Here is a 136694-nt window from a genome sequence, read left to right as displayed (position 1 = left end):
ATAAAAGAGAGCCAAGAGCGAGAGAACAAGACAGCCCGACTGGAGCGGCCACCCAGCAACACGTGGTCAGATCTTTTCTTCTCGCTCGACGGTATCTTTTAAAGCGAAGAAGCTCGAATGCAACTAGCTACTGCCAGACTAGAGAGTAGGGAGGAGACCGTGATGTTAATTTTAACTTAATTAAGGCTTAATTGAGAGAAAACATTAAACTCGTGCGATTGGACAACGACGACGACGACGACGACGACGACGACGACGACGACGACGACGACGTTAGCGACGTTGCTCTCATTTTCTTCACCCCCTTCCATACGCTCGCTTGTGCCCACATCTGCAACGCAAATGCGGATTTTAAATTTTACAAGTCAACTTGCTGGCTCTACCGTAAGGCTTCCTTCCTATTCTCTACGTCTCTTTCTTTCGCCTCCTTACGTGATGTGTATATGCGCGGGCTTATCTCTCTCTCTCTCTCTCTCTCTCTCTCTCTCTCTCTCTCTCTCTCTCTCTCTTTCTCTCTCTCTTTCTACTCTTGCTCTGTTTTTCATTTCTATAAATGCAATCTCAAATTTTTCAGCTGCATAGCATCCGTTGCGATATTCACTCGGTTGACAGGTCTAGACGAACGAACGGTTCATTATAACTTTTATAATTGGAATTCTATGTGCATATCATTTTACATTCTTTACGTAGAGCTAAGTAACAAATAAAGTATGAAATAAAAGGTTAAGAAAATTTGATTAGTTCAGTTGATCGGCCGTTCTATGCCCTGAGTGTCTAATCTACTCTATTCTTATATGTGCAGAAATGCCGCTAGTGTAAGTAATATCGGAATTTCTCTGTTAATATGCGAAACATCATCCGAATAAGAATTTTTTCTCTTCAAACAAATGCTCAAGAAGCGCTTAACGTCACTTCCGTTTCCTGATGCGTACAGTATGCGCTGCTGTTCATTTTAATCACAGAACCTTAAAGCATTGCATGGTAAAGAGTAAATCATCGTGTATGCGCGAATTTGAACGCGGACGCACAGTCAATGAACCGGGACGCTATTGCGTAATCCAAATTTTATACTTTGCAAATAGTCTAGAAAGTCTGTTGAAAATGTCGTTAATGTTTGTTTGCAGTTTTTATTGATTCATTTTAATTTCCAGCTTCAAGTAAAAAAGACATGAAACCAATACAACCAGCTAGAGATAGGTGTATTGATGATAATATATCTCATACGTCGCTAAAATATTAACATTGCGCAAAATATTCAACTTTGTTAAACAGCAAAAAAATGTACTCCATTTTTGCATACCGCTGCGTAAAAGTACTGTAGAAATATTTAGACATTGAATTATCGAGACGATTCATCAATTTGATCTAAATGATAATGGAAGCCGTTAATTAGAATTTGAAAATGTTGGTATGGAAAGGGTATGTGAAAATAATTGGACAGAATTATTTTTGGTAAGATGGTGAACGACTGTGTATAAATGAGAGGACAAATTGCAGAACGAAAATTCTATGAATCTAAGCTAATGGGTATTTATTTGCCAAGAATTATTAAGTTTATCAAAAATAGCGAGTCATTAGTGAGTAAACAGATCGATATTGCAATATGTAAGGAAAGAATGGAAAAAAAGAAGACTGAAATGTTTGGGAAAGGGGCGTCTCTGGCTGGAGTAAAATGGATACAGATTCTTTTGTTTCGAATTGCTCGTTCAAGAACCTCAAGATGCACGTTTAGCCCTCTCTGACTTTCTGTTTCTGCTGTTCACGAATAAAGGCGGAAAGGAAGAAAGAAGGCATAAGCTTTGCGAAGCAGTGCAACATACCACTCAAAACAGGCGCACTCGTACATGTGTGAGTGTGTAAATGCAAGCGTGTGCCCGAGAATATAAGGTTTTATTTTCAAAATTTATGATTGTCAATAAATTTTAAAAGCGCTCCGTCTGGGGCCCTAAGGGCAGAGGCACAACACCAAATCTTTCTCTCTTTTTCTCTCCTGTCCCTCTACCTCCCTCCTCCGCCTCTTCCCCGCTCTCTGTCTCTGCTTCTCTCGCTCGCTCTAGTGCGTTTTCTTCGCAAACCGCAACGTTTGTCTCTCCTTCTCCGTTCTGCTCATATAGGGGTCTCTATGTGGAGGATATTCAGTCCCGCACTCGCGCAGCTTAACGCTTAATTGCGTTCGGTGCTCAAAGCGCGTGTTTTACAGCCGTGCGCATGATTCTCATCCTTTTTCAGGCTCGCTTTTTTCCTTTCGATCTCTTATTGTTGTTATTCTTTTAGTTTTTTTTTTCTCCTTCTCTCTCTTTCTTTCGTCCGTTCTTTTTGCATTTTTGGTGCTACTTGACATTTTCAACCCCCTAACCGAAGACAAGTTTTCAATATCTTTTAGGACAGCATTTAGATCAGACTGCTCGTCGTATTTCTTTAACTGTAAACGGATAATTGCCCATAGTGCTGATTGATTTGTTACTTGAATTCCTTTAGCTCCCCATTCCAGCATACAATTATTGCTTAATTGCTTAATTAATTTCTGGAAATTATTGTCCGAATGAGACTGAATTTAGACAACATTGAACTTGCGATGTTTCAATTCTTTCTCATCGAAATGTAAAATCTGCATGTACCCGTGAATGGCCACTTGACCGATACTTATCGATAAAGAATCTTAGAGAACAGCAGTGCTCGGTATATCTTTTAACTGATTACTAACCAATTAATTGTGCAAAGCTTGCCAAATAAGCGTGTTGACTGATCGAGAAAAACGATGATGGAATCTGGCAAAGTCACCAGTATGACTAATATAAGAGGACAGTATATATTTGAAATATCACAATGGTATCTAGTTACTGGTTTCTTTCTCCGTTCCTTATCTCGCGCTCTTGTTCATTGCCGAAGGAGGCTCGTGAAAATCGATATTTTATACGCTAATTACCAATATTTCAGAGGCGTGGAAAAGGCGACTGGTTATTTATCGCTTATAGCCTAGAGGGTTGTTCAGCTTATTGCTGTCGCTGCTGCTGCCCGTTATAGCATTCAATCCACAAAATTAGCCAAACATTTGTATGTTATCGCTACCTTCCCCGCTAACAACGTTCAAGGCACGTTTCTTTTGCCTAAACGCTTTAATGTACCCCATTTTTCTAACTAATTCCTTTCTACATGAATATTAAACAATTTTTAATACGTGCTATCTGCAGGCAATTATCGATCTGTATTAATGCAATCTGTATAGACGAATGCATAGATATACGCAATACGCGGATGCATTTATTCGAAGCCTTTAGTTAGGGAAAGGGAGTTAAGAAAAGAAAATAATGAGAGAAGAGTCTGAATCTCTTGTTCGCAGCCAATGACTTACCGATTTACGTTCCCACAATATTAAAAGAGGTTGAGTCATCATTTCAAGCTCAAAAGATGAAAGAACATTATTATTCCAATTTTGAAGGATACAAGAGAGAACGAGAACCATCAACCCTTTCAGATTTCAATGGAATATCTCTTCATTTTTATCTCTATCTGTTCCCCTCTCCATTCATTCTCTCTCTCTCTCTCCCCACCCCTCTTCGCGCCTCAACATCTAGATTTATCTTTGTGTTACTTTTTCACATCTGATATTGCATTAATTTATAAATAGAATCTGCAAGTCTTCAACGTACCAAGTATTCCGAGTACTCTTTATTGGCAGAATTTTCCTAGCTCAAGTATTTTCTACATTTCTACTTTGTTTACATCCAATGCTTGACTAATATAGCGAGGCGCTTGTCGTGTAATTTGAGTGCGTGAGACTGTGTAGCGAGATACGGCGTAAGCCGTCAGTTGGAACGAAGACGGCGTTCATATTACGTTAATATCGGGATATAACTGCACTTCCATATTAACGCTAATAATTTGTCACCTGAGATGTTACTCGTACGAAGAAAATATGACGGAATAGCGTCGCTATAGTCGACACCAAAGAGGGTAGCACAGGTCAACGATTATTAGACAAAACTATTCCTAATATTTTCGAAATCAAAGGTAGCCATGAATAGTGTAAAGCTACTAATGCAATATGCCTCGTCACTCATGTAGAGGCCAATGGCCTCGATGCTTTGAGAAGGCAACCAGCAGATCCTTCTCCGAAAGGGAATCTCAAAAGTAATTTGTCCGTCGATAATCCATCTCCGCTCATAAATAAATCATTGCGTGAGCACGACCAGGATATAATCACCTGGAATGATCTGCCTCTCTTTGGTTTTCTTCTGACAGGAACTGACAGAACTTACAATATATAGAAATATGAATATAATTATTCAAGAACAATGAGCACGGGTGTGACCATCTCAGGCCAATATTTATTTAAATAGTCCTGTTATTTTATGTCTGTTAATTGACAGCTGTAACCAAACCTTTCCCGAATTGTGAAGATTTGAGCAAGCCAACCGCGGCACAATCATACTTATTTACCGCAATCGCCTTTTCAACCGACACCTTCGCGTCCTTCGGAAAAATCAGAATAGATTGAATAAATCTTGGATACTTTCAATGAAATTCTCGTAATATCCCGTCATGTAAAAATAATTTATATTTGTCAATTCACACATACTAAGAACCTTGTAATACTTTCCACCTCTAGGTTCGAATAATTTGTTTGCACAACTGCTCTTGAAAAACGTATTTACATTGTCAAGAATTATTACATCAAAAATCTAGACAGAAAGGGTGAAATGATTTAAAAAAATATTCTGTTTCGTATAAATTATTGCAAAGCACCATAATTTACAGTGAATGTCTTGAAGCGTTTACACGTTAATACATTGATCATTAGTTTGAAAAATTCTATAGCTTGAGCTGGAGAAAAATGAGCATCGTCATGATTTTTGAGAGTTAAAAAAAAGTACAAAGAGAGTCGTCTATATATCCAAGGCTCAAAACAAGTTACCCTTTCTCTCTGCAGGCAGCAAAGTGATGTTGTCAGTACAATTTTCAAAGAATATAAGTTCTGAATGACTAGATGAAAAATTTCAATTGAAACCTGTTCTTATTGGACTGGCAGTTGCAATTCGAGTATATCATTAAACATATTTCTTGTATCTCACTGGATGTATTTAAAAAAATGTCAAGTTCAATGCAAACGATGAAGTTACTACTAGTGATATTGATCTTTCGGAAAAAATTGTTTTATTGAATTTAAAATATGAGTCGTTAAAATTAAGTTTGACAGAATGGGTGAATGTATGTTTGTTATAATTTATAATAAAGAAAAAAATTGGTTATAATAAAGTTGATCGAGATAGAACTGACCTCTCGAGGCAAACTTTAAAAAATAAAACAAGAGAAAGGTACATGAGGAATTTCGTTTTCTCAAATACTGCTCTCATCAGACTCAGCATTACCAGGCATAAAATCTTCCTGCCCGAGTCGTTTTTGGACAAGAGAACGAATGAGAAAAAGAGAGAGAAAGGCGCGAGCAATTAATCATATTTCGAAAATCATTTTGTACCAAGATCTCAACGGACAGATACGCAGCACCAAAAGTCCCGAGTCATATTGGAACCGCTCTTTCTCTCTCTCTCCCTCCCTAGCCTCCCCCCATCACTCTCTCTCTCTCTCTCTCTCTCTCTCTCTCTCTCTCTTTCTCTTGTTTTGTCTAAATACATTGGATGAAATGGAAAAAAAATATTGTACATTACGTAATCAATGAGCAATGATAAAAATTATTCCCTGGAAGAATTTGGTTACTCATTGAATTCATATCTTTAATCAAAACTATAACTCAGTTTAATTGTACCAAGCAACAGAACAATATGATAGTTGGTATGTTTAGAGTAGTAGATTTAAGGTCTCAACTATACTACAATCTCTGCATATTTTACTGTACGTAAAAATCGCGAATACACATCGATTGCTTGTTTCAATATAGTGTAATAATTGTAGCATTGCTCTGTCACGTGTGGGTAAGCTAACAGGTAGGAGAAAAAATGTTGGTGTGAGTTAGCTCGCGCTCGGACCGTGCAAGCAAGTAATATTCATAACTGGAATAGACGTGTAAACGTAAAGCTACAAATATTATAATAATGTACAAGCTCGCTCTAGCTTCAATACCTGGTGGGGCTGAGAACCATCAGTCCAAGCGCTCTTCTCCATTCTAATTTCTCTTTCTCCCTTAATAAGACGACGACGAAGAAGTAGAAGAAGAGGAGGAGGAGGAGGAGGCGGAGGAGGAGGAAGAGGAGGAAGGTAGATGAAGAGAGGGCAGGCAGCAAAACGACGAGACAAAAGGGAATTAATGGGGCGAGCCCATATAGATGAGATGTGGCAAAAGAAGAAAGCAAGTTAAAAGAAAGAAAGAGAGAAGCAGAGAAGAGAAAAACGAGAGGCAGAAAGAGAGAAAGAGCAGTAGAGAGGGGTAGGGAAGAGCAAATCGCGATAGCTTGGACTATAATATTGTAGGTATGAAAGAGTAAGCTAAACCAGGGTCTGTCTCTTTTCAAATAATTCAAAAACCGGCCGATCGAACGCACAATATATTTCTGGCAGACATCCCTTACTCTTTCTTATTCTCTTCCTTTCTCTTGTACAGCGTGTAATTATCGTGGATTCTCTCGCACGTTCATTTCTGTACGCTCGTGTTTTTGCTTTTGCACTCTTAGACTCAGCCGAGATCTTCGTAGTCAATCTTCTCTTATTGCCAGTATACATATTATGGATAGGTACGTGCTTGCCTACCTCGCTCTCGCTCTCTCCCTCATTCGTGCACGTTGGAGTTCCCCTACTTCTCTCTCTCTCTCTCTCTCTCTCTCTCTCTCTCTCTCTCTCTCTCTCTCTCTCGCTAAGCTTATTTATGCAATTTGTCCTGTACTCCTGCACTGTCATTATTCGACGTTCAGCTGCTTTCGATTCTCTGAGATTTTCGGATTATTTTGATACAAAATTGCTTCCTTCTACCACTCTACGTCATCATTACCATTGTTTTTTTTAAAAATATTTTCCCATTATCGTGCACTCTGAATTCATTCGTGCAATCGACCTATAGCATACAGCTTTACAACTACACTTTTACATTACATAAGTTTGCTCCATTTCGGCATCTTGACTTTCCACATCATTTTTCAAATAATCTACTCCGAACAAGCAGTCAAGCTAACTGTCATGAAAAATCTCTGCTATTCAACGTAGTTTTCGTTGGTGACAATTCCAATTGAATCGTCCAAATATTATCAATATCATGACCGCGTAATGATGCAAGAATTCAAGTTTCACTACTCACGCGTTAAATTTATCTTCGGTAGCCATCACAAGCCTCTACTGATTTTACAAACACTTGTGCACTTACGCGGTTACACTCTTTCAATCTCGAGTTTATACTAAAATTTATTTTCAAACTAACAGTGTACGAGAGCAAAAGCATTTCCTAAACCACGCGAACCTCCTACTAAGAATATTTCATTTTTAATATCCAATCTTTCCGTATTTTTTTCTTTTTCTCGTTTTATCTTATCGGTAAAAAAGTTATCCGGCTTTCTGTAATCATGAAATCGCCAGAATACAATACCCGCGTTGGCCCGCGCTTATCTATATCAAATTTATTGAAGTTCCCTACCGATTGAAAATCGCTACATTTTTTATTTGAAAATACTTACGCATGAACGCTTTGCTCTTTCATATTTATATTTTTACCAAACAAAACCTTTTTCTTTGTCCACTTTTAAAATAAGAGTGGAAAGAACAAGTTTTACGCTCGAAAGCGACTTTTCAAAAAGCGTTAAATTTCGATCGTCAAGACTTTTTTTGCTCAACTCTTTTTCGCTTCACACTGGTGATGATTGATGGAATACTTGGAGTTCCTTAAATCATGCAGACTCACAAACAAAAGCAATAATGAAAAAAAAAAGAAAAAAACAGTTCGAATATTCCAAAAAAATTTGTAATGACGTGGATACGAAGATGAAAACATGGCACGTGCTGGCAATCTAAGTTTATTCGTTAATTGAGACGCAGGCGTTACAAACAATCAAACGAAAATAATATAAATAATAATTATAATATGCAGCATAGCCGTCAAATTATGAATTTCTAAAAGCTCACGGAAAAGTATGTTAACGTTTATGAAACAACATTATAAGATTATAAAATCTGTTGGATTGCCCAGCGACCTTCGGTTACACGAACTGACGAAATGATTAATCGACTATTTCTTTTTATCCCCTTACCTCGAGCATCCTGAGATGTTTTATTTCAACCCCCATCTTGCGCGCCGAATACTTTTTTTCTTTCAGATTCGTTTTAACTGCATTGATATGTTTTCAGTGAAATAAAAATCAGTGTTTTTTCTTCACTTTACATCTAATATTAAAAATATAGTTTTTTTGTCGAATAATTTTGATAATAAATTTGATTTTGTTGAATGATTTATATATATTTATGAGATCCAGAAATAAAACATTACTGCAAGTTAACTTTTAATGAAAATCAACTTTATGATTTGTTCTGCTTAAAATATGCTTAGCATAGCAAAAGCCAGAAAAACGAAAGTTAAAATGTGTCTGTGAAAATTTTTTGTCTGCAACGCGTATTGACGCAGGGAGTTATAAGTAAAAAGTTAGGGTTAGGAAGAGAACGTAATCGAACAAAAAACGACGCAGAGTGTTTTCTAATATTAGACTTATTCGTGATAGAGAAATGTTTTCCCATGAGGAAACCCGTTAAAAAAACTTTTGTCTGTCGAAACGATGAAAAAAAGGTAGAAAGCTAAGGCTGGCTTGAACTTGGAAAAGTGTCGACTAATCTTTTATAAAAAGCAGGAAATAATTTTGCGAGATAAAATAGCATATTTTGAAAGCTCGCTGGTATCGTTCCCTGACTACGTTTAAAATACGGAATATCGTACGATTGCCGACTGTACAAAGTGAAATAACGAAAGTTGAGAGGAGAAGGACATAGAATCAACCGAAATAAGCAACGTTGAAGAAAGGAGTTTGGCATGATTTGACGGATGGCGCGCGAAATGTGCTCGGTATACGGCTACGAAGCAATAAAAATGACAGGAGACCGAAAGCGCGTACGAGTATGGCCAAAGATGCCTTTCGAAGTTATTATATCCGAGGAAGATTATTGGCATTGACGTTGAGCAGCGTCTCTGAAACGCAGGCTAATCCAGCGATGCAGCACGATACTAATGTCATCGGATAGGCATGCGTGCGCGCGCATCGATGAAGTATTAGCAGCCAGCACCGGGACGGCATTGGCTCGTTCATTTGCGTACCTCGGCTTGATTCCATTGAGCGCGAGCGAACAAAGCAGCAAACAGAGCCGCTTACAAAGATCATTCGTACAATTTTGAGGGCCTTTAACTCTTTATCGCTTGGATGTAGGCAGCCTTAGTCGCCCGGTCTGACAGACACAAACGTGCTTCTCATCCAGTTCCCAAGATCTTCGTGATGTACAGAAGAATTTCTTTCATCCTCGAATCTCCAATGAGAAAGAGCTAAATATAACTTGTAAGAAGGTAAGTGCGCGTACATTTTCGAAGGCGTCTGGATGCTGCGCGAAGAGATAGGAGGGATTCAAGAGTACGGTAATTAATAGCGTCACATGGCCCGTTATTCCCACGCCCACATATAGGACTGGTAGTCGGAAACGAATCATCCTCTTGGCTCCGTTCGCTTCGATTTTCGGATGTGTTTCTCGCCGAGAGTTCGTTGCACCCGCCTACAGCCGGCAGCTCTCAAAGGCCGCTCTGCTGGGAGAGCGGCGCTGGATCAGCAACGCCAGTGCCGATAGCGAGATCGGCGAGCGAGTAGGTGGCAGCTAGAAAGAGCCGGAGAGAGAAAGCGCGCGCGCGCGCATTCGGCAATGGCGCATGTGCGAGCCGTAAAATAAGAACGAGGTAACGAGGAGCGAGTCGGAGTAGGCGCCGTATGCAGCTGTCACGTAGGCTGTGCTACAGGACTGAGAAGAAATGCGATGAAAAAGAAAAAAAAGGGTTAAGGACCCTACGGCGCGCAATAAACAGAAGGGATATGACGGTCAAGTGTCAACTGCTGCATTGCCGAGCAAAGGGAGAGAGTTGCGTACCACCCTTCGTCAATTTTTGGATTTCCGGGAGTCTTTAGTAACTGGAGAAGTGAAAACACAACTCAGTCACAGGGGGTACAGGTAGCCTCGAGCTAACCCCTTGCGCCGCGCTGTCTATTTTCTTCGTTTGCTTGCTTTCCTCGGTCTCGAGTCTAGCGAGAAGGCATTTCATGCAATTGCGCGAGAGATGACAACGGATCGCGCCGCCCGAGGGTCACGTAATTCTTTGGAAATTTCTATGGGGATCCGAGCGAGCACGCACGCTTTACGCTTTTTTACGCTTAACCCCCTTCTCTTTCCTTCCCTTTGCTCCGCTCCCCTCGCCCTCGCCGCGGGCTTCCCTTCTCTTCCCTTCCCTGCCCTTCCCTTCCCTTCCCTTCCTTTCTTTGCACTTCCATAATGCATTCGAACCGTAGCTTGCGACGCTGCTCTCCCCTCCGTAAAATTGTAAAATCTTACCTGGCCTCATTTTCGTTTTAAAGCACCTCCGCAACGCGCGCGCACAGCTGTGTTTTCTCTAAAGATTTTTCATTTCAGATACTTTTCAATCCCATCCTACGGCTTCGGCCATTCTCTCTCTCTCTCATTTACTCTCTTTCCTACGGATCAAATTCACAATCGGCCACCAGCATCTCCAGCTATCACCATTCCACTCTGATAGTCGTCGCGCCACAAACGAGTTCTATTGGGGCTGTGCTCGTTTGAGCTAGAGCCAGCCAGTAATAGCGTTGTTAACAGCTGAGGCGGACTCGACTGGACGCCCGAGTTTCCGGAAATCCGTGGGATAACAGTAGATCGATTTTCGGATGATCTTTCGAACGGTTGAATTTCTAATTATTTATTAAGAGAGCGAAATTGATGGGATCGAGGAAAGGGTGACCAAATAGGAAGAGCGAACGCGAGAGTAAAAAATAGGGGCGAGGGGCGGAAACGGTGTGGCTCTTGAAGGAAAAAAAAACCGATCGGCTTGTTTTCCCAGGAGTCGAGCGCAGGTATAACCCGTTAACGTAAAACGATTGTCATAGAGTTGAGGGTAAAGCCCTAAAAAAAAGAGGAAGAAAAAATTGGAAGCATATGCCACAAAGTTCCTGTCCTTATTCAAATCAGAGGATCCCCAGAGTCTGTTCAAACTGCTTATCATTTTCAGTGATTCTCTGCGGTGTAGCTGCGAGTAGGCAAGCAGGCAAGTCGGCAGACCGGCAGACCGGCAGGCAGGCAGGCAGGCAGGCAGGCAGGCGGGCGCGTGTCTGTTGCTCGTTAAATCCCTTTCCTCGTATTTCACCCTTCCAGAGCGAATCGGGCCCGCGAGTCTGTCACACAGCGAAAAACTTGAAATCCTCCGGCATTATAGGACGGCATGCTATCCTCGCATATTAGAATTTCGGCTAGTCCCTGAAAATGCTGATTTTCATCAGGGGTCCAGAGATTCATAGCCGCTTTTTTAGTTCCTTTGTGCATTGAACCCAGCGCGAGCGCATATTATCCGTATGCAAATATGAAGCAAGCTGAGAAAAATGCGAGCGTAAACCGACGTGCCATGGGGAGACTCAACTTTTTCGAGCAGCAGATGATCTCAGCCCATTTGCATTCCCATTTACTTTTGTGCGCTCTCTCTCTCTCTCTCTCTCTCTCTCTCTCTCTCTCGCTCTCGCTTGCTCTCTCTCTCGTTCTCTCCCTCGTGCTGCGCCGCCGATTCTATCCGCGCAACCCGCTGATTACCAATCGAACTCCAAGACTTCTCATAGGCCGATTCCATTAACTCTCCCTCCGTACCGCCGCCACGATTGACAAATGGTTTTCCAAATGTCGCGAGCTCTTTGATCGATGTTAGCCTGCTAGTATCGATGGTCCCGTACGAACGCTCACTCTGCAGCTACAAACGCGCGCACGCATGTAAGACTAGTCGCTGATCTACCGATCTGCTGCGCGCAACGCATCTTTCTCCTCCCGACTTTCCAAGTACCGGCTAACGCAAGCTGTTACGATCGCTGCGCTTCTTGTCGCACACATCTCCGAGATTGAGACATGGAGAGAAATTAATTGAGTATCGCGACACCTATTGCACGGCTCTGTCCTTATGACCGACGATTAGCGTCGTTGGTTTGCACGCGATACGTATAAATTATTCCTGCGCACGTACGTCCAATCGACGTTGTAATATTTTCTTCTTGCTCCATAACGAGTCTTAGATTCGTCGGGAGAGTCTCGTATTTAAGGACGACGATAAACAACTGGTCGAAAAAACAAGCGGCAATTAACACGCTTGTCGAATGAAGACGCTGAGCTGCTTGGGAATGCAGTGCGCAGCGTGGAGCATTAAATGTCATCTGGTAAAAAGTAAAATGCCTGTAATATCGAAGAAGAAACTGGCTGGGTAGACAAAGGTTATTAAGGATGATCAACGAGGAGATTCGCTGCCTCTACAGGTGTTGCTGTTCTTTTCCGAAAACCTACTCGCTGTATAAGCGCGTAGCTACAATCAATATGATAAGAATATCTCGCTGGATTCCTCAACATTCGTTCGCAGAACCAAACGCATCTCCGTCTATGCAAAAGCGCTGCTGAATGTAAGCAGATATATAACACTCGAACCGCGAGACGCTCTTACAGTTTTCCCCCTCCTTCGCAGACTCTCTCTCTCTCTCTTTTTATATTCATTCTCTTTCTTGTCTTATTCTTTACGCCAGAGACTCACTCTCTCACAGATGGGGCTCACTGAACGCAGCCCAAATTCCGCGGCATAGACGATCGTCATTCATAAATCAATTAATTTTAAGCTTTGAGAGTTCGATATGCCATGGTCGCTAATTTAAATTCTTTCGGCAAGCCAATGTCGTTGGAATTGTCGTGAGGAGATGACGTTTTTAAAGTTCGGAGGCGGCCACACGGAGAAAAACAATGAAAGGGCATGGGGCTGACGCCACCTAAGTATTTCTCCGATCGGATTCCAAGCCGTCTTGAGAATTCAAACGTGTGCCGAGTCACTGCATCTACTATATTAAACTGACAAACCAGCGACAAAAGGACAACTGTATAACTTCAACGTTTCTTACGTTTCTTTTGACCGGATTCTTGGCTCAATTACATTTTCGTTCGTCTCACTGTTCAAGCTCTGCTAACCTAACTCTGCTCATTTAGCCTTTTTCACCACCACCATTTTCCTATTTAATAATGCTACGCATTTACCTATATCGCAATGTTTCAAGCGTTATTCACAATCATCAATCAGGCTAAACGTGTGTTCCATTTTCCACACTGTTACTTTTTTCATACAGCTAGTAGATTTGCAAACAAAACGCCTTCGAAATAACAAGGCTCAAGGGAGAGCCTAAGTTCGTATTGTGCTACAAAAATTCAATTGTTCCTTTGCATTCAACGAATGATATTACACGAGAAGACGTGATAGCCCGCATACTGTATTTCAGTACATTATCGTATAAGCATAAATACGTACCATTTGAATCGTCGGGAATGATAATGTAGTCACCACTTTTTATTTTCCCACAATAACTTCATTTATTTTACTAATCCTCGTACATTTGTTTGATCTCCAAGTGTCTGAGTGTTATTTCAACGTTGGCAAGAGAGCATTATTACCGAAACATTGAATTTTAAATGTAATGAGCAAGTCATTCGAATGATTACATTGAAGAATATTCAATTTATTCAAACTGTCAATACGAAGAAAATAATACATTTTGTAGATTGTTGAAATCGTGCTCTATAAAAGAAATTGGACGATTGAATGAGATTCTCAGCAAAACTGTTTTACCATCTTCGATAGCATATACCGCTCGTTGCTATTGCAGCATTCATATCTATTTCACAGATGATCAAGAGGCGGCAAGGAAGACCACTTTGCAGTCGACAACTCTGTTATTATCTTCTAAAATTTGACCTTAGAGGGACAATTCTTTAAATTTCATATTGATTAAAATCTTATGAGTTGCTACAGCAAATTCTTATGTTTTGGTACTTGCTTTTTTCAAATATAATTTAAAAATTTAAGTTAATTTTGGCTCGTTCAATTAATCGTCCATTTCGAGTAACCGAAGCATCAATTATCCATAAAAATTGCCGCATTCATGGGCACTCGTGAATATTATTCTGAAGAGGTATTACTTATTCTTCCGCTTAATGCGATCATCCATGATATAGGGCATCGACAATGAAATAACGCTCAAATATTATTGCTGGTCACATTTATTCCAGCCGAATTGACTCTTATAAATAATCAAATACATTATTTATAAATAAGGTCGTTTCTTATGTAAGTATCAAACTTATCCGACTATGTTTCTAAATTCTTTGTCAACGTAGATACAGTATTCTGAAGAACTGTATATCAGTGACATGAAACTTTTTAATACCATTTCGTTTAATTATTAATTTGACATAAATTTTGACCATTTTACAAAACGCATACACCAACTAATGTTAGCTCTTCAACTTTACGTATGTACACCATTCATAAGCGGGAAATAATATAAAAATAAAAGAAGAAATAGATTTTCAAATTCCTTCCATGAATAACGTAAATTAAAAATGACAATGGTAATAATGATAAACAGTCTTATATTAGGCTCCATCTAAGTGACAATTTCCATTCGATGAATTAAAAAAATGTTTTCCAATGTACACTATTCCAACCATAATTTGATAAAAAGTTCATATTTGCTAAGCCAATTTCTGATAAGACCATTGCATACATATATTGTCTTGCCTACACATAGACTTTGAAATAGTATCGGCCTGCCTGTCAGACATATATTTCATTGAGCAACGTAAACAAAACATAATTGAAATGAATGTGTAAAATTGTATATAACCAACAATTTGTTTTCGATTAATAATAATAATAATAATAATAGGAAAAAAGTTATTTGACGTTGATGAAAGCTAAAGCTAGACTATCTCAAAGTCTATGTGTAGACGAGGCATTTGCTTTTAACAACTCATTAATAACGTAAAAAATAAATAAAAATGTATTTCGGTCATTTTTCGCTCTCAACATAATATACGCTCTGTACAACCTTGAAGCTTATACAATCCTACATAATAAATAGTACATAAATTTTATGAAACTGTTTTCTTTTCGCTCGTAATTGTGATTACAATCTTACATTGAAGCATTAAATCTTCATTTGCTATCCATATCACATAAGTGCAGTAACATATACACGCACGCACGCGCGCGCCCACACACACACACACATACGCAGACACACACGTACACGCACACACAGACATATGTATAAACCTATAATTAGATACTTAGATATTTACAATACTAATTGAAACTTGCATCTTTCATTGCAGAAATTGAATTGAAATTTATTATTTCTCATTTGTCAACTCTGACCATTTCGAAATTTCATGCGTCCCGCCTTTCTTGAAAGCGTCATCAGTGCTCGCATTCAATTAAATAATCAATATTACATCTTACCAAACTATTGCTCTTACAATTATTTTTTCATTAGACTTATTACGTACACTATTTATCGATAGTAAACTCATAAAGAGACATTCAACCATTGCCTTAAAAAATTAATTTCCCCGTTGCTTTCGACGCAATGTAAACCTTCATACTTGGCTGTTCAAGTCATTTACACACACCTGTACATGTTACATAACAGTGCAATTTAATACGCAAATTGACCAAAGTCTTATAACATATATAAATAAATCCTGACATGCAAATATTACAGGCACTCTGGATTTGTATTATAAACAGTTGTTACAAAAGATTCAAGAAAATGAAAGTTATAGGCAGGAAAGTCGCATATCAACACAAAAATCGTTCAATATATAAATAAGACACCAATACAATTCTGCGTAATACTCAAAAATTATTTAAAGGTAAGTTACTTATCCAAGTACGTGGTTTCTAGAAAGGTTTATAACATTAATAATAATTTACGTAGAATATCCAATTGTTTCGTTGCGTGCATCGTGGTAATAAACATAAAGCTAAATTATTCGTGTGGTTTCTACGTGTAAAGTTTATATGCAAGGAAAATGAGGAAAAAAAGTAAATAGTACGTTGTGAGATGGTGGACACAGAGAAGTCGATTGACATGTATGAATTGATTATTACTAAAATAAAATTGATTTTTGATCCGTATTGCGAATTATTCTCAAATGTTGTATGATGGTGGATAGATAGATAGAGACAGTTGTGCGTCAAACCAATATCACAAGGTATATGATAAAGAAGCCGTTTTAAGTAGCTGCTACACAGGAGACTAGTACTATCTGATTGCATAGGACGGTGTACATGTGTATGTATAATCATAATATATTAATAACAATAAGTATATAATAATGATCGTAATATAGTAATAATAATAATAATAATAATAATAATAATAATAATAATAATAATAATAATAACAATAGTAATAATAATAATGATGATTTTGATGATGATAACGATGACGACGACGATGGTAATCATAGTAATAATGACGACCTAATCTGACAGTATCAACGGTGACAATGACGACAGCGTAATAATCATAACAGTAGAATAATAACGGAAGTATATCGAATATAACGGAATAATGTAGACGATGCCGAGTAGATGAAGAAGTCGAGGGCGAGAGCCGTCTCGTTGCGTAGGCGTGTAGAGAAAGCATACGTACACAGAAAACGTAGAAAAGTTCGGGGTCCAAGCGAGGCGCTATAAACCGTATCACAGTAGTTGAGCTCGCGAGCACCGCGCGAGCAGAGCGGCACGGCCCTCGGGCCGAGCGAGGCGCGCCGAACTAGACGTGCGAGGGCGCCGCGGCGACGAGGGCCTCGCCGACCCCGACGGCCACGCCCACGCCCACCTTGCTGAGCCTGAGGATCGACTGCAGCGAGGCAACCTCGGAGGCCAGCCGGTCCAGCCGCGACTTGACCTCGCGCTCGCTCTCGGGCAGCGGCAGCGCGGCGTGCTGGTGGTGCTGCAGCTGCGGCGGGTGCGCCAGCAGCTGCGCCGGCTGGGCGGCCGGGCTGGGCCCGCCGGGCGGCCACTCGGCGCCCAGCGAGATGCCCGAGTCGCGCTCGTCGCTCGAGCCCTCGTTGTCCCAGGGCGGGGAGGCGCGCGCCGAGGCACCGGGCTCCTGCTTGATGCCCTGCAGCGCGAGCAGCGCCGAGGCCGCGTCCTTGTCGCCGAGGCGCGACTTGTGCCGCAGCTTGTGCGGCAGGCCGCTGTTGGGGCCGCCGCCGGGCGCCGGCCCGTGCACGCCGAGCTGCAGCGCGAGCGCGGCCGCGGCCACGGCCGCCGCCGAGCCGGCCAGCGGCGAGCCGCGCTGCCCGTGGCCGGCGTGGCCCTCGTCGCCGCTGCCCGCCGAGCTGGACAGCTCGTGCTCGTGCTGCGAGAAGGCGGGCGAGTGGCTGGCGCGCTCGCGCGAGCGCGCCGACAGGTTGAGCGCCGCGGCGCCGCCCTCGAAGCCGTGCACGGCCGCGGGGTGCGGGTGCGAGAAGTGCGGGTACTGGAAGCCGGCCTCGGCCTCGGCGCCGGCCGCGGCCCCGTAGCCCGGCGGCTGCGGCTGCGCCGGCGGCGGCTGCGGCTGCAGCAGCAGCGGCGGCTGGGGCTGCAGCAGCGCGTCCTGCTGCTGCTGCTGCGCCGCGGCCAGCGGGCCGGCCTGCGCGGCCGCGGCGGCGTACAGCTGGCCGGGCGAGCGCGCGGAGCGCGCCCCGCTCACGCTCACCGGCTGGTGGATGACCGAGGTGTGCACGGGGCTGGGCGTGCGCGCGTAGAGCAGGGCCGCCGCCGCGGCGGCCGCGGCCGCCGAGCTCTGCAGCTTCGCCCGCTTGACGAGGCCGGGCTCGGCGGGCAGCGCCGCCAGCACGTGCTCGGGGCTGATGACGCTCTCCACGCAGATGTTGTACTTCTCGCGGATGGCGTCGAGCTGGGCCTTGAGGATGTGGTTCTCCTTGCTGAGCTCCATGACCCGCTGCTCGAGCACCATGTCGTTGAAGCGGCGCTTCTCGCGGGAGCGCTTGGCCGCCTCGTTGTTGCGTCGCCGCCGGTCCCAGTAGCTGTCGTCCTTCTTGTTGTCGGGGATGAACTCGCGCTGCTTGCGCTGCGAGAACAACTCCTTGCGCAGCTCGTAGCTGCTCTGGCTGCCGTTGCTGCAGCTGCTCCCGTTGCTGGCGCCGCCCTGCCCGTACATCTCGTTACTGGCGGTCTGGCCTGAGTCCATCTGCTGCGGTGGCTGCTGCAGACTCTGCGCGTGGAGCTGCTGCTGCTGCTGTTGCTGCTGCTGCTGCTGCTGTTGCTGCTGCTGAGCCTGGGAGTGCGCGTGGTGGCTGGCGTGGGCCATAGAAGGCAGTGAGGCGAGGGCCTCGTGCGAGCCTCCGGCGTGGGCCATGCTGTGCGAGACCTGCATCCCGGTGCCGCTGGTGTTCAAACACGCGGTCTCACCGTTGATGGGCGATCCACTCTGCCGAGTGATGAACTCTGCGACCATAATTCGCTTTCTAAAAGCATCTGCAAAAGAAAAGGAGGATTAGCGATCACACGAGCGACATCGACGGCGTGCGGATGCGAAGCGGCATACTAGCGCAAGTGATCGAGGTGCGCGGGCCACGTTCCGCCTGGTCACAGCGACGACCGACTGGTTTATCACGAGGATACACGTGGCTCGGCTACCGCGAGTGCAAACGGTTCGTGTGGCACGTGACTCTCGAGTGCCAGCAATAATAGCAAGTCCGCGCATCGATCGTGGTTTGATGCGAGCAGCCGCGCTGGAGAAAGGGCCGATGAACAACGATAGCGAGAGCAACGAGGAGCGGCGAGAGAGGCAGAGTATCTGCCTCTGTACGGGAGGTACGAGGTGAGCTGATTGCGCCGGACACATGTGCCACCGCCCACGTGCAGTATTTGACACTGAGCCACGGATATAAAAGCGCGGCGAGTCGATCTGTCCGTCTGTCTGTCTGTCTCTCTCTCTCGCTCACTCGACACACATGCTAAATACGTATTACACATCGAGGGACTGACTCTTCTTGCACGTGACCGCAAATCGAACGTTCGACCTCTTTTTGTAACACGTAAGTGACGTGGCAATGTACGTCTATCTTGAGTGTCCTCGTACAGTGCTACTTTGTGCTCTGCTCTTGACAACTTTACAATATTCATGGAGGCCGACGCCGTATTTTTCTTCCGCGAGACCAAGACACGTCTTTCGAGTGCCACCTTCAATTAGCAATAAACCTCGACGACAGCAGATCCTATACTGCTGGTCTGGACGTAAACATGCGTCAACTATCCAACGTTGCATATCCGTATGATTGTTGACACTCTCTGCCTACCGTATGCACGCACCCACACGTAGAGAGAGCGAGAGAGGCGGGGGGAGCTACGGATGCAAGGTGGGAGAGCGCCAGTGGAGTCGAGTTTGAGTTTTGGAGAGGAAAGAGTGGCTCGGCACTAGTGCGCGATAAAGCCGTCACGTGTACGCGCTGGCTGGCACGGTGCAGCAGTCGCATGTTTTTTCCGACACGTAGTGCAGCAGCGACGCGTCGGAGCGGAGCGGGGCCGGGGAGGCGGACGCGGGCGCCTTGAGGATGACGCATGTGCCCGCGACGAAGGCGCAAGCTGACGCGCGGAGGCAGCAACACAAAGGCATGCATCACGGTCGGCTGGCGAGTCGCGGCACGAGGAGGGGCGCGCGTGCCGAGCGGCCGCGTGACACGAGCGCGCGCGAGCGCTGCACTTGCATGCGCGCGAAGCCGACGCAACAGCCAAGAGCGAGCGGCCGGGAGCTCGCGCGAGGGGCCACGTGCGAGCGCCGCCGAAGAGGAGAGCGCCTCGAGAGGCCGCTCCGCCGGCGGCAGGAGGTGGACGCGCAGCGAGGCACACGTGCCGCTGCCGTCGCTGGCCGCGCCGCGACGCCGCTCGCTCGAGCGCCGGTTGCGCAATGTCGTTAGCGGCAGCACGTGGCCGAAGCGCGCGAGCCGCCGCTCTGCCGGGCCTCCGCCGAGGAGCGCCTCGGGGAACCCCGATTCGGCAGCGCGATGCGCCCGGCAGATAGCGCGAGCCGAGGCTAGGCACGTGCACGGGACGACCGATAGCGCGGTTCAGGTGCGCGCGCGGCCGCCGCCGTGATTCGTCTCAGCGGCGAGCGCTTGCGAAACGTCAGCTGGCGGGCAGCTCGTCGCGCGGCCCTTCGGACGGACGAGGCCGAGCGCCGATGCGCCGATGCGCCGAGCGACTCGACGGAAGCGCCGATGCTCGGGACAGGTGCTGCCGTGGCTCGCGATTGCACGCGCGCGTGCCTCGGCGTGGCCTCCTTCGAGCGAGCATCCGCAGCCAGCCTCGCGCGCTCGCGGCACAGCGGCCGGAGGAGCGGGCCGCCGAGGCAAGCGCACGCCGACCGAATAGTTGTACGACTTCGAAGCGAAATAACGGTTATCGGCCGCGATATATCTAGCCGCCTTGCGAGGCGTCCGACTTTTCGTAAGGTTACGTAAGATTGCGTCAACTCGGCAATTAAAGAGAAAAAGCGCGCCGCGGCGGCCGCGTCATCGACTCGTCGTGGGGTTCGCGCGAACGCTCGGCGACAAACAAGCCAGGCCCGATAGCATTGCGGGAAAAGAGTCGGTCAATCGAAAAGTGTTACACGCGCGCAAGAACGGGACATAGACTGTAAGACTCGTGGCAGTCAAGTAGGCAAATAGGTGGAAAGGTAGGCCTTCTCCTACTCCGCGCGCGCGCGCCTCGCCCCCCGCCGACCGCCTTCCCCGCCGCGGAGCGTGTTGCGCTTGCTGCTTGCAGCGTGTGGCGGCAATGGCCGAGTTACGCGAGCAATTTCGCGGCCGACGCTTACATGGCGCGTGACCTCGTCGGAGCGCCGAAGCACAAGCCATTGCAGAACCGTCGCGGCCTGCACGTGAACCGGTATGCATTGGTCTGCAGCAGTTCGCGCTAACCGCGCGGTGGTTCACGTGGACGCGCGGTTAGCCGTTTTTTCCTTCTTTTCACGTGCGACCGGCAAACGCTATTGATCGCGTAACTCTTTTCTGCTGCTCTCGAGTGCCAATGACTATACCCGCGTATAGGTGCTGCGCAACGCCAGTTGCCGCACCCCCCCCCCCCCCCCCCACCCGCCCGACTGACGTAATCTCAGGCACGCGGCCTAGTGGCGTTCTATCTATCCTGCTCTGCCTGCACTAGGCACACGCCATTGACATCTCCGCGCCGTCGACTCATGGCGGAGCAACAACTCGCTTCAGCCTCGAGCTCGCTGCTCGCGTGTCGAATCCGTTTGGGTTATTCTTGGCGACAAGAGAGAACCAACGGTAAATCTAACGATGCCCCGTAACATTACCCGAGACCGAACGGCAAACAGCTATACCTGTTCAATGTCCTTGACACCTGGTAGATCTTCGACTAATGCCCCCTCCCCTTGCCCCTAATCCGCGTACACCTATATACACGTGCGCCAGCGCGTGTGTCGGCATGTTACCGCAAATTAGGCCATGGCCCACTTTTCTCACTTGCGCACGTACGGATGGCGTAAAATCGGTCACCAATGGAGAGAAAGAGAGGGATACAGCGACCGGGAGAGAGAGAGAGAGAGAGAGAGAGAGAACTGCACCGAGAGGAAAGAAAGGAGGGTTAAAGAAAGACCGGAGTGAAGGGTCGATGGCGGGGAGGAGAGGGGGAGTAGCGGCATAGTCCCGTTTCATTTCAAGGATCTTCGGTCGATCGCAACAGTAGCAGCAACGACAACAGCCACGTGCTAATCGCAACAGCGGGAAAAAATATCTGCAATCACATAGTTGCGTGGATCGTCTTACAAAGGAAATAATCGTGATCGTTCGCAGACTCGAGTATACACGACCAAATGGCCCATTGGAACCAAGTGCCCCGATGTTGCATACGCAAATGCAATTGCGCTTCAGAGGCTGCACTTTACTGTTTGGAGGGCGGCACGATAAATATATAGATGTGGGAAATCGAGGCTGCCCGAAGCAGAACATGCTCGTTGCGTCAGCCAGACAGCGTCTGGAGGCTGAAAACTGGAAAACTGAGTGGCTCGCGCGCGCGCGCGCGCGACCAGTGGCGCCAAACCCAGCTCGTTTGACAGAGCGCAATCGGTCGAGCCAATTGACAGCCGACGACTTAGTGCCCGATTGCGTAGCCAAAGACAATCGCAGTTGGGACAAGTGCTGGCGCAAGCACGTGCGCGCGCGAAAGGCGAGAGCTCGAGGCAGGTGGTGCAGGATGGTGCAGAATGTGCAGACACGTGCGTGGCGAGGACTTACTAATGTCATAAGGTTCCCTGCAGGCGAAGGAAGCCGGCAAAATCTCAGGATCCACGTTTGCTGATCGGCCGGGTCATCCAATCGAGAGAAGGTGGCAGCGCGGGAGCGTCGGCGACGGAGGGAGCGATGTCGCCAATAGCGGTGCACACGTTGGTCGGCAACACAACAACAACAACCACCGTCGCGCGGGCGAAATTGTCCGCGGCGAGTGGCGCGCGAACGTGGCACGGGGAGAGCACCAAGCGGAGAACTGGCGCGGAGCACTGGCGAGCGAGTGTCGATCAATCGCGGAGCCGCGCTTTCGCTGGCTCGCGGTGCGCGATACAAGGTTATGCGTAGTGCGGCTGCCGAAGGCGGAGCTGAGCGTGTGCGCTCTCGGAGACGGCACGATGCAAACTGAGCTGCTGCCGTTTGCTTGCGGCGCTCGGTTCGACTGTTGCTCCTACACGGACTCGCTTACGCGCGCGCGCGCGCGCCAGCTTGCGCTCACGCCGCCACCGCCGTCGGCCCCGATCCGACTTCTCGCCTCTCCGCTCCGCTCCGCGCCTCTCCTCTGCTCTCCTCTCCTCTCCGCTCCTCTCCTCCCCGCGCCGCTCGGCGCTGCTCTTCGCCTCTCCTCGGTGCGCGCCGCTCGCGCGTACGTCTGGCGCGCGCCCACGATTCTCTCGCCTCGGTGTGCGCGTCTCGTAGGTGGCCGCGAGCACTGGACGCGGCGCACTCGCGCTCGCAGCTTTCGGCTTTTCGGACGAGCTTACTATTCCCCGTTCGCGCCACTTGCGCTTTGCCTTCGCATCCTTCGAATCGAGCTTCGATCAGCGACATCTCCATGTCCTTTGTTTGCAGATTGCTTTATTAGCCAGCCGCCTGTCCCACGTTCTCCCACTCGCGCGGCTCCGAAAGCGACTCGCAAGCGTACCCCACTTCCAATGCAACGCTCTTCTCTCTCGGCATCCCTCCCACCGCGTCCGCTGCCGTCGCCGCCGTCTCCCGATCGCTATAGCAATACCAGTGAAAGCTATGCTACTACGCTCCGGAGCTTTGTCTTCAAGCGCCATCAGCATTGACCTTTCGCGTCTAGCCGAGCCCATTTCTTCTTCTTCGTCTGTCTATTCGTCGCTTTCCTGCATTATGCCTCGCACGCTCACTTCTATTGACCCCGTTTCGCTCTGATTTCTGCGTAGAAAGCTCGCGCTCGCTTCATCGTCGTTCGCCTTTCCTCGCGGATCTTTACTTCGATCAAACTAATCGTTCTGTCGATGGACAATGGGCTGCTGCTTTGAGCCACGACATTTGGAGCTTTGGCGCAAATAAAGAGCCGAGGCTCGTTCTCCTCGCAGAAGAGCAGAGGAGGCGAATTGAACGACTTTTCTCCGCGGTTACTAGTCATTTCGTCGCTCCCTCCCTTTCTCACTCTCTCTCTCTCTCTCTCTCTCTCTCTCTCTCTGGCGCGCACGCTCACGTCCGCTCCCACCTCCCATTTGCCACTTCTTCTTCGTCGGCCAAACTGCCAGACAACGAGGGCATCAGCCCCTATGAATCACCAGGCACGCAGGTCACCTTCGCTTTTTATGTAATTTTGTTAACTTTGTCTCCTGCTTGCTTGCTCATTCGTTGGAATATTCGCCTTTTTCCTACTGCATCAATTTAATACCAAGTAAGAATTCAACTCAACTGCGATTACAAAATTCCTTGCTTCTTTCCGTCCGGCTTCTTATTTTTTTCATTTTTTTTTGTTTTGCTTTGCTTTGCTTGTTTTTTATTTTTCCATTTTTTATTTTTCTTTTTACTTTTTTTCTCAAATTGAAATACAAATAAAATCCGCCAAGTATATTCTTATAAACTGACTATTTCTATTTCCAATTCACAACATTCTAGAAATAACGATATCATATAATCGTTTCTTTGTGATCATCACGGTAGAGTAAAATAACTGGTTTTAAAGATATTGTTTTCTTTGTTTTAATAACTAACTTGGACACGATTTATCTATAGTCCTCAGATATGCATTTTATGCAAACGCAAATCTGCTAATCGCACTGGAAATGTGAAGAATGGCAAAAATTCAATTAAGCTAAAAGTATACTTGATGAGAAATTAAAACGTGAAAGTGAGTATATAACTTTTTAAACAAATGATATTACAAATGCACTGACATATAATCATGGATATATTCACTTGAACAGTATACTCGAGCATAAAATGTAATATTGTGATAAAATAGTTAGATACGCGACTAGTTGAATGTAGAATAACAACAATAACATTGGTCGGATCTTTGTTGAAACAGAGCTTGTAACAACAAGGGATTTTCTCTTGCTACGAGAGAATTGAACAAGAGGACTTGCACAATGAAGGCCTTATTCTCAGTATATTGAAAGTTTGTTCGAGAAGTATAAGCTTAAAATTAAAGATATTTCTGTAGGTAGGAAAGAGAGACCGATAACGTATTGATTTTCGCGAGATTCGGAAGGGTCGGGCGAAGGGGAGGGGGTGTCCCTGCCAACTCGATGACCAGAAGCTTGGACGAAAGATAACGGAAGCTAATTGTGCAAGTCGCGGCTATGGAGCGAAGAGCGAGGAAGTGAGCAAAGTGGCAGCGGTTGGCGTGAGCGCTTGGCTGGCCTCTACTCGGCTACTTTCATCGGCCAAGTGAAAGCTATATGAAAGTGCTTGATTGCAAAGTAGAAAGGTGAAATGCAGGATAAAAACCGATGGCAGCGACGAGGCAGGCCGGCCGGCCGCGAACCGAGCAAAACGGAACGTTCAACTTTCCGGCGTTCCGGCGGACAAAGCGACCGACCGCAATCCTCGCTGGATCCCCATGGTTGCTCGCCAGCGCCGGGACTCGCATTCGTAGCTGAAAGCGCGACATTGCACGCGTGACACGAGAGAGGGGCAGAGCCGATGGGTTTGATGTAGCGAGTCCGTAGGCGACCTGTGGCGCGCGGCTCGCCGATTCAGCGCCAGTGTCAGCAGTGGACGCGGACGGACGAGTGGAGGGAGTGTGGGGCAGGTGTCACTGAACTGGTAAACTTTCTTCTTTCCAACTACGTAATGAATAACGCGAAGGCGAGGTCGATGATTCTTAGCTCCGAGGAGCGAGCGCCCGGCTGGCTGGCGGCCGACGAGACGAGAGATCGTTCGCCGAAGGGCCGTTCGTCGACGGGTGATTCGGCGGAGAAGCACCCAGCAGCAGCAGCAGCAGCAGCAGCAGCAGCAGCGCGTCGGCGTCGTCGGAGAAAGTACGAGCGAGCCTTCCTTTCCCGGCTTTCACGCGCGGCTGTCTCACTTTTGCCCATGAGCCGTGCAGCTAGCACGTAAGCGAGAGCGCTTACGTGCGTCGTGCAACCCACCTACCTGCGGCCGCGAGCGCGCGCGACGCCGGATTTTTCCGCGAGTTACGCCAGGAGCTTTTCCGGACGCTTGTGATTTGTCGACGCGCGGCATGACGTAACCGGGAACTGGCCGACTAGCAGCGCTGCTCCGATGGCTCCGATGCGCCGGCCGATGCCGATGCTCGCGACTGGTATCGGCTGGCGGCCTGGCTTTGTCGAAACGCCAAGCCGGGCTCTCGGCTCTCATTTTGGCCATTGATTCCAGCTCGGCCGCGTCTCGCTGACTCACGCCGGTTGCGTGTCTTTTTTTAGAGCAACGCATAACTCGCATACGTAAGCGTCAACATGATGTATCCTGCATCGAACAAAAAAGACCTTGAGCGGCTACCGGCGATGATCAGGGTCGAGACGATAGGGCAAGGCCCTCAAGGCCAAGTTGCATCGTTGCAGTAGACCCGGTGACATGCTAATAGCGACTTGCTCCCCACCCGCCCACCCTCCTACCCTCCTCCTCCTCCTCCTCCTCCTCCTCCTTCTCTTACACACTGCACAAACAAAGTGTACGTGTGCGCGCCTGCATGAAAACAGAACAAGAGCTCTGCTGCATTCCTCTCAAGGCGGGCAGGACATTGAGTGCAGCAGCACATATTGGTCTACCTCCCTCCCTCTGTGTTCACGCGATAACTTTGACTTTGTTAACTATCAAAATAACCGTCTGGGAGCACACTCAACCGGTTAAGAGTTATTATTGCGCAGTAGGATGTACTCTTCGACAGGCAACTTCTATCTCGATTATTATGTTTGCCCCATCACACAAGCTAATTATATTGCAGCTCGAGGTTTTACACTGCCAAACTTCCACTGTCAAGTCGGCAAACAATCTGTCAAATGTTTATACGTAAGCTCAACTTTTAAAGGGCCCACTGACCTGTAATTCATTGCTTATGATAAAAATGAACGGTATCTCAGTGAAATATATCGGCTAAAGTTGAAAGTAGTGGCAACTTGCCATTGGCAAGCAAAGACGAAAGAGAAAGTGAGAAAGCGACTTGATTTGAGTGCATGCAACTATGTATACGTGTGCGTATGCGCACGAGTACGTACGTGTACATCTATGTGTACGTATCATATTATAATTTTTATCCGAATGTAATTCAATATCTGAAATTATCGTAGAATGCGTATTTTAATACGAATCGAGCGCAAAATATATACGGTAGTTGAAACTTTAGACCATGTATTTTCTCGAATAAACGAGCTTGCTACATGTGTTATTATTACTCAAGTACGAAGGAAATCTTAGTTGTCCAGATCCTAATTGCTAACCCTAACCGCTCGTAGTGCAACAAGTTTGCCTCGACCTAAATATATATCAAGTCTACTAAAAGTTTTGCACAAGTTGCTCGTTATTCCTGTTCGAACAGACAGTTTCTTTGGATGCTTTATGAGTAAATTATCTTCATGACGTAATCTTCAAAAATTCTTATATTTGTTTATTTGTTTACTAGTGGATAATGATTAATTACTTAACGAATCGTATTGGAATAACACGGAGGTGAGGCCCAAATAAAAAAATCAAGGTTCGCTCGGAGAGACTTTTCTGAAGTTGACCTTGATCTAGGCTATTTGTAGAAACTTAAACCTCGTGCGTAAGCTGGATCGTAAAGGGAGATATTGCGTGCATTTGAGGGACATGACGTTTTACTCGATACGTTCCTATATCCCCGCCCCAACGTCATCCAATTATACGATTCACATTTGACGAAAAATAAGCAGAATGGTCAAACTGTATCTGAGAGCTCATCGACACTACGGCTGTGTACTGCATCATGTGTGTGACAAGGAAGGATGGCGGGGATGGTGGGTGGGCGGGTGAGAGAGGGGGCACTGGGGCCACGGAGCATTGCTCGCGTATACGAGTGCACGGTCTTTGTGTGGGTATTACTCCGCGTGCGTAATCAGAGAAAGTCGTTGACCCTCTTCCTCTTTCTCCGATATGAATTAACACATACTTATATGTCCGTGTTTTATAAATTTTCCAACGAGAGCTTCAGAATTTTTGTCGATGCAGCCTGAATTGTACATAATTACACCGTATTGTACAACAATTCCTATCACCTTTATATTATCGTGTTTTCCTTGTCCCAAAATATTTAATTCCTACGCGTACGTGCAGTATTTTCATCCGCGAACGTCCCGATTTTGCAAACAAGTTTTTACGTTTCAAATGTGGCACTTTTCCAAGTTTGAGCAAAAGTAAATTCTTATTTCTCTCAGTGAGCACCTCACTACAGCTACTTTTCAATATCGGAAAGAGAGACGTAACAATTTGGGTTAACTTACGATATTTCATCTATACACTTTAAAATCCAGTCATTGATTCGGCTAAAGCTGAGCCAATTAGCCCGGTTATATTCTTATAATATTTTATTCACACCGGATGAGCTGTTTCCTCTCCAAGACGTTCTTCATTTGACGGAAATTAATTAATTCGTTTTTCATATTGATGTATTCTTTTATTAGACTAAATGGAAAGCTACGCAAATTCCTTTTATTCGTGCATCATGGGTCACTTATTTAATAAACTTATTAACTGTAAGCACAGAAATCTAATGAGACATTTCACCTTTCTTGGCTCTTCAATCAGCTGCGTCGATTCATCTGCTTCTTCTTGTCTATTTTCGTCAGTTGTGTCACGAAAGATAATTTGATTGTTATTCAGTGTAAAAAAAGGATATATCGCGATGTTTCAATAGAAAATTTATCATGAAGCTTATTGAAAGAGAGCAAAGTTTATAGATAAGAAGCTATATTGCCTTTTGGAGCTTTTCATGACACTTGCAGTTATAAAAGTACATAAAAACCAAATACTAATTATAATCGGTACTTTTTTGCTTTAGTATTCCGATTAATCCCGACGTCGTTGGCATGATCTATGTTTTTTAGGTCTTGGGCCTTGTAACGTTGAATTTCAATAGGATTGCATGCAGTTTGCAACTTTCGAATGCACTTGCTCGGGAAAGTTCTTCGACCAAGATACATTGTCGAGAAAAAATACAGAGAGAAAGTTGTAGTAGGTCCTTATTCAAGAACATTTCATAACGGTACCGCCATCAAATCGTTCTTACGTCAATTATTAGTTTAAAATCATCGAGCACATTTCCATTGAAAGATTTTGGTCTTAAAACATAATGTAATAAATGTAATTTTATCGATTCTATTTATTTTCTATCCTTGGTTAGAATAATTGAAGAATGAAAGTTTGAGATATCAGGGATCGATAAATATATGTAGATTGAGCCAGAAAATATGAATTATCGGTCTTCGTATATACTTGTAGGAGTCCCCTTGGTCACCATAAAAATACCGTATCTATTTATCAGCATTGAAGAGTACATTCACTGTAGAAAATTCAATGTTGCCACTCGAGCTCTAGTTTAAATTCGTTGAATATATACTCCTTAAAGATTACTGCAAATCTGACCACTACTACTACATGCTGTGTTTGATCTATAAATTTTCCGATTTGCACATTTTGGCGTTTCATTAGCAAACGTTTCTTAATTTTATCCGTGAAATACATTGTTCAAACAAACAACAATCGCAAAAGTATATAAAATTACAAAAAAAGAATTAGGAATGAAGAGCGTTACAAGGGAAAGTGGGTCCCAGAAAGTGGCAAGGCCAATGACACGACCATTAGCTACGTTGGATGGTATATTACGGAATATCATTCATTCATTATGGAATATTCCATATGGGTATTGTGTTCATATTTTTGCTTGCAACTTGTTACTATAAATTACTTTCGATAATAGCGTTACTTATCAAGTAATAATAAAAAAATCTAATGTCTAACTGATGAGAATCATAATTACATGATTTACAACCTCAAATCAAGCAATTCAAAAAATTTCTAGCGCTCTAAAATATTTTGACTACTCATCCATTCTATGAAAATTTTACGATCCATCTGACTTCGTAGGCATAATCTTACGTTTTCAATTACGAATCTGTAATTTTTATTACAATTTCCCAATAGCAAATATTCCATGCGTATACTAAAATGATTAAAATAGCCGTTCGAGCTCATAATTCGATTAAGTAAACCTCACAAAAGTAACTTTGAATTTTGAACAGAACTGATCTCAAAATAAAGTACGTTATAAAACGCTGAAAAAGGGAGTGATTTTCCACTGTTTTTATTAGAATCACATTTCATAGATTATTTGGGTTTGAAGTTTTGGTGAAAAAATTTAAATAACTTTTGTGAGGCTTACTTCATCAAAATACGAAGTAAACCTTATGATGCAATGTTCGCTTCATCGTAAATAATATCTCTACGTGTAAAGTTTCAAAGTTGTAAGTGAAAAAATGGCAACAATATAATTTTCTATATAAACCCAGGTAGGTGAGGTAAGTCACGGAACCTCAAACCCATCATAGAAGACTACAGTTATAAATGTGATAATTTTAAGTTTTAATCAATAATTAAAATTTGTAACTGGAAATTTCGCAGACTTGTTCAATAGTAAATAAACTTATATCTAAAGAGTTTAAAATAGTTCTTATTTTGAATGTTATAGCTGAATTCTCCAATTTATATTTTAAATATGACAATAGTAGCGATATAAATTTATATAATACATAATAACAATTTTTGCGTTAGAAGACCAATGGAAAATTTTGATTAGTTGGTTTTTAAAATGTTGTATTCTTTTATTCTGAATTCGACTATTTTATTGTTAATCACGTCGTGAATATCTTGTGTTACTGCATTGTGACTGTGAGGAGATCATAAAATCAAACTCTTCTACCTTCTTTTAGGAATCACGCATGATTATGTGTACCTACACATTCTTTAAAATAAGTACGATATTACTGTATTAAACTGAAGTTTCGAAAGGTAAGTAAAAGAAATGTCAATTGATTTTTAAATTATTAACGATGGATTATACTTTTAAAATTGTAATATTTACAATACAAAGATCTCGCATAATCAGACAATGATAATAAATTTTTATTATTATATCATTACATGTGGTTGTAAATTTCTTGATTCTCAATTTGTGATGAGTTTTGACGAGCACGTGCAAGCTACTTTGGTGTATTTTCCGAGTTTCGCAAGAGCACACCGATTATAATGACTCAACTGCGCGTAAGTCTCGTGCAAAGTCCACGTGAGTCTTAGAATATGTAGTATTACACGTGAATGAAGACGCAACAACTAAACAGCCAAAATCGATTTACGTGCCTTTGGATATACGGCCTGTACTTTTGTGTCTCTTAATTTTGCTTTTCTATATGTATTATCATAATTTTTCTTATCCTCTATCTATCTATTATTTTATTTATCAACTTCAAATTACCAACTGCTTCCTCAATGTACTCCCTTCTTGAATCATATTGTATCTTCAATATCCTGTCATTATGGTTTACTCTACCTTAATTTATAACAGATATTTATTTCACTATGCTTATGTCTTACAAACGATTTAACCAAATCCATTTCTCATTACTCTTTCCCTTCAAATCGTACTCTTGCTACTCGTTTCCGGCTTTTGCGATGAAGAATACAGCTCATCTCCCGTACGGACATATTTTTAGAAAACCTTGTTTCATTGCTTTAACAAATAAAAGAATATGAATATATGTTTCTATTTATTCATACTGCTTTATTTTTATTCGTACTAGCAGACCCGTCTTTGTAGCAATAATACGTGCTCATCTAACGCACAATAGATTCAGCATTTTGACTAATGCTTTAATTTTATAATTTCCACGAAGGATTTAAAAAAATTAACTCCTTTGACTAAATCAGTATGCACATGGAACATTTTGAAAAGCTGGAAGAACAGATTAATATCTAAGTAAAATGAATATAAAAATTGAAATTAACTCAGCAAGGGCTCAAAAATGTATTTTATACAGAATACATATAAAGTTTCAAATTATTTTCCGAAATTGCCCTATAATATTTAGATTAATAATGCTATAATAAATGCGAAATTAACAATGTTAGCACAAATTAAATTAGCTTCAAATGTGATATGACGTTATTATTTGATTATTAAACGGATACCTAGAAAAATTAATTCCCAAGCTAACGTCAAAAGAATATAATAAAAAAAAATCATTATTTCACGTAAGCTTCAATGACGTCGACCTGGCCACCTGAAAAAAGCACCTAAAAGTTGTTATCTATGAAACGGTCATTTTTTATTAAAACTAAACAAAGCTAGATTTAATTCTGAAAGAAAGAAGTCAGCATCGAATAAATCGAGCGCGTATCTAAAAAAAATCGTACTTATTTACTTATTTATTTATAATACGTTTACACACTCTCACTTTCCAGAATCATTCGAGGACAGGTCAGTGACAATACAAGGTCATCGCCTTGAACCTGCACGTATGCCGAGGCCAAAAGCCAGATTATAATTATTCTCAACTGCGTTCTTCTTTTCTCTCCTCTTCTCCCACCATACAGTCTTCTCGATCTTACGTCTGGTCTTGTTTTATTTTATCAATGTTCTTTCTTCCCTACTGATTAATTATAAAAATTACAAATCGTAATCTATTGTATAATTGGCGAATCTAAGTAAATCGAATTACATAGCATTTCTCGATAAATTATCGATGTTCGTACATATTATATGTATGTATATTGCTAGAAAGCTTGATCGGACAATATTTAAACGGATTCTACCAATAGGTGGATATGCATTTGCGGTTTGGAAAAATCTGGACCTATATAATAAACTTATCTTATCTAGATACTAAACGTAACTGAGCATTTAGCAACGACCCGATATAAAAAAAATGCACGTGCACTCTTTTCATCGGATTCATGGGTACAGCTGTACATATATACCTGAGAGTTTTACTATTATCGCTAGCTATTACTTACAATTATTTCGAGGTTTCGTTCGAAGAACGAATATAGATTAGGCAAGCGAATAAATAAAAATACACCCAAGTATATTTGAATTTATGCATTGAATAATAAAGCAGCAGTACAAGAATACAACATGAACCACTCATAATGCGTGTATATATAGGCATTTACAAATTAATTTACGCGAATGAGAATAAGTATGAGAACAATTATTAGAGTTGTTCGGGGTGCAGACTCTCTCGATACAGTAATTTATCGACGAAGACGGTGTCCTACTTTGGTATACGTGCGCGCGTATTCGCGTGAAAACAGAAAGAAATGGAATAAGACGACGAGGGAAGTGGAAGAAAAAATGTGGTATATGCCTTAGCAATCCGCGAGCAAGCTCTGCCGTCGGCCCAGAGGAGAAGCGAAACTTGCAAGTGGGAGTGGTGAGGATTTGGTTACTCGGTTCGTCGCGTATATATAGGGGGCATCGGGACATTACCCGGCTAACCTTGGCTACGTACTGCGTGAACGAACGGACTGTTTGTGCAACAGCAGCGAACGTTGCACCTTGCACTATCGCATAAAGCTTACACTCCCACCAACTGCCACCGGCGACATTTAGCGAGAATTTATGATAAACGCCGCCCTATATTTATTCGGTCCGTTTGAGCGTCTCGCTCGGATTTTGCTTGAATCCCGATCCTACGGTCTGTAGCACTGCCGGACCGACTTGGTCATGATCCGTGCAAAAGAGCGAAAGGGCAAAAGGTAGTCGGCAAACGGGCCAAGCTCTGCGATTGGTCGCATGCCAGGATGGCCTTAGCCGTTGACGTTTCAATTGGCGAGAGCAGCGATAGGCGCAAAAACAAAGAAATCGCGGGCGAATGTCGCAATCGACGAGAGATCGGAGCCGCGCAAACAATGCTTACAATAACGCGTTGGTAAGTAGGGTACAGTTGAAAGTCATCATGCGCCGATAATAATTACGATTACAAATGGCAATGACATCGAGCAGCTTGAGTCAGAGAGAAGCAATTGATAGGAGTACATGCACTCGGCGCAAACAAGCGAATTAACGCTTGAACCGAGAAGCATTCAATAAGAGGAGAAAAAAGAATGTTTGCTCGCCCCGCACCTCGCGCGTTGGGCCTCGGCTATACATGCGCCCATTATCTGCTCTGCGAGTTGATTTCAAGGTCGTTCGTGCAACGACTCCGCTTTTTCGCAGCTGCGCAATTCAATCGGACGCTTTCTCCTTACTACGCCTTCCTCCCCTTCCTTCTTCCTCTCCCTCTCTCCCACTGCTCTTTCGAATTCGAGTTCCGTCGACGACCGTTCGTACTAAAGGTCACGGAGTGCCCGCGCGACAGATTTCTCGGAACCACACTTTTCTCTCTCTCTCTCTCTCTCTCTCTCTCGTACATGCACGCTCGCGCACTCTCCTCCTCTCTCTCCGTCTATTCATAATTCCCATTGGCCTTGATCGGCAGCTACCTTCGATCCGATCCTCGCTCTAAGTTCTTTGGGAACCTGCTTTGTCAACTGTTTCTATGATTGTTTCTCGCAGTAACGGTCAAAATAAAAGTCGTGGAAAACACAAGCAACTTTTCGAGCGCTATTTCTGATTCGCGTACATTTTTCAATCGTACTTTCATTTATCCACGATGAGTAACACTTATTATTACCGTGAAATCACGTCCTACTTCTACTACTCTTCCTGCCTCCCCCTCTTTCCTCTCACTTGCTCTTCCGTAAATATATTACGGGAATACCCGTTGACGTCCGATTTTCAAAGAATTCCTTTATTAAGCATTATCGAAACGGAACTTTGGAAAATATCCTGCGTGATTTTTTGCAGTTAGAATCTTTTAGTTCATTTCATTTGACTCAATGGCCAATATGTTGAATAAACGAAAGCGAAAGATTACAATGACAATAAAAATGTTCGGATGCACAAGACAATTCGATTCGATTGTTGAGAATATTGAGGAAAACATCGATGGAAAAACATTATCGAAAAAACAAGTAAAATAAGTCCACGAAGCTGCTGCTCTATTTGATGAAGTTTTCTTTATTTACGATCGAGGTGTACAGTCGTGCGACGATGAATCAAATTCGGCTTTGAGTCATGTGCGAGTCATCCTTTCCAAGATAGACCGTCAAAAAGACCTCGCATCTGAGCTGTTCAAGGTGCACTGGTGCAATGTAACAAATGACTTTGAATCTTATTCTCCTACGGGTACTGATGCTCCAAGATAAAATCAAGGATTCTCGTGCTCGAAGGGTAATCTCACAAGCAAAACTGATGATTCGAGTTTCGTGTGAGTAACCAAGATAACCAGTGATTTGCAAAGTAGTCCGTGTGCATGTGTGTGTTTCTGTTCTTTGGGTTGTTTTACAATGTTTCCTCGTAATATGTATGCAAAAAAATTGTATTTCAATGCGTGCACTAGCGGATCGACTGGAATTCTCGATAAACCAGGCAAGAAGCACCGGAGAAAGAGCAGAAGAGAGAGAGAGAGAGAGAGAGAGAGAGAGAGAGAGAGAGCAAGATCTTTTTTTGTCTGGACTTGTGGCTGCTTTGATTCGTGCTAAATAACTGAGAGGAACAACAAGTATTGGGAGAGAAAGAAGAAGCAAGAGAGAGAGAGAGAGAGAGAGAGAGAGAGAGAGGAGAGAGATGCATTATGCGCAGCAACATCGTCCGCATTTACACTCGAACTCGCACAAGGTCACCCGGCCAGTGCTCTACTGGTACTAAACCTTCTTTCTCATTCTTTCCTTTTCGCCGCCAACTGTGCATTGCTCTTTTTGTCAATTTGCGCTCTTGATCGCCATTCTCAAGCTCATTCTTCTGCTACTTCACCATATGCTTGTTCTAATTTACTTGCATTCTCTTCTCTTTTATTGCCCTATAGCCATTATCTCCTGTGTTTTCGGATATTTTTTCTCCCAACACCATTTCATCAGTTCTGCCGACGAATGCTTGGATGATACAACTCATCGATCCAATGATCGCTCGCGTCCACGTAACTCATTGCGATGCAAGAACTCTTGCTGCTTTCACAATAATCAACTCTTTACAATTCTTAAATCGATATATTCGACATATTTCCAGTTGGTAATTAGTCCAATGAATTGACTTATCTATTATATTCAGCTTGAAAACAATCGAATAGCCAATTGTAAGGCACAACATCTCAATAAAATAAATTTGATTTAATGTGTAACTAAAGCTATTCAATCTTTTGTTTATATAAGCAACAGATCTGTAATTGTTCTCGAATGCTTATTCTTAATCTTGCGACAGCTTACGTAACGATGTCTGAAAAGTAAAAAATGTCAACTGATAATCAATTTTGAAAACGAAATACGATAAACGCTTCGACCTTCAAAGCGCGTGACATTGAATTTTTATCAAGGTGCACAAGCATATATCACTACGCAGCTTGGTCGGGATATGCGCTCAGCGCCAACTCCATCGTGATCGGACCATGTCAAAAATTACAGTGAAAAATCGTGCGCGCCTTTGCTCTTTACCTTTCCTACACACACGTGCACACACGTGCACACACACACACACACACACACACACACACACACACACACAGAGGGCGAGAGGGAGAGAAGGATGGGAGAGGGGGCAGGCAGACAGGGAGAAAGAGGGAAAGGTTCAAAATAAGCAAAGTGTTTAAGAAATCTAAAATAGGAATCCATGCAAGCGAAGCGAGGGTGATGGTACTAATACTGACGCCGACAGGAGTCGGGTGGGGAACGAAGAGCACGCGCCTAGCGTTGGCCAGTGGAGGGGGCTGTAAGCAGCGACGGTCACAGTGGCGGCTGCACTGCGACGGACGCCCTTGAACAACGGGCATTGCACCGTGACTGAGGTTCAAGGCAGAGCACGGTGGTTGTCGTCGCGCCCATTTCTCTCCCTCCGTTTCCCTCTCTTTCTATTCCCCTCCATTTCGCTCTCGGAGTTCAAATAAATGAGCTACACATCTCACCCTCTTTTTTTTCTCTTACCAATCGTTCCTTACTATACGATTCTAAGTCAGCATCGTTCACGAACTAGCTGCTATGGATATCGACTGTTAACTGCCTCTGATGACAATCGAAAATCCCTTTTATTATTTTCATTTTTTCATTACTTCCTGTTACGTAGTCTTTTTTGTTTTCGACCGCGAACCGGCCGAATTCACGTGTCCTTCAAAAATATTAAGCTAAGAAAAAGATTTATTTGTCTTCGTTCGTTTTCCTTCGCAGTTTTGGAAACTTAAGCGTATCAATTTCGCAGTTTCATTGGCAATGTATTTTTTACGCGTGCTACACACAGTTTTCAGAGCAAACTGTAAGATTCGACGTTTTGAGGAAAAAAAAATCAAACAGCTTATTTCTTTTGGAAATTGTCGAATAAGAAATTGCAATAACAAATGGAAAAATTAAAAAGGTGCACCTTTAAATTTGCTAAGCTATTTGAATGATTGAACTTTTTCTATGCTAATGTTCGTGTGTGACCATTCTTCAAAAGTAATTAATATGTGTGTCAGCGTAGGTGTAAGCATCAGCGCGTTTTTCTGTTCCAACAATTTTCACTTTGGTCACATTATGCGTATAGCTTACTTATTTTATGTAAAAAGATACTCATCCAATCTAGAACAGGATATTATCTTCGCTGTGCTCCACAATAAAATATCAAATGAAATATTAAACGGATATTATTTTTTAACACTGACAATGTTACAAGTGTCTCCAAGTCAAAAGACGACTTGACACGTAGTAACGGACATCAGCTCGTAGTTTTTACAAGCGCATAATAAATATTTATTCTAGAAAAGTCAGATGAAATTCGTTTTTTCCTAGATCTTTTGGATTTTATTTTGGAAAATCAACAGGCGTAAGTAAGCCCTTTATACTCATATTCTACAATATTTATAAAACTTGAACATAGGCGTTAAGAAAACGAGCGATTTGCCGAGTATAATTCCGCAAGATCAAATAAATTCAACATCAGATATATTGCCTATGTATAATGGATGCTTAGATATAGGGATTCGCATAAGATTTAGGTCAGTCAGGCCACATGCTTGTACACGTGAAATATGAGCATGATAAGACTGAAAACTATCGTTTGAATCCTATCTCCATTATGCGCTTATCACGGCAGCCACCATATAAGACTTATTCGGCTAAGGCATTCCAAAGAGATCTAATTGGTTTTGCATGCTGAGAAAATCCGTACAGATCCAAATGCCGGATCAATGGCCGTTTCCATGGGCATATCACAAACTCTTCTGTCCAATTGTAATTTTCGATGTGAAACGTTTGGTAGTATACTAATAAAGTAATTGTCATGCATACGCATCAGCCGCAGGTCAAACCCACGGGGATTCCAAGTGCGAGTCCGTGTAGAAAATTGAAACTGTAGCGATTGTCTTGTCGTCGAGCAGACTTCTGATCTGTATCTGCTACGAGCCTTGTCCAGCGAGAATTCCGAAGCAAAAAGTACAATGCCGTAGTCGCACGTCCGACCTGGAACAATGACGAGCTTACGTAATACATGCGTAATGGACGAAATCAAGTGGAAAAAGCACGAAACAAACGTCGTTTGCACGTCGTCGGACACTGTTAGAGCTAACGTATTCGCATATATTCATTCATTGTCGCCTTCTGGCATCATTACACTTGAATATTTGCCTTACATGCATACAAATAAGCTGAATGACCTACAAATGACCGATGCGCTATCCTCACCGTTCTTTTCTATCTACTCGCGTTGGCTTGCACGAAAATTAGAACGAAATCGGGTGTACAGACGATTGTCATGGAAATGTGTCTTGCGACTGTAGACGCACGCGAAGATGGCGAGAATCCGAGTGGCAACGAATTGCCAAAATATTACTCGAACTTTAAAGGAAATGGCTCTGAAAAGGATACTCGATGGGCTGTCAACTTGGAAGAATCTGCCAAAATACAATTGCACTGGTAGCTGTGTTGGAGCTTGTCGGCTTGATAACGGCTGAAAATGGCAGAGTGTACGCGCGACTGTAGGATACGGTGGCCCAACGAATCGGACGACGCAGAAGAAAAAGGAGCGGCGACGCTGCTAAGCGATTTGAAGAGCTCTGCGCGGATTGACGTCACGGGGAACGAAACTAGCAGTGCAGTGCAGGGGCCAGTGGAAGACGAGAGAGAACGATGAGGCAACAAAAACAAATGTCGGGGTAAGTGTGCCGAGTCAAGGACGACTGGCAGCCAAGGTTCTTTGCGAGACGGCGAACCGCGCGAGCGCCCTGTTCGCTCAGTTTTCCGCGCCATAGCGAGCACACTGACGCGTGCGTTATTGTTTGGCCGCTTCGGAAAAGGAGAATCCCCGGCCGTGAATGAAAAAGAAAATGAGCGTAGGAAACGAGGTGGCAGTGCGGCGCGGCGCTTACATTTGTGCAAGACCAAGTCCACGAGTGCGCCGCGTAGCAGCGGAAGAAAGCAGGCGAGCGCGCGATCCCGTAAGATCCATCGCAACTGCAAACTTTCTTTTGGTCGCGAGCGGCGCGGCGTCAGGCATGAATTCTCGCGGCGGCAAAAAACCAGCAAACTTTCGCTGTTGAGTTGGCCTCGAACAATTTATTGGCTGCATTTTTACATTACGTCGAATCAGGGCATCGCACGAGAATTTCCTAATTATTACCGAGTTTCTCTCGCATAACGATTGCAATCGCCGCTGTAGCGCAGTTAGCGATGCGCTAGACGCGGTTTTCTCTTGGTAATTTAGATCTCCCTCTGCCTCTCACTTCACGTCCCTGGCCTTGTGTTGCCTCCGCGCCTTACTGCTATACCTAACTTTCACATAAATGCACCTTAGAAACTTTCACACTGCGCTCGCTCCAATCACGTCTCTATTTTCTGCTGCTCAACCTGCCTTGCTTCCCATTACATCTCTCAATTTTTTACGTATCGCGCTTACCGCTCTTATGTCGATATCGCGCGACTGATTAACCTGCCAAATTCCTCGGCTAGCCGCACGCGAATGCCATTGCGTCGCTGCGCACGCTGTGCTCAAAATGCTCGCAGTGATTAGGCCCACTGTCCTCTTGTAAGAAGCATTACAATGCTTATACCTGCACGGTAGCTGCTCAAAGTGAACTCACTGACGCTTTTGTCGGCGCAATTTTCTTAGTATAATACGGCATGCCCTGCGATCGACTAAACCCACGCTAACCGGGCTCGTCGACCCCGGATGGCCCGAAGAAGCACAGTGTTGACTTTGGCACATGGATTTGCCGAAAAAAAAAATCGATAGCAGCCTGGGCCTCCGCAGCGAGTCCTTTAGCAGCTTTATTTGCCGTGACGCCGAAGCTCTCGTACGAACGTACAAGGCTACATTTGTCGTTGACCGCGCTTGGGAGATCGCTAATGACGAGCAAGAAAGAGAAAGAGAAGGAGAACAAGCAAAGCCAGCGTTGTGCGGCAGAAAAGTAGAGAAGAGGAGGATGCCTGCTTCGGCTAGCTCCGTGTGAAATTTGTTTTCCTTGCGTCACGGCGACGCGGCGATGCACTTTCTTCCTGCGGCTCGGCTCGTTGGAGATGCCGAGAGTGGGTAAGCGGCGAAAAATGGCACGAAAAATGGCACGAAAAATGGCACGCAGTAGGCGCGTGGAGCTCGGCTTTCTCCTTTTGCCGCGGCAACTGCTGCGCCAGCGCCGCGCGCATTCTCGGGCCGCCGCTTGGCGGGACAAAGCTCGGTTGGCGCGCGCGCGCGCTGACACTGAACTTTGGCAGCGGCGGCACTCGCGGGCGCACGCGGGCTTTCGCGCCGAGAGCGCGCTCGTTATGCGGACGGGAGGCGCGTAACAGCGGACCCGTAATACGCTGCGTCAGCCGCGCGCACCATCAGCGGCAGGCCAATTTCGAGAGAGACGCAAGAAAGTTGGCTGCCAGCGCGAGCCGTTGAACCTTCGCGGCGGTCCGCGGCGGCACTCAAGTTCACGGGCAAGCTCCGAGGCGAGCTCAAGCTCCGGCCGAGCAGCTCTCTCGAGCGAAGCTCGCCGCCTCGCCTGCTTCCCGCTTTCTAATCGGCGCCTGCACCCACGTGCACATTGCCTGGTCTCGCGTGAAAGCAGCCTCCCCTTTGCGTTTCGATCCTTTTCAAAGTGACTCGTCGTCCGGCCGTCCGCCAAGCCGTTCGCAGCGCCTTTTCCACCCGCGCAACCCTGTGCTTCTCCGCAACTCCCCATACGGGACGACGAATGGTCCAGTGCCGCTGTTGTTGTCGCCGTGTTGCTCGTTCACCGCAAGACGTAATCCTGTATATACATGTAGATCGACCGCGGTCGATCGCCGAGTAATGCCATTGTTTATAAACACTGACCCGATTGCAGCGTGCATTGTACTGTAGATAGATGCAGAGAAAGTTGACTGTCCCGATCAGTGCCGCATCTTGGTTGTTTGTTTCGTTTTCGCGCCACAATCAATTTTTATCGAGCTGCGACGAATGCGCGACAGCGTGGAGCTGCCGCGCGTGGAAGTTGAGACGAGAAATGCAATGACAAAATAAAACCAGTCGGAGAGCGCGCGCGCGCGCGCGCGAACGCGAGAGAGAGGGAGAAAGCACGACGGCGATGGAAACGAGGCCAAGTGGTGCAGAGTGTGCATTGTAGTGGAGAAAGTGCGGTGATCGTAACCGAGAACTTCAAAGCATCGACCTCTATAGCAAACAGGACTCGATATTTACGAGTTCAATATCCTCGGTCGAAAACTCGCAACCGCTTCGAAAGTGTACGGTTGGCTCAGCGAAAGTTTTTTGCGATCACGCATACATTTCTGGTTTTCCGTCGTTCCTATTTGATCGTTATGCACCCTACTACGTAACGTATTACACAGCGAATACCAGCCACAGGCAAGCAGTAAAGTATCGGTCTAGCGAGGGAGTAGAATCTCGCGGGAAAGCCGAACGAACGAGGGCGCCTCGTGGCGGGGGCACGGGACGCGACGAGGGGTGCGGAAAGGCAAGAGGAGGAAAGCAGGAAGAGCGGCCGCGCGCGGCTATCGGGGCGAAAGAGCGGAGAGAGTGGCGCGAGCCGCACACGCGTCAAGAAGGCGAGCAGGCTGCATGCGTAATGTAGGTCAGTAAAGGCGCCGCTTCAACCGCGCTCGAGAGCACTTTCTCCGCGGGCGCTCGACTGTTCTCTCTCTCTCTCTCTCTCTCTCGTACCGTTTGAAAAACAGGATCCAGGCCCCGGCGTATCCCTCCAGCGCAGCGAGAGAGAGAGAGAGAATTGGCCTTCCTCGGAACGGCTAACGGGACACGAGCTAAGACGGCCCGGGGCCAACGGTACATCTCTCTGGGCTCGCCTCGCCTCGCCTCTCGCTCATTCACAGCCACGGCCAACTCTTACGTGTGCTCGTTACTCAATTTCGGCAACGAACGCGGGAGGAATCGAGGGCTCGGGCGGTCGGGCGCCGCCGCGCGCTGCCGTTGCCGGCGACCCGGCGACCGACAGCGCGGCACCAAGTGAAAATCTAACGGGACAGCGACACGGACGACGAGCAACGGTTGGTTCGAGCGCGCTCGCCTACATCTTGTCTCGGTGTATTATGTTGCGAACCGCTAGGCAAAGTCCCGCTAGCGGAGCCCGTTTCGTAATCGAGCTCGTGTCGTAATCAGCGCGCCGGCGAGCGCCTCGCGGCTGGCTCGCTCCGCGGCGACGAGTCCACGCCGAGTCCCCGGAGGTAACGTCCTGACGTAACGTCGCCCTGAAATTCCCATTTCGGGCGCGCCAGTCCGCCGATGAGAAAGCGATGCGCTCTCGACTGCGCCGGTGTCGATCGGGCGCCGTGACTCACGACTCCGTGACCGCGCTCGGGCCGAACGGCGATCGGCTCGCGGAGCGCCGAGCGTGTCTCGCTCGTCCAAACAGCCGATAACCTTGTTGCGAGGCAACGCCGTGTTTTTCAAACGTTCGGCACGCCGGCAGCACTGCACCCGGGGTCAATACGAGGCAATCCTTATCAAGCACCGACTCTGTTGCTCGCTTATCGGCTTCAGCAACGCGGAAGTTTCGGGCCGAGCGTGACGAACGTTCGAGCTGGAGCTGGCGCTGGAGCTGCGCGTGCGTTGCTTCCTTGGCACAAGGCTCCGTCGCTCGCGGGCTTACGTTGTTAGCGACGAAGCGCCATCCAGAAGCTATCGTCGTTTGGCATCGAGAACCGCGTTCGCGTCTCAATCGCATATAACGTTGCGTATTATTAGAATCCGGCAAGAAGGCCTGCGCGCGGTTGAAAAAGTTGAACAGCTGGCTAGAAAAAAGTTGTTGTCTTGCTTTAGCCGCATCGAAGGTCGCGAGCCAAGGTTTTTCTCCTTTCCACCTGTGTTTGTCAGCGCTACGAACACGGAAATAATCCGAAAGCCGAGCGGAACACAAGCTGCTACAACGTTCAGCTGCACAGCCTAAATCATTGCATAAGCCTTCCACTGGCGATGCAGGCCACTCGCGAACAATGCCGCTAGCAATGAATCATTGGCGTTGGACATAATGTGAGAGCGCGGGCCAGCGTTGGACTCGGCCAACGGAGCGAAATAATGCGCGAGTGCGAATGCAGATGTTGTCGGGAAAAATTTTTCCTTAACGACGTCAGTGGCAGGGGGCGCGCAACTGGGCTACTGGGTCAGCGTCTGTTCGACTATTCTCAATGCGGCTCGCTATACTTACTCCATCGTGGCCAGTTTAACCATAGCCATCGACTTTCCTATGCACTAACAATCTGCTCGGTGAGCGGCCATTGGCTTCAATTAACGTCGGGTCCAATTGGCAGGCGAGCAAAGCGGCTGTCAAATACTTGACAAAAACACTCGTCTCAAGCTTGGCTCGATGCGGTCTGCTCGACAATTCGATAATTAGCTCAAGGCTCAGCTTTTCCAATAAAAGCTATACGCACGATCGATGCGTTAGCGGAAGCGCTAGACTCCCGTATCCTCCGGCTAATTGTTTTCCAAGCAAGCCCGACGACTCATCGCGAGGCCAACGGATTATTTCATCGAGTCGCTTCGAGTCGGAGCCGGGCGCCGCCAACCTGGTGCAAGTGGTGCAGTTGCGGAATCGGGCTGGGTTGTCGCGGCGAGCTCGAGGCCCGACTCGCGAACGACGCCGCGAAAGCGAAGGCCGAGCGCCGGCGTCGCTTCCGGCAGGCGCCGAGGACGCCCCGAGCGGCGCGCTCGGCTGTGGAGCGAGAGGTGGCCGCTCGACGCGAGCCAGCGAGCGCTGCACGCGCGCGGAAACGGAGTGCGCGTATTTTTAGGCAGCAACGCGACTTGGCGACTCGGCGACTCGGCGACTCGGCGACTCGGCGACTTGGCGGAGGCTGCGGCGTTGGAGCGCGCGTCGGGCGACCTTGCGCAGCGCCCGCGAGGCTCGGCCGAAGGCTGCGCGCTCGGACCCGACAATGGCTAACGGCTCGGGGCAGCGGGCCAGCGGCGCGCGGACCGTTAGCGCGGAGCTCGCTTTCGACGGGTCGCGCGCTGCCGATTCGCGCCGATCCGCCGCCGCCGCCGCCGCAGCCCGTTAGCCGCGGCTCCGCCCACGCCGAGCGCCGCTAGTGCGCTGCACCGTTAGATCGCTGCGCCGGTTACGTCAGCGCGCCGCGCGAAGCGCTGGCCGAGATCTCGGCCGCTCGGCGTTACGACATCTCGGAGCCGCCGGCGGCACGGCAATTTGCATGACACGCTCGGCTCGACAAGTGTGTCTAGGCCTCCCCCCGTGCCGCCGCGCTCGGCGGCTGCCGGCCTCTCGCGCTCTCGCGCGGTGCCGTTAGGCCGCGCCGCGGCGGCCCGTCGACGGACGGCCGCGAGGATGCAGCGCGGCCGAGCAGCGCCGGGCCGGCCACGTGAGAGCGGCGATCGGCGCACGCACGTTACGCAAAGCCGCGGCCAGACGAGCGCTCGGCGCGGAACGATCCTGCGCGCGGCTATATATACCCCGGCGGCTCTCGTCGGACGAGGAGCTGGGAAACGTGACTCGGTGCTTTCCTCCGCGGACGGCGCTCGCCAACGTGCTCGGCTCGGCCTCGTGCGGCCGGCCGGTGCTCCTCGGGCGACGCCGCGCTCGGCGATCGCGTACGCGCGGGCGGCGGGGGCGTCGAGCCTGCGATCGTCGGGCCCGGCTGTTTTGTAAACATTGCCGTAACTGGCGCGCTGCTCGATCGCGAGCGGAGATGCGAGCGACGTCGTTGCGCTGCACTTTCAGCAGATAAGATAAGACCAGTATTGCCAGCGAAAGTACACACAAGTGCATACGCGTCGGCGAAAAACACGTTCGCAGTCGAAACGTATATACAGATAATGCGTATCGCGCATCGCCTTTTGTTGCAAAAGAATGTGGAGGCGAAAATAGCGAGAACGGAACGGAGCCGGGGAAGGGAACAAGGGGAGCTTTGGAATTCGCGAGCGGAGAGAGGCGGCGGCGGCGGCGGCGGCGACGGCGGCTGGCAGAGCGCATGCAACGCACACACAGCGAGGCGAACGCTCGTGGGTCTGACGCAACAAGTAGAAATAAGGCTGAAGGTGGTGCAGCGGGGCAGCAGTGGCGCGGAGGTGGGGCTGGCGGCAGGCGCGGCGCGCGAGGGGAGGCCGCCGCCTAGGACGAGACGGGCGCGCGGGGCGGGCCGCCGACCGCGCGGACCGGCCGGCTGGATGCGAGCGCGAGTACAGAAGCGGCGCGCAGCGCGACTGGAGAATTCGAGGGGAGAGCTCGAGCGACCTTGTCAGGCGGCGCACGGCCGTCGAACTCGCGGCGCATTCAGGGTCAAAAAATAAGCCTTCGCCCGATCATCCATCCTTTCTCCGCCGCGCTCGCGCGCCGCGCCGCGCCGACCCGCGCGGGCCGCGAGGACGAGGCACCGCCCGACGCTCGCCGCGGGGACCGTGGCGCGGGCGATTCGGCGCGCCGCGAGGCGCGATTGCCGGACGGAGGCGCAATTGCAGCGCGACTGCGGCCTTTCGAAAGCGCGGCTCCGCGCAACGCCGCTGCACGCGCGTCCGTGTAATTTTTCGCGCGCTCGCCGGCTCGCAATTGGCGTTGCGCTATCGGTGCGAACGTGTCCGGCTAATTAGCCGCCGCTCGCTTGCGACAGCCGCGCGCGCGCGCGCGCACTCGACGAGGAGGCGATCGCCTCGGCGGCGGAGTGCAAGCGCAGCGCCTGCCGACTGCCATGTGCCGTTCACCTACGGTTACATCACTAGCGCGCGGCTCTATTGCGGATAGGAACGAGCGGTGAGCGAGAGAGGGGCGGAGGAGAGGCGACTGCCTTGAACCCGAGGCTGCTCTGCCGCCCGCCCGCCCGCCTGCATCCGCGCGCACGTGCTCGCAGCGTAACCGCCGCGATTACGCCTGCCTCGCTGCCATCGTTACTCGCATCTAGCACAACGCTTCAGCGCTTACGTAAGCTCGAACTCATCCTCGCAACGACTAAAAATAACAGCCACTCGCCAGCCGGGCTTTGCTCGAGACAAACTTTTATTATTATTATTATTGGTGGATCAATCGATGTACATGAGAACTTGGATAAAAACAAACAAATCGCCCGACCGACACATGCGCGCAGTCGGCGAAAGACACCAGGCAGAGTCGACGATGAGTAAAAGCACGAGGCATCGGGGCGGACAGCCGGGGCGCGCCGGGGCGGCTCAGCAGGTGGAGCACTTGCGGCCGGCGCGGACCGGGCGGCAGTTGTAGGAGTCGTCGCTGCTGTCGGAGTCCGCGCAGTCGCTGCAGCTGCAGCTGGTCGAGCTGTCGCCTGGGGAAGAGCAGAGCAGCGCTGAAACCGAGCGCCCGACTGGCTCCGCGCGGCCGGGCCTACTTACGGGCAGCCTTCTTCCTGGCCTTCTTCTTGGGCTTGCGCGCCTTGCCGGCGCCGGCCTTGGGCTTGGATTTGGGCTTGGAGCCGGCTCGGGGACGGCGAGCCGCGACGCGCCGCGAGCGCGCCGTGCGCCCGCAGCACTCGCTGCAGTCGGAATCCGAGCAGGCGGAGTCGCAGTCGCTGTCGCTGCTCGGGCAGCAGACCCCGTCCGGGCAGCGGGGGGCCCTCCTGCCGGGCTTGGCGCCCGAGGCTCCGCGCCCGCGGCCCATCTCGGCTCCGGATCCGCTGAGTGCCCTGGGTGTCGATCGGTTGCGCTGCTCGTCCGACGATTGGACCGGGACCACTTGGACGAGGCCCGTCAGCAGCCCCGCTGCTCGCAGTACTGGCCGGCGAATCCGCCGCTCGGTTCTTATAGGCCCGGCCGGTGCCTCTCGCCGGTTTCCATTGGTCGGTCGACCGACGCTTGTTGTCGCGACGTTCGCGGAACGACGTCGTCCGAGCCCGTCGATCGCCCCGACTGCTCGGCGGACCACGAGACGGCAGGCGGTTGTCGCTGCGACGGGGCGCACGTGGTGGCTGCAACCGGGGCTCTCGAGAGAGGCGTGCCAGCTTGCGCAATCGGTAGTGCGGCAACGCACGCATTCGCCGCTACCGTAGGCTGCGAATAGCATGAGAGAGAGAGAGAGAGAGAGAGAGAGAGAGAGAGAGAGAGAGAGAGAGAGAGAGAGAGAGTGGCAAGGCCAATCGGTAGTTACGCTGTTCGCCTATTTTCCCTGCATCGGTCGCTCGAGCGCCGAAGCAATCGCCGATCTAATCGCTCTCGCCTCGCCGAGCTGCGACCCGTCTAATGCACTCGCGAATCTAATCGCTCATCCCGTTGCCCATTATGTGACAACGGAACGAGGCTGCTTGCGATTGCAATTACTTCATTCCGACTGCTATTATTGGCATTATCATTATTATCGGGCGAGAGAGCGGATCGGCTCGGATCCACTTCGCAGTGCGCCGTCCGCTAAGCGAATGCTTACGGGTGCGCGCGCGCGCGCGCGCGTAACGTACAATGTGCCGTGGCGCAACGACTGTTATGAAATCCTTATCGGCGAGCCGTCGTCGGCGAGTGCGTCTGGGAGGCAAACGATTGCGCGCCAAGTGTGTACGATACGAGCGTGCGCTCGGCGTACTCCTATTTATATAGGCAGCCGATCGCGAATTCCCCTAATGCTCGGTCCTCGCCTCGCTCGTTCGGGCGCGTTGTAACGAATGCTCGCTCGTGCGGAACTCTGCCGGAAACACCAAATCCACCTATGTTCTTTGGCAAGTTGCTCTTTGCCGCCTGCTCATGACCACGCTATTTTCCGACCTTTTCGACGAGTGCTTTCACCTCCTGCTTATCGCACCCGATCGCTCGTTTCTTATTAAAATCACGCCAAATGGGCTTTTCGCTCCGGACAAACGTTTCTCGGAGCTACGATCAGGTTCGACAGCTGTTTACCTGTGGAATACTTTTGCTGGATCAGGCATTGGCTCGTTCGTCGGCTCGTTCGTTGGCTCGTTCGTTGACCGACACTCTTCGATAATATCAACAGCAGTAATGCTCAGCATTCGGAGAATTACATTTGGCAGTATATAGAAAGGCTATGCTCATTGAAAATGACCGACTGCTGGGCATTATTGTTGTCAGTATTATAAGAGCTGATAGTACATTGCTTATTCAAGTCAAAATATTCCATAGGTAAACAGATCTCAGGATTCGGAATTAGTTACCGAAGATTTTCTTGCCTTTAACTTGGCCAGACTCCTGGAGGAAAATTGAGTTCTTAGGTTGAGAAACCCATTGATTTCCTGATTTCGATAACAAGTCGTTGGTAAGAAAAGAGCGAGCACCGAGGAAATTCGGGATCGGAAGCGAAGTACGCGGAAAAGGTCCAAAATGCCGCATCAAGACGAAGCGGCCAAGAAGGCCGAGCGGGCTCCCAGAGCAGCTTGTTCTTCGTTCGAGTGCTATCTACGAGACGCGCGTTATCGCGACCAAGTCGCTAACTGCGTGCATGCCGATGACGGAGCACATCGTTGAGTGGATGATCATCGTCGGTTGAGTCCACCGTCGACCGTCCACCGATTCACGCGGAAGACGAAAAACAATGGGCAGGTCGGAAAAGGCACGCGAGCTCCCGCCAACGACAGCGCAGCCGACGGCGAACGGCTCGATGCCTCGACGGGCATGGCAGAGCGCGCCTCGAGATTGCTCGTTGCCGCTAACGAAGAACCCTCCAGAAGCGACCGTCGTTCTCCTGCCGACGCCGATGTGCGACGGTCCGCGCACTGCCGGACTCGCCCCTTGCCACCTGCCCCCTACCCCCTGCCGCCGGCCAATCGCGCCAATAATCGCCGGAACGATTGGGTTATTCTGTTTTTCGGACTGTTCGCGGGCGAGCTGGCAATCCGGTGGCGCGATCGAGTCTGCCACGTGACAGGCCGGCGGGTCGCGGCTCAGCGTAGATAAGCCAACTCTCCTCAGTCTCGGTTGGCCGCGGCGAGCCGAATAACATGGCCACAGCACTGCTCAAGTCGCTCTCGCAGCTTCGCTTCAAGCCGCACTCGCTCGCAGCCAGACGTATCCTTTTGCCGCGGCGCCGAGCCGCGCACTCGCTGGCCGTGGCTCGGCCTCGCGTTACGCAAAGCAGGTCTCGGTTTTCCTTGACCAGGCCGAGGAGGCGGCAGTATCGTCGAGCGCCAGCCACACCGCACACAAGCGTAAGTAGCGCTCGAGCTCCGGTCGGCGAACGTGCGTGCGCCTTGCCGGCCGGCCGCTCGGGCGCTCGGGCGCTCTGACGCGATCGGCTGCAGCGACTTTCAGGTGGGACGACGCGCTGAGCTTGGAGAGCCAGCTGACGCCCGAGGAGACGCTGCTGCGGGACCAGTTCCGCGGCTACTGCAGGGAGAAGCTGCTGCCGCGCGTGCTGGAGGCCAACCGGAGCGAGAGCTTCGACAGGGCCATCTTGAGGGAGCTGGGCGAGCTGGGGGCGCTCGGCTGCACCGTGCGGGGCTACGGGGCCGCGGGCGTCTCCTCGGTGGCCTACGGCCTGCTCGCCAGGGAAATCGAGGCCGTCGACAGCGGCTACCGCTCGGCCTTCTCGGTGCAGTCGTCGCTAGCCATCGGGGCCGTCGAGGCCTACGGCAGCGACGAGCAGAAGCAGCGCTTCCTGCCGGGACTGAGTAAGCGCCCCGGGCGCGTCGCGAGCGCGCTACTGACCGCGCGACCTTGCCTGCGCAGTTGCCGGCGAGCTGGTGGGCTGCTTCGGGCTGACGGAGCCGAACCACGGCAGCGACCCGGGCTCGATGGAGACGCGCGCCCGCCACGACCCCGAGCGCAAGCTCTACCGGCTGAGCGGCAGCAAGACGTGGTATAGCCGACGAGTGCCGGCGGGCCGGCGCCGCGCCTGCTACATACGGCTGCTGCTCTGCGCAGGATCACCAACGCGCCGATCGCGGACCTGCTGGTCGTGTGGGCCAAGTGCGACGACGCCCGGATCCGGGGCTTCCTGGTGGAGAGGGAGGGCGCGGCCGGCCGCGGCAGCCCCGGCGCGCTCGCCACCCCCAAGATCCAGGGCAAGTTCTCGCTGCGCACCTCGGTCACGGGCATGATCCTGATGGACGAGCTGAGCGTGCCCGAGGCCAACCTGCTGCCCCACGCCGAGGGACTGCGCGTAAGCCGCCCCGGGGCCGCGGCCCGGCGCGGGGCCCGCTCACCTTCTGTCGCTTCCGTGTTGCGTCGCAGGGCCCGTTCGGCTGTCTGAACAACGCGCGCTACGGCATCGGCTGGGGCGCACTGGGAGCAGCCGAGAGCTGCCTGCGGCTGGCGCGCGCCTACGTGCTCGAGCGCAAGCAGTTCGGTCGGCCGCTGGCCGCCAACCAGCTGGTGCAAAAGAAGTTGGCCGACATGATGACCGAGATCAGCCTGGGCCTGCAAGCTTGCCTGCGAGTCGGTCGGCTCAAGGACCAGAATAGGTAGGACTTGGCGGTGTGCGCCGCGCCCCATTCAATCCGCACCGTTCCGCAGGGCCACCCCGGAGATGATATGCCTGATCAAGCGCAACTCCGCCGGCAAAGCCCTGGAGATCGCGAGGGCGGCCAGGGACATGCTGGGAGGCAACGGTATAGCCGATGAGTACCACGTGATCCGTCACTTGATGAACCTCGAGTCCGTTAACACCTACGAAGGTTGTCCACCTCTCCGTATCCGCTCTCTCTCTCTCTCTCTCTCTCTCTGCCCTCCGCTTCACCTGACGAGTCGTTCTTTTCTAGGTACGCACGACATCCACGCTCTCATTCTCGGCAAATCCATAACGGGTATCGCCGCTTTTGCGGGATGAGCAGACGCTCGCCACTCGCTTGGACCCTTCTGCGCCGTCAATGGCCAGTGGACTACAACCTGTACCAATCTATGTGCATATTCGATTTAACCGGCAAATACACAGACGCTGATCAATCTAAAATATAGCTTTCATTAGTGCGACAATAAACATATTGCTACTTGCGTTCGACCCGATGACGTACCATATCGCACGCGAAGAATCGGCGAGGCGTCAAGGCGTAGATAGGCGATCGACTACCGAGTACCGACCGTCTACTCACTGTCACCGTTTCCAAATTGACTTTTGCCTTCCCAGTAACAGATGGCGCCACCGCCCTCTATTACACACACACTCACTGGTGACTGCAGCTCTACGACTCTTCATTTCGTTAGATTCATCAAATCAGCTGCGAATTGTGTCTAAGTGAACATTTGCGCTAGCATAAGCGAGTAAGTGGTTAAAATAAACGTAAAAAAGAGGACATAGTGAATGATGCGAGTGATCGAAAATGCATTAGGAATTGAATCAATCATGCTCGGTCTTGACATCTCATACTCAAGAACCACAGCTTCGTCCGACGCATCGGAAGCTTTTACGGCAATCTAAGGTATACGCATTATCGCAATTAACAAAGCATTGTCGTCACACGGGCAAACGGCTGTAGTTCGTTCGAACGGGCGATCACTCATCACCCTCATCTACGACTGTCCTGTGTCTTAATTTCTAGGATTTCCTCAAAGCTCGATTCACGGCAACGACGACGGCCGTTAATTATATACTACTTTGAGGTTATGTTGTTTATGATTGTCATTTACCAGTTTTGCTTAAACTCCGAAAACGCACAACAATTTGGCACTTGCTAAAAGAACGGACAAATAAAACAAGATTATTGCTAAATTTTAGGTAACATAAAATAATAATTTCAACTCATCGACAATTTATTTGTATTCAATAATCGTTCTTCGATAAGCGACGATTATATCCAAAGTCAAGACAACATCGTCTCGAGCATTTTATTGCCTTATGCAAGTGTTGCAATGATCCTATGCAAACTGAACTAAATAGCATTTGTTTAGGGTCTAGACATATTGTTGACTAGCCCTCATGACAATAACTTCGGAAACAAGAAGATTCAAAGCAGAGCGCAGTAGCTACCAGTAGCGCAGCTTTTCGTTTCTTCAGGAGATTTGAGATCACAATGATGACCGAATGCGATCGACAGATGAGGATAGCAGCTGACGATCGCCAGATTCGCACGGCCGCAGAGTCACTATTGAATGCATCGATCAATTCCGGCAGAAGCAGCTACGCTCAGAACTTAAGGAGTCCGGATTACGTGAATGAGGCGTTTGTAGCAGGCTTGCGTTACAATGGCAGAATGTCCAATGTTCGCCGATTTTTCTGCCTCTTTGTTACCTTTGACTTTCTCTTTACGATTCTCATGTGGCTAATATGTATAATGGTAAGTATTTTTACTGCTCTATCTCTCAACATTGACTTATTACACTGTTCTGGCTTACACTTACTAACTCTTACTCTTCACAGATCTCCGGCAAAAGTGTTCAGACCTCTTTCGTGGATCAGATCGTCCATTACAACGTCAAAACCTCGCTTTTTGACATAGTTGTGAGTATCAATTCATATATTTCGGCAACTTTGCAATTAACAATAGATATACATTTCTGGACAGAACCGGTGAAATTACATTTTTCACAGATGACTGCAGCTTGTAGATTTACAATCCTCCTGTTATTTTATGCATTACTGCACATCAATCATTGGTTTGTCGTAGCAGTAAGTCGAGCCATTGGTTGTTTTTATTATTATGATTACGACTACAGATCAACTCATCTGTATTATTTATTTAATTTCATATTATTTTTGTGCAATTGTCAACACTTTGATTATTTATTGATGACATACTTGCTTAGGCATCTACGACGTTGACCTGTGCCTTTTTGCTGACTAAAGTCTTTCTTTATGACGTGAGTACCTCTTATCGTGCATTTTACCGTCAGTCGGTAATTTAGTTGATTAACGTGGTTGTTGATTCGTTTGAAATGTAAATGTATTTTTAAATTATTTTCCGTCAGTGGTCCAAACCCAGTCAGCCAGTGTTTGAAGTTCTACTTGTTCTTACGTCATTTGTGCTGGTATGGAGCGAAGTTTGGTTTTTAGATATAAAAGTGATTCCACAAGAATCTCAAGCACGAGATTGGTTTTTGGGTAATAAATCATCGTTAATATTATTTAATCAGTAGCGGTCTTAGTACAGGATGAATCATTGGCATAGTCAACTTAGCTGTATTACTTTTATCATTTCTAAAAATGTACAATGTAATCAAAGTTGATGACTAAAGAAATGGTTTAAACGATCGAAGCGTAGTAGTAAACTATAATGATAATAAAAATATAATATGATAGTATTTCTTGTTAACAAAGATTTCCGTTGAATAAAATTAGTATTAGTATCGGGTAACTTTCTTTCTACAATTTTCGGAAGTTAACCTGATGCAAAGTCATTAGTAAAGGGATTAAAACCTTTTCTGAGGACTTTGTAGGCAATAACAATACAATGGTCAAATACCGCGTATTTAAAACGGGAAAACATTGTTCGTTCTATTTACAAGTCCAAACCGTATTACTGTAGCGAATTTAATGTGAAAAAACATTTTCTTCGTTATTCCATTCTCTATGTTGGATCGCTCTTGAAATTTGAATATTATCTTCAAATAAATTTTACAAGTAGTGTTACCAGAATATTTTGAAATAATGTACATATCATCACAGGAATAGTTTATTAAAAAGGCAATATAAAAAGTTACATGAAAACGCAAGTTAAATAGATAATTATGGCAAGTTGAAAAAAGCCACAGTAAACACGAGAGTAGCTTTGCTAGCTAAGTTTGCAGTTCACGAACTGTTTTAATAGTGCCACATTCTCTTCTAAAGGGTTTCCAGATACTGAAAGAGCACCACTTCTTAGCCCCAGCTCAGTAGTGCCAGCTTTTATGCCGGTGGAAAACGCTGGATCTTTCTATACGCCTATGGATTCACCTGACCATTCTGACGACGAGGGTCAAAGCCATAGGAGAAGAATAGACAGCCATCCGTCATTTTTATCAACCACAATCGACCTAAAGTTGCCCTTAGAAAAGGTAAAGGTTAAGCCGTTCAAGGTATTGCCGGAACATACCTGTCGCGGCGGTGCGCTTTAAAATCAAACTTGTTCGTGTACGTCGACACGTTACGTCCGACGATAATTTGTTATCGGATTTGACAAATACGTCCATGAAAAGGAAAACGAAGCAGCTGATAGCGAAAGGAGATCATTTGAGAATAGCAAAGTATATAGATTGAGCGTGGCATTCCGTATAGATTAACTTACACACATTGTGTGAACGGCCTAAAAAGAAACCCGAATGGACATTGATCGACTCGATCGTCAACAATCTTGTTCTGAAGGTGTCGCAAGGAAAAGATTGAGGTGACTTGAGAACCGATTGGTCGAGTCGGTTGAAAAGCAGCAGTGGTGTGCGTAATACGGTGCGGGCGCTTGGGTACAAGGGTCGTCAGAACGCTGACGCATGTGCGAATAAGCAAACGTCAGCGAATCTGCGAAAAGCAAGCGCGAGGCTATTAGCAGCAATGGTTGAGGATCGATGTCGCATAGAAGCTTTCTGAGGAGGGGCCTCGGTTGCTTGGAGGGCGCGCTCGAGCTCGATCGATGAGCAAGCGGCCGGGGCGATGTCTTGGACGAGCGCGCATTGAAAATAGTTGAGTGGACTCGGTAGTTGAATCTGTTGACATTACAGGTCGAGGAGTGTAAGCGAGAGGCGCCTTTGCTACTGAAGAAATGCTACGATCTGATTGTGTCGCAAGACTGGAAAGTCGAACAAGTGACGGAGGATGGCGACGTGGTCTCTTGGATGGTTTTGCCGAAACCCGATGGGAAAATTTTCAAAATTACAGTAGGTGAAGCTAGAGTCCAAGTGCTATGGGCGGCCAGTGAATAACCGTAACGCGTTTGCTTGATTACAGGGCATAGTCGACGCGTCGGCCTCGAAGCTCGCAAGGTCATTGTACGACAACATCGAGTCGAGCACCTCGTGGAACCAGCAGATAGAGGAGTCCAGGAAGATCTGCGTACGCGATTTATTACTTTTTGAGAAGAATATTGCCCGAGATACTGAGCTAATGTTTTCTGCTTATTTGCAGGATATAGATAGTAATACGGATCTGGTATATCAGGCAACAAAACCGTTCGGGAACGGAGCAGTAGCAGCTAGAGATTTTGTGATCCTTAGGCACAGGGGCAAGTATAGCTCGTACTTTATCAACAGTGGAATTTCAGTCAACTTCAGCACAGTGCCAAATCGGAAGAATTACGTGAGGTAATAGATTTTGAGCGGCATTATTATCTGTCAGCGTAAATCGTATATACGATCATATGATTGGCTACACGATGAACGATCAAATTTCAGAGGTGTAAACGGATTGGGCTGCTTTGCGACTTGCAGCGTAGCGAGCGATCAAGAGGACCGCTGTCAATTTGTCTGGCTGCTCAACACAAATCTCAAAGGTTGGATCCCACAGAAAATTGTCGATGTGTCTTTGTCCATGATATTGTCGAACTTCATGAAGGCACTTAGATGCCATGCGCATACACTGAAAGACTGACAAAACGTGAATTTGGAATTGTGGCGTGAATCGATTTATGCAACTGCCAATTCCAACTTGCGTCAATCGAGTAATTTCAATGCTTTTATTTTTATATGATCCATTCATTCTCTCTCTCTCTCTCACTCGCTCTCTCCCTGTCAAGTGTATAGATAGTTGCATTCACTTTTTTTTCATTTTTTCATTAATCGTAAGATTTATTCATTCGCTCCTGATTCAACTATTCTTTTGTAAAATATTTATACGTAGCAATGGAGTTGATATCCTAGTGAGACATTTTATTAGCTGTTCTTTTAATCGAATTATTCCGACTTTATTGACAAATGAGTATGTGATAAATAATTTATTTCTAACTTTTTTTATAAAATTGATTACGAAGGAGGTTGCTCATTGTCTTTACGTATACACATATGCCTCCGCGCTTATTTGTACAAATATTACAAACATCATGAATTCAATTCACAATAGAATCTTGTACATTATTTTAAGAATTTTTTACCTCTATACATAAGAATACTAAAAAAATAACAATAATGAATGAACAAAATTTGTTATTAAGCAAACGTATGCTGGAAAAGACAATTTAAAATTGATATTATATTGATATTGTAAAATACGTAAACGTGTGAAGTATAATGCGTGGTGATCTAGTTTATTTCAATGAAATCAATAGTTTCACTACAATAATCCATCTCTAATGAAAGTTGTTGGTGCTAGGAAATAAAATTGATTAGAATTCTAGCCATAGAGTCAAATAATTAATATGGAAATCATTACAAAAAAAGCGCAATACATATTTCATTGTACAATCTGAAACTACGAATTGGTATGTATACGAGATAAAATATCTAGTTCGAACTAAGAAAGTTAATAGCTTGGATGGCCGTCAATTCTATCAGCATTCTTTGAAAGCTTCGCTGTATCATTTAAAACGAATATTATAATGTGTCATTGTAATCGTAAATTCTAAGATACATAATGTAAAATCAAAATGTAAACTGTGAATGTGTAAAAAAGTTATACGAAATTATTTTTTTTTTTTTATAAAAAATATGCGTTAACAAATGAAAAAAAGTCGGAAAATTTTTCTCCTGCGTTTGAACATTGCACAATAAAATATTGATGGTAGGACAAGCGCTAACAATTGTCAACAATTAAAAAGTAATAGCGACATTCCGATTTGAAACGGCATCTGAGTTGGAACAGAGCAAAGTGTTGGTGCTTCTCAAGTAGTCAATTGGTTGAAGTTGTCCCGATACATTATACAGAAAGTTTCGAGGAAGTTGTCCACGAGGGTTGGCGCTGAGAATGGCCGCTCAGTTGGTTTCGCCATTGATAAAGAATATAGGAATGGAGCTGTGTTTTGCAGGTGCAAAACGCGCGCGAGGGCGTGCAAGTGAAAGTAGTGAAGAAGGAGAAGAGGGGCAAGCGTGAACGGCTGGTCGAAAATAGGAGCGAGCAGGGCGTTAAAAAATAGGTTTCCCTGCGACGCCGATGCGGAGGAAGGAAGGAAGGAAGGAAGCGAGCTAGCAAGCAAAGTAAGCGAGCGAAGGGGAAGAAAAGAAGGGAAGGGGCGGGTGCGTGCGCGCGAGCAAGCAGGACAGGAGTCGGGAGCGGAGGCGCGCCGGCGCAGGTACTCGGTGGGCTCCGATCGGCGGCCGCGGCAAAGAGCGGCTGCCGTCGGCCAGTAGCAGCAGTGGCGACGAGCAGCGGCCGTGGAAGCGCAACGCGGAGCAGCAGCAGAGTCCAGTGAGTGCGTCCAACAGGCTCGGACGGCGCGTCCCAGAGATGGAGGGCGACATGCCCTTGACAGTTGCCGAGTGGCCAGCGCCCCCGCAGCCCGTAAAGCATGCCGCAGCCGCGGCCGTCACCGCCGCAATGGTCAGTCGCAACGACAATTTATTTTAGCGCGCTCTCTCTCTCTCTCTCTCTCTCTCTCTCTCTCTCTCTCTCTCTCTCTCTCTCTCTCTCTCTGTGTCTCTTTCTCCTTTGGCTCTCCGTCGGTCCACAGATCGATCTCTTATTTTTGCCCCGCGCGGCCCGCCCATGCTACGCGCGCAGCTCCCCCCGCTCTGCTCCCTGACTCGTCACGCGGAGCCGCTCAGCATTGCTCGCCAGCAGCGGGCGGCTCTGTTTACATTTTGATTTATGCGAGCACGGCGGTCAGGCCAGCCGAACTTTCACTCGAGCTTTCGAGCGACCAACGGCGATTCTCGCGATGCTTGCCATTCTGCTTCTCGCACCACCATAAAAGCTACTCGTCGTAGTTACAAATATCCGCCTCGTCGCCTCCTCGCTCGATCGTTTTGGAGCGCGTAAATCGCACATTCTCTCTCTCTCTCTCTCTCTCTCTCTCTCGCGCGCTCAATTTATAAATGGAACTACCTCTCCTTTTGCCGCGAATGCGCAAGATCAGCTGCCGCAGCAGCTGTGCAACGCTAGTACGTTTAGGTAGCTATCGATGCTGTCTTGTGCTGATTCGGAGATCGCGAGACTTTCGGAACAATCAGCGTTGTGGGATAGAGCCCATTGTCCAATATATCAGAAAATGAGCCGAGCTGTCGGACTTGGAAGTGAACAAGCAAGGTCGCTTTGAGAAAAAGCCATTTCCAAGTTAAAACAATGCGCGAAACCGAACCGACAGATGCGTAGGCATTGACAGTTACGCGTTGACAACCAAAGTTTTCTTTCTTTCTTGGACAATTTGCAACTTCTCTGACACCGATACTCCTGTGTAGCGAGTGTGTATTTAACTGGAATGTACACGTATCGATTACGTGGAGCATTCTCGGCGGAGACTCCGTAAGCTCTAGTCCAAGCAAAATGCCAGTCGGAGACGACAGATCGAAGGCTTGTTTTAGGCTTCTGTATATATTACGTCTACTCGGATGTGGTGGTGCGCATTGAAACTTGGGGAAGATTGTCGTGTACGCGACAAATTTGAGATGAAAAAGGCACGGTCAGCTGGAAAATTGCTTGCGATTACTCGTAAAGCAGCCGCACTGAAATCGGCCGTGTCGTTCCGGAGACGCGCGCGAACGGGCGCAAAGTAAACGTCCAGTGGAGTACAGATGGCCCGCCTTCTGTATTCCGCAAGTCGGCAAAAATGCATTGGCGAGCGCGCGCTCGTCAAGAGAGAACAAAGAGGCCAAGAGCCAACGAGGCTCGCACGGCCGGCGATCGCCGAGGAAGGCGACCGCCCGATCGAACGGGTACCGATTGGTTTGCTTGGCCGATGACGCACGGGACTGCCCTCTCGGAACTCTCGTCCAGTGGAGCGCTTCGGCGAGTCAGCACCGATCGGCGGCACGGCGCAGACGAGCCGGAGCTTGGAGTCCGCGGCCAGGCATCGGCCTCGGGGGATTCCGCTCGGCCGTCTTGGCGGCATTTCCCGCGCGCGCCGCCTCTGCGACGAGAGAGAGCGCGTCGATCGCGAGCCGCGATATCGCGATATCCGCCTGCAGGTTGTCGTACGCGCGGCTCTTCCTCCCGCTGACACAGTTACGGCTACTCGAGCGCGAGTCGTCCGCTGCTGTGCGCATCGAGAGTCGATCGGCCGGCCCGCGATCGGCTGCACCGGCTGCCGCCGCGCGCAGGTCCGAGCTGTCCTGACAGCAATGGTCGTCGATGCGCGCAGGTGACATGAAGCTTGGCTGGCGCCGCAGCTCAGCCGCCCTGCCCGAGTTTCCCGAGCGCACCAGCGCGCTTGGCCCGACAATATGGCTCTCCACTGGGATAAACTCTCGCCAGCCGAATTCCAACAGCTTCAAGACTTGGCCTCCTGTGAGTCGCGTCCACCTAATAAGCCAGCGTACGTGCACGCGCATGTTTATTGAACGAGCTTCGTTACTTGCTGCTTCGCAGACTCCACGAGGAAGCTGCAGGATGTGCTCCTCGACTTTTGCGCGGTCCAAACATCCTCGGGTGCGCCGAAATACCATCCCGACGGGGTAAGTTCTATCGAACCATCGTTCCGTCTATAAGTGTTCAATGTCACTCTTTCAATTTTTCACTGTTGTTCGTAAGCGAAGCATTGAAGCAGAGAACAAAGTAACGCTGTCGCTCAATACTCTATGTACACGGCAACTGAGGAAAGCAGCCTTTCAATCATCATTGCAGTCGTGATAAAAATTAGCGCGCATAAGATAAGACTAAACTTTTTCCACTGGCCAATTTTTTTAACGTACGGCAGTTAATTTCGAAGATACATTTATATGGACTCTTTAATCAGCCTCCGTGTGATCCACGTGATGAAATCTAGATCGAGCCGTTGCACGGTTATGTAAAGTCTTTTTACCAGTCTACCAAATTTAGTGTATGAGGAATTCCACAAAATAGTACTATAACTCGACGCCGTTTTATTTTCAAATTGAACGCAGGCCTTGCTCGAACCAGTTTTACGTACTATTTAATATTTATAAAAATGCAAAAAACTTTCGTTGGTACGAATTGCAAAAATACTCGAAAAACGAAACGTTTTCATTGCTGACTTACGAAATTACGTTAATCGGACCTTAAATTTGGATTCGACCTAAAAAAATTAATGAAAACTCGTATATTTTGTTGTGTTCTACTTGAACTGTTGAATTGAAAAATTCATTAACGTTTGCGTCGATCAAAGCGTTACCGGGACTAATATTTCCAAAAATTCAAGCAGAAAATTGATAAAAGTATCGAAATTCGATGTATTTCGACTCGAGCATACCAAATTGGAGTCGAAATTAGCGTTATCTTTCTTAACTTTTGACGAATTTCCAAGAAATTATCTGAATACAGCGTTTGCGGCACTTGCACGAACAAAAAAGTGGATTTCAGAAAACAGCAGACGACGGTTCAGAGTACTATGAACCTTTTGGTATTTCATGCACTATGGAAACTGTGATTATGGTGTTCTTCATAGACCTGTCGATAATGCTGTTTTTAAAATCAAGTCGCAATATTCATCATGTATCGGTCACAAATACTCTTTACACAACATAGTTACAATTTTCATTAGACGTTTACAAGCAATTTTCGAAAATGGTGCAAAAAGTCACATGATTCCAAGTAGTCAAAGATGCGATATTTTTAGTTGGCTTAAAATTGAAAGAGTGAAACCACACGAATCGAATGTATAACAATAAGATAATAATTGGAAAGAAACATTACAGCATGCATCTAGCTTAATTCACTGTTATCGCAATTGTCGCTGGAAGTCGGTAAGCTGCACGCATGTAGCGCTGAACGAAAGCTCGTAGCTTACGTATCCATGAATTAAAGTGTCGCAGAGATGAGAACCCGTGGCAAAGCTAAAACACTCGCTGCGCACGCTCGAATATCTAGATAAACGTTTTCTCAGCCGAATGATCTGCGGCTCCGACGGAACCGAGGGACTGAGAAACTCGATGAATTCCGAGATCGTAGGCATCGAGTCCTGCATCGAGCAAAGCTCACCGTCGCTGGCCTAAGACTTTTGGTCTGATTGTCGATGAAGGCGCGTTCACTCGACTGCAGCAGTCAACGCGCTATTATCTTGCCAAATATTTTCAAAATGAGAAAACAATCGACATCCAAGCTGGTTCGCCACTCAAAATTACAACCAATTACGCGATAGTCATTTCGCAAGATACTTGAAAAGATGATTTCGCACGACACAGCTAGCTGGCTCTTTGTCGTAACTGCGACTGACATTATCCGCGTGATAATTTCCAAGATCTGGAGTAGCGAGTAAACTTGGCCACCATTTGATAAGCGCGTCGGCAACGCGTGGCAGGAAAAGAGAACAATCTAGTCTGTGATCTGTAACGTGCGTTTCTACTCCGATCGGGAGCCATGTTTCGGCAATCAGCTCCGAGTGACGGGCAAGCGGCGACTTGGAATCGCAATGGCTATCGGTCACAGCGAGCGATCAAGCAGCTGACAGGCATAAGAGAGCCACGGACAAGGTGTGCTCGATTAAAACGGTTCCGGGTTTCGCAATCGCATGCGCGGGCTGCAACTCATAAGCGCTCGTGTCCGATGATTAACGCACCCGGAATTAACGGATGCCTGGACCGCAGCTTGGAAGCTCGAAACTCGCGATTGCCCGTAATATTCGGCTCGCGTTTGCAAGGCTTACATTTGCCAAGGGACAATGCCGTTGATCCGTTGAACTTTGGAAGCGATCGAGAGCAGATTGTTCGCAGCGGCGACATTATTATCCGGGGCCAGGGATGCATCGACAATAAGCTCGGGCATATCAGCAGCGGGGGCGGCGTCCCCATGGAAACCGCGTAAGCCAGTGACGTCAGCGAGCTCGCGTCGATCGGAGCCGCGTGCGTGGAGCAGCAAGGAGGAGGGGCTGCGGTCGCTGCACTTGGCCCGATGACGCAACGTCGGCGAGCTCGCGACTCGGCCGGGGGCTGGCTCGCAGGGAGGAGAGCCGGGCCCGCGTCGCCGAGCGCCCCGAGCGCCCCGAGCGCCCCGAGCGTCGAAGCCCGACCTCGACACGCCGGCGCGGCCTCGGCGGCAGCCCGCGCCGGGACCCGTGTCGCGGCGCGCGACCCGATTCCGCGACGGGCGGCTGACGTCAGCCGTGGCGCCGCGACGTCACCCAGCGAGGGCGGCCGGCCAGGGGGCGGCGGCCCATTCAGCTCCGCCGGATTTCGCGAGCTCAACGGCCGCGGGGGGTTCATTGAGGAGCGCGCCGAGCACGCGGCACCTGACCCGGTGGAGCGACGACGCCGCCTGTGCAGCCGCCTCGCTGCACAACTGGCGCGACTCGCCGCGGCGGCCGCTCGCTCCGCCGCGCTCGGGGTGTGCGACGAGCGGAAGGCCGCTCGCTTTATTTATACGCCGCGCGGCTCGCCGAGAGCGGATCAGTGCAGCTGCATGAACGCTCGGCCGGAAGCCGAAGGGAAGCGGCGAGCGCGCCGGTCGATCGCGGCGCCGAGCGCAGCCCGACTCACCGGCCCGAACGGCGCGCCGTCGTTGCAGGACATCGACTACGAGGGCTTCCGCAGCTTCCTGGACGCCTACCTGGACGTGGCCACGCCGGACGAGCTCTGCCGGCACCTCTTCCTCTCGTTCGTGAAGAAGGCGGTCCAGCGCGGCGGCGACGGCAAGGCCTTCAAGGTGAGTGCCGAGCCCCGGCGGCTCGCGAGCCGCGCACGCCCGTCGCTAGCGCTCGGCCTGCCCGCAGGAGATGGCGGTGCTGACGTCGGCCACGGCCTGCGCGGCCATCACCTCGCACACCACCTCCAGCAGCAACGTCAACAGCCTCGGCGCGGCGGCGGCGGCGGCCGGCCAGCAGCAGGCCGCGCAGGGCTCGGAGCCCGGCCACGGCCCGTCCTCCTCCTCGTCCTCGTCCTTCGCCGACAAGATCCACGGCCTGACGGAGAAGCTGCAGGCCCTCGGGCACCACCGCGCCGACAGCGAGGCGAGCGGCAAGGCGCGCAGCGGTGAGTCCCAGTCCCCGCCTCGCTTCGTTTCGCTTCGTGCTTGCGCGACGGCCAGGCGCCGCTTCTCCGAGTTGCAGGCTGCGTGCACCCGGTGGTCACGGTGCCGCACACCTCCTACAGCTGCCACGACGTCCTGGACAAGAAGAGCACCGACAGCAGTCCCAGCCACAGCCAGATGTCGCGGAACTCGTCGCGCAAGTCCAACAACTCGCTGCTCGTCAACAACGGCAAACTCGAAGGTACTGCGCTCGCGGCCGCGACGCGCTGCTCCCTCCCGGGCCGACGACTGCGGGGCTCCGGTGGCAACCGCGCGTGCAACGCTCGCCGGCCGTGGGCTTGTCGTTGAGCGTCGGACGGGAAACTCGAGAAACGCGCCGCTCGTCGCTCGCCGTTCTTCGATGCGCCGGTCCAGCGGCCCTCTACCCGAACCGACTCGAGCCGGGCGCCTGGCTTCTTCTAGGGAACGACGAGGATGCGATCCAGACTTTCGCACGTTCCGCCGTTAAATGATCGAGCGTTTCGCTGGCGTCCAGCGGTTGTGGAGGGGACGTTTAAGTCGATGTTCAGCTATCAGGGATGAGTATGCGACTGTAGCTCATTTTCCGGCTACACCGGAGATCTCTAAAGAAACTCGGGATCTGAAAATTGACGTGGTCGGATCGAGGGAAAAAGATTACGTCGGCAGCAAAGTGGCGGGTAACGAAAAATTCGAAAATTCGAAAATTCACGCGCACACTCGAGAATGGCCGCGGCGTTGCTCGAATCGGCATTGGGTCGTTGGTTGCAGAGCTGCGCCAGCTGGTGAGGAAGCAGAGCACGATAGACGTGCACTCGGCGAAAGTCAGCCTGAAGGACATCGTGTGCTACCTGTCGCTGCTGGAGGCCGGGAGGCCCGAGGATAAGCTGGAGTGTAAGTCCGAAGCGCTGTCGAAGCCTAATAATCGCTCGGTCTAACGCACAGTCTGGCGGTTGCAGTCATGTTCCGGCTGTACGACACCGACGGCAACGGAGTGCTGGACACGAACGTAAGTGCGTTGGGTCGCATGCGCCGCCGAGGCGGACGTTAACGCGCTTGTTGTTCTGGCGGGCAGGAGATGGACTGCATCGTGAACCAAATGATGAACGTGGCCGAGTACCTCGGCTGGGACGTGTCGGAGCTGAAGCCGGTGAGTGGCGGACGGCGCCGCGGGCGCGACTGGCTGACAGCCTGGCGGCTTGCAGATCCTGCAGGACATGATGATCGAGATCGACTACGACGCCGACGGCACGGTCTCGCTGGAGGAGTGGAAGCGCGGCGGCCTGACGACGATCCCGCTGCTGGTGCTGCTGGGCCTCGACTCGAACGTGAAGGAGGACGGCAACCACCTGTGGCGGCTGAAGCACTTCAGCAAACCGGCCTACTGCAATCTCTGCCTCAACATGCTCGTGGGCCTCGGCAAGAAGGGCCTGTGCTGCGTCTGTGCGTGAGCTTGCCCGCGCGGGCCGCCGCCCGCCGCCGCCCCGCCGCCGCCGCCCCACCGCCGCTCAGCCGCCGCCTCTCCTGTTGCAGTCTGCAAGTACACGGTGCACGAGCGCTGCGTGCAGCGCGCGCCCGCCTCCTGCATCGCCACCTACGTCAAGAGCAAGAAGACCTCGCAGACGATGGCCCACCACTGGGTGGAGGGCAACTGCCACGGCAAGTGCAGCCGCTGCCGGAAGACCATCAAGAGCTACAACGGCATCACGGGCCTGCACTGCCGCTGGTGCCAGCTGACGCTGCACAACAAGTGCGTGTCGCAGGTGAAGGCCGAGTGCACGCTGGGCGAGCACGCGGCGCACATCCTGCCGCCCACGGCCATCTGCCCGGTGGTGCTGGACCGGCAGCGCTCGCTGTCGCGCGACGCCAAGCGGCCGGCCGGGCCCGAGGCGGCGCCGGCGGGCGAGTCGCCGCTGCAGCTGCGCCAGCAGCAGCCCGCCATGTCCTTCCAGATCACGCCGCCGGCCGACTGCACGCCGCTGCTGGTCTTCATCAACCCGAAGAGCGGCGGCCGCCAGGGCGAGCGCATGCTGCGCAAGTTCCAGTACATCCTGAACCCGCGACAGGTGCACAACCTGGCCGTCGGCGGGCCCATGCAGGGCCTGCAGATGTTCCAGGACGTGGCCAACTTCAAGGTGGTCTGCTGCGGCGGCGACGGCACCGTCGGCTGGGTGCTCGAGACCATGGACCGCGTGCGGTTCGAGCGCCAGCCCGCGGTCGCGGTCATCCCGCTGGGCACGGGCAACGACCTCGCGCGCTGCCTGCGCTGGGGCGGCGGCTACGAGGGCGAGGCGCTGCACAAGCTGCTGCGCAAGATCGCGCGCGCGAGCCCGGTCATGATGGACCGCTGGCGCATCGAGCTCAGCGAGAGCGCGGCCTCGGGTCCCGGCCCCGGCCCCGGCGAGCCGCCGCCCGGCCCGCAGCGCCAGCAGCAGCACTGCATCCCCTACAACATCATCAACAACTACTTCTCCGTGGGCGTGGACGCGGCCATCTGCGTCAAGTTCCACCTCGAGCGCGAGAAGAACCCCGAGAAGTTCAACAGCCGCATGAAGAACAAGCTCTGGTACTTCGAGTACGCGACGAGCGAGCAGTTCGCCGCGAGCTGCAAGAACTTGCACGAGGACATCGAGATCGTGGTGAGTGCCGCGGCCGCCGCGCGCTCTTGCCGTTGCCGTTGCCATCGTTGCCGTTGCTGTTGCCAGTGCGACGGCGTGCCCCTGGAGCTGGCGCACGGGCCCGCGCTGCAGGGCGTGGCCCTGCTCAACATCCCCTTCAGCCACGGCGGCTCCAACCTCTGGGGCGAGCACCAGGCCAGGCAGCGGCTGGCCAAGCGCGAGAGGCGCCCCGACAAGGAGTTCAGCACCAGCAGCTTCAACTCGGTGGACCTGACCGCCGCCATTCAAGGTGCGCGAGCTCTCTCTCTCTCTCTCTCTCTCTCTCTCTCTCTCTCGCTCGCTCTCTCGTTCTATCGTTGGCTCTCGCTCCGTTGGCAGACATCGGCGACAAGCTGATCGAGGTGATTGGCCTGGAGAACTGCTTGCACATGGGCCAGGTGAAGACGGGCCTGCGCGCCTCCGGCCGGCGACTGGCCCAGTGCAGCAGCGTGCGCATCAGCACCGGCAAGCGCTTCCCCATGCAGATCGACGGCGAGCCCTGGATGCAAGGCCCCTGCACCGTACGTCCGGCCGCGCGCTCCCCGCCCGCGGCTCGCGCCCTCACGCCCCCCCTTGCTCGTTGCAGATCAACATCACGCACAAGAACCAGGTGCCGATGCTGATGGCGCCGCCGCCCGACAAGCGCAAGGGCTTCTTCCGCTTCTTCAAGAGGTGAACTGCGGGCGCCCAGCGGTGCTTGCAGCCCCCGCGCGCCCCACCTACGCCAAGTACAAACGCCAGCAGCGCTGCGCGGCCCCCCTGGATCGACTCGAGCGTCGCAGACTGTCGTAGCTGCCTGCAGCGCTCGCTGAGCCGCGGCGCGTTCGCCGCTACCGGAATCTCCGCTCGGAGCGCCGCGCGCCGTTCGATATTTCGGCTCGCGGCTACAAGCGTACCTCGTAAACAGGCGTCGCAATCCGCGCAGTGATCAGACCAATTCTAAGGTAATCTCTCAAGCTAAGCGTCATCGATTATACATACGCAGTCCAAGTTCACTCGGCACCTATTCTATGTACAGTGTACACGCGCATATTCTCGAATGCTCTTACTAGTAAACAGATTGACGCTAGACTTGTCAGCTGCCGCTTAAACTGTCGACAATGCATTGAAAATCAATTGATCAACGATTAATTGCCAAAATGTTCAGCGTCTCTCGTGGATTCCTAATTTTTTTTCTCCTCACCACTCTAGTTTTTTCGCTACTTCTCTGAATGTTTTCAGATCGAGGTGACGAACATCGGGCTCGAATATCGATCACAAACACTCATTGAAACGCAAAACCAATCAATAAATTTGCCAATTCTTTGTGTTTTTCTATAAAACTATTCTGTTGGGGTGGACCGACCACCAGTCGAGGCCGTCAGCACTACGCGCGCAGACTACAACATCCAACACTGACATAAAATTGAACGGTCAATTTGGAGGTTGGAAGATAAGGAGCAAAATTTATCCGAATTGAGCATTTCTACAAATTCAATTATTTTATGACATCACGTATTTTTAATGATGTCTGATTTATTGTATATTTGTTATAAAAAATTTGAAGTACCTTCGCACACGTGAATGCACGTGGCATGTTAAAATATTAGTACGGGCGCCTTAAGCAATAAAACACTCGAAGAGTATCAGTGTTGCTTAGTTAAATGACTATTTTGGTATCACTCTGAATTACTTATTAATCGATCTCGAATAGCCTGTCGAGCGACACTACCTTGTGGAGCGGAAGCAACACGAACAAGCTTTGGATTCATCGATGCGCATACAACTGGCGGTATCGAAGAATTTGATCAATCGGTTGAAAACACCAGATAAATGTAATATTCCTTAGTATAACGTTAGCGCTAAACCGTTTTGCTCTTCACTCGACAAATGCGGGAGTGCTCTTAAATATATTTATACGCTTTGGTACGAATAATTATCCGTCCCCGTGACGATTGATGCGTCGCTATCTAATTGGTTCGTAAAAAACTCTCCGAATGTTTTCAATCTATCTACAGTCATGAAAGACAGACAGTCTAGATATCGGGATTAACAATTAGTACATTTCGATATGACGCGTGCGAGACGAGTGTTGAAGCGCGCTCGCTGTCGAAAGATTTTCGCTGTACACGCCGTGTCTCCGTAAAAGTATCAAGTGATTTCAGCCTTGTCTCGCTATCCCAAGCGAAACAAAACACAGTTTTGCCATCTTACTTTTTTTATCCAAGACTATTGTGCACTCAATCCTTTTTCTTAACTACTCACCATCGAATCCCAATGAAATTATTGATAAATCCAATCATAGACGAATCCAAACGTAGACTATAAAAAATGATAATGCTTTCGACTTATCAGTTGATTTTTAATCATCTCTTGTATAATATTTAAATAAAAAGTTACTGTCTACATCACAGTTATTGCAATTGTGAGGCTAAATTATTCAAATTTAAAAATTTGACTATATTTTAAAAAGTAACTGTAAAAGCGTCGTATCCAACCGGGACCATTTTCTATAGATTAAATTTTTTCTTTAATACTATAGCACATGTGTTTTGAAGAATTGATTAAAAGTACCGATATATGTATATCACAATTTTATCACAAAAGAAATCTTCAAATAATAGTACATTTATATATAATTTATATAGTAATACAAATATAAATTAGTAAACTGACTCGATAGAGTCATAGAATATAATATGAAGTGATACGCTTATTAAATATATAATGGTAGAAGTAAATAAATTATCGATGATATTTTCACCGCCACTTTAAAAATATTTCATATAAATGTATACAGGCAAGTTAATCCAGTGTGGAATGATACGACACCCAACTAAAAATGTAATTCTGTAATATTCTCCCCCTCCCCCTTATTCTCTCTCTCACTCTCTCATTCTCTCTCTCTCTCTCTCTCTCTCTCTCTCTCTGGTAAGCGAAAGATTAATTCATCATAGCATAGATCTAGCAATGTTTTTTAGTCGCATCGGAAACGTCGAATACGTTGTATTATATATTCATTCTTTTATAATAGTTGTTCAGTCAGCTTAATAGATGCAATCCTTTCCTATGTGATAATCTTTCACACGAACATAAGCAGTGCTAAATGGTTTCGGTAAGAAAAAAGGAGCACCTGAAGCTATGGCTTACATGGACTTGGATCAAAACCTATGTGCAAGTCAACAATATAGATAATTCTTTTTTGTAAATACTGGCGATTTTGATTTATCAATAAAAAAATTGATGGTACTTTCTCGAACGATTGGTGTGAAATAGGTAAATGTAAAAACAAAATTAATGAATTTCAGTTTATTGAAAATTATTAGCTTATACTAATTTGATTATTCTACTCTTTACTTTAATTCAATTGGATGTTAAAAAGCAGCATGATGCAAGATAGAAAGTGTTTGATGGTAAAACATTTAAATTGAAAACTTTTTTTTTTGCTAAAAAATCAAGGGTAGCTTTTCTAGTTGCATTCTTTATATTTGGGAATAACACTAAAAAGTGAAGAAATATTGCCAATACATATAAGTAGGAAATAAATAAATGTAGCAGTGTTCAAAATAATATCTATTAACAGCAGCACTTGCTACCAAAGAAGGGCGCATATGGTTTTTAATATAGAGAACATTTTCTCGCACTCTTCCCTGTGAGACACATATTAATGTGTGAAAGTACGCGTGCGCGTGATGAAATTGTGTGAACGTGTATTTACGGGTTTATAAATAAAAAATATTCAAAAAAGTATTTTTTATCTTCAAACATTCAACTTAAGAGTTTGTATTCTGCATAATTTTATCAGACTACGAATATTGTACATTGCTGCGTACATAGAAAAATGTAAACAAAAATTTGCTGTATTAAAAAAACCAAATATTTACTGCCATTTTTTATTTTAATTGTGAATTTGTTTGATTATTCAAGCGCTACTGCCATTCCTTAAAATTAAGGATGTATTTCTGCGTGTATAAAAAGAAATAAAAATTCTGTTTAGTCATGCAAATTACAATTGAATCGCATATGATGTAAATTCATTGTAGATTATCTAAAATTGTGGTAGCCATTGATGTGTAAATTTTTAAAAATGATTATCTCTATTGTTACTGCATTAGTTGCTATATATTTTGACGGATCAGAGCTTATGTCGCAGTCAATAGACCAATTATCATTCAGTGTTCAAAATTGTAAGTTACTTTTTCGGAAATAACGGTTAATAAAAATCATTCTACAGTGTAAAATTTTATATATACACTTTTATCAATTTGAAATTTTTTACTCATTCCTTTTATGTAAATTTTTAGATGACGAGTTTTTATAAAAAAAATGCATTCTTTCAAGTATAAAAATGAAAAAATTTTCTTTGCTACAGCTTTCAAACGTTTATCTTCTTTTCATGTAATGATGAAAAATACTTGCGAACAAAAAAAGTTTGCGAAAATTAGTTTTTGTCTATATTTTTACTGACATGAACGGTAAAAGACAAGATCTCTGATTTGATACCTTGCACGACCAAACACGACGTTTCTGGCTATCATTGATTTAAACAGTTAATTAAAAATTAAAGCAACATGAAATTATTTACAAAGTATACCTCAAATGTTAGATTTTTATTATAATCTCTGATCAGTTTTATCTGAACAAGAAATGATTAATGCTGCAAGTTGCAAGTAATCATTAGTGCAGTGCAAGATTTCAGATGTAAAATCTTGATTTCTATTCTCCATGCCACTTTCTAAAGATGTAGTAAATAGAATGCAGCTAAGACTACGAATTCGTAGTGATTTTTCACCCATGGCTGACATCTTTCTTTGTCATTTTAATTTACTTTTAGTTTCATAAAACAACAGTAACAACGAAAATTATTATTTTTAGTTATACAAGATGTAAAATTAAAGCTCTTAACTTCTACTATTCATGCTACAATATATACATACATACATATATGTATTCATGCTACTTCAGCATAAGCAAAGAAGCCAAACTCAATTTCAGTGACTTTCACGAAATGCCTAATAATCTAAAAATATCGAAAACTGTAGTTCTCGCAAACTATTTTAATACTCACAAGTATCTTATTTTAAATAAAAATAGGAAGAAAAGTCTTAAAGCTCTAGCGAAGAAAAGCATTTACTTATTTCTAGAGATCAAATTAGTACATTACTTAACTAGGTGCAGAAAAAGTAGACTATTGTCACGTACGAGGTTCCTTACACAACCGAGGAAAGCGAGTGTAGACGATACTAGTGAGCAACTAGCAATAGGTTATGTACTCTCACATCTCGTCCGTACATATTCACTCGAATACTTGCTTATTTACCAAGACCCCCCTTACTCTAGCCCACAAAGTATAGTGAACAGTGAAAAAAAATACCATTCGAAATATTTCTAATTGAACCCAACCCTCTAAAAATTATCGTTATTTTAATTGAACCCTTTTAGTTGTCCCAAAAAAAATTAAAAACTATGTACATTTTTTTGGTTTTTGCAACTGCGATATCTTTAGTAATACTTAATATTTTTGCAAAGAAACAAGACAAAAAAATTTAACCCTTGCTCGTTTTGATTGAACCCCTCTTACTTTTTTAAAATTATTAATATATATGTCGAAAACAACAATATAATTTTATTCTATATTTTTATCAAAAAGATCAGTTAACGCGCATTCGTTTTATACTTACATCCAACATAGCTTGACAAATTTTCAACAGGTTCTGAAATGTATTCGTGATTGCTATTCTGAAATACGAAACGAAGATGACACTGTGATCAGCGCATATCACTATTATCGAAGATAATTTCTTTTTAAATCGAGTTTTCAAAAAGTTACCGAGTTTGAACCAATTTGAACCGGTCTAGATTGTGAACGCGATGTTTGAATCTAATGGATTTGGGGTGTCGAAGTCAGGGGTGGAATTCCATAACTTTTTGATATTACGGTAACCAAGTGTACGGTATTAGTTGGTATTGGTACGGTGATCGGCGTTATGGTACTGATCAAAGTCGAAAACATCGACTCTGGTCCAAATCCCGGAATGTAGAAACGTTCAAAAAAGGAAAGCCTGAAAATTAAAATTATTGCCGTGTTATTTTTGAGTGCTAAAGTAAATTTTAATAAGTGTCAATTGTTCAGAACACTATATTAATTATATATAATTAATATATTTATTAACCAAATGTAGTTTATTAATTTTATTTATTAACTCTCTGCGCGCGTGTATGTGGTGTGTGGGTGTAAAATTTTATGCATGATAGACAAAAAATAGAAAAAAATGTAAATTGTATAAGATATCTATTTATGCTGAATTTATATCGATTTATCGAAACGAGTGGGATGATAAAACAAAAAATTGAAAATAGTTTGCGCTATACATAGGTATCATATATTGCTATTTTGAAAATGAAATATTCATGAAATCAAGCGAAATACAATGATCACAAAATATACATGATAGTTAATATAGGAAATTTTAAATAATCAGAATATCATTTACAAAGTTATAATTTAAAACGTTTTGGAGGTTCATAAATTGATTTGACAATATAGATTGTTGGCAGAAAGTAATGAAAGAATTCATATATATATATATATATATGAATATATATATATATATATATATATATAGTTGACAAAAAATCTATCGATCAATATATAATCAGTGTAATGCAGAACTTTACTTTTAGTTATGTTTGTGTGAAAATTGTGAATGATTTGAACCTTAAATGTTTTAGAAAAAAAAATACAGCTGAATAAAACATAAAAAATTTAGAAGTATTGAAATAGGTAAGTGTAATTGTAGTAGTGCATATATTAATACTTATCGAAAATTTAGTTATATAGGTTTAATATTTTCTCTGTTTATCAGCGATCAATTTGCCTTTCAACTTAAATATTAAGACGTTCTTGGACATCAACATCATCAGCAGCTATATTAATATTCATGGTAGTGCAAGAGAAAGCGAATTACTGAATGTAACCTAGCAAGAACTATATACAGTTTTATTTTTTGTGAGTAAACAAAGTTTTCATTTCATCGTGATTGCCTTACAAATGTATGTTAGTATGAAAAATGTCAACATCATATTATAGGTATCCGTAGTACTTGCGAAATTCAAGTAGTACATATTTTATGAGTCATAATATTTCGCTTCTCTAACTTTTCAGAATTCAAAGACTCATACTTTTACTTATTTTTTTAATATTCACAAAGAATTAATCTGTCGATAAATCAAAATATAGTTACAGAGAAGCAAGTACTGGAGTGCGTAATTGCAATTAGCAGCCTAATTTAATGCATAAATTAAGTCAGTTTCTGCTTTGTATAAAGATTGTGTGGAAAAAGGAAACGACAATATAAATTTCCGTACAATTTTTGAATAAGAACACTCATTTTTTAGGTTTTTTACATTATTAATCAAAGGTAACAGATTAAATAACATTGATTATGAAGAATTGGAAAAGCTTTCAATAGCATATACTGAAAGATCGCAGATTACAACTGCGAGCAAAGTGTGTTTGTGTGTGTGTGTGTTTGCGCGCGTGTTTGTGTGTAGAGTTAATAAATAAAATTAATAAATTATATTTAGTTAATAAATATATTAATTATATATAATTAATATAGTGTTCTTAAAAGATTAACACCAATTAAAATTTATTATAGCACTTACAAATAACGCAGCAATAATTTTTTCGATTTCCCCTTTTTAAACGTTCCATCATTCCGGGATTCGGACAGGGTCGATGTTTTCTACACTGATCAGTTCCATAACGCCAATTATCGTACCAATACCAACTTACGGTAAACTTTGTTACCGTAATATCAAAAAGTTATGGCATTCCACCCCTGGGGTCTTATTGAGATGCATAAGTCTGGTTACGCAGTAGCAACTGCACATTGCGCAGTTGCAATATAGAGCCTCTGCGCAACCGGATACATTTATACCGATAGCACCCCTGACTTCGACACTTCATATCCATTAGATTCAGACATCGTGTCCACGATCTATAGACCGGTTTAAATTGATTCCAACTCGGTAACTTTTTGAAAATTCGATTTGAAAAAGAAATTATCTTCGATAATAGTAATGATTTTGTTTTAAACAAAATGTTGAGCATAAAAATGAAGTTCTTCAATAATTTGATTTCATTGGAATCTCCCCAGCTTGATCAATTAGACATTTCAAAATGGTGCTCAAAGTGCAAAATTTTAGCCGTAACATTCATAAATTTCTTTTTTAGAAATGAAGCATTTTACCGAAAAATTTCTTAAAAGAAAGATTCCTTAGAATTGGCCAAAGAATACACCTGAATTTTTTTTGAGAAATTGCGATCAAGTTTTTTGATTTTGCAAATTGCAAATTTTAGATAAATTGCAAAAATAACTCGAATCGTTTCAACAAAAATTTAGATATACTCCTTAGCCGATTCTAAACACTTTTTGATCTTAGTAATTTTTTCGTAAAGTACTTCGTTTCAGACGAAAAATTATTTCACTATTTTCTGCAGTTCAGTTCGAGTTCTCAATGCTGAGCAGACGGCACGCTCTGATAACAATACCTATGAAACTGAAAAATCGAACTGAAAGGAAGAAAATAGCGAAATAATTTTTAGAAAAATTAGGAGAGATTTTTCGATCGAAAACCCTGTCAATTTCATATTATCTAGTAGGAGGTATGTTAAAAGAAGAGAATACTGGAGACCATGAATAATCACAAACAAATTGAGGCTATGATTATGTTGTGATGTAATCGTTTGCTACTTTTGTTATTCCAAATTCGACAGTTGGCTACATATTTTTTAGTAACTTTTACGTACGTACGCGATCATACGCCTGTGGAGTGTGGACGCTCGCATACGCGATTAGACTGATTCTACAACAGACACGAAAATCGTGCGCGATAAACAATTTCTAATGGATTTTCTGCTACTGCCAATTTGAAATGACAAATGCTTAACGTAACCTCAAAATGATTAGACAAATTTAAATACAACAAGTATATTTTAATAAAAATGTAAAAAATATTCAAATTATTAGCCAATAGTTAAAATATTTCTCAGATTAAATATAATATTATAAAAAACGTTTATAAATTGGGGTAATTTCGTTATCATTATTGAGATTATGTTGCATGAAATTGCAAGGTTGAGTTATTTTGAATTTGTAAGTTGGCAGCAATTTGTTGCGTACAGTTTCGTATTTATTGAAGAATCAGCCTTATGTAGTCAGAGCCTAAGCTCACACAGTCCATTCCCACAGTACGTCTACTTGCTCGCATGTACTATATATATGTTACTATATATACTATCTCATATCACTGCACTCGCCGCGTTCACAATTTCACACTATTCGTAGATTGCGTTCGTGCTTGTTCGCCTCGTTCTATCCTATAGTCCTGTTGCCTGTTGCAGAGATTGTTACAGAAAAACGACCGTTTTTCTGGAATCGGAAGTATTGAACAAAGGCAGCTATAAGGCAGCCAAGGGACGAAGCTGCAAGGATTTGTAGCAGTGTGTGGATAAACAAGCATTTATGCCTGAGGTAAAAAACTAACTTACTCTGAGAAATTTTTATGTACTATCATCCGTTGTCCTTCAAAGAGACATACGAGATCCATTGCTATATCGAAGATACTTCTGATACCAGAACAGAATCGGTGCTTGTGTGTATCTATACGCACGTCGAGGTTATATCTTTCTTCCTGTCGGAACCACTAGATCGCTCTGACAATTTTCGGTGAAATTCATTATGATCTCATGGCTTTTTTGCCTATTATCAGAGTTTTGATATTATTATAGATTACACGGAAAGTATTGGCGAAATGATGAAAAGTGGGGAAGACAACATTCGGCACTACGTTCAAACTGTGTAAGTGTATACAATTTTTTCTTCTCCTCCAGTTGTCCTGTCAAATACGTTGTCAGCGACACATTTGTTTTATTGCTCACTGAATTAATGTTTTTGTTACTTTACAATTATACTTTATTTTATTATCTAACTTCTCTTGATAATCTTTGTCTTGGTATCAACTACACTGTTACTTATTTATTTAGGGAATTTACTGGCCGTGAAGATGAAGCTACAGTTGAAATAATAAGTGGTAATGTTAATATAATACCATCTTCGGGAGGTCACCACCATGGCAGTTCCAAAGTAAAACTGAAAAATATCGTTGACTTTACCTGGGAACACAGGTACTATGTTGGCCAGTTGTTAGCAGTGCATATGTCAGGCAAATATTTAGCTTATGGTATTAAAGGTAAATTAATAACTTTGATTTTTGTAAAAAATAACAAGATTTTCAAAATTACTATTAACAAAAATTTCAACTCTTCTTAGCTGGAAATGGCAATGGGGTTGTAAGAGTTGTAAATAAAGAGTTTGAACTTAGAACCCTTATCAGAGGTATGCGAGGACTCATACAGGATCTAGCTTTTGCTCATGTTGCCAATCCCATTTTGGCATGTGTTGACTATACAGGCAGTTTGTTTGTATATTCTATTGAAGCCACAAGTACAGAATTGTTATGCAATCGGATTTTGCAAGTGGATGCAGATGATCTGTCGCCAATGAGTCATCGGGTTATCTGGTGTCCATATATTCCTGAAGAAGAAGCTAGCGATGGTGAAGAAGTTTCCAAATTGCTTGTTCTGACTAGAGGCTCAAAAGCAGAGCTGTGGTCAATTGCTTCCGCATCTCGTCTTTTTGCTGCACCAACCAATGTAAGTAAGACTGCATAGATTCTCTGTAGTAATATTGACACATTCTTGTCTAATATTGCGGAAAAACATGATTTTTAGGCCTCAGATCCAGAGATAAGTAAAAATGGTGTTATGCTAGAAATTTATCAGCATTCAGGAACAATTGTTGAGGCAACATTTAGCCCTGATGGGACAGCCCTAGCGACTGCAAGTTCGGACGGAGAGGTCAAGTTCTTCCAAGTTTATTTGCATGGTACATCTTGCGGACAACAACCTCCAAAGTGCCTGCACAAGTGGAGCCCTCATGATGGTCGGCCTATATCTTCTTTATTTTTCCTAGACGACCATGAAAATTACAACCCCGAGTAAGATTCATTTTCTTATTTGAGCACGTTTAAGTGAACCTATAAGTGAGTTGGCCTTGTCAAGTATACTTTGTTTCAGTGCAACATTCTGGAGGTTCGCCATAACGGGCTGTGACAACAATTCCGAGCTGAAGGTTTGGTCTTGCGAATTGTGGACTTGCCTACAAACCATTAAATTCGCGCCGATGCCCTCGTCGCAGAAGATGCCAGTGTTAAAGGCCAGTTTGGATCTTGCTGCTGGTTACTTGCTGCTCTCAGACATCTATAACAAAGTTCTGTACATAATGAGCATTAGCAAGGACAACGATGAGGCTATGGCGTGTATAAACACCGTGTCGGAATTCCTGCTACCATATCCCATACTGAGTTTCGCGATAGTTGACGCGGGTCAGAGGCGACTGAGACCGACCAGTGAGTCGTTGGAGGACTTGTGCCCGTGTGAAGATGAGAACGAGGACCAGCTGGTCATAAGAATGTACCTTGTCCAGCCGAAATCGCTGCAAGAGTGCCACATTGCCTTCAGACTTCCTCTACAATTGAGTGGTAATTGTCTCATGGACACCTTGACCCACGATTCACTCGACTACACCGAGGACTTACCCGATATCAGCACCGTCCATCACAACGGTATTGTTGGCGTGAATGACGACGACGATGTTGATGTTGATGATGGTAAGTATAATAAACTCATACGGTTCTTCTGACTTGAGCGTTCAAGTGACGACGTTTTTCAGGTGAGAACGGGGAGGAGGACACAAACATCACCGAGGCAGCCGATCTGAACACCAATCACAATGCCGGCCTGAACTTGATGACACCTGACGCTTTCAGCTCTCCCGCCAAGAAAGACGGTGCGCTGGACTCCAAGTCATCTAGTCCGCATCTCGGCAACATTGAGTCCGCAAGTCCTTCAATTGCTCAAACGGTCCAAGCTCTTAATGCGCTGGATCAGCCGTTGGCCACGAGTAAATTGGAAGAGCAAGCGGTGCCGAGCGGTGGCAGCAGCCCCTCGAGGGAGGTTCGCGAAATCTTGTCTTTGGCCGACCCCGAGGAAAATGAAGCCGAGGTGAAGACCGAAGTACCGACAACAACCAACGAGAATTGGTCGCAAATTCCCTTGTGTGAGTAAACGCTTTCTTAATTACGAGCAGCCCGCCAATAGGTTTGCTGAATGGAATTTCTGTTTTGATTTTTTAGGTTTGATCAAAGACGCAATCCACGCGATGCAGGAGCAAGGCAAAGACGTAGCCGATGGTCAATTGGGCATCAAGAAGGAGCCCGCGGCGCCGTCGTATTTGGCAGCAACTGAGGACGTGCAAACCAAATGGAACGTGTCCAACGATATCGGCGCCATGTCGAGCAAATTAGATTCGGTGCTCGAATTGATGCAGGACCAACAGCAAGAACTCAACGAGCTTCGTCTCGAGGTAAAGGTACCATGCGCGGGTAGCTATCGTAGCAGGCTGTATAATCGTCTTTCGTTCGCTTTGTTTAGATGACCCGACTACGACAAGAGACTCCATTGGCTGCTCGCGTGGAGTCAGCTTTGACGAAAGCGACGCAGCAGCAGAGCACTAGCATCGAGCAGACTCTATTCGCCCAAGTGACGCGACAGCATGAGTTCCTCAAGAGCCTCGAAGCCGGCGTGAAGGAGCAGATCGAAACGACCATACCAAGGGTCATCCAGGAGGTTACGAAGACCCTGGAGCGACAGTTGAAAATAGACGCCGCTCAAATGGAAGCCGTGATTAAGGACAACTTGATGAAGTGCATCGGTGGGCCGCAAGTGCGAGAGGCTATATCGGCGGCTGCCACAAATGCCGCGAAGCCCGCTCTCGAGCACGCCTTCAAGGACAGCTTCACTGCTATTTTACTGCCTGGCTTAGAAAAAGCTTGCCAAAACATGTTCAAGCAGGTGCAGGACGCATTCCTCGTCGGCACGCGAGAATGTGAGTAAATCGACGCTTGCCTCTGCGTCAAGGGCACACGGCGCCTAACTTGGTTATTGCTTTAGATCTTCAGAACGTTGACTCCATTATGGATAAACAGTATCAACGCCAGAGCAAAACGCAGAGTGAGGCACTGGCCAGCGTAGTTCGGGAAGAGTTGCAAAGCGAATTTTGCAAGGGTTTGTCGATGATGCAGGAGAATACCGTGAGGAGTGTTCGCGACTGCGTCAGGGAGAATTTCACGCAACATATGTCAGAAATATCCGGGATACGGTAAGAAACAGCAGTCCCAACTAAGCGGAAAGACGCTTCTCTGAATATCGCTAACAGTAACGATTGCAGCTCGAGAGCAACGACTCCGGGTTTAACGGGTCCAACGCAGGTGGATGCTCAAGCGCGAGTAATGTCACTGCTTCAGAGGGGCCAGCTAAATGCCGCCTTCCAACAGGCGCTGAGTGCTAGCGATCTGAATTTGGTTGTGCTAGTTTGCGAAAACACCGATACAGCAAGGGTTTTCTCATGTTCAATGGGCTCTGGCCAAGGCTCGAGGTGCGTTCTACAACAACCGGTCTTGTTGTCGCTTGTTCAACAGCTCTCGGCCAACCTGGGACACAGAACCGAATTGAAACACAGGTTGGTATTCTTCGCCTTCTTTTCCTCTTTCTGTTCTCATCATCAACATTAATCGTTCTTATTCTAGATGGCTCGAAGAAGCCGTAATCAGCTTGGACCCAAACGATCCGGTCATAAGGGAACACATGCTCAATGTATTATTGTCACTCCAGAGTCAAATTGCAACTTTTATCACAGCAAATCCAAATCACCGATCAGTAAGGCGACTGAAAATGGTCGCAATGGCTGCTCAAGCTCTTTTAAAACCATCATAAACTATTTACATTTTTCTCTGCTTTTACACTGCTGCTGCAGTAATAAATTTTTCTTTCTATTGAATCGTCGTTTCTGCACGCATTGAGGCCTTTGGCGTGCCTGTTTGATTGCATTTATGGCTGGAGACTGTACTATTTTATTTGAGTATGGAATGTAGTTGCTTTATCCATTCAGCTCTAAAAATTTTTCTCAATTATTGACTTTGCAAGTTTTTTTAGCCACAATTCGGAATTTCATAATTTTTTGTCCTGTCGCGTCTTTATATACTCTGAAATATGTTAAAAATGTCTCTTGCATATAAGTTTAAACACTTTTCACGTCATTTCACGAATATTAATACTTTATGAATAATATTAGTATTTTTTAAATATAGTTATTTTTCAGCTTTTGTACTAATTGGTACGGTTTCTACATTGTTAACTAGAGTTTTGTTCAAAGAAGAAATACAATTTAAATGTTCAATTTTTTAAGTTTCTATGTATCCAATAACACGAGTTTGTTTTCAAGTGAAAAAGATGTACTATAATAATAAAATTGAAGTTTTTCATCACTCTATTTTTGAAAAAATTCAATAAATTGCAGCATCATACACACACACACACACACGCATACGCGCGCGCGCGCGCGCGCGCACACACACACACACACACACACACACAATTATTTGTAATTGCTAATTGAAATAACATTGAAATAAAAGTTTTTGTAAAAAAAGATATCGAAAACCCATAAATACGAAATATTCTTTTTTAAATATCAGTAACTCACAAGTTATTTATTGACAACTTCAATAGATTACTGAAATTAATTGTACTAATATCATGCGTTTTGCATATTGACTTGTAAGTATTAATGTTTAAATAATGCATTGTCATTAATGTCATGTTTTGATCTTTCATAAAAACTGAATTATTAACAGTTACAGTTTTCATTAACCAAAAATTAATGGTCCTCAAAAAAGTATTTTTCATTACTAAGAGAATACTTGTACATGTTTTAGATTAGTGTCTAATATGTAGTTTTTCAATCGTATGTGATTTTTATTTGCTTACATCATCGATAAGGTTACGCTACATACTATGAATATATATCAAATACGTAACAGACTAGGTAGATTAGTCGCGATTTACCTTAAACGGTTTGCCTAACTTATAGGTCGTAGATGTTTGAAACTATTACTATCGATAAACGTGCACATATGGAATGTGATTAATCAATTACAGAGTTTCATAGTCATTTTCTCAAAAAATGCCAAAAATCACGGTTAATTTTCGGCTATTAATTTGGTGAGATTTACAACTTTCTGTTATTGTATAAACATGAAAATTTATGGCAGTTGAAAATCATCCTTGATATAAAAATTTCTTTTGCATCGAAATGTCTGTATAGAACAGTCTTCAATTGATGAGTCCCACTCTAGGTATGAACATTTATTGATAGTAATTATTTAAAGCACTTAGGTGTTTACTCGACTAAGTTATTGGAGAGAAGTTACAATAAATTTTTCCCAGGCCTATCCATAGGTCAATGCATATACCAGGCATATTTTAAAGCCTTTATAATTTTGACTTATCGACATTGTTTTTTTTTAAACATCATCTGAATAATGCAGTTTATAAGAATGCAACTATTTGAGGAGAAAATAATTGTGTTGCAAAGAAAATTAGTTTTTTATGTACACATGTAGTATTAGATATTAAGCTTAGTAAATCGTTAAAGTTTATACATTTTAAATCATAAGATTAAATAGCACCTTTGAAAACTTCTTTGATATGAGCTGGAATTTTGATTCTTTTTCTTTTTCGCACTTTAGCAGTTTTGTCCACCTTGTGTTTATTAGTACATTTGGATAGAGAGTCTTTTATTTTTTTTGACTTTTTGATACTTAATGGGTTGGGGTTACCTTTGGTCTTCCTTTTTTTTCGATTAACTGTAACTTCTGTATTTAAGCCAGTTTGCTTTTTAAGAGTTTCGATTGTTTTTTCTTGCAAACCAGTCATAATAGCGTGACTGCGTAGTTCTTCAGCATATTTACGACTCACAGTTGATGGAGGTTCCAGTGTCGGTGCTTTACCATGCAAATAAATTATTGGTACTCCAGGTATATTTCGCAGTTGTTCTTGAAGCAACCTATCTTGAGTGGCAACAATGTATCTATAAAATTATTATTAAGAAACTGTTAATAAAAGCAGTTAAAACACAAAGTTAATAAAATGATTTGGATGTAGAAAATAACCTTGCAAAATTATTAGAGCCAACCATTGAATGCAAACATTTGGAACCAGTTAGTGGCTGTTTCTCATGTCCACACTTATGAATAGCAAATTGTTTCACAATCAACATGGCACCATAGAGTTTTGGGCCTAATTTTTCAGTCTCCAAAATGACACATTGAGTTGTCAATAATTTAACTTGACTTTGAAAATATTTTGATAATTGTTCATGAATATTGAATTTGTTCTAAAAACAAATCGATACCCGTTAATGACATCAACTAATATTTATTGTTTATTGAAAATATAATCTATTGAAAAGTTGAAAAAAACGCAAGGCAATAGGAAAAACTAACCTCAAGAGCAGCAAAAGAAAACGTTCCGTCTATTAGAATTTGATAAGGTTGACGGAACTTGAAATTATTTACATAAAATCCAATATTTTTTTGCACTTTTTTGAGCCTCTGAATTTTCATGATTGAATATTTTTATATGTAAACATTGAACGGACGCCCACATTACTCCTTGACATAACACGTTCTCACTAAAGTGCGTAGAGCACGCATTGTACGTAGTGATGTGATTGGCCAATCAATTAACCGATGCGAAAACAGCCCGACACAAATAACATTTTATAAAAAAAAATGATCACATCTCACGAGACTTGTGAACTGACGCCCAAAAAATTTTTTAATCATATTTTTGAGTTTTCATGAGCCAAAACGTTTTCTCCCTTTTTCCGGATTATGTCTCCGCTTGAAATTTTATTTCCGGATTTTCCGTTTTTAAGAAAATTGCGAAAAAAAATCGGGCGTTCGTACAGCGCGCAAAATGCATTAAACATTTTTCTCCTGTTTTAAAAGAAATAATATCGATAGCGGATGATACTCCTTATTCCCGGATTACGAAACAATTTTCCTTTTGTTGATTTTCTATCCCAAATTAAGGAAAATGTAAGAATTAGTAATATGCGGCAGTTAGTCGATAAAACAGGTCAAACGTTTGCTAATCACCAGATATCCCTATATGAGTTCTACATTGCCTAATTTATAAAATTCAAGAAAAATTACATACTTCAGTCGATATTACAGATTTTAATATCGACATTACTACTCGTATGTGTATATATTTTGAAATATACTTATATATTTATACAAATTTTGACTGAAGTGTGGGAAGTATATTCATTTTTATTTATTAATGCTAATTAAAGTTATTGCGCAATCAGCTTCCTACTAAACATTAGTTACCAAAAATGTTTTTATTGATTGACCTATGAACTAAACTAAAAAGTGTGTGAAGGAATGACCACATGTTCACCATTACCCTTACCCGTTACCCTATTCGATTTTTGTATTCGTATGTCATTTTGGCAATTCCGTGTTCATCGACAAGTTTTATAATTTAGTCAAATAGAGGTCTAATTTTTAGTGTCACAAAATTATTGCCAATGTGTTTTCGACACTCCGTGCGCAAAGTGCGTCTTTCCTGCACGCTCGGCAGAAAACGTGCGTTGAAAATCGCACTTTCCACACATCGTATCAAAAAATACGGTACGACACATGTTCGGGAATAGTACAATACGATACAAATGCGGGAAAGTAGATTCTTGTCTTGTGTGGCGTTTATGCATGATCGAAGCGAGATAGTACACTTGTATCGTAATATACTATCTCGTTTCATGTGCCTTTCCACCCTCGCTTCGCTCGGACGTAAATGCTACACGAGACAAGAATCTACTTTCTCGCACTTGTATCGTAATGTACTTATTTCTTTAAGTTCCGGGGAAATGAGGGAAAATGGAAAATACGAGAGTTCAACGTGAAATATTTGGAACTGCCAAGATGGCATACGAATAGAAAAATCGGACAAGGTAGAAGATGGGGTATGGGTAAGGCCCTTATTCCATACTGAGGGAATATTCCCTGTGATATTCATATTTCGTCTGATTTTGTATCTCCCGGAATGTATATTATCTACGTCCGTGTACATACTCTGTGGATTAGCAAGTAAAACAGACGTATTACACTTTTTAAGCCACTGAATGTTCCGGGAGGTGCAAAATCACACGGAACAAGAACATCACAGAAATATTCACTTAGTGCGGAAAGGCTTTAATGGTGAACATGTAGATATTCCCTTACAGGTATGTGTGCCTCCATTCAATGCGACAAAGTAAAAATATAAGTAAGCAGTAGCTCATTCGATATTGATTATTTTTCCGTTTTTAACTAGATTTTTAAATCTATAGAAGAAAGGGAAATTAAATGTATGTTATTTGACATAAAATTAGATTGAAAAAATTTTATTTAATTTTTTTCCTCATTTCATGTACTTATTTTAATCTGCAACTTTTGCATTTTATGTACAATCATACATATGCTTGGACAATGGTCACTGTATTTACATCTTTACAACACAAAAATATCGCACATCAGTTTTGGCCATACGCCACATCGGGTTTAAATATTGTGTGTATGCGCGCGCGCGTGCGCGCATGTATGTATATATGACTTATGCGTGCTCTTTAACGACATGAACTTAAAACTAATTTTGCACTTTACATAATCACCGATTTTGGCATTTCTAATCGATATCTGATATAATGGATGTCGATTAACCAACTACAAAAATATACAATTCATTATTCATAAAATTAAAAAAAGAAATAATCGATTATTGACAAGCTGTCAATGAAAAGAATGATCTGTTGATCGGTGACATTAGAAATCCTAGTATTATATTACATTGTTTATACATGATCATTTACTAAAATTAACGATTTTATGTTTATATCAATAAATTGTGTATGAATGCATACCCAGAATCAATTACTTGTTAGGTATTGGCATGTAAACTCGTTTTAACAGAGCGTGTTAACTTGAGTAAGTTATCTGTCCGCTTTTTTTTTGTTTCTTCTTCAACGACAATGCTGTCAGAGAATTAGTGCGTTTAGACAAAATAGCTTGGTGAGACAAGATCAGCAATTTCGTACGAAAAGTCAGTGTATTCGAAGTATTTGGAAAAATGGCTTGTATCTAGGTTCGTCCGTACAAGCCTATGTTGCTGCACACAGGCAATGACAGCCAGCCCGTGCGAGTCGATCGTGTTGGAGTGTTAAGAGTGAGGCGAGTTGCTGTATCGCTCGGCGTAATAGTGACACTTTTATGAAAAGTAAATAGCTCGTTGGCCACGTAAATGCCTTGACGAAGATCGATCGATGGAGGTTGAGACTTGGAGCGAGACGTGGTTAGATGCCCCTAAATGCTGAACAGCTCGTGACAAGAAGAAGAGTAGGACGAAAGCGATGGGACTAGCGCGCTGATATGTACAGTAGGCAGTCGCGTGGGCGAACGAATGGTCGACAGAGGAATAAATAGGGCCAGATGCGACGGGGCCACGGCGCGCGAAGAGGCAGGCGGAGCGGGCAGTCAGTCTTCAGGGCTGCAGCTGCGCGAAGTCGGGCACGAGTTGGTCGAGGCGCTGCTGCTGGCAGCGGCCGGCGCCGGGCGTCGCCTGGCCGGGACTCGCAGCGGCGACGACCGCCGCGTGGGCCGGCTGGCAGCGCGCCGACAGCGGTCGCGCGAGCCACGGGTGCCCGAGCACGTCGGCGGCGGCGGGCCGCTCGTGCGGCGCGCGGCGCAGCAGCGCTCGGATGAGACAGCGCGCCCGCGGCGACAGCGCCTCCGGCAGTTGAAAGTGCGCCCTGGAGATCTTGGCGAAGAGGCTGGCGTGCTCGGCGTCGTTGAACGGGTAGCGCCCGACCAGCATCGTGTACAGCAGCACGCCCAGCGACCAGACGTCGGCGGCCTTGCCCGAGTAGGCGCGCCCCGAGCGTAGCACCTCCGGCGCCACGTAGGCCGGGCAGCCGCGCCGGTCCGACAGCAGGTCGTCCTCCTCGTCCACCAGCACCGCGTCCTCCAGGCTCTCCAGCCGCAGCTGCGTCCTGCGAACGAGCGCGGCCGCCTCAGTACTCGCAGCGTCGAGCGCCGAGCGCCGAGCCACCTACCTGGCCTCGTCGGAGAAGACGAACTTGCGCAGCTTGAGGTCCCGCAGCACGACGCCGCGCCGGTGGCAGCTGGCTACGGCGCGGGCCGCCTGGCGGAACAGCCGCCGAGCCTCGGGCTCGCCGAGGCGGCGCCTCGCGCGCACGTACGCGTGCAGGTCGCCGTGGTGGCCGTCGAGCAGGAGGTAGCGGCGCCTGCGCGCGCCACCGGCCGCGGCCTCGGCCTCCACCAGGCCGGCCAAGCCCGAGGCGGCGCCCGAGCCCTCCATCAGCGTCTGTGCCTGCAGCAGCGCCTGCGCACCCTTGTCCCCCGCCTGCAGGGCCTGCAAGCAAAGTTGGGTGAGTCGGGGCCGCACCGAGCGGCCGGTACTCACCTTGGCGACCAGCTGCTGTCCTGTGCGCACGTCGACGCAGCGGATGAGGCTGCTGCACTCGGCCGGCCCGAGCAGCAGGAACCTGTCCGCCAGTATGCTCGGGCTGTGCTGCTGCTGCTGCTGCTGCTGCTGCTGCTGCTGCTGTTGTTGTAGCTGCTGCGGTGGCGGCTGCTCGCCTCGCGGCGCCTCGTCTGTGCCCGGGTTCTGGCCGCCGGGGGGCTGCCGCGAGCGTGGATTGACGAGGAACTTGCCGTGGGTGCAGCGCGTCACCTGCAGCTGCGGTGCGTGGCCTTGCGCACGGCGCGTCGCCGCCCTCATGTCGGCGCTGCTCGCGCGGCCTCCGCCTTCGCTCTCGGGTACTCGCAGCGGCTACGCGCACTAGCTTTCACGGCGAGCGCACGGAGTGGCGATCCTCCAGTGCTCGTACATCTGCTCCGCGTGCACCGGCGACCGCTGCCGCGGCATCAATGCCGCGCCGCAGCGTTGCGTGGAGGCCTGCAATCGGATGACGAGGAGTACAATCGCTGCCACGAGCGTCTAACGCCTCTGACCTTGACTCGAGCCCCGGACGAGTAGCGGCGAGATGGCGAGCACGTCGGCGGCCGGACAGTTATTTCAAAAGCGAATACGCGTTTCGACATCCGCCCGGCGTATCCGGCGAGCGGGGCTTATGCAATGCGCGCTTCTCGACGCTAAGGTCAGGGCTTTACGATCTCGACGCGAGACGAGCGCGAGTAGCTCCGTCCTGAGCTGTACAATGATGCTCGCTCGATATAGTGCTCCGACGAGCAACGCAGGAAAAGCGAGTACAAGCTGATAGGTGCCGCGAATGAAAGATTACGAAATCGGGCGAACGGAACGAAACGGTATAATAGCAGCCGGAGTGACGAAACGAATCAGCCAGCGTGCAGCAGCGCTCAGCGCGACATCCGCTCCATGATATCCTTGGCAAAGGTCAAATCTCCTGCAACACGGCTGCATAGCCTCCGTGAAATCCCAGTTGGCCGCTTTGCCGCTAGGCGCGCCAACAACTAGCATATCGAAACCTGTATGCTTGCATCGATCAGCTACATTTACCCTAATATTTACTTTCAAAGCCCTACTTATTCTAACTATCGCTAGTTGCAAAACTACGCGCGAGGCTCCGATTGCGAGATTATTTCGTGAAAAAATATGCGGCGACGCAGGCCGCTCTGACGAGAGTAGAAAGAGGGGAAGCAAGAGGACATCGCCGAGTCATCATAACTAAAAATAAGCTCGTGACGCGCGGCCCGAAAGAGCGAGATAGAGAGAGAGAGAGAGAGAGAGAGAGAGAGAGAGAGAGAGAGAGAGAGAGAGAGAGAGAGAGAGAGAGAGAGAAAGAAAGAGAGAGAGAGGAGAGAGAGAGAGAGACTCGAAGATATCAAGCAGCTATCGTTTGCGAGCGTAAATATATTCAGACAGGCCATTGCCGATAAGTTAGTGTAATATAATAGGCCACCTCACGGACAGTCTTTGAAATGTCTGAATTGCTTCGTCAGCGCAGCGCACATCGGTTTGCCTGGTAGGTCTAATGCCTGGCGCCTGCTTACCGCCCATCTCATGATCTGCGGCAACTATGCGCGTATGCGTGACGCGGTGGTACTGCTCTTCCCGGATGTACGACCAGGTACGATCAAAGTGAAGACAATAAATGCCCGGAAGCGCTGCGCTGCCCTCAGTCGGCGTTTTCGCTGGCCGTGGCGCAATATCAATCGAGCATGCCAGTAATCGAGAAGTAAACAACCGCGAGAACGCAGCTGCTGCTGCTGAACCGCAAAGATAAGCGACGAGTAAGTCATCGATAAGCGAAGCGTTAACGTGCCATTGCATTCCTGTGATACGAGCTCAAGTGAGCTGCGTACCTGCGTGCGTGCAGAAGGACGCGTTTCTTATACATGGGTCTCGGTTTGTGTCTTGCGGACTAGAGCGGTGCTGCTCGAGAGGCTTGGGAGCGGTGACCTCGAAAAGTTTATAACGAACGAGGCTGCTGACGCGCAATGTAATGGTCGTCGCCTGCAAAGAAAACGTAAGCGGACGAGCGCGAGCGAAGCTACGCCAAACTCCTGCCCTAGTCAGTCGAACGTTGAGAGCTGTCGAGGCTACTCGCGGTTGTCTCCAATTTTTATACTCGTGAGTCATTACTCAAGAAATACTCACGGCGACGGCTGTTTGCTCAGCTCCGCTGCAGGCGTCGTCTGCTTGGAAAACACCACACTCGGCGATGCGATCGTTCAATCGAATGCGATGGCATGCAGTGCACTGCAGTCTGCACGCCGACCGCTGTTCACTACCGCTCTTCGTATCATCACCACTCACCAACGATCAATTATTACCAGATGAATTACTTTGGACGCACTTTGCTTCTTCCCTGGCTTGTTTGCCTTGAGCATTGGCTGGATCCTAGATTATTCAAATCAAGGTTACGATGGCGATGCGTACGAGCTTGCGGAAGGAAGAGCGGAGCGGGAAGTTGCGTTATTCGCGGCAGCAACTGGCTATAGCAGTTGTACGAAGCATGAAAAGAATCGATCAATGTGGCTGATGATGGATTCTTCGGCGAAGTGCTACGGACGAACGGTCCGACTTAACGGGGGCCGAGGGCCGACCTCCGCTTAGAAACGATGGCAGTGGCAGAACAAACGGTAGCCTAGTATCGCACGCGCCATTGTGCAAACGTAAACGACGTGACTGCGAGCGTATAACCAAGAACTACTGCTACTGCTGCTAACCGAAGCCAACCGAGAACTGAACTGACTAGCTAAGTTGTGAAGTGTCAAGCGCCTCGCATACGCCGTCGACTGCCGACTGCGGCGCCACCATATACTATTGCTCACAACGACACACACACACACGATAATTAATGCCTGGAGCAGCCTGAGGCTTTGTATGGGTACTTGCGACTGAGTTAGTAGTAGTGCGCTGTTGCCAATTTGCCGTTGTACCAAATCGGACACTCGTCGCTGTTACCGAAAGTCGAGATGGGTCTGCACCTCGTGGTCCTCGTGAATTAAGCTCAGGTCGACTGGTCGCCTCGAAAGCCGTCAACAGCTTGCTTACGTTGTTTATAAACGGTTTGCAGTTGCCTGCTGTCGCTATTTTCGTTGGTCATTCTTTCTCCAACACTAAACTACAGTGCTTTAACGCCCGCATAAGTAATAGTAGTAGCAGTAGTAGTAGTAGTAAATAGCAGTAGTAGTAGTAGCCGCCACAGCAGCAACAGCAGCAACAGCAGCAACAGCAGCAACAGCAGCAGTGGACCAGCGCCACCAGCTAAAGGTCAGTCACTGACTGCAGGTTTCCTTTCGTAGCTCGCATTATTCTACATTACATATTATAAGGTGAGTGTTCCTATTACCGATGCCCACTCACTACCCGACCCCTTTCATTTAATTTATTTTAATTTAATAAGTTTGGGAAATGTACAAGTAAAACAATTAGTTTAGCATTAATCTATGCGACCTGTTTAATGAATTGCAAATCGTTTGGTTACATAAAAATATCAAATAGATTTATTTGACAAGAGTATAAAAGTGGCCGGATAGTGGTACATTCGACCTTAAGACGAATTAACGGCCACAAAGCAAAGGCAAATAAAAGACGTTTTTTTCCATCTTTTCCAGTTATGTAACCGTTTCAAATTGTGCTGCAGTACATATGGAACAATTTGATATGATATTTACGTACTATCGTAACTATACAAATTAAATAGCCAGCTTAAATTGCCGGTAATTGGTACGTTGATCCCTTAAACTGCCGGTAATTGGTACACTCACCCAAGTGGAGCTCTTCGAAATATCGATTCGTCCAAAATCCGAACACTTGGGTGTAGTGACACGTTGCGTTTGTCGATTGTTTACAAAAATCAGCCGTGAGTATGTTCGATTGCATTTGACTGTTCGGCAACGAAAACGAGCGATTTCATCTCGAATTTTGAGAAAATCGTCTAATCAATTGGCTGGCACATTTGAAAATGAAATATGACAAACTAGATTGCCCAATTACGTAATACTTTATCAGTCTTAGTTCCATTGTACGTACTCCCCTGCCGAGCGTTCTCAACGAACAACAATAAGTTGACGTTGCGATCAATTCCACGTAATCCGTAATCGATATAGGTAGGCATATAAGCACGCGCGTCTGTACGCATGAACGCTCCACAGATCTTGGCTCTCGAAATTGTTCGGGCTGATTTCGTCATGCTTCACTTTCGCAAGTGTCGTCGGCAGTTCAGTCGCTTTACGCAAATGAACTAGGATAAAGAGACGATCGAAGAGCTTCACTGTCGGAAATTGCTGTGAGCCGCAGCGCCGCGATCGAACTGGATGCCGAAATTTGGGCGTCCGCGTGCGTAGAAGCGCGAGCGGAATGATAGTTTGACGAGGACGAGCGAGACGGACGACGGAGGAGTGGGAATCGCTGCGTGGCACGCGCACGAGGCTCGCTCACGGAATGGACATTTGGCCGATTGGTCGAAGCCCCGGTCGACGCTCGAGCGGCCGCGGTGACCGTGGGCGTCGCATCGACGACAGGTTCGCGTGAACTCGGGACTCCTGGGCCCGCTGACGCGCCACGTCCTCTGGCCGCTGCTGCGAACGCGACGATTTATCGCAGCCTGACATTGCGAAGCCTCGGCAAAGCCATTCGCGGCGTTGCGAAAGTCGCGCGGCCTCGACTCGCCGGTGCTCTGCTCGTCCTCGCGCGAGAAAAAGGCACACAATGGGCAAATCGGCTCGCGCGTACGTAACACGCGTAAACTGCGAACTTGACTCGCGCGTATCCTTGGCGCAACGACCCAGATCGCCGTGAGCCGCGGGAGCCGTTGGGAACCGGCCGTAGCCGACGAGTTTTGTGCACGCAGGGACATTCGCCAACGAGCTGGGTTGGGTTGGGTATCGCCGGTGCAAGCTTGTTTCTCGGCGGCTCGCGTCGCGGCAGCGGGCAGAGCTTTCGAAAGCTCCCGCAATACAGTCGGCATCGACCGCCAGTTTCTTGTCGATGTTCGGTACTCTCCTTGAAGTGGAGCGCTCGATTCAAACGCGTTCCACTCGAAGGAATCGAGTTGATCGACTCGCGAGACTCGCCGTGAAGCTGCTTTCAATTCTTTACGACGAATGCGATTTCACGTAGCCTTGGTTATCGTGCTCCAAAGTAAACGTTACGTTAAAACAATGCGCGTAAGGCGATTGCGTCTCGTTAGACGAGTATGTGAGGTTCCTTGCTCGCCGAACAAACGAAGCGACACTCTGCAGGGGAACAGAATGACTCATGGCTGTTGAAGGAATAGCGATTTGCCAGTGCCATTTTCTTATATGTATAGTATCGAATACCGCCTAAAGTCCTGGCTCACTGCTGCGCGTACGTTTTCTGTCATGTTCGGTCTATGAAGACGCATTAATGCTTGACACCGAACCAGCCGATACATCTTACGCGTAAATGTGAAATAACGTCACGATAAACAATAAATTTCTATATTAAAATGCACCCAATATTTCAGAGTAAGCAATAGCTTCATCGATTTCATTTGTTCTCATCAATAAGATCCCTTTGGTGAATTTACATTGGCAACAATTCTTGAAATAATTGTCCAGCAGATGGAAGAACTTAATTGCTTAGTAGTATGGTAAAAATGTACTTGTAAGAAGATGTTTTCGTCATGCCCGTTCAAGTGGGCAGTAATCGGAGCCGTGCGAGCCGAAGCGGCGGTACGGCGGTGGTGGGCATATAGGGAAGGCGTCCTTTCGTGCGCCGACGACCAGTCGGGCAAGGCCAATAAGAGCAGAGAGCGCGCGCGCGAGCAGCAGCCAAGGGCGAGGACGGCATCGGTCTGGGAAACGGTCGCAAGGATAGACGCGAGCGTGTCGCAAACCGGCCGCCATCCCGCATCTCGTCCGCGGAGATCGCGAGGAGCGAAGGTCGGTGCGCGGCTATGTAGGTCGCGGACGACCGGCAGCCGCTTCGACCGCGGCGCTGTTGCCAAAGCGCACGATGGGCTTGCAGGTGACGGACTGCGGCATGGACGGCCCGCCCGGGCCAATCACAGCCAACCCGGGGGCGAGCGTGCACGGCAATTTCGCCAACTACTACAGCTTCCATCCAACGGCCGAGCGCATCAGCCAGATGCCCGACGGCCTGGTGGCCGCCGAGGCCAGCCGCCACCACGGCCCCGACTACGTCGCCCTGGACATCGGCTGCAACTCCGGCGTGCGTATGGCCACACGCGCGCACGCGACGCGTCCTAATGTCGCGACTGTCGCAGGACCTGACACTCGAGCTGCTGGCCTACCTGCGGCGCGAGCTGCCGACCAGGCGGATCTGGATCCTGGGCGTGGATCTGGACGCGCGGCTGATCGAGCGTGCGCGGCTCCAGAACCGACACCCGGACGCGGTCAGCTTCGAGTGCCTGGACTTCACGGGCCCGGACCGCGGACCGCTGCTGGACGCGTACCTGCGCCAGCGCCGAGTGGTGAGTTGCCCGCGGCAGGCGGCGGCCCGTCGAGCGCACTTTGACCGGCGGCGGCGCAGTGCCGCTTCCACGTGACCTTCTGTTTCTCGGTGACCATGTGGATCCACCTGAACGGCGGCGACGCCGGTCTCGAGCGCTTCCTGCGGGACGTCTGCGCGAGCAGCGAGGCCGTGCTGCTGGAGCCGCAGCCCTGGCGCTGCTACCGCAACGCCGCGCGGAGGCTGCGTCGCGCCGGGCTGCCCGGCTTCCCGCAGCTCGAGCAGCTGCGCTACCGCGGCGACCCGATGCTGCACGTGCGGGCCATTCTGAGCGAGCAGTGCGGCTTCCGTGAGCTGGCGGTCAGCGAGCGCAACGACTGGCAGAGGAGACTGCTGCTGTACGCGCGACCCGCGCTCTCCGGCAGCTCCGACTCCGCCGAGTCGGCGCTCTGATCTGCCTGCCTGCGCTCGCGTCGCTGCCGGCTGCACGGCGGTCGACCGCGAGCTGGCAGCAGCGGCTGTCCGGGCCTGCGGCGCCTCGCGCTGCTGCCAGCTTGCTAGTATTGCTGCGGCTCGACTCGGCTTGCTGACCAATAGGCACGCTCCTCGCGGCCGCACCGAAGCGGTGGGGGCCACTCGGCACTATCAACGCCAGCCGCCGCTACCATGAATTCCGCTAGCAAGGTGAGTCGAGAAATCTGTACGCGGGCATAGCAGCTACGTTTTTCCCGCCAGTATGACTCGCGGATGCGCTTCCGTCAGTGATCGAGACCCTTTCTCTCTTTCTCTCTCTCTCGCTCTTCCCCCCTCTCTCTCTACTCCTGGACGTTCAACTTGCGTATAACCCATAGCCTTTCACCTCTCATCGTTCTTCTTCGAATCTGCTCTGACAGATACGGACGCACATCGTATACCTACACATTATTTACGTACCCTTCGAGCTATGGAGCTAAATAGTGGCAGCAAGGTTAGGTTTCTCTTTTCTTTTTCTCCTCCTCGCTTTATTCTTGCTGTTTTGTTTACTTTTTTCAATTAAACGTTTTTGCTCTAATCTGCTTCCCATTTTCACTGAAATCATGTTTGCTGTTCAATTTGTGTTTTTCATCTATCTTTTGATGTATCACTTGCATTAATCCACAAATAAATGAAAATCATTGTCAATTACTTTGCATTTGCTTTGCAGGTTGGTGAAATTTTCACTGCTGCAGGAGCAGCTTTCAACAAATTGGGAGAATTAACTATGCAATTACATCCTACGTCAGACTCTCCTACTGGGTAATTTTAAAACATTTGCATGTATTCATCAAAGATAATTAGCTCAAACAGTCTTTATTGTTTTATTTATAAATATTTTAAGTTTATTGTAAAGTACATACATTTTTTATGTATAGTAAATGGACTGACGAGGAAATTGAAATGCTCCGTCACTCGGTTAAGACCTTCAGTGAAGATTTGAATAAAATAAGTGATCACATCAAAGGCAGAACTGTGTAAGTTTTCTGTTAAGTAATATTCAGGGCTTCGAGAAAACGGTGGTTGCTCGATTCCTCAGTCAGAATTGCGTTCTATATAAAATTTGATATTTCCTTGTAGGTCACAAATTCGCTCAACACTTAAAAAAAAGGCCTTTGAAGAAGCTGGTGTACCTATAAGACAACAACAAATCATTTCTCAACAACAAAGCACTCAGCAGATCAATGTTCAACAGCAAGTACAGACATCTAAACAAACTGCTGCTAATCAAAGTCTCATGAGTAAATCAGCAGAGGTAACACTAAACATGCTCAATGCACCAGAATCAGAAGTTGATGTCGAAGGTTTGCAAGAAGAGTGTCCTGTAAAATTAGAATTTGATGGTACAACGGAAGAAGTTACATCGTAACAATTAATTTTCTTTTAAATATCTGCCTACAGTTTTTTACAAGCGCTAAGGTCGCATGTATATAAGTGTGTGCACTATCGTTAAAGTACATTTTCCATAATATTGATTGTAAAACCACTTACGCCAATGAGGAATTCTCTTTTCTCAGCAATTATCGATCAGCTGTAAAGCAAAAAAAATTAAAAGTACAAAAATTTTTCATATTCATATGTATTATTTTAAGTTATTATTCATGCATCATGGTGGTTAACATATCATTAAAATAGTATGTAAGTTTCTAAATAAAAGTTCAATCTGTATTTGTGTGATTACAGTAAGTTTCTATTTAGAAAATTTAAATAATGAAATGAATTAAAGATAATGGAGTAAAGGATTTTTTGACACTCCTTGTGCAAAGTGCGTCTTTCCCGTACGCTCGGCATAAAACATGCGTTAAAAATCACACTTTCCACACGTCATAAAAAAATACAATACGGCACATGTTAAGAAAAAACGTTTCTTGTCTTGTGTACCTTTCCACCCTTGCTTCACTCGGGCGTAAACGCCATACAAGATAAGAATCTACTTTCCCGCACTTGTATCATAATGTACTATATAAAATTCAATGTTTTGAGTAGCTGAAAAATGAAAATGAACAAAGTGCAAAGAATCCTACTATTTACTTTAAATAATTCGGCAATAAAGATTGAGCATTAAATGAACCTATTATTATTTTCCATATTCCTTAAAAATAAAATTTTTGATAAATAATTTATCTGCTAAACAAAGTAGTTGAAAAACAAAATTGCTATCCTATTAGAAAGTTTGCGATAGTGTTTGTTTGATTTTTTGTAACGTTATAGGTCGTTATACATTGCAATTATGAGCTAATGTGTTTTTCGACCGTACCAAGTTTTTCTTCGCAATATTTGATAAAAATAAAAAGAAGCGAAAACTAATATTTTTACAACTATATTTACAACTATTTACACTCATGATTAATTCATCCTTGCTTAAGACGAGAGTATAAAAAAGAACGCTCGAAACATCCAAATACAATTGAAGATAATGATTACTCGTGGAAAGTTATAATTATAATTAAGCTCTCTAACTAAAACTGCCAAAAATATACTTTGAAATGATCTTTAATAAATGTATACGAATTTTAAACTATAAATGTGTAATTATGGTGGCAGCACTATAGTGCGTTTACGTTAACAGAATGACAATTTTTTTAAAGTAAATTTTTCTTATATACTAAATATATTTTGTTATAGAAATGTGTAATATCGTTGCTTTTATGCACGTGTTCTATGACTGACTCTTCAATTGATACGAAAATTGTACGCGACAAATTGCTGCCAACCTATGAATTCAAAATAACTCAACTTTGGAATTTCATGCAACATAATCTCAATAATAACAAAATTACCCCAACTTACAAACGTTTTCTTATATTATTATATTTAATCTGCGTAATATCTTAGTGGTAAGTATTGGCTAATTTGAATAATTTTACACTTTCATTAAAATGTACTTGTTGAATTTAAGTTTGTCTAATTATTTTGAGGTTATGTTAAGCATTTGGTATTTCAAGTTGGCAGCAGAAAATCCACTAGAAATTGCTTGTCGCGTACGATTTTCATATCTGTTGGAGGAGAATTAACCTATATACCAACCAGACGTACCGACTAGCCTTTGGGATTATATTATTGCGGTATCCATAAGGTGGCGCGCAGAACAATCATGAGTCACGACGAACGACGAGCTGACGAGTCTCTAGTCATCCCTAGAGCTTAGTCTCAACTTACTATCAGCCGCGCCTCTCCCGGCGGGTATCAACAAACTCAAGTTACCGGCGGGGAATTACCATATCCCAATTTTTTGCTTAAATTCTATATTTATATATGATCGATGTGTAAAAATATAAATTTGAGTATACTGTTCAGGTCTGGATGAATAATTAAATATACTCCAATTGATATTTTCACACATCGATTATTTAAATAGTATTGCAACAAAAAATTGAGATATAATAACTTCCCTCTGGTAACTTGAGTTTACAAGTAACTGCCGTGAGAGGCGCGGCAAGTACTAAGGTCCTCCGCTGATCTGACTTCTCATTACCTCATTGGCCATTGCCAACCAAAGCTGTAGATAGGAGACTGTCGATGCATAAATCTCTGCATAGTGCATGGAATATAGTATTTATAGATGGATCATATACTTTATAACTTTATATTCTGTATACTGTTTAATAAATATATATCCCTAAGGGATCGTTGGATAGTTAGTACTAGGTTAGTGTGAGTATGAATATGCTGATGTAAATGTATTGTTTGTTATAATGTATTCCTAAACTAGTTATTACACTTGTGGAATAAAAAATTTTTTGATTAATAGTGTTTTGACTAAAATGAGTAGTATAGTATTACAGTAGTTATTGTTAAGACATATTTGGAACAAATATTTGTTTTGATAATAGTTTGACCGTACATGCTCCATAAATTCATCGTTTATAGTAACAGCTTCAATAATAGGTAATTATTTAATTAAATACATTAAAAACTGTCCGACCACTATGCAAAATATATTAATTTCCAATTCATAGCTATAAATCCTAGTTATTTCACATAGTATATTTAGGTTAGTACATGTGTTTCTTGAATTTATTAATTATTAATTATTTTTATCTGAACACACATTTCAATTTATGTTGTAACAGTAACATTTATTCAATATTTCATCATTTTGAGAATATTTAAAACATTAAGTAGTTTTTAAACAAACATTTTTCAGTATTGAGCTTTGCCTTGTGTATTTCTTTTAATGTATTATCCAATATTTAAAAAATAACCAACTATTTCAATTGTTACAGCAAAATAATTTTAAAATGAATCCAGATGATTGGAGAACGCCTGCCTTCCGACAGAATATGATAAATAAAATGTAAGATACATAGAATTATTTACGTTGTCCAATGGAATGTGATCAATAAAATATAAGATATAAGTCATTTATACATTTATAAATTTTATTTCAGAGAAGAACTTATTCAACAATTTCAAACTCCAATGACTAGAAATGCAACAGATATGGAAAATCACGTATATACGAGAGCTAAATCTAGGGTAAATATTTTTAGTTACATAACTTTATCATTTTCAAAGAAATGTGTAATTATACCAGTTTTATGATTACAGGATGAATATATAGGCTATATCACAAAAGTCTTAATGTTTATAAAAAGTATTTATTGATTTTTTACTTTAGTATATGTGTAAGAATATTTGAATATTATCGAAACATTATTCATTCTCTATATCTTATAGGTAATAAAAAAAACCCTCCTGGAGAGATGGTACAAGGAACAAACAACATCAATCCTGTTGTACAACAAAAAGGTATGCAAGATCCAATTGGAGCATTACAATCTCTTGCTCGTCAAGGTACTGGCAATAATAATATGGGCATGCAAGGTCCAGGCCCAAATCCATCGAACATTAACCAGCAAATAGGCCCAGGAGGAAATATAGCATCAAATTGTTAGTTATAATATTGTTTTATTTTAGAAAATAGTAAATAATGAAAAAATATTTTATAGTAGATATTCTCATAAAATGAATTTATATTTCAATTTCATAAAAATTTACTTAATAATACACAAATTGTTTTATAGTGCTACAAAGTTTAAATAAAATGAATCCAGGACAACCTGTAAATATACAGCAAGCGCTACAGAATAAAATAACTGGAATAAATATGCTTCAAAATCAACAATTGAATCTGACGCAAATGGGACAAATGCAAAATATGCAAAGCAACTCAATGATGAATCCAATGAATCAAGGAAATATGCCTCAACAAATGGGACCTCAACTAGGTAATCAACAGCAACAAATGGGTGTACAGCAAATGGGATCTAATCAAATTCAACACAATATGCAGGTTTGAATTAAATTCAAATTAAATTCAAATTAAATTCAAACATTAAAATTTGTAAATTTTTACAATGATTTTAAAAGCAGATGAAGAATCAAATAAGTGGACATCAGTTAGGAAATCAAATCAATCCAGGAATGCAATCCATGATGCAACCACAACAATCAGCATCACAGCAACAGCATCAGCATATGAACCAGATGAATGCTACCCAAATAAATGTTAATCAAATGTCACAACAGTTAGCTCATATGCAACGCAAAGTAAATGGAATTAAAAATTACTATTATTTCTTTTAACTTCTTATAAATTAATATACGTTTATTTATCACTGTAAACTAATTATTTTGTTTCAATTAAAATATCTTATTGAGTTATCTTTGAAACTTTTCAGCCGGTGGACATGATGAATGCTAATTATCCTGGGCAAAGAAATATGACACCAAATCAATTTTTAAATCAAAGCCCGTCACCCTCTGTTCCAAGTCCCGGCGGACTTAGTGCGCCAGGAAGGTAATATTTTTGTATTTTATTTTTTTTATTTATGAATAATAAAAACTAAAGCTAAAGTAATTTAACTAATACAGCAATCAGATGGTACCATCACCCGCACTTGTACCATCACCAAATCCTCAACATGCTATGCTTGGAGGACAAAGATCAATCGGTAAATAAAAATATCTGCCATAGATAATCATCTGGAATTGCATTTTTGAAACGTGAAATATTATTTACAGCTATGGCACCTTCTCCCAGCAGTTCATTAAATACTCCCGCTGGAATTATTGGAGGTACTACTCACAGTCCTGTACAAGATGAACAAATTTCTCAAGCTTGCAGGGAAAAAATTCAAAAACTTCGCAAGTACATAGAACCTTTGAATAGAACAATACTGAAACTGACAAATGATGGATGTAAGAAATGTCATAAAAAATTTTTGTTGTATCTTAAAACAAGTTTATAATATATTCATTGAAATCGTAGATACTGAGAAAACAATCAAGATGAAAAGGCTATTGGAAATATTAACTAATCCTAGTATAGTCACAAATTTAGAAACTTTAAGAAAATGTGAACAAGTCTTGGAAAAAATGGACTTGGAGAGAAGAATGGAAGCTAGTGTAGGCCCTGCAATACCATCTACCATGAGTGAATTCAAGTTTTTATCACCTTTATTTGAAGCAGTGAGGTCTCTTCTTCAGACTCCAACTCCCAATCATACGTTACACAGGACTTTTGGACCTTGTTTGCAATCTTTGTTTGGACCTGAAATTAAGTAAATATTAGAGAATATTTACGCATAAAATGTATTTATTTAAATATCCAATGAAATATCTTTATGCAGAAATTTACCTCCACCATTAAAAAGACAGAAGATTGAGGAAACACCTAGCGAGATACCAGATGTTTTACAAGGAGAAATTGCTCGTCTCGATCAGAGGTTTAAGGTCAGTAAGACATTTTCTTGTCTATCTATTTCATATTACACATTTCTTTATAATTCAATACTTTTATTTGTTTGAACAGATAAGTCTTGATCCGACCCAACAGAATGGTTCAAAATGCATCCAGCTAATATGTTGGCTAGATGATAAGCACTTACCTTGTGTGCCTCCAGTATTGATTACAGTGCCTGCAGATTATCCAACAGTTCCTCCAAAATGTGTTCTCACAAGTCATGAATACACTACTCCATATTTAAATTCAGTACAAAAAGCATTGGATGCTAGACTTGCTAAATTGCCAAGAAGATATTCAGTTTCACAAATTTTGGATAATTGGGAAATGAGCGTTCGTAAAGCTTGTGCACCTAGTAAAATCCAAAAAGTTGAGGAGTTAAATACAACCTCCAGTGCAATGACAGGAACAACAAAAACAACTACATCTACAACAAATGCTTCTCTAACGAATGGACTATCTACGAATTTGATAAACTCCATAGCATCTTGAATACATTATTAATATTCACGTATATATTTACTGAAACATTGCTATTGTTCAAATTATCATGACTTATGATAAGTAATTTTGCTTTTACATCTCTTATGTATATATAGTGTACAGATGCAAAATTTTTTAATATTTTTTATCGTCGTTGATTATTATAATTTCAAATTTGATCCATGTATTATACAAATCCCAATTCTAGACATTTTCTTAAGTGACTATAGAATTTTACTTAACATTTTTTTAATGAATGTTGTAGAATCTGATTGCTCCGAGGTTATGAAAAATATTGTTTATTACAAAATTTTATTCTATTCAAAAATAATAATTTTTATTTTATCAATTAATAATTTAGTAAATATTTCCATGAATTTTGAATATTATTACATGTAACTGCAATTATTTAATAAATTTAGAAAAGAATTTCCAATGTATCTTTTGATGATAAAGTATCGATTGTGCACCTATAATATACTGATATGTATACTAAAGTATTTTTATGAAAATATTTTTTATAAATGTTTATTTCATTTGCAAATGAACTTTTATCAAGATAGCGAGGTTTTTATACTGGCATCAGCTCATCGTTTATTGCATTTGCAATACTTGAATCTAGATTTGGAAAAATCAAGAAATGGAGATAACACGACCTCAGCAGTCAGCACAGTCTTCATGCATCATTATCCACAATAGTGTATAAAACCTTTGACTTTATTAAAACCAAGGCTTTTAATAGAACAAGACAGAAGGTAGAAAAAGAAAGATGACGGAAACATTTTGAATTAAAAAATTTCATTTCTAATTCTTATAGAGCGCTTCCACCGTTGTCATTCGCAAAATTAAAATAGAGAAATTAAAATCTTTTTTTTTACTTTATAAAAACAATATATAAATAAAATTTATAAATTATAAATAAAATTTGTATAGCGATTATTAAAATTAGCATTAGTTGACAAAAAATATTTTTCGTTACGTTATGAAGATGAGAAAAAACCAAATAATTAAAATTGAAATTCAATTTTTATAGTTTTAAATATAGAGATGTTTTGTAAAGTTATATATTAAATTTTAGTTACCAACTTTGTTAAGAATTATATATAAAATTTCGCATATTGGAACTATTGTACAGCATTACTGTATCAATAATTTGATTTGTGAAATGATGTATGTTTCACAATTAGTTATACCTGCCGTTGAGATAGACTGTTTCTACTTTGCATAAGGTTGTGTGAACAGAGAATTGGTCTTTATCATGACCAAAAGTACATTTTTTTTATTGCAAACATCTAGTATTCAACATGTGCATACACATCGATATTAACAATTATAAGAAAAAAGATTGATTAATTGTCTAAAATTAAATCAATACGTGATAATATTATGAACTAGAAAAATGTAAGTTTTTAGATATATAATAAAGATGTTTTTCTAAGATTAATGAAAAACGATCTTTCTAGGATTTCTAAACCTTTATTATAGCAGTAAAAAGATTAATTATACATAGCAAATTAGCGGTGGCAGTGACTGCTGAAAACAAAGCATACTTGCAGAAGGTAGGCATAACTCACGTGCTGAACGCAGCCGAGGGTAAGAGATTTGGCATGGTAAAAACGGACGTACAACAATTACTACAAAGGCACCAACGTCAAGTGTCTGGGTTTACAAATGAAGGACCTGCCGAGCATGGACATCAGCCAGTACTTTTATACGGCAGCGTCGTTCATCGAAGGCGCTTGTGCGTCTGGCGGTAAGTAGCAAAACGCTAAATTTCACTCACGTCCTCAGATTGTCAACTCTCCTTTGGCTCTTGCTTCTGCAGGTCGAGTTTGCGTGCAATTCGTTCAGGGAGTGTTCAGAAGCGCGATGTGCGTGATCGCTCAACTGATGTCAGTATGCACACCTCGACAATCAACTGCGCAGACAGCGATTGTGAAATTTCTCTTTTGAAGCCTTCTGAGATGATTTCGAAGCGAATAGCAGAGCGCGCGAAGTCAATAACGCCTGATCCGTTATGATAAAAAGAAACATTAAGACATTTCTAACATTATTATTACAAACGTGAGAGAAATTACTTTTTAATTGTCAATTTGCATTACTTTAGCACTATTTTCTTATGTCTTTAATGTGATTCGAGTAATTAATCAATTGATTAAAAAGTAATAATAAACATTGTGTTATTATTATATTAAAATTGTTGTTTTAAAGACGAATTTAATGTTTATGTTTATTATTCATCGGTATATTTTATAGATTTGCGAGCAAGTACAAGAAATAAATGATTTTCATATACTAAAAACTTCTGCATTGAATTATTTATATTAAATAAGATGAGATAATAATTTAACAAACAAATATTAAAAAAAATAGTCCATTAATTACTTTTTTATACATATTTATTTCTTAGCTTTCTTGTCTGTTGCTGCGAGTTTCGTTACATCATCGGGATTCTCGGCAGCATCTTTGACACGTTTCACTCTAATGCCAACTAACCTGGCATCAGCCCTGGCTTTACGGAGGGTAATATAAGCGCTGAACTTACGCTCCTCCTCGGTAATCACGCGAGCCTTTGCCTTGGCTGTGGTGGCCTGATGAAGTCCCTGTGGCATGACTTCTTTTACTTGAGAGGCTACTTTGCATTCCTCAGGCGTAGCTTCTCCCTTCTTGATCTGTGAATAAAATTGAATATTAATGTTGAAGAATCAACTATATAGTCAGACAAAATATTAATATATAGAATAATAAACTAATAAAGATATTTAAGTAAATAAGTGATTAAAGTTATTTGAATAGACTGTAACGATTAGTTTCAAAACAACAACTTTGGACATATATCACTGCACAACTAAGCACAATCATTGAAAAGTCACACTGTCAAACATATATATTTTCAATAAAGCTTTACTATTCCAAAATACACTGAACTTTTTGTAGTAAAAATAACTTGTTTCAAACTAGAAATTATTAAATATTCAAATGAGTAAACATACTTTCTTATCATTCAATGGAAACAAAATCAATTTGGATTGGTACTCCTTGAGTCTTAGTACGTTCTTTTGGAGAGACTCAACTGACTTGTTTCGTCTTCTTTTGTCAATAGAAATTCCAACTGATTTTGCAAAATTCTTGCAGAGACCAACAGTTTTTAACTCCGTATTAGTAAATCCACGACCAAGTCTACTTTTAGCGTGATAGCGGACCGTTGGAGAATGCACCAACGGTTTTAGCAGCTTGACTGGACTAAAAGGAAGATATTTGAAATAAAATAATGAGAAACGATCTAAACCTTTTTTAGTTTTGTGGTAAATGTCAGTCTTCAAGCATACCGTGGAGCAACTGTTCGGGCTTTCTTGACGCGATTTGTCTTCCTTCTGTATTTTTTGGCTGGCTGATTGAACGAAGTTTTGACAAATCGTTGCCAATCCTTATGGCCATTTGGAATCATATTATTCCGCTTACCCATTTTGTAGCTGTCGATGAAAGAGAATAAGTAATTTACTGATAAGTACTACTGTATCTCATGTTGCACTGTTCAAGAATTACGCGCAAACAATTGTCAACAAATAAAAATTAATTTCACTGAACAGTTATTACAATAAAAGACGAATTAAATAATTTTTTACAAAAAACACTTTTGGCTTAATGTAAATATGCTGCTATAACCTTGAAATAACATGACAATTTAATAATTAATTGCAAACAAAATATCAATTCAAGCCCTAAAACCAGCTATGGTGAAATAAACTAAAATAAACGAACAGCTGTTTATGATGAACTATACGGTGGTATTTTGGCGACGGCAGTGATTATTTACGATTCATTTTTCAAAAAACTATCCTTACCAGGGCTTTTCGCGAACACGAGAAAGATTGTATGTACATACCAGATCTGATTGTACCAGCTCATATACTACGCCGGCAGCTATTCGCGGAACATTGAGCAACTATTATCTGAGCCTGGTAATTTTGAAAATTGATATTAATCTTTTTTATTGTAACTAATGATTCAAGCTGATATATTATTGAAGGATAATGGATAATGTCCTTTTTTTCAACGCATTAAAAGCGTACATAAATTTAACGGTACGACACATGTTCGGGAAAGAATTTCTCGTTTCGTGTACCTTTCCATCCTCGCTTCACTCGGGCGTAAACGCCACACGAGACAAGCATCTACTCTACTTTCCCTTTATCGTAATTTACTAGTTCACAGTACGTCAAAAGTCATGACTGCTATTGGGATTGAGGCTTTGGGCCGAATCGTTTAAAGACCCCGGTCCCATAGCTACGTATGAATGCGGACGGATACGGACGCGAATCGCAACTCTAGTAACATCACTAAAAATATCTAGTTCGATTATTTAGTACCAACACTACCGGTAGTGAGCAAAAGTAACTGTTGTTTAAAACTGTAGCGCCGAACGTACCACATTTAATGAACGCTTATCTAACCTTTACATTATTGCAGTCTATAAGATGGCAAATGATAGAGAATTGATAGACTTTCAACTACAATTAGTGGAATTAGGTCTTAATTTTATGGAAGTACTTGAATATATGAGAAGAAGAAGAAAAAATATATGAATGATATGTATTAATCATCCCAAAAGCTTTTTTTACATTAGCATACTCATCAATAAGCAATATTCATGAGAATTTGAAAAGTAAATTGTAGACCTGACATTTGAACATTAAATGTGGTGTACGTTCGGCGCTACAGTTTTAAACAACGTTACATACTTTTGCTCACTACCGGTAGTGTTGGTACTAAATAATAGAACTAGATATTTTTAGTGATGTTACTAGAGTTGCGATTCGCGTCCGTATCCGTCCACATTCATACGTAGCTATGGGACCGGGGCATGGAGACAGTCTCCATGGACCGGGGTCTGGTTGACAGAGCTATTTGATTTGATCCAAGCAGTGGTAATTTCTATTATTTCTGAAACACCGGGAGGAAATAATTGAATTTTATTCAAATTACATTACACTGATTGATTAAATAGCGCAATGAGGTACAGCATATTATCAATATTCAAATATTCCTTGAAAATCCGAAATATTCCAAGTAACATTTTCTCAAGACAAGCATCGAGTGGTCTAAGACTTTGGGTAAGGTTATGTTTTATTTTTAAAAATAAAAACAAAAGCTATTCTGTGCAAAATTACAATTATTGAAATTATGACATTAATTTGATTTAATTTTTATTAAATCAGAATGTAGAACTTACCACAGAGTACAAACATGAGGTTGAAAAATATTGGAAAGAAAAAATTCATAAAATTAATAACAATGCAGGATCAGTAAAATTCAAAGATAATTTTTACGTTTTATCAATGTTCCCATATCCATCAGGATCACTTCACATGGGGCATGTAAGAGTTTATGCAATTAGTGATACTGTTGCCAGATTTTACAGAATGCAAGGTAAACCTAAATAACTTTCTTTTTAAGAATCTTAAAATAATAAGCATTTTGTAATAACTATAGGACTAAATGTCATTCATCCAATGGGTTGGGATGCATTTGGTTTACCTGCTGAAAATGCAGCTATCGAGAGGAAAGTTAATCCTGCAAATTGGACAGAAAAAAATATCAAAAACATGAAAGAGCAGCTGCATGAGTTAGGATGTACATTTGATGCTCACAGAGAATTAGCAACTTGCCACCCAGATTATTACAAATGGACTCAAGAACTTTTTCTTAAATTGTTTGAAAATGATCTGCTTTATCAAAAAGAAACATTTGTTAATTGGGATCCAGTAGATCAAACAGTACTTGCTGATGAGCAAGTTGACGAAAATTACAGATCTTGGCGATCAGGTGCTGTTGTTGAGAAAAGACTACTGAGACAGTGGTTTATTAAAACTACAGCATATGCAGAGTAAGCATCAATTGAACTTGAAAGGGACATATAAAAAAGTATTCAATCTAACAAATTATTTTGTTTTGTTTTTCAGATCATTATTAGAAGGCTTAAGAGATAGAATGTTGAAGGATTGGAAAGATATCATCAAAATACAGGAACACTGGATTGGTGAGTGCACAGGTACAAACATTGATTTTCAATTGATATCTGATATCTCTGGTTACCCGTCATTGTTAACTTTGTGGACTGATAAACCTGAGTTTATTGAGAATGCTAAGTTCTTGGCATTATCAAAGAATAATATTTTGGCTAATATTGAGAAATCTGACTCTAACAGTGTTATTAGGAAACTGAAAGCTAAAATTGTGAATCCTTTCACCAATGAAAAACTGCCAATATTTGTTACTGACACAGGTATGGTATTTTTAAGCTCCCAAAAATATATTTTTAAACATCAAATTATGGTGTAAATTCACGAATGGATTTTTTTTTATAGAATCTTTACCATACCCTGCCTTCAGAGACGATTATCTAGGCATTCCGTGTTCTGAAGTTGACATAGCATTTTGCGAAGCTAACAACATTAAATATGAAGTTCCACCGATCTATTCAGTTCAAGAGCTCCAAGAAAAACGACTTGATGTCCTCCGAATCGCGAAAAAATTAAAAATTGGTGGTTACTTAGTAAGCTCAAAATTAAGAGATTGGTTAATATCACGTCAGAGATACTGGGGAACCCCAATACCAATTGTTCATTGTGAAAATTGCGGTCCTCAACCAGTGCCCAGAGAGCAGTTACCAGTTGTACTTCCAGAACTAAGCAGATCATCCACAAGTCAAAGTTTGACTTTGAAAAATGCCGAGGATTGGATAAAAACTTCATGCCCCAAATGCAACGGTCCTGCAAAGCGAGAAACGGATACAATGGATACTTTTGTCGACAGCTCGTGGTATTTCATGAGGTACATCGATCCCAAAAATCAAAACCAAATGTTCTCCAAGGAAAATGCTTATCGTTATTTACCGGTAGATTTGTACGTTGGTGGCAAAGAACACGGTATTAACTTGAAAAATATCCATTTTTTTCAGAGTTTTGATAGATTGATAAATTATTAAAATTCAACTTGCAGCTGTACTTCATCTGTACTATGCTCGTTTCATCAATCACTTCCTTTATGATCTTGGGCTGGTCCCCACGAGAGAACCTTTCAAACAGCTTTTAGTTCAAGGAATGGTAATGGGTCAGTCATACTGCAATAAGGCTGGCAAATACTTGAAACCGCAGGATATCTTGATCTCAGACGATGGTTACGTTGAAAAGGAAACTGGAGAGCCTGTCGTTGCGACCTGGGAAAAGATGTCTAAATCTAAATATAACGGTGTCGATCCGACTAATATGTTCAAAGAGTACAGTGCTGATACTATTAGGTTATTGATGTTGGCTGATGTTGCGCCGACTTCTAATAGGCATTGGTCTAAAGACAGTTAGTCGATAAAATTTTTTGAAAAACTTTTAACACTGTTTATATATCGTGGTTTTGTTTGAAATTTACAGCATTTCCAGGCATTCTAAACTGGCAAAAGCGCCTCTGGCAAATGCTACGTGATTTCATCTCAGCTCGTCAGTCTCTTACACCAGCCGACTTGGAAACCCGTCCAAAAGACGTTAAATTCATCAAGGAAGACGACAACATGTTCGACAGCCGTAATTACTATGTACATGGAGTGACGTTCAACATCATAAGCTCACAGCAGTTAAGTGTGGCCATTTCAAAAATGCAGGGTCTTACTAATGACATTCGCAAAGCTTCAAAGCTCTGCATAGCTCGAAGTCGCGAATATGAACGTGCACTCGCCGTTCAAATTATTATGCTTGCACCGTTCGCGCCACATTTCGCCTCTGAATTGTGGGCTGGCTTTTGTATGGCTAAACATAGAATTGTAGATGATGGGGAAATTCAGTGGGATAAGGATGTTCTGGAACAACGCTGGCCGGAAGTTGATATGGAGTATAAGCTCAAAGTTCGCGTGAAGGTACGACTTGCAAATTTGTGAAGTTTTCTATTCTTTATTCAAATTTCTAAAATTATCCATTATAGGTGAACAATAAAGAACTTATGACACTGCGAGTGATGCGCCGGGACTTGGATGTGATGACGAAAGACGACGTCTTGCGGATAGTAATGCAGGAGCTCAAGTTTCAAAAGCAAATGAAAGACCGTAAGATCACCAAAGTTATTTATCGATCAGATATAGGCTGTGGAGCAAGCATTACAATAATTGCTAAGAAGATTCAGGAAGAGAGTTTGCCGCAGGAGGAAGCTTTATAGTTTGACGTTAAGTTATTTATGATTGTTTAAGTTGCTTTTTAATTTTTAGTTTAAGTTGTAATATATATGTAAATAAAAAGTATTGCTTATTGTAAAAAATGTAGATTTTACTTAGATTCAGTCATGCCGTTGTAACCGTTCTAGCGAAATGATTTTAAAAATTGCATGTAATCTACTGGAATTTGATAATTTTTTACTGGTAAAACAAATAATTAAGTAGCTCAAGATTTCTTTTTAAATGAAATTTTATTTACAAGTAGACGTACGGTTGTCTATTTTCTAATAGTTTTCTAGATTGTTGCTCTAGATTCGTAATAATCATTTGGCAATTTGCATTGTTAATAAACCTCGTAATTTAATCTCCTCTTCAATTCTAGTCTCAATGCTAACATTCTTTAGAAAAAAATAGATCTTATCATTTATATTGTCCTGATTGTCCTGATTTTTCCAGAAACACACAGGGTTCAAAGTAACATAAGAAAGACGTTATATCTTGTTTCATAGTGTGTAAATTCGATGTTTACGATAAATGCTTATTAATTAAGAGTTTTATTGTTTCGCCTACAGAATGCGCATTTGAAATATTCACGAATAAATAATTTTCGACGGAAATAGGAGGTAAAGTTTTTTCGCAGTACGAAAGAACATTATTACACGACGCGATAATATGTCATGGTAGTTTTCGTCTATTTTTATTTTAAACATTTCTTTTATTTAATTGAAGATAATTTTTGTACAAATATGTTAAATAAAATCACGTTCCCTTAATGTATTAGATTTATTAATATTAATTTGTAAAATATTTTATAATCTTTATAGAAAAAAATTGTTATAAGTTAAAAAATATTGTCACTGTGTTACGCAGTTACTCTGCCCAAAAATGATCAGTAGTAAATCTCACATTGCACAATATGGTCTTATTAACTCCTTTATGGCTATAAAGTTAAATGTAAATGTAAGTACTGAACTGTGTAAATCATTATAAAAATTTTATAATACTTACAATATTTACTGGACCTTTATAATTATTATGACGAAATGAATTCAAGAATTTCAAATAATATGTAGGAATCTGGTATTCTTTAGCACCTTCTATAATTCTATTCCTGCAATTAAAAATTTTGCATACATTTTTTATTCAATAAATCTCTAGCAGTTAGTGTTAATTATAAAAAGTGATAATTTTAGTTTTAATAAAATAGAATAGAACTTGCATGTATGCAAGGGAAGGTTGTCTTTCAGGAGGTAATTCATTTGGTTGGATATACTCGTCCGGTAATTGAGTTTGTTGGTAAGTTCTACACTCTACATCGTCACCATTTAAGGTTTGGACAGTAACATTTTTAACTAAATATATGCCAGCATCCACACCTTCTTGCTTATCCAAATTTGGCATATCCTTCATATCTATTTCCCAAATCACTCCCCAAACTTCAGAACTCCGACTTGGTACAATTGTTGCAGAACATCCATGCCAATTATCAGAATATCTTATGAAATCCAATCGATAATCCTATAGAAAAAATATAGAGGGTATTAATAAATCAATTATTGATAATAACTATATAAAATGGAAGTACAAACATCTATTTTTCCAATTCCTTTTTGTTTAGCTGATGGACTATTTTTGTGTATTCTGTCTGACTGCATATTACTGCCATATGAGAAGTACATGAATGATTTTTGAGCCATATTTGATTGTATTTGTTCACCATAAAACTGGACAAGTAATATTTCCTTTTAATTCTTCTTAATAATCTAAAATCTCAAATGGTATTAAAAACAATTGATTTAAATTATTATTAAAAGTACTTGAATAAGTAAAATAAACAACAAGAAAATGTTTGGTTATCAAAAAACATTTTAAATACAATAAAAAATAACCTATCCAGTTATAAATATTTAATATAATATTATGAGGCTTACAATTATCATGTATCACAAATTTGATAGCCACGTAATTAAAAGGACTATTAGACGTGGCACTAGTTAAAAAACGCACAACAATGCAAAATTTTTTTCAAAAACAAAAATTTCTTGAAACGTCATAGATCTAAGAACCACTAGGGACTTATTTCATCAATAAGCAACAACCATCACGTGATTAATTACCGGCTACTATCCCGCCAATCGAAAACAGCTGTTTGCCGGCCAATGAGGGAAAGGCATCTCAACAAAATAACCCGCGAAAAAGCATTACATACTATATATACATGTATATGCAGTAGATTGTACATACACAGTAAAGATGGCCTTTGTTGTGGTCGTTTGCGCCCATTCTTAGGTGATTTTTTAAGTAAATTATTATTATTCCGTTGATATTTTGTTTTCGAGAGTGTAGCATTTGATGAGATAAGAGCACAATGATTGTGGACGTTTTGCTACCGTCAGAGATCGCAAGACTTGTTTACGGTGAGTTTTGTATTTACTTTTTTGAGAAAATGCTAACCTCTCCTAAGCGTGACCTTTTTTTACGAAATTCTTTAAAGTTGATGTGATATTTAAATAAGAAAATACATTCGTGGCATTATTTAAACTTGAAAGTGAACGAAAGATGTCACACAGTTGCAAAGAAAGCAAAAGTTTCTTTGTATGTGTTGTTGATGTTTATATTTATTTAATCATTAAATACTACCACAAGCTTTTAAGAATAATGTTAATGAAATTATGATAAAAGTGGTTTAATAATGGTTTTATTTTAATACTTAATCATTTTTGTAGATCTGTAATTTTGAATATATTTTAATCATCTATTTTTCTTTACACAGGATATCTGTTGGAAGAAAAGTGTACAGAGTCAGCAAAAACTTTTTTAAATGAATCTCAGAACTTGTACGAATGTCGTAATTTTTTACAGTTTGGGAAGGCTATCCCAAGTCGTATTCATGGATATGCATTGTTGAATATGTTGGAAACATTTTGCTCAATCAATTCCATTGGTAGTCTAAATTCAATACAAGGATTAGTTATTAATTTAAATACAGTTATTAATTTAATAATTTTTTTCATTTTAGTACAAGATCAACTAACTCTTTTTGATAGTACACACAAAATAAGAAAATGTAATGATATTATTACTCAAATAAAGTTCCTATTGGAAGAGTGTAGAAATAAGACTCTTCACAGCACAAGTGAACCAGTTCAGGTATAACATGAAAAATTATACTTCTTAATAGTTTATTAAGATTGGATTGCATCACAATATATTTTACCTTTTTAAAAATTTTAGAGCATAAATACAGTTGTTAATGGGACCCCTTCAAAAATTTATAAAAAACGTCATTCTGGTAAAAATGAAAATGAATCAAATGTAGCAATACAATCTGATGATGGATATCAAACTGAAACCCCACCAGAATCTAGTTCATGTGTGTAAAAGAAATTACAGCAATTTTTATATATATTTTATTCAATGATTCTTATTATTATAAATACACTTTTGCAGTACACAATATCTCATCAGTAGAAGCTACACCACTTGAACATTTACCTGGATATACTGAAAATTTACAAAATACAAAATGTGAGACATCTCAGTCTATGACAGTCAAAACTCCAATAAAAACAACAAATAAGTTTATTCAAAGTCAACAGATTGTAAAAAACGTTACATCTCAAGCAGTACAAACTTTATTAAAAGATGCACAAACACAGGTTCATCAAGCTTCTCAAACAGAAAAGACATTTCAATCTCAAGAAGTGCAAACGTCAAAGGGAGAACCTGATAAATTAGTACCTAAGTTAATTGCAAATAGTATTCTCAAATTAACAAATAAGAATCATAAAGGATTTGAAGAAAATCTAAATAGATTGACCACTGATGTTTCAGTGATTCATGTACAGAATAATTTATCCAACTTTTTTGATCCTAAAAATTTAACGCCTGAAACTAATTTATGTAATGATTTGGAAAATTGTGGCAGTGATCAAGAGGTAATCAATTTAGATAACAATGAAGATCAAAACTATCTGGAATCTGCAAGACAAATCGATCCAGGAATTAAGGTATCTGAAGCGTGCATTGAAATCTTGGAAGTAAGTGTTACAAATTTTTGTCTACTTATTTATAATGCAACAATAATAAAAATATTTTATTTTCAGGATGTGCAATCTGAACTTCTGAGTAGGACAGAAATACATGAAAAGATAGCCAGCAATATCAATAAATCAATGAAACATACACAATTACAATCTATTCAAGAAAGCGGAAGTGACGGGACCGCTTCGTTTATAAATGAGCTAGATAAAATAGTTGGAACAGCTGTAGATATAACTGAAAACGATCCAATGTTCATTGAGTTGCTCAACTCTGTTATTCAACTTGATGACCATATATCGAGTTCGGAAGAAATTGAAATGGATATTGATAAGTAAGACAATTTATTTTATTAACAAACGGTATATGATTTACGGGTAGCTGTTGATATTATTATTTAAATAACATAATATCTAAAATTTTCTTCAGTTGTCAAAATCCTAATTTTGAAGAAAACATTTCTAATGAAAATGTAACCATTGCGGAAGAAATCAATCAATCTAATCCACAAGTTATTAATACTGATAGTATGAATATAACTCCAGTCATAGAAAGCGTACTACTTACTGAAAAATTAGAAATGATTAAAGAAGGCACCTCAACTCAAAATACAATCGTTCTTGAATCCGTTTGCGATGGGATATGTCTGGCTAATCAAAATACTACATCTAACCATATGCTAAATAATGTAGGTCTGGACGAGCAATGTCCAGTTAATGCAATGCAACCATCATTTTTTGACAAGAATTTTCTAAATTCTTCAGAGTTTTCAGACCATAAAAGGTCTACGCCTCTGAAACTTTTTACAGCGACACAAAATTATGATAGTAGCGAGTGGTTTTCAACTGAACCATTATTTTTGTCGAATACTGTTCCTATCAAAGAATCCATAGTTGTAGGCATGAATGGTAAATTTCTCTGAATAGAATTATTTATTACAAACAATCTTTTCTAATCAGTTTTAACTATAATTCTGCAATTCGTTATAGATATTCAAACTGCTACTGAAAATATCGTGAGTCCTGTCGATAGTTTTATATCGCCAATTATCAGCAAAGGTATTATATTAAAACTTTTCTTTGCATTAAAATTTTTGTATTGTCAATTTTGTATATTTTTCAGAGAACATTAAAATAGCGGAAAGAACATCGTTAATTTGTACAATTGAAAATTCTAAAACAGGTCAGAATGCGAAATTAATCTATTTACTATTTATGACAAAAAAAACGATGTTTATCATTTTAAAACTTTGTAATATTTTTTTAGATGATACTTTGCACACGCCAGACATTCCATCAGTAACAAAATCTTTCATTCCAATTATGCCAGTTCCAGTGCTTCCAGTCATGAACGTTCAATCAGGGAACAAAGCTCTTGATTTACCGAAAAATAATGACGGAGAAAACGTACCTTCAACCCTTCAAACATCGCCGAGATTTATTAGCATATCGTCGCTTGTCAAAAATACCGAATTCAACAGATACTTTAGCATTGAATCAATTACGGTTTCTCGAATGGAAAATACTGTCAATAGTGTACAAAATTCACCGACAGCACAAGAAATTGAAGTCGACGATTCGGTTGAATTTACAGAAAAAAGGTTTTCTCCGTGTTTAAAAATGTACAAAAAAACTGAAGATAACGCAGAGTCTGAAAAAAATAAAAGTAGTAATGGTACAGCAGTCAATAAAATTGAAGATTTTGAAGACTGTAAAATGAAAAATATTCAGAAGGTAATGTTAAACCCTGTTGTCAATCCATCAGCTAATGATATTGTTGCACAAACTACTGTAATTGAAGATAAAGAAACTTTAGAAGACGTACTGATTGGTGAAACTAATAAAAAAATTGAAAAAAATGAAGACGTAGCGTCAAAAGCTCAAAAAGTTGATATTAACAATGATATCAATGGAGATTCTACATTCAAGGATGTATCAAACACAGCTAATAATAAAACCAATAACAAGGTAGAAGATGATATAGAACAAATTATTAAAACTGTAGTCGGCGAAACCAATCAAATAAATAAATGTAGTGAAGAAAACAGTTCAGGTATGACAAATAAAATTCACAATCAGATGAATGTTATGACTAAGAATGTTCCAACATTAAATCAAACTGTAAATATAATAAATATTGAGCCAAAAGATCAAGTAGGATCAAATAAAAAAGAATCACTGAAAAGCTTGATCTGCAAAACTTTTGAACCGTATATCGACAAAAATAAAGATAATATTGCATCAAACTATAAGTAAGTTAAATAAGATTTTACATAATTTAACTCAACATCATTTACAATTTTTTCCTTTACAGCAACGAAGTCTTAACAAGAAATACGCCAAACATATTAGTAGAGGAACCGGCAAAGAGTCAAAGAAGGAGTCTATCCACACCGAAAAAACCGAATAGTCATATAAGGGCTCTAACTTTTGAAACACCAATTTATTCACGATCAGATAGTAAAATTAATGATATAACTCAATGCGCATCGTCTGAATCGGCAAAAAGAAATTTGAAAAGGTTACACGAGTCTTTTCAGTCGCCGCCTGTCATTCATTATGATACTGATAACCAAGTGCATGACAGTGGAGGTATAGCAATTAGTAAATTAGTTTATTTCATAAATATAAATTTTATTATTCAACCATATAATTTTAACCATGTTATTTTCAGTTTTACAAGCATCGACAGCAGTAGCTAATATAGTGGCTGAAAAAGAAAACTTGGGGGCTGAAAAGACATTTGGCGCAGATGGACAGTTATCAAAAGAGAAAGACATGAAAAAAGAAGATACTAAAAAAACATGGGATTGTGATTTAAGAATGCTTTGTCATACGTTAGAACCACCGATAGTAGAAATACCTGAAAGAAATTGCAAAATAAAATCTAAAGAAGAAGGTTTCATTAAGAAAAAGAAAAGAGGTAAATTTAAAACACCACGCAATGAGAAAAAAAGTCCATATAATAAAACATCAAAAATGATCGAAAAAAAGACGCCAAAGAAGATGAAAAAACATGGCAGAACAAGCGAGCATAAAGATCACAAAAGTAAGGTTGGCAGAGATAAAAATACTAAAGCTGAAAATAAATTGTCTGCGAAAGAATGTAAAGACATAAGCGCTCAAATCGAGAACAATTTGTTGTCTAACGATAAAACTGTGAGTAAAGATGAAATCAATAAGGTTAGCGATAAATTGTCTACGAAAGAATGTAAAGATATAAGCGCTCAAATTGAGAGTAATCTATTATCAAACAATAAAACTGTAAATAAAGAAATTAAGAAGGTTGATAATAGATTGTTTGTGAAAGAATGTAAAGATACATGTTCTCAAATTGGTTGTAATTTATTGTTAAATGAGAACGTTAAAGTTGAAATTAAGAGCAAAGATAATGAAAAATTACCCGTGAAAGAGAACACAAATATTTGCATAAAAAGCAACAAAAATTTAATAGAAAACCAAAACAAGAATGTTATAAACGAAGATAAAACTAATGTGAGATCAAATGAGAATAAGATCTTGCTTTACAACCAGAATAAAGTCACTGAAAATGATGGGAAGAAAGTTCGTAATAACGATAAAACGAATTCGTTATCTAGTAAAAGTGAAGAAAAGTCTAGTAAATTAGAAATCCATTTGAATAGGGAACTAAATAATGAAGAAGTTATAAACAATGTGAATAAAAATCAGCGAATAACAATGGATTTTAAAAAGACAGAAGTAGTTTCTAACATAAAAATAATTTCAACTCAATCCGAAAGTAAGAAATTTCTACCAATTGTCTCTAAAACAACCACAAAGAAAGATTCGCTTGAGTACCTTTTATCCGATAGTGTCAACGACGACGAAGCCTTCAACGATATGATGGAAACGAGTTCCGCGAACATACGGTATCACGAGAAGTTGCCAGAAGTCGGAAAGTCGTTCGATAAAAACATTGTGGAAAAAATGGTACAAGACGAACAAGCCATTGCGACTGTTTTGAAAGAAGCAGATAATGCCATTAATAACAAGTATAAATTAAATGAACAAGACTTTTTCCCCGAGACGAGTTTGATGACAGACGTAGATGAGTCAGAAGAAGAAAGCGAGATACAGCAGGAAGTTGTGCCATTAAAGAAAGATGAAAAATTTATCGATAAGAAGATTGTAGAAGCGAATAATCTGCAACCTGATAAGAAAAACGAAAACCAACAACAAAATAAAAAACACACCAAACTAAATGAAACTATTAATAAGGTAAGAAAATCAAATTCAAAGTAGTCGTACTACTTGTATAGCTGTTTTGATATTATTTTATTGTATTTTTTTAATTAATTGATTTTACGTGTATCATTAACAGGTTCCAAGCACCTTATCAAAACGAACAGTAGACTATGACTCGATCGAAGAGCAATTGAGCATTCTAACAAACACGGAAGTATCATCTGCTCATAAGGTGATCTACGATCAAGTACACAAAATAGAGGATGGCAAAGTTGTAAGTAAAAAGTATGCTCGCTTGAAAACTATCGATACAAATTTAGCCACAAGCAAGAAACTGACGTCAATGAGCAGCCACAAGATAGCGCTTGATTCGTCATCATTAATAAAAGGTGACGACTCGATGGAAATGCCACCAACTCCACAAATCGCTGATCCTGGTAGTAACAGTTGGATACCTTTAATTAAGGAAGATTCGAGGACTATTTCATGTTCTATATCTACGCCACTCGAATGCCCACCTACCCCAAAGATCTTTATTACACCGCAAAAAGACGAGGAAAAGACTATTACTCATGTTGTTCTTCAAGTAATTTAAATTGATTGAATTTCGTTTTATTTTAATTATGCACCGCGTAGTTTTTAAGTTTATAATTAATTTTGCAGAAAGCGAAAATTGTTCCATCCTATCATTTGACGCCGATAACTTTTGAAACCACGAAACAGCCAGAAGTCACAGAATTCAAGGTAGTTAAAGAACTTCTGAAGAAAACGTCACCAAAAAATCCCAGCGTGAGAAAAGAAGAAGAAAGTAAAACTGATACCAAAATGTCAAAATTCATAGATTCAAGTGACAGGGATGAAAGTTCATTTCGCTTGAATAGCGAAGACTCTGACAGTTCGTCATCGTCCGATAGCAGTGATTCTTCGTCCTCGTCGTCTGATGACGACGACGATGGTTTGATACAATTTCCAGGTAATATTAAACATGTCATTCGATAATTCATCTACATTTTCAGATTTATTAAAAAGTTTGATAAATTTCAGTGCTCGCAAAGGTGAAAGAAGACACTGAAGAAGTTAATTCAAATTTCGAAAAGAAACTACAGCCATTTATTTATGACGAACATATAGTAGCTGGAAACGAGATCATGTTCGTTGAACATGAAGAGGTTGTCATAGCACAAGAGTCGTCGCCTACAAAAGTATTTTCTATTCACAAAACCGACAAGGAGCTTGAAGAGGTTATTAAAGAGACTCCAGCGAAAGATGAGAATATGATTCCCGAGGAAGGAATTTTCGAGACACCCAACATCTCTAGACCACTAGACAATCCGACTAATCTTCATGCGAAAATTTCTCAAATCATGATTTTAAAAGAACAAGAAAATAGACGTCTCGAAGATCAGCAAAAGTTGAAAATAAGCAATAGCGCGCAGTGTTCGCCAAAAGATGAATTGGATAGTTACAAGCCACAAGTAAAATCTGCATCACAGGTAAAAAGTGTGATGATTGAGAAGAGCGAGGTCGAGGTAGCTAAAGCAATAGAGAGTATTACCAACGAAAAATTTAACGAGAGTCAGGACGAATTCAATGTAAGTAATGGATGCACTATTTTACCAGAGGTGGAACCAGTCGACCGGGTAAAAAAAAGTGAGCTCACCAAAGCGATTCAAAGTATTACTAACAATATTAAAGAAAAGAGCAACGAATCATTGAGCGACTATGACAATAGTTGCATTGGCGAATCAAATCTCGAACTAATTTGTAAAGATAATGAGGTTAAATCTGTGCATTGTGAGCTTAATATTGAAACATTGGCGGACGATTCACTTGGATTTGAAAACAGCGAAATTCAGAACACCGAGTTTCACATCATTTTTAACGAGGCAAATTATAAGAAAAAAAGGAGAACAGAGTTTTTCACTGATGATGAGATGACATTTACTCCGGCAGACGAAGACGGCAATATATTTGCTACAATTGCTCCTACTTGTGTCGATATTTTGCTTAATCTTGTACCTCCTAAGAAAAAATCAGGACCGAAAAAGAAAATTAAGGAAGAGGTCAAGGAAGAGGAAGAGGAGGAATTCGATGATGGGGATTCATCAGAAGATTTTATACCTACTAAGAATACTAGAGGTAAGAATAAAAAGTTCTATTGTAATCTGAGTTAAAAAAGTACTGTTTATTTTTAAAATTAAATGCTATAACTTAAAAATATTAAAATATGAAGTACTTTTTTCTCTTCTTAATTGATTTTCATGTATCCAACTAAGACTTTCCTTCAAATTAACTGTTTGTTTTTACTTGTAGGAGGTACAAAGCGTAAAAAGTTGACAGATCAGCCTAAATCAAGAAAACGAAAAAAGAACATGTTTATATACTGAACATCGGATACTGACAAATATTAAGCACTTAAGGTAAACCCTAAAGACTAAAGTTAACATCATAGGTAGTACACTTTTAAAAATACGGAGTATTATTTCGTGAGTTCTATCAATAAAAAGTTTTATTGCATCATTATTTTTATTTTATCAAAATAAAGCTAGAATCAAGTCACTTAATGTCAAATTTAAAATATTTAATCAAACCAGATGTTAAGTGATTTACAAAATATTTTGAAGATAGATAAATGTAATGATAAATAGAGAGAATATTGTTACTAGTCAGATATCAATTTTATAATTGTTATTTGTTTTCTTTCTCACAGAAAGTTTTTATACGTGAGACGTTTTGAAAATTTACAAGCAGGATTGTAAAATTTAGTTTTTATACTCTTTATTACTATGATATTTACGGTTTGGATTATATACAATTCATTACTCATTTTGGATTAATTTTATGTTATTCTGGGTAGTCTTGTTCATTACATGAAAGAGCAATAGCCCAATCAAAAATCCCGTTATAAAAAATCAAATCTGTTTCCGAGACGGATGATTTAATAATTTTAACATTAAGCAAGTGATATCAAGAGCTTTTCAGCATAGCTCTATAGCGAGTTCATGGAATGTTACTTGTACGATCTTCGTGCAGCAGTAATTACACTTTTTCAAATTTTAGCTGGTAAAGTTTGTATCATTTTTTTAAGCAACTCTGTTCAGTTAGATTAAAAAATTATCTATTAATTTATTTCGATCTGGTACGTGTATGTGTGTGTATGTGTATGTACATATATGAATGTGTGTATATATATGTGTGTGCGTGCGCGTATGTGTGTACGCGCGTGTGTGTAAAAATTTATATTTTTCATACGTTAAATATAAAAATTTCTAAAATATATATTGCTTTATACTTTTGCTTAACCATTTTTTATAAGTAAAATTTCAATAAAACAAACGACGTGCGGTATGTGTATGTTAGCAATATTTTTTAACCGTCTTTTCTCATAAATTAAAAAAATGTCTAATAATGCCAAAGACAAAGCTTTAAAGAATAATCATATTAAAAGAGGTATCTAAAAATAAATATTAATTCCGAAATTTACAATCAAATTACAAATTTCTTTGTATAATTCAGAAGACAGTGAATTGATGCAAGAACTATTAGAAGAATATTTTCCAAAACCAGAAGCTAATAGATGCGAAATTTTTGCTTTGTACGATTTGAATAAGCTTGAAAACGAAAAAAGACGGTGCTATTCTCTAAAAAATCCAAAGTTGTATAATGGTTGGAGAGAATTCATAAAAAATTTACCAAAATCAAATGAGGAAGTGATACTTGCTCCCCAAGAAAAGTATATAACAGTAAACACATATTATGCACGGTTTTTTAGTTGAAAATTGTAACGTAGGTACTGGCGTTGGCAAATGTATAAAAAATACATTCCTGAAGACCGAACGTATTTTCGAAAAACAATGAGAAGTGGGCCAGGAGTTGACAAATTTGGAATATTACCAATGACTGTTGAAGACTTGCGTTTATATCGACAACCACATAAGAAAAGAAATTATTTCCCGCGTATAGAAGAAATTAGTAAGCAATCACGATTCTTACACGCTTATTCATTTTTCAGTAAGTTTTCTGATTATCTTTCGTGTTATAAATAATATTTGACACGAACTTAGTGTCGGGTTTGCTTTTGATGGTTTAATCGCAATAATTTTTAGAAGTGCAGTAAGAATTATTTTTACTTTATCTTTTATCATGGTTTTTTTAATTTGTTAGCGATTTTTGAATTTGAAAGAATGTAGACGATAGTATACAGTTTCATATAAGATTGAAATGAATTTTAATCGTTGTCAAACTTAGACGTACTAATGACATTTTAATTGATCTATTATGATGAATTATAGATTTACTGATGTAAATGTATCATCTATCAATTTTTTACATTATGTGTTCTATTTTTTTTATGTGATGTACGCAAAATATTTAATTTATTATTACAATACCATTGGACGTATTATGAGCAATCAAACTTTATCACGTAGAAATAGATTTAGACTACTCGGAATAATTTAATATTAATTTTCTAAATGTCATTCATTTTACTACCCTAGTTATGCACAATTTACTTTTATTAGAAAAAAAAATCACTATAATAATGGATGATAGAAACACTGAACGGATATTATTATAAACAGCAGATGTATTTCGCCAATCTAAATTAATATCATCATTCGTAATTAAAAGTACTAATATGTTATAACGATCATTTGTATGTATAAAAAATTATTCAATCGAATTTATAATTATTATAAACTTCGCGGAACATATCTCGACAATTAATTTTAACATTCAGTTTTGCACACAATAAAAATACTCCGGATAGTTTTCTATGAAGGCTGTAAATTTCTTCAGGTGGAGGGCAAAGGCGGTGATGTACGATCGTCGGTACTAAAGCTTGAATTCTGAAATTGATAATAAAAGTAATAATAATCTTGTTTTACGACTAAAAAGTCATCTACTACTATTAAATGGTATTTTGTTACCTTCTAGTGACATCTTGGCCGCCAAAATCAAAGTATTCGTGATCTCTATCAAAAACTTGTCCTAAAATCATCACTGCATCAACGTGCGCTTCTTCCATTATCTGCCAAATAAAACAAGTCTTAATTAAATAACACTCTGGGACGAAAGAAAAATTAATAATAAGAATTTTTATTCGTCACACCTTAGATTCATAACCAGTTAGAAATCCCATTTCTCTGGATATCGTTAATACTTTATGCCTATCTCCTTCACTAGCACCATTGATGACTTCGATATATTTATTCATGAATTCCTTAGTGTAGCTTCTGCATGCTCCAAAATCTAGAAGGATCATCTGTAATTGACGTTTATTTTTAAGAATTAAGCGATGAACACGTTTCTATATCATCATATTATACCTGTTTAGTTTTAGTATTATAGAAAAAGTTAGACCAATTGGGATCGGTCTGCATATAACGGAATTCAAATAATTCTTTCAAACATAAACGCATGATGAGCTTACAGATGTGATCTCTCGTTTCTCGATCTGCATCAGCACACTTGTCTACCGGTATCCCTTCGATAAGTTCTGTCGTAAATACTTGAGCTGTGCATAGATTATCTAAAAAACAAAACTATATTTTTATAAATGTTCGAATTTCTCATCTTAAAAAACTACATCAGAGAAAAAAAAATTTACCGATAACTTCAGGTACATAATATTCAGGATAAGGCTCAACAAGTTTTCTATATAATTTAGTACATTCAGCTTCCCTGATATAATCCACTTCCCATGCTAGCTCCTTTTTAGCTACTTCAACTACATTGTCGATAAACATTCCTTCAGGAAACATATTCCATACCTTAAAAATCAAAAACTTACTTTATTCATCCAATTTCTTCAGTTTAATAGTATAGTTAAAATGTATAAAATACAAACTTTCATAACTCCAACTAGATTTTCAATGTCGCTCTGTATACCAGCTGCTACACCTGGATACTGAATTTTCATTGCAACAGGTCTCCCATCTAATAAAGTCGCGTGATGAACTTGTCCTAAAGAATAAATATATTAATTAAGCAAATGAAATACAATTTATTCTCCGACTTTGCAGAATATTACAAACCAATAGAAGCAGCTGCAAACGGTTTTTCATCAAACGTCGCTAGTTTACCTTGCCAACCATGTCCCAGTTCATTATCAAGAACTTTCTAAAATAGAAATACATGAATGTAATAATATATTTAAAAAAATCTCAAAATTAAAAATTGAAATATGAAAAAATAATATTACATGTACTTGCCAAGTCGGCATGAAATCTGCGCTTTGCCTGACTCTCTCGAAAGCTTTCTGCAATTCAGGACTGATAATTGTGTTATCTTGAATACTGAGAATTTGGCCAATTTTCAAAGCTGCTCCTCTCACTTTGCAGAGTGTCGAAACAATTCGTTCAGCATTCGCTTTCGTGAGAAACATACTGTCAAGAGTTTGACCAACACTTTGTTCTTTTAGTCCTAAAGTTCTACGTGTATACTCTGCTATTGTACCAACTCCAAGCCCTACTCCAAGGGTACCAAAGCTGATCATTCTGCCTATCCTGGTTGACGGTACCTTTCTTGCTTTGGCACTGTGTGATAACTGTAAGAATGACACAAAATATTATAGTAAAATTTTAAGTAATCATACATATTTTAATACTAACTGTATCCTTTGGTTTAACATTTGCATCTGGACGTGGTATTTGTTTTGCTTTGACTTTTTCTTTGGTTTGATTAATTCTTGCAGATTGTATGGAGATTCGTTGATCTGGCTTTTGATTCTCTGATCCTTTCTTTTTGATTTTTTTCTCATGCTCTTCCTCCAATTTTTTCAATAATTGTTTATCTTTTTCTGATAATTCTATAGGTGGTATTTCTAAGCTACCTGTGCCAATAGTCTCAATTTTTTGTTTCACACTTGCATACTTGATAGGAGACTGTTTGCTTTTATCGTTTGTTGCTGTATATTGTGCAGTTTGACTACTTTTCTCAGAGCTTTTAAAATTTTCACTATGAGGTTCATATGTGTCTGGAGGCACTTCTTTGGGGTCTTTTGCTGGATTGTAGACATATAATTTTTTACTTAATTCATTCAGATCTGCTTTGAGCAGATTGGATAAACTTTTTGATCCTAAAACTTCTTCAAGTCTTATTTTTGTATATTGAGAAAGACCCTTTTCAATAACGTATAATTTTTCTGCGAATTCCTTCAAGTCTTTCTTCATATTTTCCTGAAAAATGAATCTCATTAAAATTGATATTTGAAAGAATTATCAATTATTTACGTAGTTAAATATATATACGTATATATAATTTACAGTTTACTCTAAAATTCTAATTGAACAACTCTTTCCAAATAAGCCTACTTTTGGAAACTTACAGGAACCTTACTTGCATCTAATTCCCCTACTAATTTTTCCAAACCTTTAAACCCTTCATCAGTGATATTTTGAATTTTAGATTGTTTCACCATCTGAGGAAACTTTTTCTCTTGTTCTCGCAATACTGCATCAACAATAATTTTCATTCCACGAAGAATTGCAACAGCATCTGAAGTTTTACGACCTGCCATTTTCCCTAAAAATTGTCAATAACATTATTATAGTTAATTTAATAGAAACAGTGCAATTGTTGTACATAATTGACTTAATTTTGACTATTTAATGAAACCTTTATTAATGTTATGCTATTTATCTAGTAAAAATACGTGGTTAATAAAAAGAGAGTTTTTTAAATTACTTTTTGTTAGTGAATGTTTACAAGCTACACCCACATGTGACTGCACAAATTAATATCACTGCAACTGCAGGTAGGTGCACCTTAAAATAATTTTGAACTTGAATAGCAGACGAGGCCACGAGACACGAGATCTTGAAAATTACGTAAGCGAGGTTAGGTATATCGTTAGTATTTATTATTAAATTTTTATATGTATTATTTTATATAAAAATAAATATATTTTTGTCAAAAAATTTCTTGTATTTGGAAAAGTATATTTCTGTCAAATGCAGTAGTACTTGTTATTTGGTTAGTAAAAGAACGTAATTCTTATACGATGTGTAATTACGAATAAAGATTAAATATAAAACTAAATAAAATTTCCAAAAGATTTCTAATCCTTTTTGTAAACCTGCAATCTGTTACAACATAATTTTGCAGTTTTTATTTTATTTTTTGATCATATTTCAACATTAAATAGATGCACTGTAATTTATAAACGCGTAGTTACATTATTATCAATAAATAATATAGAAACTTTTTTTTTTTATTATTTAGGGTGTTTTTCAGGGTTGGGCAATTCTGTCAAAAAGCTTCCAGCAGTTGACAGAATCGCCCAACCCTGGTATTTTTGGATTAGTACTTTATGATACAAGTGCGGGATAGTATATTCCTGTCTCGTATGGCATTTACACTTTACACCCGAGCTAAGCGAGGGTGGAAATGTTCACGAGACGAAATTTTAGTACATTACGATACGAGTGCGGGAAAATGAGTTTCAGTTAGTATACTGACCAGTAACGATATGGCAACATCGCATCATTTTTTCAACGTACTAATGTTATGTGTACGTCAATCTCGTATCGTATGCATGGAGGTCTCCATGATCATATGTATATTCCCCTTATAAAAAAGTGGATGCCATATTGAAGCATTTTATTCGTGATCTAATTGGCTGAGATATAGTCACGTGATATGTTGTTATGGCAGCAAATATGCATGTCGATGTGATTTCGAGTTGTGATTTTAGTAATAAAAATTCATTTTATCACAATTGATACGGATAATTTTGAAGATAATGAAAATTAAAAAAGTGATGCTGCGTTATTATTTTTACTAAAATTATTTTTATAAATTATTTTTATAATTATTTATAAAATTATTTTTATAAAATGAGAATTTTATAAAACTAGCAGTAAGTAAATCGTTTGGTAAAATCGAGAGGTTACTATGCTTTTGAATTATTCTGATAATCTGATATTTAAACGTAATAAGATTGAAAAAAATGTTGTAATATCGTAATCTATTATTAAAAGAGCAGGATAAACGTTTAATAGTAATTTGACCTATATAGCTGAAAAGAACTATAGAGATTGTTTATGTTTGTTTTTGATATAATAATTCATGAATTTAGAATACGCGGAACTATTTTACTAATATAAGTTTTCCACCATGATGTGTTTTGTAACCGTTAAGTATGGTAATCGATATGACAAAAAATGAAAAAGTAGATGGAAGCGCATCCGATGTCGCTAATACACTAAGGGTCTGTCTCCATAGGGCCTGCCTGAGTCCGTCCGAGCCGGCCGAGATTTTTTATGGGCACGCCATCTCTATAATTTCGTGTTCATGCGTTTCTCGTATTGGCTGCGTCCGATCGGGCTCGTTTATGTAAACGCAGCCATTCACTATGAAACTCGCCATTGGATACGAAATTATAGAGATGGCGTGCCCATAAAAAATCTCGGCCGGCTCGGACGGACTCAGGCAGGCCCTATGGAGACAGACCCTAAAATGAACTTATTTAGAGATGAATCGTATAGTTCCAGATATCTAATGTTGAAAAAATGGTGCCCTGTTGCCAGATCTTTACTGGCCAATACACTGAAACTCATTTCGGAAAACATCCTTGGTTTCGAGCTTAAATCAATGGGAAGTTCGGGCCTTTCCACATTGGACTGAGAGAATGTGATATTTTTATTCTGTGTGATTTTACACCTTCCGGAACATTAGTATAGTTCACCGTCTACCATCTTATACGTATTCAATGGTTTAAGAAATGCAGAAGGCGCGCAAAATTTGTTCGTCTTCTTATCTTCTTAAACCGCAGAATATGTACACAGACGTAGATGATGGGTTGTACGAATGTTTTAGCAGGTACAAAATCACATAGAATAAAAACATCACAAGAATATTCCCTCAGCGTGGGAAGGTTCTTAATTCCTCAACACTCGCCTCAGCCCTCCTCGCCGCTCGCTGACTCGCCTGTCCAGTCCACTGTCCAGTCCAGCCCAGTCTTTTTCTTGAGCAGCTGGTCCACCTGGTGGTAGTTTTCTGACCCAAAACGTGACCCGCGAAGTTCGAAATCGACATTCGTGTCGTGGATTAAGCTTCACTAGCGTGGTTTCATCGACAAGGAAAATTTCAACCTAGTCTTTATCGTTTGGCTTAATCGACGAAATCAACTTCGATTTTGAACTAGGCCAAACGTACATACGGGTAGCGTATCACAAGCCCGTAGCGGAAGGATTACGTTCTGTAAGTGAAGTCGATATGTCGGACAGAATATTATTGAATTAGATGCAAGGACATAAAAGTTTATGGAAAACGAAGTTGAGATAACTGTTGGAAAATCATGCCTTGTGGCGCAAATTACGAATCAACTCGTGTTATAATCAGATCAACAGACGCAAGCAATACAGTGCTGATTCGAGTCTAGTGGGCGAAATATCCGTCGTTGGCGTCAGCTGCGTAAAGTTTACCTCCTGGAAATTGAGAGAGAGGATTTTGGCGAGCTTGCTAAGAACAAGAGAGTTGATACTGGCTGGCACGCGCACTACGTGCACCCCGCGGTGGTGTAGGTTAAGCGTTGCAATAGAGTCGTTAACAAAAGGGGTAAGTACTTATTGTCGTTGCCCGACGAGAAAGCCATTTGTTTTATTGTTTCATTAGCTAATCTCTTCAAAGGGATAAAGCATCGCTTCGTCGGCTTTTTTCCTGGTACCACCGCGGACAATTGCGCTGTTCGTAATGATCATCGCGCGACACTTATTTAGCGACAATCCATGTAATTTTCAAATGAGAATCCCTTCGAAATCATCGCTCGTCCACGGGTGAGCTCGCGCCGACCAATCGCGATCAAAACTTCGACTCGCTTCAGCAATCCAGCGCCGTACGCAAATACACTTTCATGCGGCTAGATTGACTCCTCGCCTGGATGGCTTGATCGTACTGTGCAACTTGTCCTTTGCACTTTTTGACCAGCAGCTATGCACGATACCGAGGCGCAGCACTCTTCTATACTCACCGAATGAATAAGGCGCGAGAGAGCTGCAAAAGTCAATCTCCCGAGACTCGAGTAAGCTTTCATCTCGCGTCACTGTTACGCTTACTCAAGTTACGGATGCCTTTGAAATTGCTTCTTCTCTTTCTCCCTGATGCTTTGCACTGACAATAAGATTCACCGAGAGCGTATTTTTGCGAGGGAAACGGACTGTAGACAGCTTCTTTTTAACTTTTGTTGAGCTTGTCATTCAATGACAAATGTTGTTAATTACTTTTCAGTGTTTTTTATTTTCGCTTTCGCCATTGCGTGCTGTCTTTCGCTTCAAACGTATTTTCCATTCAGACTTTTTGCATTTTCGGATATCCATCAAATTCAATTTCGACACGAATTAGTGACATTACTTTCCACCGAATTTGTTATCAATTCACGCGAAAATGCGCGTCACTCGGAAAGCGAATCGCAACGCATAACGTTGACATCGTGAGAAAAGTTCCGTCGGTGGAACTAAAAAAGCTCATCAATAGCGTGGGTAAGAGCGAACTTCCAGTGCTCACGAAATCGCCGCTTCATTTTGGCCGCGGTCTCGATCGACTCAATTTTCTGTCGCTCTGTTTGCGCGCAGACTGGACTGTTTGTCCGCGCGACGAGCGAACGAAAACGAAGAAGCTTATTGTGCCAACGCCGATCGAGCAGCGAACATTGGCCGCGCGAGCTCGTTGGCGAACGAAGCGAGAACGCGAGAGCAAAATGTCCCGCGGGACGCGCCGACGTGTCCGATGTGTTCCAGGTTGCGAGGTTGCGATTATGCAGCGGAATTCGCTCGGGGGTGTCCGTGTGCCTTAGCCCCCGATAAAACCCGCGCGAGGGTCACCCATAGCGTGCAATTGAAAATAAATCAACGAGGAAACTGTTTTAGCTATTAAAGTGATACTTTCAACTTGGTCCGGGATTCAGTGAGTGCGCTTTTTTTCAACGACACGGTTCACCGTAAGAACCTTCGGAATATTTGCTTGGTCTTTTTGGGCTTCGCGATTTTCGGCGACGCTTTAAAGCTTGGACTATCTTGTCATCAAAATTTGAATCGAAATGCTTTTAAACTTACCTACGCCGTTGATGGGCGTGCACGGCAAAATTAGATTGAACATGGGCCTTCGTCGGAGTCTAATCTCGTAAGTGATATCTGGATACGGCTCGGGACAGCTTCGAGTAGAACTACACGTTGCGCGTAGCCGAGAAATTGACGAGCTCGAACTAGCCATTCGCTATGGTAATTGCTCACGTCACCCTGCTCCCTCTGTCTCTTCAACTCCAGCTGCAGAAGCAGCCACGTTTCTTTGCGATGCTTTGAGTCTCGGGCCTATTTTAATCAAGATCTGCCTTATCCCATTTAATTTCAAATAAAATTACGTCTCACGACACGTGTTGTTTTTTAGAAGGTGCTAGTGTTGCTCTTTCTTTGATTTTTCTGTTTTACATGATAATTTTGAGATTATAATGGTATTTACGCATAGACAAATTATGACGTTTAAAATATACTAAATCCGTAGATATTCATTAATAAATAAAAATAGAATTTGCACTGATTTTTTCTAAAAAATCGTTCAACTTTTACTCGTTATAAGGTGATCAAAACCTATGATTAATAATATTATACTATTATACAGTACTGAACCTTACATACTCAATACATGTGATTACGGCCCCATTCTTACATTAATATGAGTAATACATTTAATATCGTGCTTTTGTGTTGCCTTGTCAAAAACACCTGTAAAAATTCTTCTAATTTAACGAATTTAATATTATGATAATTAGTTTTTGTTGACTGCATACTTCTTCATTTTCAATATACGAAAGATATAAATGTATTTTCCTCCGGTCTATTCATCATCGCTCTCTTCCAACCCAGTTTTAAGACAATAATAATTTTTTTATCACAAGTGATTATAAAATTATTGATTTATACTAATAATTTTACAACATAACCTCTTATTTTCTTAAAACGATTTATTAACTGCATATTTCTATTTTTGTATATTATTGTTCATTTTTATCATTCATAACTTAAATTTACTACAAAAATATAAATATCATACTTCTGAATTTATAATACAACTATTTTAAAGTATATAAAAATTCAAAGTTTCGCGCTCTTTCTTCGCATCAACCAATTACAACGCTGCATGCTGCGACGGTTCTCTTTTTGAAGATAGGAGATGGCGTGAGTTGTAAAGTAGCGCGCATGTATTGGTGTGGGTGCCCAAAAAATTATTCTCTTTCTAGCTCTTGAGCAGCAGCGGCGCTTGCCATATAGGTTCTGGCGCAAACAACTACTACGGAGGATTTGCGGTTGCAGTGAGGAGGCTTCGTTTGCACCGCACACTCGGCACTGCTGACCGGCGAGAACAGAAACACTCCTCGAGAAGTGATCATGTCGTCGGCACCTAACACCGGTGTTGGTAAGTTATCGTATATTTTACCCGGCCTCTCTCTTTCTCTTTCTCTCTCTTTCTCTCTCTCTCTAGGAGTTCCGTTGACGAACTTGTTAACCTTACGGGTGGGTCACTCCGAAAAAATGAGAAACTACACCACAATTTATTATTTTTTTAATGGAATTTTTTCCTTACGTAGCCAATATTTTCTTACAGTTGTACCAAGAAATTTCCGCTTACTAGAGGAACTTGAGCAGGGACAAAAAGGAGTCGGAGACGGCACGATCAGCTGGGGTCTTGAGAATGATGATGATATGACGTTAACCCACTGGACTGGCATGATCATTGGGCCTCCCAGAGTAAGTTATCTCGTTTAGATGTTTTCTAGACACCTTTTGTAAACTTTTAGACATGTGTAATACGCGAAATTTCTACACTATTCTGTCAATTGTTCAGTAACTACTCTTACACTCATAGGTAATTTCAATTTGTTTCAAAACGACATCCCTATTTGCTTTCTATTTTAAACACTATGGGCTTGTGTTATTTAAGTATTAAAGCTCTGTAGAATAATTTGAAATTTATTTAATGGAGTGGGCTTTTACAAATAAATAAATTTACTACACTATGATTCCTCAGTAGATTCTAGCGAATGTTGCATGTCATAGTTACGTTTAAACAAAATGTTCACATCTTCTGTATGTAATTATATTATTTATTTTTATCTTCAGCTTAGAAAAATACATTTCTTAAATCTGATTTTTTTACATGTGTTGATAATGGAGTGAATAATATTGATTTAACTGTTTCAGACGCCATATGAAAATAGGATGTACAGTCTTAAAATTGATTGTGGGCAAAGATATCCAGATGATGCACCAAGTGTCAGATTCTTAAGTAGAATTAATATGAATTGCATCAATTGTACTACAGGAGCGGTATGTTTATAGCTTACAATATTGCATGTCAAAAATAAAAATTAAAACATAATGTTATTTATATTATCTTTTTATTTTATTTTTATTTATCTTTATAATTTGTACTAGTCCTTTAATTTGATTATAATGATAAAAATACAAAGACATTTATATGTTTTATTCTTTTTAATATTATCAAAATCAAAATGAATATGACATACTAGATTAAATTGTACTTATAAAATCACATGATCTATTTAAACCTGATTAGATAGTGAAATAATTGAGTTAGGAAATAGTTTTCTTATGCTATGAAAACTTAAAGGTAAATATTCACATTTCAGGTTGATAATCGCAGTGTACCAATCCTGTCAAAATGGCAACGTGATTACACAATTAAAACGGTTCTTACAGAATTGCGTCGTTTGATGACGTTAAAAGAAAATATGAAACTGTCTCAGCCTCCTGAAGGCAGCACATTTTAGCCTAACAGCATGTAAATTTTATATCACCTATATGCAAAACAGCATGAGGCAAACAAAAAAATTGTAAAACAACCAAGGTACCAAATAATATTGCACTGGTGCCCATTGAAGACGTATGATAAGAACAAAGTGATTACACCTCCATGATAATGAAGCTAGGGTGTGTTGGTGTTTTGAACAGTTGAATCTTCATTCATGCTCATATCTGTAAGACCTTAGAATTAAATACTGCTAGTGATTCTTTTTTTGCTATTGAGCTCCAAAGTTTTTGAGCTAAGTTACAATTGTATTCTAGGCAAGTATATATGATATGAAAGCTGTAATCACATATTCTTACTCGACTTTGAGCAAAGGAATGCAGATTCGATTGGACAAGATTTATTAATAATAGCAAAAAGTCATATTTTGAATCTTATAACAAAGAACAACTGGAAAACTTGGAAACACAAATTGTGTAATAAAAATTAATATTCAATATGAAAAAGAAACTGATAATACGTTCAAAGTTTTTTATTAGTAAAGTGTTACCTACATTATTCTGTAATCTTTCTTTTTTTATTAGTTTCATGTTTAAATATTGGGGTGAAAGATTTGCTAAACGGCATCAACAGTAATTTAAAATCTATTTGATTAAGAAATCAAAAAGTGGTTTTAATATGTTTTCTAAGAAGTTTTTGTTTTCTATGTAATTTGGAAAATAAACAAATTGAACATATTTTTACAATAATAAAATTATATATATATTACACATACACACATGCACGTATACATATATATATATAATCCTTATAATTAAATTTTCAATCACGATGTTGCGAAATCTTCTGATAAATATAAAATCAAGATATTTTAAACAATATTTGTAAATAAATATTAAATTAAATTATTTAAATATTTTATGAAAACAAAAACATCTTGAACATTAAATTGTCAAATCTATAAATTGAATGATCGTTTTAACTTGAAATAATTGAAGCCATATAGTTTTAAAACATATATATAAGAGGTTTTTGCGTCATGACTGCATTTTTCAAAAGTTAAAAATTGTATTTATACGTAAAATATTTACAAATTTTAGATTTTTTCACATTAAATATCATTTGATTATTTTACATAGAATAACTATTGATTTTTATCAATATTTATTTTTATCAATTTTTATCAATCTTTGACAACTATTTTGACATATATCGTGTAGGTTTTTTTACTTTTCCATTCCGTGAGTTTATCTTTGTAAGCCATTCAATTTTAATTAAGCTATTTTGTAAAATTTCACTAGAAAATCTAACAAGTGCATTTCTAATCCCCAAACTGATAACAAATTTGTTTTTATGATGTTATATTTATCGCAATAAATATGATGCTTCCTAAAAAATTGTTCTCATCAAAATTTTTGTTGGTTTAGAATCAAAAATAATACAGTTAGTTGTTTGACTATTTGAATAAATAAACGCCAACAGAGTTTATATTTTTTATTGGCCGATAGTTACGTTGGTCAGACTTATTATGATATTGTATCTACAGTATTTTCATAGCTGCTGTGCAGAAGGGAAGAGAAGTTGGTTTTGTTTCATTCGTCTATTTCCCGTGCGTCTTTTTTCGCTATGAGATCTTCTGTCACAGATTTTTCTTCAAAAGTTATTTCTTTTTCGAGAAATTTTGATTTATCTTTAAGATGTTGCAATGGATCAACTTCAATAATTTTACATTTCAGTTTATTAATTAAAGAATTTTCAGTTCTTGAAGTAATAATAATCGTTTGCTTCTGAAGACGCTGTAATATGTCGGAAAGTTCCTCAAATAATTCGTATCTAATTGATGACTGATACGATAAAACAATGATTTTAAATTCATAAGTTTTTAATAGCTCGATCAATTCAATAATTTCTTCTTTATTCTGTGGTAACATTTCTAAGTTTATAAAAATGCAACTTTTATGACTCATTTTTCTAAGTTCTTTTATGATTTTTATTGAAGACAATACAACACTAGCCGTTTTTAAATCCTAGACCTTTCTTATTATCAAACCAATTTCGAGGAATAATTGAGAAATCGTCATTAAAGATTAAATTATACTTTTTTTTCACGTCTAATAAATCATTTAAATGTACATCTGACAAACATAATTTTTGGTACATAAAATTTAGTTTGCAGATTTTCAATAAATGTTGATCTTTGATTATGGAATAACCATCTTTCTCTGTTATTTACGTTAAAGCAATTTGGCCAATTTTGTTCAACTAAAAATGATATGAGTTGAGGTTGAATGTCTAAATATTTGAAAAATACTTCCTTTATTTTTTTATTTTCAATTTTTTCTAGTATACCTCGGACTCCCGATTGCTCTATTCTAAATTCTAAAACGTCGAAGAAATTCTTTTTGTCCTTATTAGTTATCTCGTAATTCGGTAGAAATATGCCATCAATCGATTGTCTAATACCAAAGTCATCCGAAAATTTCCATTTTACCGTTGCCATATACACTTGTATTAATTTATTACCGAAGCCTTTACTGTATAAAACACTGATTAATTGGTTTCTCAACTTTTGTACTCTGGAATTTAAGTCTAGACCAATTATGAAATATTGCGTAATTTTGCATACGATCGATCCTTTCGGTCAATAAAATTTTCGAGAACATTTTCGCTTATCAAAGCTGTATGGTAATAATGAAAAACGCGTGTGTCACTACTGTTTTCCCTAAAAACGTTAGTTGTCATCCATTTTAGCTCGCTACTTTTACCAATAACGAATTCAGCTAATTCTTCAGCTAAAACTTGTAAGTCGCATTTTATATTTACCACTTTTTCAAAGAACTCATCTGTTTCCCATAAAATTTTATAACATTTTAAATCGTTACTATCAAATGTTTCTATTGCCTTTATAGATATCTTATTTTGACGCATCTCTTCCTCGTTAAAAGGAGCATCAGTGAAAATAATCAATGTCCTAACTTCACTTTCGTCATTTCTTGACTTCAGCTGGTCTTTAATTCTTAAATAGGAGATGAAGTACTCTTTTAAATTAAAATCATCTTCTCTTTTGGATATTACATTTTTTTCTAATAATACTTTTGAACTAATGGATTGCACTTCAATATCAACAGTTAGCACAACTCGAAAAAAGTTATACGTATTATTATTATCTTCATTAGTTTTAACAACTAAGTGGCCCCATTTATCTCCAAATATAATTCGTCTGCCAAAATTATTTTTTTTATTTTTAGCATTAATTACCATCTGTATGAATATCGCTGCTTCATACAGATCGGCTTGTCGCATCCTGATTTCAAGTGCTTTGTTGTGACCTGTCGCACTCATCATTCTAGAAAAATATATAATCTCTTATTTTTTAATTTATTCGTTCAATCTGTTTTAATTACATTTTAATAACGAGAAAGCAGTTTCTTATGTATTACACAAATGCTTGTAATATTTCTATCACTTTGTTTGTAATTGTATTATATGAAAATTCAAGTCTATCATTGAGGTAATTAGAAAATTAGCGTACTTTACTTGTTGGTTTTCTACAAAAATTTGACGATTTTGGATGCCAAGCGGAAAATTGGTTGAAATTATTCTATTAGCTGTTTAATTTTTCGGTCTACTTTTTCCTCTACTTCGGAAGTATATGTATACTCTGAAATTACAAAATCATTTACTGCGTTTATTTATTGGCAGTACTTTAATAATAAATATACATAAAATATCTTCAAAGTATACTTGACAATTTGAAAGTAAAATAATAAAATGTAATGAAATATTATATAATAACCGCACCAAGTATGCCAATTCAGTACTTTTGCTGCATTCTATTGCTATAAACATACGAGTGTTAGGTAATAATATTAAAGGTCTTGTAAACGCAAGACTAATAAATGAAATGCAAAAAATTGTATTATTGCATGAAATGTCTCGTGTGAAGCACTGAGAATGTGACTCACTCTATCACGACAGATCGAATCTGTTGCCGTAACAAACGCAATATCGCTCATTTACTGACTGGCACATCCCGCAAAAATCTACGTATACCCAAACAATCAAGAGGACGACGCTCGTTTCAACTATACGAAATCAGACTCGGTGCTCTTCGATCACTGTGGCCGCTAAAGTTGATGTCCGTTGCTCTCGGGTCTCCACCTTCGGGCATGCGTGATGCATGATCCGTTGAAATTACGTCGCAAATTTCCTCTTTCTCTCTCGCTCGCTCTCCCTTTCACTATTCATTCATTTTCTCTCTATCCATCCCTCGCTAAAAAAAATACGAAGAAGCTTCATCAAAACTTACAAATTTATTCTTTTAGTTTCAACCGAAAAAAATAGATTATCCATTGTACTGTTTTCTGAACACATTTTACATGTGTGTGTTATCGGTACTGATAAATTTTTTAATTTTCAAATCTAAGATTGATAACTGAATTTCTACAAACAAAATTCTCTAAACGTATTTTGTACTTTTGACTTCGCATTTTTAGGGTGTTTAGTTATGTGAAGGAAATTGCAGCTGTTTAGGCTATCTTAGTTTTTTAGAACAAAAAATTATCTATTTCACAACGAATAAGTGATATATTTTGAAAAAAGAAAAACATTAATCAGAAGCTGATACAGAACAGTTGAACTATAACAAAAACCTGTGATAGCGTATTACCAATTTATTTAAGTATTACAATTTTTTTCTAAAAAAGATACAAATGATTTTCAATTTTAATTCTCCTCCCCCATTCAGAACTCAAGATAAATGGCAAAATTAATGCAAGACCGAAATGCAGCTATATTGACAATGGTAAGTGCGGTTCCACGCTCTCGCGTCGTTCTCGACTTTAATTACTCTAATTAATTCATCACATTTTCAATTCGAATAAATATTTTTACGATTTACAAAACTCCACATAATTTTGATTAATCTAGGAATTATTCTAATATGTTGTAAAAAGTCATGTGCATTTTCAGTTTAAATAGCGTCATTAAATAGTAGTACATTTTGCACTAGTATCGAATTGCACTATAATCAACTAAGATGTTCAAAAACTATACAAATTATAGAAAACGATACTATAATGGATAGTACTTTCAATGGCAATTTATAGAAGCTGACCTTTGGTCACAACACGAGGTTCCAAATACTATTCGTTGTATGACTTGTTGTATATAATAGATTAGTGTTTTATAAAAAATTTCCAAGGAAAAAATTTTCAATCAAATGTTATAATAATTACTATAATCATCAAAATATTACTGCCAAACCTTTATTTGGTAGAAATATAAACGTATATAAAAAC

At 42.3% G+C, this 136694-nt stretch overlaps 16 protein-coding genes across 43 annotated transcripts; 9 read left to right on the top strand and 7 right to left on the bottom strand.

Moving 5' to 3' along the window:
* Window positions 1-13666: 13666 nt before the first annotated feature.
* On the bottom strand, window positions 13667-22791 carry LOC131673560 (nuclear factor interleukin-3-regulated protein). Of its 2 annotated transcripts, none has more exons than XM_058951635.1 (2): window positions 18600-21076; window positions 13667-18529 (listed from the first exon to the last, which is right to left on the bottom strand). In XM_058951635.1, the coding sequence occupies exon 2, from the start codon at window positions 18507-18509 to the stop codon at window positions 16818-16820; it is 1692 nt and encodes a 563-aa protein (XP_058807618.1). In that variant the 5' UTR covers window positions 18510-18529; window positions 18600-21076; the 3' UTR covers window positions 13667-16817. The 2 variants fall into 2 exon arrangements, with proteins under 2 accessions (XP_058807618.1, XP_058807617.1); XM_058951634.1 differs by lacking the exon at window positions 18600-21076 and adding an exon at window positions 22312-22791 and having other exon boundaries at window positions 13668-18529.
* A 23207-nt stretch (window positions 22792-45998) lies between these two features.
* On the bottom strand, window positions 45999-46777 carry LOC131673559 (uncharacterized). Its single transcript, XM_058951633.1, has 2 exons — window positions 46385-46777; window positions 45999-46317 (listed from the first exon to the last, which is right to left on the bottom strand). Exons 1-2 carry the CDS (start codon window positions 46647-46649, stop codon window positions 46208-46210), a joined length of 375 nt encoding a protein of 124 aa, XP_058807616.1. The 5' UTR covers window positions 46650-46777; the 3' UTR covers window positions 45999-46207.
* A 2033-nt stretch (window positions 46778-48810) lies between these two features.
* On the top strand, window positions 48811-56441 carry LOC131673565 (glutaryl-CoA dehydrogenase, mitochondrial). 5 transcript variants are annotated; one of them, XM_058951651.1, is made up of 11 exons: window positions 50765-51342; window positions 51812-52197; window positions 52281-52361; window positions 52452-52529; window positions 52667-52720; window positions 52829-52961; window positions 53688-53893; window positions 54551-54706; window positions 54777-54881; window positions 54954-55129; window positions 55220-56441. In XM_058951651.1, the coding sequence occupies exons 2-11, from the start codon at window positions 51934-51936 to the stop codon at window positions 55413-55415; spliced, it is 1449 nt and encodes a 482-aa protein (XP_058807634.1). In that variant the 5' UTR covers window positions 50765-51342; window positions 51812-51933; the 3' UTR covers window positions 55416-56441. The 5 variants fall into 5 exon arrangements, with proteins under 5 accessions (XP_058807637.1, XP_058807638.1, XP_058807634.1 ...); XM_058951653.1 differs by having other exon boundaries at window positions 51801-52197; XM_058951652.1 differs by having other exon boundaries at window positions 51463-52197.
* A 647-nt stretch (window positions 56442-57088) lies between these two features.
* On the top strand, window positions 57089-66300 carry LOC131673564 (diacylglycerol kinase 1). 2 transcript variants are annotated; one of them, XM_058951649.1, is made up of 14 exons: window positions 57089-57296; window positions 59053-59198; window positions 59280-59365; window positions 62370-62507; window positions 62575-62833; window positions 62911-63072; window positions 63621-63743; window positions 63809-63858; window positions 63925-63999; window positions 64055-64292; window positions 64383-65488; window positions 65555-65756; window positions 65846-66027; window positions 66093-66300. In XM_058951649.1, the coding sequence occupies exons 2-14, from the start codon at window positions 59135-59137 to the stop codon at window positions 66180-66182; spliced, it is 2775 nt and encodes a 924-aa protein (XP_058807632.1). In that variant the 5' UTR covers window positions 57089-57296; window positions 59053-59134; the 3' UTR covers window positions 66183-66300. The 2 variants fall into 2 exon arrangements, with proteins under 2 accessions (XP_058807632.1, XP_058807633.1); XM_058951650.1 differs by lacking the exons at window positions 57089-57296; window positions 59053-59198; window positions 59280-59365; ... (1 more) ...; window positions 62575-62833; window positions 62911-63072 and adding an exon at window positions 63087-63529.
* Window positions 66301-66309: 9 nt separating this feature from the next.
* Window positions 66310-79998, top strand: LOC131673563 (enhancer of mRNA-decapping protein 4). Its single transcript, XM_058951648.1, has 13 exons — window positions 66310-66450; window positions 74895-75024; window positions 75282-75351; window positions 75537-75742; window positions 75823-76205; window positions 76284-76549; window positions 76629-77221; window positions 77284-77670; window positions 77747-77976; window positions 78045-78498; window positions 78564-78771; window positions 78841-79131; window positions 79199-79998. The coding sequence occupies exons 3-13, from the start codon at window positions 75305-75307 to the stop codon at window positions 79383-79385; spliced, it is 3252 nt and encodes a 1083-aa protein (XP_058807631.1). The 5' UTR covers window positions 66310-66450; window positions 74895-75024; window positions 75282-75304; the 3' UTR covers window positions 79386-79998.
* A 386-nt stretch (window positions 79999-80384) lies between these two features.
* On the bottom strand, window positions 80385-82164 carry LOC131673566 (rRNA-processing protein UTP23 homolog). The gene is made up of 3 exons (XM_058951656.1): window positions 81956-82164; window positions 81623-81846; window positions 80385-81540 (listed from the first exon to the last, which is right to left on the bottom strand). Exons 1-3 carry the CDS (start codon window positions 82073-82075, stop codon window positions 81129-81131), a joined length of 756 nt encoding a protein of 251 aa, XP_058807639.1. The 5' UTR covers window positions 82076-82164; the 3' UTR covers window positions 80385-81128.
* Window positions 82165-83900: 1736 nt separating this feature from the next.
* LOC131673542 (tribbles homolog 2-like) lies at window positions 83901-88749 on the bottom strand. Its single transcript, XM_058951597.1, has 4 exons — window positions 88158-88749; window positions 85980-86474; window positions 85609-85928; window positions 83901-85545 (listed from the first exon to the last, which is right to left on the bottom strand). Exons 2-4 carry the CDS (start codon window positions 86295-86297, stop codon window positions 85038-85040), a joined length of 1146 nt encoding a protein of 381 aa, XP_058807580.1. The 5' UTR covers window positions 86298-86474; window positions 88158-88749; the 3' UTR covers window positions 83901-85037.
* A 192-nt stretch (window positions 88750-88941) lies between these two features.
* Window positions 88942-92909, top strand: LOC131673543 (pre-miRNA 5'-monophosphate methyltransferase). Of its 6 annotated transcripts, none has more exons than XM_058951601.1 (5): window positions 88942-89276; window positions 91667-91912; window positions 91998-92201; window positions 92257-92463; window positions 92523-92909. In XM_058951601.1, the coding sequence occupies exons 3-5, from the start codon at window positions 92013-92015 to the stop codon at window positions 92892-92894; spliced, it is 768 nt and encodes a 255-aa protein (XP_058807584.1). In that variant the 5' UTR covers window positions 88942-89276; window positions 91667-91912; window positions 91998-92012; the 3' UTR covers window positions 92895-92909. The 6 variants fall into 6 exon arrangements, with proteins under 6 accessions (XP_058807584.1, XP_058807586.1, XP_058807582.1 ...); XM_058951602.1 differs by lacking the exon at window positions 91667-91912 and adding an exon at window positions 89621-89732 and having other exon boundaries at window positions 89269-89338; XM_058951603.1 differs by lacking the exon at window positions 91667-91912 and having other exon boundaries at window positions 88942-89017.
* Window positions 92910-92989: 80 nt separating this feature from the next.
* LOC131673544 (chromatin complexes subunit BAP18) lies at window positions 92990-95079 on the top strand. Of its 4 annotated transcripts, none has more exons than XM_058951605.1 (4): window positions 92990-93125; window positions 93625-93716; window positions 93833-93931; window positions 94035-95039. In XM_058951605.1, exons 1-4 carry the CDS (start codon window positions 93108-93110, stop codon window positions 94321-94323), a joined length of 498 nt encoding a protein of 165 aa, XP_058807588.1. In that variant the 5' UTR covers window positions 92990-93107; the 3' UTR covers window positions 94324-95039. The 4 variants fall into 4 exon arrangements, with proteins under 4 accessions (XP_058807588.1, XP_058807590.1, XP_058807589.1 ...); XM_058951604.1 differs by lacking the exon at window positions 92990-93125 and adding an exon at window positions 93165-93408; XM_058951607.1 differs by lacking the exon at window positions 93833-93931 and having other exon boundaries at window positions 94035-95079.
* Window positions 95080-96601: 1522 nt separating this feature from the next.
* Window positions 96602-100462, top strand: LOC131673550 (mediator of RNA polymerase II transcription subunit 15). Of its 2 annotated transcripts, none has more exons than XM_058951616.1 (13): window positions 96602-96842; window positions 97181-97251; window positions 97346-97433; window positions 97506-97551; window positions 97635-97847; window positions 97982-98250; window positions 98331-98507; window positions 98639-98757; window positions 98832-98911; window positions 98982-99158; window positions 99229-99520; window positions 99590-99692; window positions 99772-100462. In XM_058951616.1, the coding sequence occupies exons 2-13, from the start codon at window positions 97196-97198 to the stop codon at window positions 100192-100194; spliced, it is 2043 nt and encodes a 680-aa protein (XP_058807599.1). In that variant the 5' UTR covers window positions 96602-96842; window positions 97181-97195; the 3' UTR covers window positions 100195-100462. The 2 variants fall into 2 exon arrangements, with proteins under 2 accessions (XP_058807599.1, XP_058807598.1); XM_058951615.1 differs by having other exon boundaries at window positions 98328-98507.
* A 1975-nt stretch (window positions 100463-102437) lies between these two features.
* On the bottom strand, window positions 102438-104449 carry LOC131673551 (large ribosomal subunit protein eL13-like). 4 transcript variants are annotated; one of them, XM_058951617.1, is made up of 5 exons: window positions 104312-104437; window positions 104072-104144; window positions 103515-103658; window positions 103179-103428; window positions 102438-102857 (listed from the first exon to the last, which is right to left on the bottom strand). In XM_058951617.1, exons 2-5 carry the CDS (start codon window positions 104092-104094, stop codon window positions 102585-102587), a joined length of 690 nt encoding a protein of 229 aa, XP_058807600.1. In that variant the 5' UTR covers window positions 104095-104144; window positions 104312-104437; the 3' UTR covers window positions 102438-102584. The 4 variants fall into 4 exon arrangements, with proteins under 4 accessions (XP_058807600.1, XP_058807601.1, XP_058807602.1 ...); XM_058951618.1 differs by lacking the exon at window positions 104072-104144 and having other exon boundaries at window positions 102439-102857; window positions 104312-104449; XM_058951619.1 differs by lacking the exon at window positions 104312-104437 and having other exon boundaries at window positions 102440-102857; window positions 104031-104080.
* A 554-nt stretch (window positions 104450-105003) lies between these two features.
* Window positions 105004-108526, top strand: LOC131673549 (probable leucine--tRNA ligase, mitochondrial). 3 transcript variants are annotated; one of them, XM_058951612.1, is made up of 9 exons: window positions 105004-105113; window positions 105194-105299; window positions 105405-105615; window positions 105679-106072; window positions 106149-106471; window positions 106554-107114; window positions 107188-107541; window positions 107613-108091; window positions 108157-108526. In XM_058951612.1, the coding sequence occupies exons 2-9, from the start codon at window positions 105198-105200 to the stop codon at window positions 108385-108387; spliced, it is 2655 nt and encodes an 884-aa protein (XP_058807595.1). In that variant the 5' UTR covers window positions 105004-105113; window positions 105194-105197; the 3' UTR covers window positions 108388-108526. The 3 variants fall into 3 exon arrangements, with proteins under 3 accessions (XP_058807595.1, XP_058807594.1, XP_058807597.1); XM_058951611.1 differs by having other exon boundaries at window positions 105058-105299; XM_058951614.1 differs by lacking the exon at window positions 108157-108526 and having other exon boundaries at window positions 105058-105299; window positions 107613-107811; window positions 108003-108093.
* A 599-nt stretch (window positions 108527-109125) lies between these two features.
* On the bottom strand, window positions 109126-110459 carry LOC131673552 (gamma-glutamylcyclotransferase-like). 3 transcript variants are annotated; one of them, XM_058951622.1, is made up of 5 exons: window positions 110314-110459; window positions 109972-110152; window positions 109602-109900; window positions 109391-109493; window positions 109126-109322 (listed from the first exon to the last, which is right to left on the bottom strand). In XM_058951622.1, exons 2-5 carry the CDS (start codon window positions 110077-110079, stop codon window positions 109317-109319), a joined length of 516 nt encoding a protein of 171 aa, XP_058807605.1. In that variant the 5' UTR covers window positions 110080-110152; window positions 110314-110459; the 3' UTR covers window positions 109126-109316. The 3 variants fall into 3 exon arrangements, with proteins under 3 accessions (XP_058807605.1, XP_058807606.1, XP_058807604.1); XM_058951623.1 differs by having other exon boundaries at window positions 109972-110145; XM_058951621.1 differs by having other exon boundaries at window positions 109972-110106.
* Window positions 110460-110672: 213 nt separating this feature from the next.
* Window positions 110673-119230, top strand: LOC131673568 (MATH and LRR domain-containing protein PFE0570w-like). Its single transcript, XM_058951658.1, has 16 exons — window positions 110673-110799; window positions 111156-111326; window positions 111402-111532; window positions 111617-111755; window positions 111833-112422; window positions 112489-112757; window positions 112853-113331; window positions 113413-113481; window positions 113546-113605; window positions 113690-114674; window positions 114737-115014; window positions 115097-116661; window positions 116765-117214; window positions 117292-117601; window positions 117673-118767; window positions 118942-119230. Exons 1-16 carry the CDS (start codon window positions 110751-110753, stop codon window positions 119013-119015), a joined length of 6714 nt encoding a protein of 2237 aa, XP_058807641.1. The 5' UTR covers window positions 110673-110750; the 3' UTR covers window positions 119016-119230.
* Window positions 119231-120021: 791 nt separating this feature from the next.
* On the bottom strand, window positions 120022-125296 carry LOC131673561 (atypical kinase COQ8B, mitochondrial). Of its 6 annotated transcripts, XM_058951637.1 has the most exons (12): window positions 124940-125078; window positions 124318-124448; window positions 123959-124155; window positions 123243-123809; window positions 122834-123178; window positions 122667-122751; window positions 122480-122595; window positions 122240-122402; window positions 121959-122161; window positions 121742-121894; window positions 121560-121660; window positions 120680-121478 (listed from the first exon to the last, which is right to left on the bottom strand). In XM_058951637.1, the coding sequence occupies exons 3-12, from the start codon at window positions 124148-124150 to the stop codon at window positions 121304-121306; spliced, it is 2100 nt and encodes a 699-aa protein (XP_058807620.1). In that variant the 5' UTR covers window positions 124151-124155; window positions 124318-124448; window positions 124940-125078; the 3' UTR covers window positions 120680-121303. The 6 variants fall into 6 exon arrangements, with proteins under 6 accessions (XP_058807619.1, XP_058807623.1, XP_058807624.1 ...); XM_058951636.1 differs by lacking the exons at window positions 124318-124448; window positions 124940-125078 and adding an exon at window positions 125092-125296 and having other exon boundaries at window positions 120022-121478; XM_058951640.1 differs by lacking the exon at window positions 124318-124448 and having other exon boundaries at window positions 120027-121478; window positions 124940-125062.
* A 4528-nt stretch (window positions 125297-129824) lies between these two features.
* LOC131673541 (ubiquitin-conjugating enzyme E2 variant 2) lies at window positions 129825-132204 on the top strand. Its single transcript, XM_058951596.1, has 4 exons — window positions 129825-130041; window positions 130231-130373; window positions 130827-130952; window positions 131276-132204. The coding sequence occupies exons 1-4, from the start codon at window positions 130014-130016 to the stop codon at window positions 131414-131416; spliced, it is 438 nt and encodes a 145-aa protein (XP_058807579.1). The 5' UTR covers window positions 129825-130013; the 3' UTR covers window positions 131417-132204.
* The last annotated feature ends 4490 nt before the right edge of the window (window positions 132205-136694 follow it).

This window comes from Phymastichus coffea, unplaced genomic scaffold (genome assembly GCF_024137745.1).
Source record: "Phymastichus coffea isolate CEN01 unplaced genomic scaffold, Cenicafe_Pcof_1.1 PCOF00184, whole genome shotgun sequence".
NCBI lineage: Eukaryota > Metazoa > Arthropoda > Insecta > Hymenoptera > Eulophidae > Phymastichus > Phymastichus coffea.
The sequence above is the reverse complement of the archived record's forward strand: the minus strand, read 5'-3'. Positions and strand labels throughout refer to the sequence as shown.

Excerpts from the sequence above, each read along its gene's own strand:
- LOC131673560 (XM_058951634.1), bottom strand. The coding sequence starts at position 18,509 with ATGGTCGCAGAGTTCATCACTCGGCAGAGTGGATCGCCCATCAACGGT.
- LOC131673559 (XM_058951633.1), bottom strand. The coding sequence starts at position 46,649 with ATGGGCCGCGGGCGCGGAGCCTCGGGCGCCAAGCCCGGCAGGAGGGCC. Across the intron at positions 46,318-46,384 it reads GGCCAGGAAGAAGGCTGCCC|GCGACAGCTCGACCAGCTGC; the intron begins GTAAGTAGGCCC and ends GCTCTTCCCCAG.
- LOC131673565 (XM_058951651.1), top strand. The coding sequence starts at position 51,934 with ATGATGACCGAATGCGATCGACAGATGAGGATAGCAGCTGACGATCGC. Across the intron at positions 52,962-53,687 it reads AGCACGAGATTGGTTTTTGG|GGTTTCCAGATACTGAAAGA; the intron begins GTAATAAATCAT and ends TCTCTTCTAAAG. Across the intron at positions 55,130-55,219 it reads AATCGGAAGAATTACGTGAG|AGGTGTAAACGGATTGGGCT; the intron begins GTAATAGATTTT and ends ATCAAATTTCAG.
- LOC131673564 (XM_058951649.1), top strand. The coding sequence starts at position 59,135 with ATGGCTCTCCACTGGGATAAACTCTCGCCAGCCGAATTCCAACAGCTT. Across the intron at positions 64,293-64,382 it reads GAAGGGCCTGTGCTGCGTCT|TCTGCAAGTACACGGTGCAC; the intron begins GTGCGTGAGCTT and ends CTCCTGTTGCAG. Across the intron at positions 65,489-65,554 it reads ACGAGGACATCGAGATCGTG|TGCGACGGCGTGCCCCTGGA; the intron begins GTGAGTGCCGCG and ends TGCTGTTGCCAG.
- LOC131673563 (XM_058951648.1), top strand. The coding sequence starts at position 75,305 with ATGATGAAAAGTGGGGAAGACAACATTCGGCACTACGTTCAAACTGT. Across the intron at positions 78,772-78,840 it reads TCAGAAATATCCGGGATACG|CTCGAGAGCAACGACTCCGG; the intron begins GTAAGAAACAGC and ends TAACGATTGCAG. Across the intron at positions 79,132-79,198 it reads AGAACCGAATTGAAACACAG|ATGGCTCGAAGAAGCCGTAA; the intron begins GTTGGTATTCTT and ends TTCTTATTCTAG.
- LOC131673566 (XM_058951656.1), bottom strand. The coding sequence starts at position 82,075 with ATGAAAATTCAGAGGCTCAAAAAAGTGCAAAAAAATATTGGATTTTAT. Across the intron at positions 81,847-81,955 it reads TTTCTTTTGCTGCTCTTGAG|AACAAATTCAATATTCATGA; the intron begins GTTAGTTTTTCC and ends ATTTGTTTTTAG. Across the intron at positions 81,541-81,622 it reads GGCTCTAATAATTTTGCAAG|ATACATTGTTGCCACTCAAG; the intron begins GTTATTTTCTAC and ends ATAATTTTATAG.
- LOC131673542 (XM_058951597.1), bottom strand. The coding sequence starts at position 86,297 with ATGAGGGCGGCGACGCGCCGTGCGCAAGGCCACGCACCGCAGCTGCAG. Across the intron at positions 85,929-85,979 it reads GACAGCAGCTGGTCGCCAAG|GCCCTGCAGGCGGGGGACAA; the intron begins GTGAGTACCGGC and ends CTTTGCTTGCAG. Across the intron at positions 85,546-85,608 it reads GTCTTCTCCGACGAGGCCAG|GACGCAGCTGCGGCTGGAGA; the intron begins GTAGGTGGCTCG and ends GCTCGTTCGCAG.
- LOC131673543 (XM_058951598.1), top strand. The coding sequence starts at position 91,643 with ATGTTTTCGTCATGCCCGTTCAAGTGGGCAGTAATCGGAGCCGTGCGA. Across the intron at positions 91,913-91,997 it reads GGAGATCGCGAGGAGCGAAG|GTGACGGACTGCGGCATGGA; the intron begins GTCGGTGCGCGG and ends ATGGGCTTGCAG. Across the intron at positions 92,464-92,522 it reads ACCTGCGCCAGCGCCGAGTG|TGCCGCTTCCACGTGACCTT; the intron begins GTGAGTTGCCCG and ends GCGGCGGCGCAG.
- LOC131673544 (XM_058951604.1), top strand. The coding sequence starts at position 93,385 with ATGGAGCTAAATAGTGGCAGCAAG. Across the intron at positions 93,409-93,624 it reads AGCTAAATAGTGGCAGCAAG|GTTGGTGAAATTTTCACTGC; the intron begins GTTAGGTTTCTC and ends TTTGCTTTGCAG. Across the intron at positions 93,932-94,034 it reads CACATCAAAGGCAGAACTGT|GTCACAAATTCGCTCAACAC; the intron begins GTAAGTTTTCTG and ends ATTTCCTTGTAG.
- LOC131673550 (XM_058951615.1), top strand. The coding sequence starts at position 97,196 with ATGAATCCAGATGATTGGAGAACGCCTGCCTTCCGACAGAATATGATA. Across the intron at positions 97,252-97,345 it reads CAGAATATGATAAATAAAAT|AGAAGAACTTATTCAACAAT; the intron begins GTAAGATACATA and ends ATTTTATTTCAG. Across the intron at positions 97,848-97,981 it reads AGGAAATATAGCATCAAATT|TGCTACAAAGTTTAAATAAA; the intron begins GTTAGTTATAAT and ends ATTGTTTTATAG.
- LOC131673551 (XM_058951617.1), bottom strand. The coding sequence starts at position 104,094 with ATGAGCTGGTACAATCAGATCTG. Across the intron at positions 103,429-103,514 it reads GCCCGAACAGTTGCTCCACG|TCCAGTCAAGCTGCTAAAAC; the intron begins GTATGCTTGAAG and ends TCTTCCTTTTAG. Across the intron at positions 102,858-103,178 it reads TTCCATTGAATGATAAGAAA|ATCAAGAAGGGAGAAGCTAC; the intron begins GTATGTTTACTC and ends TTTTATTCACAG.
- LOC131673549 (XM_058951612.1), top strand. The coding sequence starts at position 105,198 with ATGAGGTACAGCATATTATCAATATTCAAATATTCCTTGAAAATCCGA. Across the intron at positions 107,542-107,612 it reads TAGGCATTGGTCTAAAGACA|CATTTCCAGGCATTCTAAAC; the intron begins GTTAGTCGATAA and ends TGAAATTTACAG. Across the intron at positions 108,092-108,156 it reads AGCTCAAAGTTCGCGTGAAG|GTGAACAATAAAGAACTTAT; the intron begins GTACGACTTGCA and ends TATCCATTATAG.
- LOC131673552 (XM_058951621.1), bottom strand. Across the intron at positions 109,901-109,971 it reads AAGGAATTGGAAAAATAGAT|GATTATCGATTGGATTTCAT; the intron begins GTTTGTACTTCC and ends TTTTTTCTATAG. Across the intron at positions 109,494-109,601 it reads CAACCTTCCCTTGCATACAT|GAATAGAATTATAGAAGGTG; the intron begins GCAAGTTCTATT and ends TTTTAATTGCAG.
- LOC131673568 (XM_058951658.1), top strand. The coding sequence starts at position 110,751 with ATGATTGTGGACGTTTTGCTACCGTCAGAGATCGCAAGACTTGTTTAC. Across the intron at positions 113,482-113,545 it reads ATCGCCAATTATCAGCAAAG|AGAACATTAAAATAGCGGAA; the intron begins GTATTATATTAA and ends TATATTTTTCAG. Across the intron at positions 117,215-117,291 it reads TTACTCATGTTGTTCTTCAA|AAAGCGAAAATTGTTCCATC; the intron begins GTAATTTAAATT and ends TTAATTTTGCAG.
- LOC131673561 (XM_058951636.1), bottom strand. The coding sequence starts at position 125,119 with ATGATGCGATGTTGCCATATCGTTACTG. Across the intron at positions 124,156-125,091 it reads ATGTTGCCATATCGTTACTG|GGAAAATGGCAGGTCGTAAA; the intron begins GTCAGTATACTA and ends GACAATTTTTAG. Across the intron at positions 123,179-123,242 it reads ATGTTAAACCAAAGGATACA|TTATCACACAGTGCCAAAGC; the intron begins GTTAGTATTAAA and ends TCATTCTTACAG.
- LOC131673541 (XM_058951596.1), top strand. The coding sequence starts at position 130,014 with ATGTCGTCGGCACCTAACACCGGTGTTG. Across the intron at positions 130,374-130,826 it reads TGATCATTGGGCCTCCCAGA|ACGCCATATGAAAATAGGAT; the intron begins GTAAGTTATCTC and ends TAACTGTTTCAG. Across the intron at positions 130,953-131,275 it reads TCAATTGTACTACAGGAGCG|GTTGATAATCGCAGTGTACC; the intron begins GTATGTTTATAG and ends TTCACATTTCAG.